Source organism: Helicoverpa zea, chromosome 26 (genome assembly GCF_022581195.2).
Source record: "Helicoverpa zea isolate HzStark_Cry1AcR chromosome 26, ilHelZeax1.1, whole genome shotgun sequence".
Lineage (NCBI taxonomy): Eukaryota > Metazoa > Arthropoda > Insecta > Lepidoptera > Noctuidae > Helicoverpa > Helicoverpa zea.
The window spans coordinates 1,056,766-1,170,475 of record NC_061477.1 but is presented as its reverse complement, the minus strand read 5'-3'; the positions used below and the strand labels follow the sequence as shown (position 1 = coordinate 1,170,475).

Genomic DNA, 113,710 nt, shown 5'->3' with positions numbered 1-113,710 from the left:
GTCCTATAGAAGGCGTGTAAGGGCGGAGCTAGTAACGTTCCTCGTCTCCCTAACACCCGCATGTTGTCGCGCTACTTTCTTAGGAGATTTTGCGTTATGACATCTCCGCTGGTTAATTTAGTTCTCCATGGATAATCGAATGATTTCGCGTAATAGTCTGAGATGCGCCGACGCATCGTGGTCCATTAAATCGTTGCATATTACCACGCTGCGACTATTAGAGGATCGATAGAGTGATAGGTGCAACTATTGGTAAAGGCTGGTACTCATTATTTAGGTTGATATACCTCTATCCCAGTCCCATCGGGCTATGAGAGTGAAGGAATAGAGAGTGCACCTGTGTCTGCGCAAATGCTCGTGCACTATAACATATCCTACGCAGCTGGCTGATTTCCTTATATGAGAACAGCCGGCGTGGACGCCATAAAATACCTCGATAAGTTAAAGACACCTTTGGTAGGATATCATTATATGACCGCTCCCGCTGTGAGTGCAGCGTGAGGGAGTGTCAGACTATTATTGACTAAAATCCACCATGTTCCTTCTTTAGCCCTTTATGTACCAGCGCCGCGGTAACTCGCGCGAACTATGATTACCTATATATATTTTGAATTTTATTAGATGACTAGCTTAATCAACCGCAGTTTTGCTAACCTTCTGTGGAAACTACTTCGATCAACCATAAAAAGTCTTCCTCAATATTTTTTTTTCTAATCTGTCCAGAAGTTCTATAGAAATTAGGGGACTTAACCTATTTGATTCATACATTACTTACACTGTACAAGTTTTACTTTACTTAACATTTACATTGGACAAAATAATACTATTAACTCTGCCTGCACCCTATAGTCGGCACTCAGCTTAACGGAATCAAGCGCGCGTTTTCGATCTAGTATAATTTTCCTCAAGGACTTTGACTATCTATCGCGATTAATTTCACGAAATATGTTACTTATTTGAAAAAATCTCATATATTTGAATCAGTATGAATAGTTTACCTGAAATGTATGAACATTAAATGAAAATCCAGTTGAGGATTTAAGTTACGTCACGTGTCAGTCGTTACAGGTAGTTAGAAGCCAATAAGTCTGACACCAGTCTAACCAAGGGGATCGGGTTGCCCGGGTAACTGGGTTGAGGTGGTCAGATAGGCAGTCGCTACTTGTAAAGCACTGGAACTTAGCTGCATCCGATTAGACTGGAAGCCGACCCCAACATAATTGGGAAAAGACTCGGGAGATAATAATGATGATAGTATTTAAGTTAAGAAAAGTATTAGGTTTTAGGCATGTATAAGAACAGCTAATAAAAAAGTAGTGTGTAAATGAATGAATATTTAAAGTTATTGAAACAATTTTTAAGGTAGGCGGGATGAGAAATAAACTAGACATGCTTTTACTTGGTATCTAAAAGTATGGATTGGAATCTACCACAGCTACGCAATTCCCTAAGTAGGTATACAATTCTAATCTATACATATAATAAATCTGTAAAAAAACTGTGTCTGTACATTGAATATATTTAAAAAATAATAATTGGGTGGGGTTTAGAAACAGTAATGGAGCACAAATCCAAAAAAAAAATTCTGTCTGTTTGTCTGTATGTCTGTATGTCTGTATGTCTGTATGTCTGTTTGTTTGTACACGCTAATCTTCGGAACTACTGAACGGATTTCAATGATTTTTTCTTTGTTGTATCAGTATTAAGCCTGGTCAACATATAGGCTATAATATATCTTCGAAACTTGAAGACCTGATGCAGAACTCCAACAGACCAACAAAACTATAAGAGATATAAAAATGGTGCCATGGCAAAAATTGTTTCATGTGATGAGCATTTTTAGTTGAGATAATAAATTTGAAGATCTGGAACACCTGATGTGGAACCCCAAGAGCCCAGCTTCTCTGTACCATATACAGGTATGGCGTTTTAGCAAAAGTTGTTCAATTTGATAAGCACTTTCTATTGACTTATACAAATTGAAGATCTAAAACACCTGATGTGGAACTCCAGGTGCCCAGCTAGACTATAGCATATAGAGGTATGACGTTTTAGCAAAAGTTGTTCAATCTGATAAGCACTCTCTGTTGACTTATACAAATTGAAGGTGTAAAACACCTGATGTGGAACTCCAGGAGTCCAGCTAGACTATAGCATATGAAGATATGACGTTTTAGCAAAAGTGGATCAATCTGATAAGCACTCTCTATTGATGTATAAACATCGAAGATCTGGAACACCTGATATGAAACTTCAAGAGCAATACTACACTTGAAATGTATAGAAATGAATGTTATGAAATAGGTATGGTGAATCCTATCCTAAAATAATGGACACGTATTTTTCTTTTCTCTCTCTCTCACAAACAAATAATAACGAAGATACAACAACGCTTCGTTAAGTCACTGCTTAGTACAAATTTTACATACTTAGACGTGGCGTCACGAGCCCTCACTCTCCGACTTTGTTGCGTTATATCTCATTATTATTTTGTATGTCTTTTCCAGACCTCGGGACTACAGAGTTCCGAATTTTTGGGAGGCAAACGTGGGGCCGAAGCCAACACGCTGAAGCCCTTTTGAGACAACTTTAATGAAATGGTGACACAATACCGTCGATTATCCCTTTATACACTATAGAAATGAACCCAAGGACATTCACCGGTGGACGTCGTTAAAAAAAAGACAATCCCCGGTTCTGTGCTAAACTATTGCTAACTATTGAGGGAAACTACTTGGGCTATTTGTGATGGGATGTTAGTGGATGTCAATGGTACATGTAAAAATGGCAGGTGGAGACTCGCCACCTCACTTACTGGGCCCCCGGGAACCTGAAGCGTGAGGATACCTCGGCGGACTTTAAACACAGATTACGCGCTCCCTGTGCTTACCATGAGGCACCTACCCTCCGAGCAGGGCTACTAATCCTGCTCTAGCGACTCCACTCTGGACGGCCAAGCCAAGCCAGAGGCGTGAGACCTACCCCCGTCATGGTTCACTCCGACCGGCCGGAGATGGGGGATACTCTCCCTGGAGAACTCAGCATATAGTATAGCCCCGCGGGGTTGCTACTCCCCGTCATCAGCCTCAGATGTCCTGCGGTGCCTATATCTCATTATTATTGTCGTTATTATCTCAAGAGCCTTTGTCCCAATTATGTTATGGTCGACTTCCAGTCACGATGCAACTGAGTACCAGTGTTTTACAAGGAGCGACTGCCTATCTGACCTCCACAACCTGGTTACCCGCTCAACCCAACATACCTTGGTAAGACTTACTGGCTTCTGACTACCCATAACGACTGCCAAGAATGTTCAATGACAGCCGGAACCTACAGTTTAACATCCCCTCCAAATAACGGTTATTGGTATCCAAAATATACGTAGAAAGTACATACGAACTTAGAAAAGTTGCATTGGCAGGCACTTGCCAGACCTGGAATCAAAGACGCACGCTCATACTTGAGAGATTGGTTCTCTACCCACTAAACCACCACGACTTCCACTAAGTCACCACGACTTTGTCATCTATTTAATGTTTTTTTACGTAATAATACGTGTAACATTTTTGCCACATAACTTAAATGCAGACTTATTAGAATCACTACTTTTATCCCTATGATCACGCCTATTGCGGTTCAGTTCTCAGCGTTTTGTTTAGTCCAATTTAATTAAATATATGGAACGTTTCTAATGTTTATCCGTATTCCGTTGTTTTCAAGTCAACGGGCCCTTAAAATTCAATATCAGACGGTTCAGATCTTTGATTTTGCTGACCCCGTAGTCGCTGGCATAAGGGACAGGATCCGCGTACGAAGTCGCGGGCAGAAGCTAGTAAAATAATATTTGTAATGGTTCGATAGTTGCATTCCATCCCTTTTGTCTCTCGATTTTAGCGCTTACTAAAATACCTTAAAGTAATCGTTAACATGATAAATAATGATTAATCGATTGATATTAAATCGTCAATTCGATTCGTGCAATTAATTTTACGCTCATCGTATATGTACCTAACTGAAGAAATAAATTATTTTTTAATGTAAACTGTGTTTATTGACCATTTCAAAATGCCTATGAAATTTCTTTGGAGAAATCAAGCTATGTAGTTACGCGGTTCCAAAATGTGTATTACGTGGTATCTACTTACAGTGAGTACCTATTATTTAAATCAAAACTAATTTATTATTGAAATACCACAAGAAAAAATATTATTTCAAAACAAAACAATTAGTGATGAAACCGTAAAGTTTCTATCCATACTTAGCAGCGGTGAGGGAGTGTCAGACTCTTACTGACTAAAAACCGTCGTGTTCCGTCGTAGGCCTTTTATGTACCAGGGCCGCGGTAACTCGCGCGAATAATCCCGCAGCCCCGGCAAATAAATACGAAGGCTCAGTTAGATTTATAAGTTATTCAACAAAATTATAATTAAAATACCTTCAGTACCAAATAAACTGATTCCATTACTGCTCATTTAGGTAATAACCAATCAAGTAGGTACGTCTAATTACCGCTCCAGGTTCTAAACCATAAAGTTAAAACGGCTAGTTAAAGTTAACTGCGGTAATAAAACATGTGTATGTCTAGCGAAAGGATTCACAATTTCAATGAAATACAATCACTGAGTAAGGAAAGAGCGGAGATGCCATAATACCGGTAGGTCAGCCGGCTGTTCTCATTTAAGGTGATCAGCCAGCTGCGCAGGACATATTATAGTGCACGAGCATTTGCGCAGACACAGGTGCACTCCCTGTTCCTTCACTCTCATAGCCCGATGGGACGGCAATCCGACACGACCACAAACGACAACAAATACATACGGTGGGTATGATAAAACGATCAGTTACGAATGAATTAACGAGGGTTCTGTGAGACATTTGTCAACGATGTTTGGGTCCAAAGAAAGCGTATAAGGGCAGAGATAGTACCGTTACTCGTCCCCCGCACGCCAGTTTGGCGCGCCACTTTCTTAGGAGATTTTGAGGCTGACATTGAACATACTTGGCAGTCGTTACGGGTAGTCGGAAGCCAGTAAGGGTCAATCCCCACTGAAAGAGCAGCGGCCGTAAATGCAAGTGATTGAGCGCGAGCGCGGCGGGCCGCGCGGCGCCGCGCTGGGCCGCGCCGCGCCGCGCTCTTACATTGTCCGTGCTCTTACGGCCGCTGCCGGCCGCTGCTCTTTCAGTGGGAATTGACCCTAAGTGTGACACCAGTCTAACCAAGGGGTATTGGGTTGCCCAGGTAACTGGGTTGAAGAGGCCAGATAGGGCAGTCGCTCCTTGTAAAGCACTGGTACTCGGCTGCATCCGGTTAGACTGGAAGCCGACCCCAACATAGTTGGGAAAAAGGCTCGGGAGATGACTTTCCTAGGAGATTGTCCGTTATGGCGCCTCCGCTAGTCATTTTGTTCTCAATGAGATTGAATCATTGAATCGAGATGTAAGACCTTGCTCTCGATTGGTGGGATACCGATGTATCGATTACAGTTTGCTATCGAATCGATTGTCATAATAGCGACTCGTGCGAGAGTTGTGAAATCCGATATGCGAGTAGTGTTGCGTGCAGATATCGATAAATTTTGTTTGCGTGTAAATTATTAAAATAAACAGCATCCATCCATGGATGCCGTAAAGGATTCGAAACGTCGCTCGGGATTAAGTAATGGCGATAAAATCCGTAAAAGTAGCTTTATTGAAATATGTAAGTAATAGTAATAATTGTTTTCTTACCATGAACAGTTGGAGGAAATGATGGTAAATAAATTGAGCATAATATTTTAAACAAAAAGAAAATGCTTACTCGGTCCGATTTGCTCACATTGCTGAAATGAAACTTACTTTGTTATAAGAAAGAAGTAACTCTTTTCTAGACCAAACCCGCTCCCCAACTCTCATTCATCATTTATCAGTTTATGCCATAGATGAAGAAACAGTTCATTCAATCGGTCGACGGTCGGCATCGGTTATGTCAATATGCCTTTTTCATATAAGTATGCGAGCAGCCGAAAATCGATCTCAGTGGCGTGCACTTGGAGAGGCCTGTGTCCAGCAGTGGACTGCGATAGGCTGATGATGATGATGATATAAGTATTTGTGTTTAGTTAAATTGTGCAGTCGTAGTTTTTATGATTGTCTGTAAGTAATCTAACGAAAGCGTTACCTACTTTTTAATATGTGTCCACACTTCTGGTTTCTAAGACTAGTTTATCGATATCGATAATCCAATTTATCGACCGCGCACGGCAAACCAAGAGTTACAAATTTTGATGTTCATAGCACGAACCAGACTTGTTGTAATTAGATGATATTCTTTGCATAATAAATAATAGAATTTATATCATAAATCTTTTAATGAAAAGGCTAGGCCGATGGATAATAACGAACAAATAAAATCATGTATCTTGATTGTAAGTATATTTTGAACTGTTGTTATTATGAAATGTATTTGTAAGGACTGTTATTTTGACTGCCTCGTTGGTCTAGTGGTCGCAAGCGCGGCTGCTGTGCTCGAGGTCTCGGGTTCGATTCCCGGGTCGGGCCGAAATCGCTTTGTGGGTTTTCTTAAACTTTCACAAAGCAGCCCGTAGTCTGGAAGTTGGTGATTGATTCACCCGTGCATCGGAGAGCACGTAAATGTCGGTCCTGCGCCTGATCTCTTTCCGGTCGTGTCGGATTGCCGTCCCATCGGGTTATGAGAGTGAAGGAATAGGGAGTGCACCTGTGTCTGCGCAAATGCTCGTGCACTATAATATGTCCTGCGCAGCTGGCTGATCTCCTTAAATGAGAACAGCCGCCGCGGCCGAAATCGGCCGTGGACGCCATTATTATTATTTGTAAGGATATTAATTTGATGGGTCAAATACTTACATATGGATAGCTCGTGGTGGCCTAGTAGGTAAAGAAGCAATAGACGAGCCTAACCGAATTCAGCTGAGTACATTCAGCAGAGTTTTACAAGGAGCGACTGCCCTATCTGACCTCCTCAACCCAGTTACCCGGGCAACCCAATACCCCTTTGGTAAGACTTACTGGCTTCTGACTACCCGTAACGACTGCCCAAGATAGTAAATGGCAGCCGGGACCTAAAGTTTAATGTGCCCTCCGAAACATAGTCATTGGAGTCCAAGATATACTTAGAAAGTACATACAAACTTAGAGTACTTGCCTGATCTGGAATCGGACCTACACCCTCATACTTGAGAGGTTGGTTCTTTACCCATTTGGACACCACGATTTTGTGCGAAAACTCCTAAAATGCGTAACAAAATATCATTATAGCACATCTTTGTTTGCAATCGCAATACCTATACATAGAGGCGCAAGAGTAGGATGCATCAATTTTGTGCTATTATGCCTTCCAGCCTACTATCACGTGAATGGCCTTGAGTTCCAGGCCCAGAAATGTAATTTACATTCCAATGTACTTAGATGCAGAATTTCGTGTAATTTGGACATTATTTTTGGTTATGGTCGGCCATAAATATGTAATCCAAATGCAAAAGTTTGTATATGTGGATACCTATGTATTTTTTTACCTATTTTGAAGATTAAATCCCTGCGGGGCCCAACAGGGCCAAGGCCCAACAAGGCCAAGGCCCGGCATCATTCAGTTTTACAGGGGGCGACTGTCTGTCTGACCTCCTCAACCCAGTTACCTACTTAAATAGTAGTCGAAGAAATAGTCTTTTCATCATCATCATCATCATCATCATCATCATAGGATAGGGTCCACTGCTGAACATAGGCCTCCCCCTTGGATCTCCACAGATACCTGTTGGAGGCGACCTGCATCCAGCGTCTTCCGGCGATCTTTATTTACTGTTAAAAATTAACTGTACATTATTTTAAAGTAAATCTATATTTACATAAATAAACCGGCCAAGTGCGAGTCGGACTCGCGCACCGAGGGTTCCGTACAAATGCTGTATAGATAAAAAGTGAGTTTCGCGCCAACCGTTCAGTTTAGAACAATCATAGTTATGGTAATTTCGTGAGAGTCAAAGTAGTTAATATTTTTTATTTTATAATATAACTAAAATAGTAGGCCAGTACCTTGTAAAAGTTATTTTATTGAAGTTATTTATATACAACATTTTATAGTCATCATTCAGAAATCTGATTGAAAATAACTAATTATGTCTTAAAGGTCATGGGGCATATCTGACCCGCTTTGTAAAAAGTGGCGGACATGAATCAAAGTAGTTTTAAATCGTGGAGAATGGTATGACGTTTCTTTGAATATAAATATTTTATTAAAATTCCATGGAGACGAATGTCCAGGATCGTTTGAAAAATATAAAAGACAAGCAGTTTCAGAGGATTGTACAGGTTGCAATGCTAGTTTTTATTGTTAAAGACATTTCATAAAGAAGGAAGGTGCCAATCCGGATGACCAGGATCTGATGAGGATCTGGAAACCCTGAGAAATCGAGGGCAACTCTTGAATATTGTAGGCACGCATCGAGTCATAACCAGACATGTGAGTGTATTTTTGAGGGTATTGGTAAACAGTGAAGGTTTGGAGCTGATTTGATTATGGAGACTACAGAGAGTCAAGGGAACTCCTTTACAATTTATAACGTAACCTTGTGTTGGAGCTTATTTTATTTTAGGTGATGAGAATTCACTACTAACTTGGGTTAAAGCAGCCATTTCAGGAATGGGATCTTTTATTTTTGAGGGATTAATCACCTAAAGAGCCCCAGTTTCAGGTTTTTTTCGAAACCGCCTGACGACTTGTAGCTGTCGAATTGTAACAACGACTTCTAGAGAGTAGGATTCGGCGCTGCTGGCTTTACGTTTCTAGAGCCCTGACAAAAGTGTAATTCTGTCCCTTTCTTTGTTTTATAAAGTCGGCATTATTTTATTTTGTAGCATTTTACAAACAAATCCAACTTCAAACATATAAAAAAGCAACAAGAAAACAAAAGCAAGAAAGAAATTAAAAAGATGTTAGGTGCATCGGTCTAGAAGTCGGTGTCTAGAGGATGCATCTATATTTATTTAACCACCGAGATCTAGACCGATGCATATAAACAGTTTTCTTGTTGTTTTAGAAGTTGTTTTTTTTTTGTAAAAAGTTTTTATTTTTAACTTTTGTGAAAAGTTCTCGTCAATACGAATAATATAAGCCCAAACACGACGTAACTAAAACATACCGAGTTCTCTCGACTTTCTCACGTCTCGTCCTTTCTGATAGTTGCCCTCGATTTCTCAGGATTTCCATCATCAGATCCTGACCTGATGACAATGGAAATAAACGGCGAGTATACTCTTTCACTACAAAGAAATGATTTCTCAAATCCGTCAAACTTGGTCGTTTAAATTCCCCATTGAAATGAGGAAAATATTTGATGTTTACACCTGATTTTCTCTAGATTCCCATGGTTCACATTGATGCGACTAATGCCATAGTAAATCAGAGCCTTTATCATTATACTGTGCTATATTTCGTTCGTATCCGCCGTGGGTATGGTTTTCATACTAAGGTGCCCAATGACCTTTGAATGATTTAAAATTTTTCACAGTTTAGAGGCCATTATATTTAAGAAGTGTTTGATATGAATTTCACTTTTTATTCAAAACTTTAATATCTCTACGCGTTCATGTGAAAAAGGGTAGGTAGTAAGTTTATAATTATGAAAAAAAATATTTTATGTCATGTAAGCAAAAATAATATTTTAATATTTTATGTAACTTCAAATTTATCATTTTCGCAATTTTTCCTTTATCTGTACTATATAACGTTGCTTCGTGCCGAATTTTAAGATTCTGAGTTCACGGGAAGTACCTTGTAGGTTTTGATTCCCTAGCGTGTGACGGAAATTCGTCTAAGGTGTCGGTAAAACTGCTGTATCTTTTGATCGCGTTAACTTAGAAGTTAGATTTTTTCATTGCTTAAAGGGACAATAGACCTAGGTATTTGGTATAAATTTCAATTTGGTACCTTTATTCGTTCGTGAGAAATAAGGTAGTAAGTTTTATTTTAGTAAAATATTTTTATTATATTATATAACAAAAAAAATGAGATTTTCGCAATTTTTCCTATATTTGCATTATATAACAATGCTTCATGCCAAATTTCAAGATTCTGAGTTTACGGGAAGTACCCTGTAGGTTTTGATTCCTTTGCGAGTGTCGAGAATTTGTTGAAAATATCGACATAATCGGTTGTATCTTTTGATTGGCTTGGCTTAGAAGCTTGATATTTTCACAGCCTAAAGGGACAATAAACCCGAGTATTTCATGTGAATTTCAGCTTGATACGTCCACGCGTTCTTAAGATAAAGGGTCTTGACAGACAGACAGACAGACAGACAGACAGACAGACAGACAGACGGACAACAAAGTGATCCTATAAGGGTTCCGTTTTTTCCTTTCGAGGTACGGAACCCTAAAAATAAGCTGAAAACTAATAAATGGCGTAGAAAAGTTGGTCCTCATCGCTGTCACCCGGCAGTGTACCCAAAAAGCTAGCTGCATTGCCCCGTTGAATGGCAATGCTTAAACGTTGAGCGAAAAAAAAGCCAGCCTTGGGTCACGAGAAATGGCGGTTAGTTAAATATGGGTTAGTATGAAAAATGTTGTACAAAGTGTGTCAGTAAGACAGTGACGTCACAATATGATGCTTCCTCCATATAATTGGTGGTTCTGTTTAGTGTTGTGTAAGGATCGTGAGCAGGCGCCGCTGGTTTGAATATCGATCAGTTAGAGGCCGGTGGGCCGAGTTACGGGCGGTAGCGAGTTTCATCCGCAGCGTTTGGGAACTACGGTATAAAATATGGCATTTATTACTCGGGTATTGTCATCGGTATAGAGGGTAGCTTCACAGCGGTGAAATATTTTTTCAGTAGTTTCGGAGCCTTTAGGGTACAAACAAAGAAAACAATATCCTCTTTATTATATTAGAATAGACTAGCTGTTTTCGACTTTGACTGGATGCCGACCCCATAGTTGGGAAAAAGGATCGGAGGATGAGACTACCTGTTTTCCCCGGTTTTACGCCTATCCCGTGGAAGGATAAGTCCCGTCCCGGATAAAATAAAGGTTATGTGACCTGAGGATAGTATAGCTTCCAAAAAGTGAAAGAATTTCTCAAATCAGTTCAGTACTTAGTTTTGAGTTTATTTCACTGACACACATTTTTAGGGTTCCGTACCTCGAAAGGAAAAAACGGAACCCTTATAGGATCACTTTGTTGTCCGTCTGTCTGTCTGTCTGTCTGTCTGTCTGTCTGTCTGTCTGTCTGTCTGTCAAGACCCTTTATCTTAAGAACGCGTGGACGTATCAAGCTGAAATTCACATGAAATACTCGGGTTTATTGTCCCTTTAGGCTGTGAAAATATCAAGCTTCTAAGCCAAGCCAATCAAAAGATACAACCGATTATGTCGATATTTTCAACAAATTCTCGACACTCGCAAAGGAATCAAAACCTACAGGGTACTTCCCGTAAACTCAGAATCTTGAAATTTGGCATGAAGCATTGTTATATAATGCAAATATAGGAAAAATTGCGAAAATCTCATTTTTTTTGTTATATAATATAATAAAAATATTTTACTAAAATAAAACTTACTACCTTATTTCTCACGAACGAATAAAGGTACCAAATTGAAATTTATACCAAATACCTTGGTCTATTGTCCCTTTAAGCAATGAAAAAATCTAACTTCTAAGTTAACGCGATCAAAAGATACAGCAGTTTTACCGACACCTTAGACGAATTTCCGTCACACGCTAGGGAATCAAAACCTACAAGGTACTTCCCGTGAACTCAGAATCTTAAAATTCGGCACGAAGCAACGTTATATAGTACAGATAAAGGAAAAATTGCGAAAATGATAAATTTGAAGTTACATAAAATATTAAAATATTATTTTTGCTTACATGACATAAAATATTTTTTTTCATAATTATAAACTTACTACCTACCCTTTTTCACATGAACGCGTAGAGATATTAAAGTTTTGAATAAAAAGTGAAATTCATATCAAACACTTCTTAAATATAATGGCCTCTAAACTGTGAAAAATTTTAAATCATTCAAAGGTCATTGGGCACCTTAGTATGAAAACCATACCCACGGCGGATACGAACGAAATATAGCACAGTATAATGATAAAGGCTCTGATTTACTATGGCATTAGTCGCATCAATGTGAACCATGGGAATCTAGAGAAAATCAGGTGTAAACATCAAATATTTTCCTCATTTCAATGGGGAATTTAAACGACCAAGTTTGACGGATTTGAGAAATCATTTCTTTGTAGTGAAAGAGTATACTCGCCGTTTATTTCCATTGTCATCAGGTCAGGATCTGATGATGGAAATCCTGAGAAATCGAGGGCAACTATCAGAAAGGACGAGACGTGAGAAAGTCGAGAGAACTCGGTATGTTTTAGTTACGTCGTGTTTGGGCTTATATTATTCGTATTGACGAGAACTTTTCACAAAAGTTAAAAATAAAAACTTTTTACAAAAAAAAAACAACTTCTAAAACAACAAGAAAACTGTTTATATGCATCGGTCTAGATCTCGGTGGTTAAATAAATATAGATGCATCCTCTAGACACCGACTTCTAGACCGATGCACCTAACATCTTTTTAATTTCTTTCTTGCTTTTGTTTTCTTGTTGCTTTTTTATATGTTTGAAGTTGGATTTGTTTGTAAAATGCTACAAAATAAAATAATGCCGACTTTATAAAACAAAGAAAGGGACAGAATTACACTTTTGTCAGGGCTCTAGAAACGTAAAGCCAGCAGCGCCGAATCCTACTCTCTAGAAGTCGTTGTTACAATTCGACAGCTACAAGTCGTCAGGCGGTTTCGAAAAAAACCTGAAACTGGGGCTCTTTAGGTGATTAATCCCTCAAAAATAAAAGATCCCATTCCTGAAATGGCTGCTTTAACCCAAGTTAGTAGTGAATTCTCATCACCTAAAATAAAATAAGCTCCAACACAAGGTTACGTTATAAATTGTAAAGGAGTTCCCTTGACTCTCTGTAGTCTCCATAATCAAATCAGCTCCAAACCTTCACTGTTTACCAATACCCTCAAAAATACACTCACATGTCTGGTTATGACTCGATGCGTGCCTACAATATTCAAGAGTTGCCCTCGATTTCTCAGGGTTTCCAGATCCTCATCAGATCCTGGTCATCCGGATTGGCACCTTCCTTCTTTATGAAATGTCTTTAACAATAAAAACTAGCATTGCAACCTGTACAATCCTCTGAAACTGCTTGTCTTTTATATTTTTCAAACGATCCTGGACATTCGTCTCCATGGAATTTTAATAAAATATTTATATTCAAAGAAACGTCATACCATTCTCCACGATTTAAAACTACTTTGATTCATGTCCGCCACTTTTTACAAAGCGGGTCAGATATGCCCCATGACCTTTAAGACATAATTAGTTATTTTCAATCAGATTTCTGAATGATGACTATAAAATGTTGTATATAAATAACTTCAATAAAATAACTTTTACAAGGTACTGGCCTACTATTTTAGTTATATTATAAAATAAAAAATATTAACTACTTTGACTCTCACGAAATTACCATAACTATGATTGTTCTAAACTGAACGGTTGGCGCGAAACTCACTTTTTATCTATACAGCATTTGTACGGAACCCTCGGTGCGCGAGTCCGACTCGCACTTGGCCGGTTTATTTTGTATTTTACTATAATATACACTTTATTATTATATTAGTGTATAAACACATTCATTGTTCTCGAACAATTTTGGTAGTACCTACATATCTTGCAATAAAGTAGGTGTACGTTTTGAATTCTCTCTTTAATCGCACTACTTGTGCCATACAAAACAAATACTTGTAATTTTCTTCTGTCACGACATTGCTATCATCTTCTAAACGTACAAGTTGTTTATTTATAATATTATACTTATATATTTGCAAATACACCAATTTGTTACTTTTACTAATTGCCTGCGGGAAAGTTAAACTATATTTATCTAGTTTAAGAATTATGACATAGTTGCTCAACCGGTTATAGAAGATGATTTAACAGACGTACTTACTACCTAAATGTGTTTAGAGGTTAAGCTATTTTTGTTAAGGTCAGAAATTGGATGGGTGATCATTTTGATTAATGCTTTTTGGATTGCTAGCTTGGATCCTTAGTTAATAAAACACTAGCTTTTCGCCGCTTTTCCAAGGATAAAAAATTGCTCTCTCAGGCTTCAGGCTATTTCGGAGCTTGCAGCGTGAGGGAGTGTCAGACCCTTACGAACTAAAACCCATCATTTTTCTAAGCCCTTTATGTACCAAGGCCGCGGTAACTCGCGTTAACAATCCCGCAGCCCCGACAGGCTTTGGCCCCGTATAAGAAGGATACTTTTCCTGATGACTGATAGATCTAGTGGTCGCAAGCGCGACTGCTAACCCTGAGGTCTCGGGTTCGATCCCCGGGTCGGGCCGAAATCCCTTTGCGGATTTTCTTCTTCTTTGTCGTTATCACTCTTGACAGAGTGGTCGTGGTCATCACTTCAGGTGTTGGTGGCAAGCTCTACAACCCGCCGCCACTCCTCTCTGATGGCCGCCTTCCTCGTGTATTCGTAGAGTGACGATGAGCCATTTACTGCCGCTTTTATCTGGTCAGTCCACCTCATAGGCGATCTTCCTCGTGGCCTGGTACCCTCAACCCTGCCCTGAACCACAAGTCGCTCAATAGACGCCTCCCCTCGGCGGCATACGTGACCAAAATATGTGTTTGTGCTTGTGGATTTTAGAAACTTTCAAAAAGCTGCCCGGAGCTTTGAAGTTGGTGATTGATACACCCGTGCATCGGAGAGTACTTAAATGTCGGTCCTGCGCCTGATCTCTTTCCGGTCGTGTCGGATTACCGTCCCATCGGGCTATGAGAGTGAAGGAATAGTGAGTGCCCCTGGGTCAAAGCAAAGGCTTGTGTACTATATGACCTGAGCAGCTGGCTGATCTCCTTATATGAGAACAACCGCCGTGGTCAAAATCGGCCTTGGACGTATTACTTTTTAAGTAGCTGTAATCTGCAAGTTCGATAACCTTCCAGTAATTTCTCTAATACCTTTCATAAATCCAAAGTGTATGTCCTCGTATGAAATGATAGTGGCACGAGTCGCATCCCTGCTTATACCATAACACCACGACTTAATCGGTATGTTTGTTGCTTCATACTATTGTTAGACATCATGTACCTACGCGTATATACTTACCTCGTCTTACTAAGGGGTATTGGTGGCCCGGGTAACTGGGTTGAGAAGGCCAGAGGTTCCGTCGCTCTATGTTGGTTGGAAGTCGACCCCGACATGGTTGGAAAAAGGGTTGACTGACGTATGGGAACGTAGTCTCCGGAGTATAGGCAACCTAAGCTTTCACGTGTGAAAGACTATGTGTAATTTTAGAATTTTTCAATTTTAACTAGGTATGTATCTGGGATATCAGTATGATTTTTATTTAGGACTAGCTGATCCCGCGAACTTCGTATCGTTCAAATCTTCCCTGGACCTCTACAAACATTTTAAAACCAAAATCAGCTCAATCGCCCCAGAGTTTTCTCAAGTTTTAATCAGACTAACAAACAACAATTCATTTTTATTTATATAGATAGATTTTGTATAAAAGTTGAAATACGCTAGGTACCCATTTTAACGCAGGCAACATATAATTTTTGTTAAAATTTGATCGGGAAAAAGTGATTTTATGAAAAGCTTAAGGTAAGTAAGTAACAAAAATTGTATGTTGCCTGCGTTAAAATGGGTATCTAGCGTATTTTCAATTAGGAAATTTTTTCCGATTCATAGAGATTCAATAAATAATATTCCTAATTAATCTCCCACTAAAAATTCCAAAAATTACTTCAAATCCGGTTCAAATAGGCATCAGGCGCATCGAGCGCCGCCATCTTGCGTAATCTCAACGCATCACGATTAGGTTTAATTTAGGCGAAGTTACTCTAGACCAGGTCAGATTTATGTGGCTATTTACTGCTTTATATATTTATTGGAGACCTACAGGTCATCTCACTTAGATATTTCGTATTATTTATTAGTTTCATCTATTTATTTACAACTAGTTACTGCTCGCGGCTTCGCCCGCGTGGTGTACTGTTAAAAAGTAGTCTAGGATATCACCAAATTTTGTTTTTCCATGAGAATAACAATTATGTGGAATGTGAAGACGATACCTACTTAATTTTCTCCAATGAAGAAGCATTAAAATTAAAATTAAATAATACAAATATTTCATCACTTTGTTTATTGTAGGTATTTATGTTGAATCACAGTCTAAGACGCAATAAGTAGGTATACATTGATAAAATCGATCAAATGATGGGTACTTGACCAAAATTCTATCATTATTATTATATTGAAAGTGTTATGAAAAAAAAATACTGTTATTATTTTACGTGAAATCTATCTTATGACAAAAAAATGGACTTAAAATGTAATGAAAAAAAAGTTAGAATTATATCAAGTACCCAACAAAACAAAATTCCTTAAAAATTCATTTATTTATTATTACATTATTATTCGTTTCTCTTTATATTAAAATAACAACATCAAATTAAACGAAAAATTATTAAAAAAATAATAGGCAGACTCAATTTTTAAGGGGTTTTTCACACGAGCGGTTAAACGCTGCGTTTTGACCACTTGGCGGGCCAGCCGCTAGTGTTTAGGCGAAATTAGATTTATACTAAGATTTAAAAATCTTATCTTATATTTAATGTATGTATGTACTTTAATTTAAAGCCTCCCTCACAACCTCTGGATAAGATTACATTATACCTATTTTGATTGATTGATTAGTACACAAATATTGCTCAAACGAATCTAAAGGTACGATTTGAAGGCTAAGTTGCAGTCGGCAGTTGGCATTCAAAATGTACCTTGATAGATATTTTTCTATGATATCTTATCAAGAAGCAGTGAAACTGGGCTTTTATTTTATTCTTTTGATTTAATTTTAATAAATACATATATTTATCTCACAATTTTGATTGATAAAGTTTCATTTTGTACATTTAAATTACATATTTTAAGTAACTTTTCGAAAATCGTTATTTAAGTGTATGTGTTTTACAAAGTTTTCATTGTTTCGCAAATATGCTGAAATAAAAGAAAACTTTTCGTATATAAAGTATAATACTTCCTTGCCATTTGCTTAACACAATTCTGGCATTTTTTTTATTACATATTAACAAATATCAGATTTTATTTTGAAGATTACTATAAAACTTTTTACTAAGTAATTAAAAATCATTATATTATATAAAAAAATATTCACCAATAATAATTCCTAGCTCCTAGGAACGTATCTATAAGTAAATAATTCGTATATTCGTCAGAAAATGACAAGAAGCAAAAACGCAGTAAAAACGTTGAACAATCGCAGCGTTTTTTAGCGCTGTGTGGAACAGCCCTAAATAAAAACTTAATTATTATCAGGAACATCCAGTTAAGTATACTCGACGCTTTGTTTGTTTGTTTGTTCTTTTATCCGGCCTGAAACAAAGGAATTTTATGTTAGTTGATGCCATTTTAATGCTGATTGAAAAGTCATCAAGAATTTAATAGGAATAATTGTTTATAAGGCGACGAATTGGTCAACAATAATTCCATAACCGGCACGCGCATCTAAGGCGCCAAAAGGGGTCGGAGCGTCTGAGCGGGGCGAGGATAACAATACGCGCGCTAGCTTATAACTAAAAGTCGTAAGCGACAAAATGGTTTTGTAATTTTATTATTAAGAAATGATAATTTGATAAAAATTCCTTCTACAATTTTAAAGAGTATGTATATACTCAACTACTAAAAAAGTTAAGAGGCTTAAATCCGTCCCTTCTGCCCATAATATGTGAATCTCTTTTTAAAAAGAGGTATGTTTGATATATTTTTCTCTGTTATAAAAGTTACCTAATCATGTTTCTACGTGTAACAAAATAAGGTTTATATCATGAACTTTCAGGTAACCAAGTTGTATTTTGATCCGTTTTGTATTTACTGAGAAAAATTGAGATCCTTGGCGCCAAAAATTCCAATTCGTCCTCTTAAGGCAGAGATGGTGTTACAAATAGCAAGGATTAATCGTATTCTTATATGCTGGGATCTTGAAGTCGTGTTGAGCCTCTCAAGTACGAGAGTGCGGGTTGGATTCCAGGGGCCCGATTCTCCTAAGTTAATAATGTCAAAATCTAATAGAAATCGAGTCGCAATAGCAGTTTTATTTTAACCATATCGGGCATTCTGCTACTAATAAAAGACCAATCGTATTCGATTGACATTTGATTGGTGTGCGATTGGTCTGCTATTTTGTTCTATACGGCAGTTTGCTGTACAATCATTTTGAAATCGTAAATCATTTGCAGATTAAATGATTCATTATTGAATGACAGAAAAGGATAAAAACGTTTATTTCAAAGAAAAAATAGCGGAATGCCACATACGCTTCAATCGTAATCGAGTCGGGATTGGATCTCAGTCGAATGTGAATCGTATGTTGCTTAAGTAAAATTAGGAGAATCGGGCCCCAGACCAGGTAACCTGCCTTGTTAAGATGGTGATCTTGTGAAAAAGACTCACGCTCCGAAAATACTGAACTTATTTGAAAAATTCTTTCACTTTTGGGAACCTACACTACATGGGCTTTATTTTTTAAGGGGTGAAGTACAAAATATATCCTATGCAACGACAGGAAGAAGTTTCCCTGGGGGAAACCGCGGGGAACAGATAGTCTTGCCATTAATGACTTTGATGTTTAATAATTCCTGGACTCTGTGGCAAAATCTCAGTTTACTCGTCATCCCAGAACTAATTGGTTCTCTGATTATTATAAAATACATTGACATATATAAACAACTTAAAAATAATTAATTATTGTAACAAAAATGATATGAACTCACTTTAGCAGGATACACGAATGTCTTAGCTAGTTGCGAACCGAACACGTTGGTCGCCTGACACGAGAACTCGCCCATATCGCTCCAGCGAAGCGACGATATCACCAGCTCGCCTGAACGCAGCACCTGGGAGAGAGAGTAGTGATTAGTGAGAGTGGTGATTAGTGAAAAAAGTGGTACTAAGTATTTTGGGGCAGAAAAATTTACTCTGTAGCAATATTATAGCTGCATATTTTGAGGACATAATTATTGAGTTAAGGCACTGTAAAACTGAATTTGTTAAATTGGACTTAATAAAAAACTAAGGAGAATTAAGTGAGGGATTGAGCTTAAGGTCGGCTAATTTAAGACTAGACCGATTCTTAGCTATGTTTTGTTGTAGTTTCTGAAATCAAATTAATCAATAGACTACTGAACTTGTATTTAGCTTTTATATTACTATATGCATTTAGTCTGTTTACTTATCATATTTGTCAAATATCAACATTCAAAGCAGCACCTTTTTCTATATTGCGAAAACATAGTTAAGTACAATGAATTAAATCACTATTTCATATTGTAATAAACTTATTGCATTTTTATATTTGTTTGTAAGTAAATAATAGATTAGTTTCTGCTTACCTTCATCCTCTCATCCTTCTTGATAACATTGCCCTTATTGTCCGTCCACGAGACATGCGGCTTCGGATGTCCCTTGACCCTGCAGGGCAGCACGATGTTGTTCCCTATCGTGTCCACATACATCTCGTATGTGACCACTATGCGCGGCTCTAGAGGGAACAGTTTGGCGCGTTCCGTTAGTGCAGTGCTGCCATCTGTTGGGGAGTAGCGGAATTAGAATAAATGGTAATGTATTAATAGTTATTTGTTATACAAGAGTGCAAAGTTGCTTTTTAACCGCGGGCTCAATTTTGATGACCGAGCAAGCGAAGGATTCTAAAATTGAAACACGAGCGTAGCGAGTGTTTCAATAATTAGAATCCTGAGCGATAGCGAGGGAATCAAAAGAGCACAAGGTGAAAAATCTTTGCACTCGAGTGCAACACGTAACTTTTCATCCCACCTCATCGAGGAAATTTCTAAACTCAAAAAACAAAATGGCGCGCACATATGAGCATCAAATTAAAAAGAAGTACCTATTAAAGTACATTTATTTGAAAACTCAGTTTAAAAATGAAACGAGGTTAAAAATCTATGTAAAAACAATAATAAAGATTACTTAATTAATTGAATAATTATTTTAAGCGGTATTTTATTTGTTTAATATGTATTTGTTTGAAAAGTCTTATCAAGATTGTCACAAATGGAGTATTGCACACGATGTTCTAAATTCAAATCACTTTGCCGCTCTAGAGGATAAAAACGGCTTTTACACTCAGATATCAAAGGGTAAAACTACTCTTTTCGAGATGGTGGGATGAAAATGTTATTGCGTGTGTGATTATGGCATTTTTTGAAAGCCGTTTGTGGTGTGATTTTAACATGGCTTTATAAAGATACTGAAATTACAGTGGAGTCATTCGTTTTAAGACTGTATCAGATGTATATTATATCTTAAAATTAATCTTACAATGTCCAAAAATACTGAATTGAAAACCACATCGAAATCGGTTTATGAGAAAATTGCGCGCATACGTACATAAAGCTTAAACTGTGAACGTACTTTTTTTTAAGCTGGTTAAAACAGTTTCAAACAATATTTAACCTGTAAATAAGCCAGAACCTATTTTTTTGTATTTGAATAGTATCCTTACCCTTTCAACTTTCAAAACATTTCATCACTGGCATGTTTATTACTTTAGTTACATAGATATCAGATAATTTTTATGTATGTATCTGTAAATGTGTGTATATTTATTTATTGAATAAAATCTTCTTTATTTCTCACCTGTACTATAAACAACAGTGGTAGCCCTCGCAGTTTTAGCCCCAGCAGTAACCAGGCACGTATACACATCGTGACCCGAAGTCTTGGAAACCAGCAGCGTGGATATGACCCGCGCTAGTGAAGTCGGGTTGCTGTCTATTAGCTCATTCGATTCCACGTCATACTGGAAGAAAGGGTATTGTTAGTGGTGCCATGTAGTGGCGAGGGGACTAAAACTTTTGACTAATGACGAAATATGTAGGATTTTTGCGTTAACATTTTTACTTTTAAGTTTTTTTTTTTATATTTAGGTAGGTACCTAGATATTCATTTATAACCTAATTACTTAATAACTTGTATATTATTCCAATCATAGGTATTTCGGCTTTTAAATTATAATATAATTTAAGTTAAGGAGAGTTCTTAACTACCTAACGCACTGATTAATTTTAATATTTTATTCTATAGGTACATATCTACAAACAATTGATAGCCCACTGTTCAGTATCTTTGCATTATTTTATCAGCCTGTCTTCATTTTCTTTTAATAAAAGTATACAAATTTTATCTGTACATACTTCTAAAATAATTTTATTTCCTTACCTCATAAACTGGCGCATCATTCCTAAACCAATGTATAGAGGGCGCTGGCGCTCCGACCGCGTCGCACGTTAGTTCCAACACATCGCCGCTAGAGAGCGCGTACGTCGCCCGGGGGCGCTGCGTTATCGTGAGAAAGCGACGCGCGCCTGTTTGTTTCGTGGGAGGTGCTAGAATAAGAAAAAAATAATATAAATACGTAAAAAATATATATTAAAAATTACTAGTAAGAGACTTTTATTTTAGGAGTGTCAAATGGTCTGTGGTGCGACGGAAAACGCGAGAATGAATCTTAGTATAGTTTGCAGCTACTTGTCAAGAGATGGCGCTAGTAGACTGTTAATTTCAACTTTTTCAGTTATTCTCATGTTTAACTATTTTTTTATCGTCTGCTTGGCCTTTGCCGTTTGCCCAATTATGTTGAAATTGGCTTCCAATCTAACAGCATACCAATGTTTTACATGGAGAAATAGCAACCCTGTACCTCTCGATAAGACTGGTTGTTAGACTTTTTGGCTTCTGACTTCCCGAAACGATTGCCCGGGTAAATGCTTCGAAGAAATAAAATTTTTAGGCAGTAGTCACATGTAAACACTATGTTTAAACACTGGCAAGACAGGAAGCTTTTTTTTTAACGGCGTCAAAAATCATCAAATGACCCCTCCCGCTGTGGGTTAGCAGCGGTGAGGAAGTGTCAGACTCTTACTGACTAAAAACCGTCGTGTTCCGCCGTAGGCCTTTTACGTACCAGGGCCGCGGTATCTCTTTCGAACAACCCGCAGCAAGACAGGAAGCTGACCCCAGCATAGCAGGACCTCGCAATTATTTTTCAGTACCTAATAAATATGAAACTTACCATGATTTTCAATATGATTATCCAAATCAAGCAGACGCATGTGTTTGTTAACATTCGCCGACCGGCCGCACCCGAGCAGAGCCAGAGCAAACACTAGTATCAGATACATTGCTATTCTATATAATACTGTAGAGATTCACGTATTAGAGTTATCTGAAACAAAAGAGAAAATATTGTTATAGTTAAAAGAAATTGAGATAGACAGCTATGTTGTTGGGAAGGTTTTACACCGCTTCTTCTTCCCAGGCATAACACTAGGAAGTGGTGACCGGGGACGTTTTTGGATGCGCCTTAAGTTTGACGTGAAAAATGCAAATCTAATGAGCCTAGTTTAAATGACTTTGTCTTTAGTAGCCAGTTAAATCAGCATAAACTGTACTATAGCAGCGTGAGGTATTAGACTTTTACTGACTTCAGGTTCCTTCTTAAGCCCAGCGTGTATTAGGGCCGCGGTCACTCTTTCGAACAATGTTGCAACCGGCAGGCTTTGCCCTAAGGGGTACCTAACTAACCAGCGTTACTGTGAATGATTCATTAAATCCCTCCCAAGCACGATGGTGTTACCAACTTTCAGGCTTCAGGAAACTTTTTAATGTTTCAGAAACCACGATTCGATTTCGGCCAAGAACCGAACCTCGGGCTTGTTGCACGGCGGCAGTGGCACTTGCGTCCACTGACTAGACCACTGATAATGTAAAGCTAAAATCTTCACTGTTTAACCGAACCATAGTTCTTAGAACTACAAAAAAAACTAACAAAAGTCCAAATTCTTCGCCATTTCACCATTCAAAAGGAAGATCACTATCTTATCTCCCCACACTTCAATTCACAGAAAGCTCAGTAGTTTCTTAGATTTTGATGCAAAAACTGTCGAGAAATTTTTGGAGGTGTGGTCGAAGGGATAAAAAAAGGGTCCCGTAAACATGATTCATACTGCAAATATGTACGTTAAGTGGTCATAAAGTTGGTCCTTTTCAAGGAATTTTTATGTCTCTTCCGGATAGCAACCGCTTTTAAGCTAAATTAGGGTGGTGGAGACAATTTGTAACTGTTGGATTTTTGGTGTGGTGTTGAACTTTTTTTTATAGTCTGTTTTTTTTGTGTTATTTATTTTAATTAGATCTTATTAAACGCTCTGTTATGAATATGGCAATGTTTATTTAAATGTTTAAGTTGGCTACATGTTGTTAATATGTCAATGTTGGTATAAGCTCTCTCTCGTTCTACTATTCTAAAAGGCAACACGTTGTACAAATTATATTTTCAAATAAAAGACAAGTTAGTCCACCGAACAAGTCCTGTTTAATTTCAAAAACATCAGGTTATGGGCCCAGGCACGGCCATAACAGCTTGATGTAGATTACTTGCGGTGGCAGTAAAAGTAAAATCGACGAGAAGAAAAAAGTGAGGTTATCACTTTTGCGGCATCGGCTGACGGCTCGGCCATTGCGGAACAGCGGAACATCGTCGAGAAGGAGTACTTGTTCTTATTTGGGAGAGGACAAGGTAAAAATGACGGAAGGAAATAACAATAACGTCAATGTGATCAAGTTAGAAGGAGCCAGAAATTGGAATTTATGGAAATTCCAAACAACAGTACAATTGAGGGGCCATGGATGGTTAAATATCGTGGAGGGAAAGCAATTGAAGCCCGAAGTTGCCGCTGAGATACCGGCATGGGAGTCCAAAGATGCCAAAGCACAAACGTTACTGGTAACACGAATGTCAGAAGAGGCAATGCTACATATTATTACTTGTACGAGTTCTGCGGAGATGTGGCGAAAGCTTCATAGTGTTTATGAACAGAAAACTGAGACCAGTGTGCACATTATACAGCAGAGATTTTTTCAATATAAGTTCGAAAGAGGAGTCGACATGTCTGTTTTCTTATCTAAGATACAAGAACTACAAAACCAATTGAAACAGATGGGTGAAGAAATCTCAGATAAATTTGTAATCACGAAGGTGTTGATGTCGTTACCAGACGAATATAAACATTTCATTTCGGCCTGGGAGTCGGCGCCGGATGACAAACAAACGTTTGAAAATTTAGTGGCCAGACTACTGATTGAAGAAGAGCGAGTAAAGGAAAGGAACGAAGGAGCACAGCAAGCAACACCGTCTGCATTCTTTGTGAAGAATAAAGGTCCAGGACCGTCAAGAGGTTTCAAATTTGGTAAAAGCGGACAGTATAATACCGAAAGTAAAAGCAACAATAAAACTAACAGTGAAGGGAACATGAGTAATAATAATAACTGTTTTTATTGTGGGAAGTTCGGACATTTTAAAGCTCAGTGTCGTTTTCGAAAACAAAGAATGTCAAGAAGTGAAAATAAAACGAATAGTAATGCGTTCGTGGTGTCTAATCTGTCGCATCAACTGCAAAAATCTAAGTGGCTGGTGGATTCTGGTGCCACTGAACATATGTGTAGAGACCGTGCATTGTTTACATCATTCTCAAATACTTCGCCAAAACCTGTTATCATCGGTAATGGAGCAGTGATAAATGCGATTGGTTATGGACAGATAACAGTTCAAGTGTCAAACGGGAATGAATGGATTGACACAGTCATAGACAATGTCTTGTATGTTCCTGTACCCTTATTCGCTAACTTTCGGATTTTCAGCTGTCAACTGGCCTCAGTTGTCAACCGAACTTTGATGTCAACTGACAATTCCAAAACATCGGTATTTAGTATCGCATGAAGTGGACATCAGTGGATATCTTTTCACGGTGCTTAACGTAAAAACTATGGTGACTAGCAGGGGTACTCTTGACAACTCTAGTTTTTATCGACTATTATACTGCTAAGGTGGAAATACCTTATTAGCATTACATTACTACGTTTGAGAGAACGCTTTATTTTCAACGTGTTATACATTTAAAAACAATCTGTCTCGGTAAAATTCAGTATTTGCTTTCTATTGTGTGTGAACTTGGTGTCTAAAGTTCCGTGTGGTTGAACAATATTTTAACTGAGAACATTGTGAGTATTGTAGTTATTGTGAATTAAACAACTTAAATTCCTGTTTTGCATGCAAAGCAATAATTGATACACCATTTTATTATTATTTAGGTTTAAAATGCCAGGACGCAGGAAAGTGTCACTGAGGCAAATGGAGCTGCTTCTAGAGTTTGCGCATTCCCATCGCGACATAGCGTTGGGCCGCTTTCCGCCAGGTCCTCAGGGAGTGCGGGACACTCGAGAAGCATGGCGGTCGATTTCGGTGGCACTTAACTGTGTCGGCAGCGGAGCCACTAAAACGCCGGACCAATGGCGCCGAGTACGTTTACTTCTTTATTTAAAAAACAGCACTTTAGCATGTTTGTATGGTGGCACGACTATATCTCATAATATTCACTTGCTTTTAATTTTGGATACTTACTTTGCATCTGTAAAACTTAATAGTAACTCATTGATAACTTTTTTTTATTTTGCTTTTTCTAAGTTTTTGTCACTGAATGAATGTAACATTGTTTGCATGTGTAACTAACCAGTAACTGTTTTTTTTGTCAAGTATTGGATAGAGTTCAAAGCAAAAACAAAAGGAAAAGCTGCAGACATGCGGAGGAGCACATCTGCGACTGGTGGAGGCCCTAACAGGCTGGTCCCTCTTAACTATATAGAGGAAAAGGTGCTGGCTTTGTTAGGCCCTGTTGTGGTTGAGGGATTGCCTGGTGTGCGCTTGCCCATTGATGTTAGTTTAATTTCATATAAATATAATTTAAGTTTTATTGTCATCCGCTTCATTGAAACTACTACTTTATTTGTCAGGATGTTATGTGGTTTCTTTACGCATATTGAAAAGAAAATTATTTCTTCAGATATTGTCACTTGGTGACCCACCAACTTCCCAGCCATCGATGTCTGGAGCTGTGGCTGTACACACCTCACAGCCTCCGGTGCCTCCTAAGCCCTCAACCTCTACTTATGATGAGCAGATAATGGAGGTTGAATGGCTTGACGACAGCCTTCTAGAGGGGACACAGCCTGTGGAGCAGATGCCTGCTGCAGAGGCTGTGGAGCAGATGCCTGCTGCAGAGGCTGTGGAGCAGACGCCTGCTGCAGAGGCTGTGGAGCAGACGCCTGCTGCAGAGGCTGCGGAGCAGACGCCTGCTGCAGAGGCTGTGGAGCAGATGCCTGCTGCAGGGGCTGTGGAGCCCACACTATCCAGTGAGGCTGCTATTAGTAAGTACTTCTTAATTAATAAATAAAAAACAGCTTTTTATTTTATTTTTACTAGGCCTAGCGATAAGCAAGTAGTAATTAGGTAGTAGTAATTGTATTGTAAGGTGTATTATCCTGTAGTTAAATCATTGTAATTATATATATTTTTCTAGGGAATTCTGAGAGAGATGGTCCACAATGTTCAACCCCGAGCCAGCGTCAACGACCACGACGAGCGAATGGTTAATAATTTTATTTCAATAACAAAAATTTTGATAATTTTACTACTACTATACTACTATTATATCGGGTGTGTCGTTCACAATCACATTAAATCATATCGCATATACTTTATGATATTCTATGGCGAATTGTAAAAAAAATAACCTAATCCATTCAGTGGTTTAACCACAGGAGTCATTTTTCGTTTTTATAATTTACAACATCATGTGTAAAGCAGAGATAAATTTAGGAGTATCGTATGTTTTGATCAGTTGACAGCTGTCAGGTTTCAAGGGAGAATTTCAATTGTTTGTAATGATTGTTTTATATGGTGTTCTAAGTTTTGCACATTTTTATTCCATTTACTTTGTTTGAAAAAATCATTTTTTTAGTTTTACGTATTTTTCTTTTTTCTTTGTGTTAATCGACATATATTAACCAGTATATTAACGCATTTCATTTAATGTGATTATGAACGACACACCCGATATATGCATGTAAGCCAAAAAGAAAAATAGTCACAAATATTATTTTTTCAGTTCGCAGAGAGGAGTCAATACCTCGTTGGGCCTATGACCTGGAATTGAGGAGAATAGAGGTGGAGACCCGACTCACAGAAGCAGTGGAGGGGATGCTTGGGGTTTTAAGAGACATTCGGGACGACTACCGCCGGCAAACAAACCGGGAATGATTACCTACTGCGTTGGTCTAGTTGTCGTTCCGAATGTTGCAAACAATGTATCCTCCGCGGCCCCCCCCTCTATCTTTTGGGTCCAATGTTTAAAAACGTCAGCGGTTTTACCCATGCCCATAGGACCCCTTGTAAGTGGATGTCTACACCCTACGTTGTGATTGTTAATTAGTTTTTATATTAAAAAAGATTTTAATTAGAATAATTATTATTAAGTGAAATTTTAAATAATGTTGTACCTTTTATTCTAAGAATAAATAGCGTTTATAAGACTTAACTAGTTTTATTTTAGGTACTTACCCTATTCATTTTACTAGGAGCTACTGCCTATCTTACCTGATCAACTCAGTTAAAACAAAACTCCTTGGTAAGACTGGTTATTGGTAATTCAAACTCAAACTAAAATTATATTTTATTTATTTAAAATAGGCGCATAAAAGTTCACAAGTAGAAAAGCTCTTGCGAAATGTCAAGCTAGTTGCACGGTTCCAAGGAGTGGGTCTCATGGAGAAGAACCGGCAAGAAACTCCATAGACACTCTTTTAAAAAAAATCAATTTTTTACAATAATTTTCATATAGTGCTAGTTATCCCTGAGAAAGTTATACAATGCAAGTGAAGCTAATGTATTGAATGAATAAATTATATAAAACTATTTTAATGCAACTATGTTAAGAGGAAATTAAATTATATAATTCAAATAATGTTACTTGGTAAGCCAAGTTTTGAAATAGGTACCGCATCCTGCGGCTCGTTCAGCTCGCCTTGGTGGGGAAGTGCTGGGAATCTTGCACCTCGCATGCCCGTGGTCGCCGGGGAAGCCACATGTGAAGAAAGAAAAAAAAATGAGTTATTTTAACGACAGTCATCCCAATCAAATAAAATGGTTTTAAGTAAATATTTAAACTTTAGTTCTTACACATAGTGTTGCCGAATGTCCCGATTTTCAGGGTTTTGGGTCTGGGTCTGGGGGCGCCTCGCGATTTGTACCTGAAAAAAATAAAAATATATATAAATTTAGGTAATCGATATAAAACTATACTTGCACTAATAGCGTAGAAAGCATTGATTAAACATTTAAAATTACACTATTTATCTTATATAGTTTTGAAAAATTTAATAAATAATTTTAAAGTATTACTCACTAAATAGATAAATATTCTTAAACCATTAATAATGCCAGGAAGAGTTTATAAATTAGTCCTGGTATTCCATAATCTTTGGACTAGAATATCTCTGGTCCTTGAATTATCTAGATTTGCTGCAGCTCTAATCTGTTGGGAGATTTGGCTCTGTTCCAAATAGTCAGACTCTTCACTCTCAGGCTCCGGCAGAGGAACATTGTGTATGTTTGCTATATTGTGTAGTACAACACATGCATTCACAATTTTAGCCACAGTCACTGGGTCATAGTGAAGAACCCTATGTGCTAATAAACAGCGCCAACGATTCTTTAATACACCTATGCAACGCTCAACGGTATTGCGAACTTTGCAATGCAGTGTGGTGTAATGTTCCTCTGGTGAACCGACAGCAGCCTCTAATATAGGTGTCATCATCCAAGGGCGTTGTGCATATCCAGAATCACCTGAAATTTCAGTAATATAAGTAAAATACCTGTTTTATTTGAAAATACTTGACAAATACAATCCAATATTTATATACCTAATAGCCAACAATGCTCCCCAGATCTTTCCAATCCTTCTAGGTGAGATTTAATGCAGCATTGGTTCCACACAAATGAATCATGTGATGCACCTCCATAGGATGCATCAACATGCAGTATTTGCAAATTCGCATCACAAATCTGCAATAGATAGGTATAACATACTGTACAGTCAGCCATCAGCGCAAGTGCCAAAACCAAACAACTTGACATGGATCTTTTATCATTGATCTTTTTTTGTAAATAATTGTCGTACAAATTCTGGTCTACGCTGCCCTATGCGTCGAATGGTAGATACCTACAATAAAGCATTTATTGATATTGACATTTTTGTATGCTCTAAGTCCAAATTTAAGAATGATGTAATGAAACTGTTATTGGAAGTTGAATTAAATTGAATTTATTTATTTTATACCTACATATTACTCTTTGATTATAATATTATTATCATTATATTGAATTGAATATGTACGATTATGATCTTGATGTTTAATATGACTTGATTTTGTGCTGTATTGTTTTAATGTTAAATTGGATTTTGTATAATTTTATTGTTTATTATTGTGATTATGATGGTGATTTGATTTTGTTTCGTTTTGCAGTACCTATTTTAATTAATTATTTATTTGTAATGTTTTAATACCATTGCTATGTATAGTATTTATTGAATTAATAATGCTCATTTGGTGGCACTCATTACCTAATATTTTTGTTAAAATGAGGATAATGCAGTGGGCCACAATATTGTTATCACTCACCCTTATTGTTAATTTATTAGTATGTATTGTATATTGTGGTTGTTAATTGTCCCTAAATAAATAAAATAAAAATCTTTTATACATATATGTTAAAAAGTATTGATTGATTATACAGTAAGAAAAAAAATTGTGATAGAACATTAAAAAATGTGTTTAATACTCACCAGCAAAACATTTAATGAATGATAATGTTTTCTATTAAAAAAAGCTTCTTCATGGTCAGTGGGCCTTATTATAGCAACATGGGTTCCATCAATGCACCCAATAACTCCTGGGAATCCAAATTTTTCCATAAACCTGAAAAATACATTATTTCATGTTTATTACATATAAGGTAGAAAACAATTACATATATGATTAAAATAATATATAGCTAACATACACTCTCATGGTGGATTCCCGTTCTTGTTGAGTGGAAGGAAACTTTATGTACTTGAGTAGCACGTCCCGTACATTGAGAGCATCGGTTACCTCATGTAGGCACCTACTAAATGTAGGTTGAGACATGTTGCAAATGAATGAGGAGCTTCGTTGGTATGATCCATTTGCATAAAAGTTTAGGACTGCCAATATCTACACATAACAAAATTTGATGTTAGGTACAAAGTTTATCATCATAATTATTAATATTACTCCATCATCATTTCAGTGTTTAAGAATAACATTATTAATTTACGTAATACTAGCTTCCACTCGCGGCTTTCTACATACTTACCAAATTTCAACCAAATCTGTCCAACCGTTTTTGCGTGATTGAGTAACAAACATACATCCATACTTACATTCTCACAAACTTTCATATTTATAAGTAGGATTGGTATTTATTCAACTTTTTAGGTTATAAATTCATACTTTTAGCTCAATTGCAACAGCAGTGTTTCGTTGAGCACGTTGCAGAAATGGACGTAACTCTGCCAAAACTTGCTGAAACCCTGATTTGTTGACACGGAAATTTGCCATGAATTCCTTCTCCGGTAAATCCAGAGAATTGTTGCAATCCCGCAGTCGACGTTTCTGGATTCAGGACAAACTTCGTTTTCTCTCTTCGTCCGCAAATGCCAGCAAAAATGCACGCGACATTCTGTAACACAAAAAAGATAAAACAAATTAAAATAATACAATTAAAAATAACACTATTAAAAAAGGAACGACTCAGGGTTTATATTTCTATCGTATTCGCAAAATTAGAGAAATCTTATATGTCTGATGCAACAATAGAGTATAGACATCCCAGTGATGATTACCAAAATCGGGCATAAAACACTGCTATTTGTAGTGTATTTAAAAAAATGTCAGTGGCTGTCAATTTGATGTCCACTCATTGCCCGCTGGGCTTACGAAATCGCAATTTAACGTTCATCGATACAGAAACAGCTGTCAAAATGATCTACGGTGGACATCAGACGCTGTCGGTGCTCATGACGTCATCGCAGTTGGTAACTGGCGTTAGCAAATAAGAAAATAGCGGTTTGACAGTTTACCGATGTATACTTTACCAAATGATGATAACTGCGAGCTGTCAGTGGAGTTAGCGAATAAGGCCCCTGAACTAAAAACGAACCTGTTTTCGGTAAATCGCGCCACAGACAAAGGTTATGTTGTAGTGACAGATGACAGTTCATGCAAATTTTACAAGTCAAATAAAATTTGCGCTGTTGCGGAAAGAATTGGAAATTCTTTTTACTTGAATTTACGCTATAATAGTAATGGTGAAACTGCGAGTACTGCAGAACTAGCGTGGAACGATTTAAACGAGTGGCACAGAAGATTGGCGCACCAAAACTTTACCTATGTCAAAGATATCTTGCGAAAAAACAACATTGTGGTTAAACAAACGTCCAACCCGATGTGTGAGAGTTGCTTGGTCGGGAAAATTCATAGATTGCCATTCAATAGAAGCGAATTCAAGAGTACCAGGACATGTGAGTTAATTCATGTTGATACATGCGGTCCCATGGAGGAACCGTCAGTTGGTGGGTCAAGGTACTTTGTTTTGCTAACAGATGACTATTCGAATTTCAGAAGTGTGTATTTTGTGAAGACAAAAGATAGGATTAAGTATATAATTGAGGATTTTATAAATAAAGCCGAGAATAATACTGGAAACAAGGTGAAGACAGTCAGAAGTGATAACGGCCTGGAGTTTGTGAACAGGTATGTGAAGGAAATGTTTACAAGACGTGGAATAACACACCAAACTACAGTACCATACACTCCAGAGCAAAATGGAAAGGCAGAGAGAGAAAATAGAACATTGGTGGAAGCGGCCAGGACAATGATACATGAGAGAAATTTACCAAAGAAATTATGGGCCGAAGCCATAAATACTGCAGTGTTCGTGTTGAACAGGACTGGGAAGAGTCACGAGGATGGGCGATCTCCATATGAGGTATGGACTGGAAAAACATATAATATCATGGAGTTGAGAGCTTTTGGTACAGAAGTATATGTACACATACCAAAAGAGAAGAGACTGAAGTGGGATCCGAAAGGAGAGAGGGGATTGATGGTCGGATATGAGGAGAATGTGAAAGGTTACCGTATTTACTATCCTGAAAAGAATGTAGTAGAAACAAAAAGGGATGTTGTATTCTTACAGCAAGAAGAGAAGGAGAAACCTCTAGTGAAGAAAGGTGAAGGGCAAACTGTAGTGTCCTTAGACCTTGAAGAGGACACAGGGCAGGAGAATAGTCCCGATATTGATGAGGTAACAACCCACAACCACAACGAGGTAGAGACATCCCACATGAGTAGTGACTTAGCAGACAACTCTGAAGATGACAGTGACTACTTGCCATGCAGTGAAGAAGAACAGTTATTGGAAGATATTGTTTTACCTGTAGAAAGGAGCAAGCGTGAGCGTAAAAAAACTGACTTCTACAAGTGTAATAACGTAAAATTAGAGCAAAGTGAGTGTGATCCCATCACATATAGAGAGGCCATGAGCCGAAGTGATGCTAGTGAGTGGAGTGCAGCTATTGCTAGGGAACTTCAGACTCTGAGTGACAACAATACCTGGGAACTGTGTAAATTACCTGTAGGTGCTAAGCCTATAAGCAGCAAATGGGTTTTTAAAATAAAAAATGTAAATAATGTCAAAGGGTATAAGGCTAGGCTTGTTGCTAGGGGGTTTGAACAACAAGATATAATAAATTTAAGTGACATTTTTGCTCCAGTTGCTAAGCTAGCAACTTTTAGATTGTTTGTAGTAATTGCAACAAAATATACTTTACCTATACACCAGATGGATGTCACTGGAGCTTTTCTATATGGTAATATTAAAGAAAATGTATATGTAAGGTTACCAGAAGGGGCATACTCAGGAGAAAATAATATTGTAAAGTTAAACAAGTCACTGTACGGGTTGAAAAGTTCACCTAAAGCTTGGAATATTAAAGTTGACTCTGTATTAATTAGAGATGGTTTTATAAGGTCTAAATGTGATCCATGTTTATATAAGAAGTATAGTGGTAAAGATAAAATATTTTTGTTAATATATGTAGACGATTTGTTAATCTTTGGAAGTAATGAAAGTGATGTCATTAACCTAAAAACAATGTTAAGTATAGAATTTAAAATGAAAGATTTAGGGCTAGTTTCAGAATTTCTAGGAATACATATAAACCAAAACTTAGAAAAGGGTATAACTACATTGTCACAAAGAAAGTACTTAGAAAATGTATTAAAAAGATTTAATATGGAAGATTGTAAACCTATGTTGACACCCTTGGATAGTAATTTGAATACTAAAATGTTTGATTCAAATACTAATTGTGATATAGACATTGAAAGAGTCTGTAGGCAAATTATTGGCTGTCTTATGTATGCTGTCTCAGGCACTAGGCCTGATCTGTGTTTTGCAGTTTCCCTACTAAGTAGATATCAGAAATGTGCTAATAGTGCATTACTTAGTTCACTTAAGAGAGTATTGCGTTATGTGAAGCATACATTAGATTATAAAATAGTATATAAGTGTGATGATAGTGTATTACAAGGCTATTGTGATGCAGATTGGGGAGGTGATCAGAGGGACAGAAAGTCTACCTCTGGCTATTTGTTTACTTTTGCAAATTGTTTGGTTATGTGGTGTTCAAAGAAGCAATCTTCTGTAAGTTTGTCTTCAACTGAAGCCGAATATGTTTCTATGAGTATGGCAGCAAGTGAAGCGTGCTGGCTTGTTAATTTATTGCATGATTTGGATGTTCAGAATGATAGCCCTGTTAAGTTGTATTGTGACAATCAGGGAGCTATTTTGAATGCAAGTACAGACTCAGTGAAACGTCTTAAACATATTGACATTAGATACCACTTTGTTAAAGATTTGATCAAAAATAATAAGATTGATATTCAGTATATTAATACTTGTGAACAATTGGCAGACATGCTAACAAAGTCGTTAAGTAAGGAGTTGTTAATTAAGTTTTTAACACAATGCAATGTCAAGTGGTAAGCTAAGAAGTAGAGATGGTTATTTGGTAATGTTTTAAGATGTTTTAAGTTTTGTTTTAATGTTAATGCTATTTGTTTTAAAATGTATAAACATTGAGAAGGGGTGTTATGAATATGGCAATGTTTATTTAAATGTTTAAGTTGGCTACATGTTGTTAATATGTCAATGTTGGTATAAGCTCTCTCTCGTTCTACTATTCTAAAAGGCAACACGTTGTACAAATTATATTTTCAAATAAAAGACAAGTTAGTCCACCGAACAAGTCCTGTTTAATTTCAAAAACATCACGCTCTTTAGTAGCAAGTTTTTAGTTTTAACGTATGTATATGTAATAATTATTTTATATTTTTTTTAAATCTTGTAAATAAGTGAATAATATGTTTGTTGTAAATAAAGATATTGTGAGTATTTAAGTGTTGTATATTTTAATTGTAATACCAAAAATCGTTATTTTAATATTTGTCTTAAGATTGTTATTTTTACCATTTTGTCTTGTCTCTCGATGCAGTTTTTCTGCATTTTTTTTATTATTAAAATGACATATAACCAGGAAACACATCTACTTTCCATACCAAAAAACATAACAAAACTACAGTCATACACTCAAAAAAACGAACCAAAACACTACCAAAGATTACTTCAGACTACTAATGAGTTATTTGACGTAAATCTAACAAACCTATTGTTTGCATATCAGTTCACGCGATCGCACATGATCATATTTATCAATGAACATCAATGATGTCACACGGAGTTCCCCGGAAGATAAACTGGTAATGATATTTTATAAATGGGTTTAAATTTAGACTTCCCGCTTTCATTTTTAAGGAAATTTTTATGAGTGTATTTTTAGCATATTTTTTCGTTGTATGTGTGTGTTTGAGATGTTTTTTATGTTCTCAGTTAGTTATGGAAAACTGATTAGAAAATTATTCGATTTGACTGAAATGAAACAAAAACCAATGAACTTAATATTTTTATAAGTGTTACAAACATAAGTTAACTTCAATTCAATTAATCTTAAATTCATTTAAATGAAAAAAATACTGCGTCAATCTTTTTCTTCTTTTTTAACTTTAATTTATCTCAAAATAATATATTAAGAAATCTTAAATTACCTTTATCTTTTCTTTGGCTGCTAACTGGCGGTCTTACCCTACTCACATATCTTTATCGCGATCTGCACGTGTCGCCACAGGAAGTAAAGATTGCAATAGTTAAAAGTTAAAGATAACTGTCCGTTTAATGCTTGCCGAATATTTTAACACCAACTTTTTAACTGACTTTTTATTTATTTCTTAAGTATTTTTAACTTTTGTGACTGTAAAAAGTTTTCGGTTTATATATTTGTACCTTTAGTGTACCCTGCACACTGCAAACTTTCAGTCAGCCGATAGTTAGTTCGGGCTCATAAATCAGTAAGGAAATGATCAGTCGGTATCAGTCCGACTAAAAACTTTAGTTGAAAACCCGCAAAAAAATCAACTTTTGCCGACCATCAGGATAACTGTCGGCCGACTATTTAGTCTCTCGCAAAAGCTCTTGTCAAATAATTTTGTCGCTCGGAAATCAGCCATTTGATGCTCCGCGTATGCGCGTAACTGTTTTGTTTCCTTAGTTAAGGAAAGGAAAATACTAACGGCCAGTTTCTTCATCAAAAGTTAAAGTTAAAGTAATGTCTAAAGTAAAAGTAACGGTCAAATACGTTTGTTCAAGGCTAAAGTGACAGCAAAACTAATAGAAAAATTGAATTTGACCGTTACTTTTACTTTAGACATTACTTTGACTTTTACTTTGGCTTTAACTTTTGATGAAGAAACTGGCTGTAAATATTATTAATTCAATGGGAAACTTAACAATGTTAGTTCGTATCCATGATTAACTTTTTCAGACTAACCTGAAAGTCATTTTGCGCAATTCACAAAGGTTGCAATTTCGTGGACATTTTATAAATGTTCGCACGCAATTTGTTACTGTTTGCTAGAGCGTCGCACACTGGTGGAATCTTAGGTACCTTATCAATGTTTAAAAATGTTCTCAAATTGGACTAGTAGTTTATGAGTAATGTCATATTAAATTAAGTAATCGATTAATTTAGTATTTTGACTCATAAACTGTCAATGGAATTTCGTATATCTTTGCCTAAAGTCACGTAGTTTAGATAAAATTACTAGTAAGGAATTCTAATACGATGTGTTACATTAATTATGTAATTTTAATTGTGAATATGATAACTAAATTCGGCAGAAGGCATGTTGCATTTTACTTCAACATTTTTGAATCTAAGAATTCTAATATATGAGGATGTTCATTTTTAACCGACGTTAAAAAGGAGGTTCTCAGATTGACCTATGTATTTATGTTTCTAAGCAATTATCTCACGTTTGGCTGAATCCATTTTCAGCCTGGTATTAATTGTCAGACGAAGACGAAGAGAAGATTTTAGGTATTACCTATTGAAGTTGGTTTTATTTCTTGATAAAAGTTTTTTAAACTTTCTCAAAGTTAACTTAGTTTATGTATCTGTTAGTTTAACCTTTCACAAAGCAGCCCGGGGTCCGGTAGCAGTAGTTGTTACAATTCCACGTCAGAGGCCGTCAGGCAGATTTGACAAAACTTTGATACTACCTAGAGCTTGTTAGGTGATTAACTCGATAGGAAGAAGAAGAAGAAAAATAGTAATGAGATATCTTATAGGTACCTAATACTGTAAACGGATTTGTATCTGAGTATGTATGTATGGTCCCACACACAAAACTTTTGAAAATGGATTTTCATAAAAACTTACAGTGTACTTTTAATCCGGATGAGGGTAGATGTTCGCTCGAAGCGAGTAAAACTGTGGGAGGAAGTTAGTATAATAGTAACGACTTCATGTAATGACTATTCTCTTGTAATTGAGAGCATCAATAAAGAAGGCTGATGAGTGATGTATTCCTATTAAAATGTGGGTGAAACCGCAGAACGCATGTGAGACTTCATAAAAACGGTTAATGGATATTATTTAATAAATATTATAAAGCTGAAAAAAGAGTAAGTTTATATTGATCGCGCTAATCTCAGGAACTATTAACTGATTAGACAAAATATTTCACTGTGAAATAAGTAGTTGATTTATCGAGGAAAGCTATAAGCTTTTTACCCGGGTGCGTGAAGTTTTTCCTAAAGAAAACGCATGTAAAGTGCATTTTAGTTACTTCAATGTTTTAATATTTTTGCATAGAAATAAAATTCGGCATACGTTTATCCAAATAACATATATTTAAGTTCTAAATATTGACAATTTCTGCTAGATATATTAATAGTGTGTTATCTATTTTAATTACTCTTAATTACAAGTTAATTACATACAATGACGTGAGTAAATAATCTAGATAAAGCTTTTTATTAAATATTTCTTTCGATTGCTAAGATATCAAAGATAAAAACAAATGTTTCAATAGCTCAATGATGATTTAATGAACGATTTGCCAGATTTATTTTATGTTATCATAGATTTTCAGCCGTATGCGATAACCATAGAATTATGTAATTTTGAAATTGCGCGTAAACTTGAATTTATTCTCACTTAAAATTATTTTTGAATATCGCAACAATAGACATTGCAGTAATAAAATTAATAATTAATTTTTCTAACAATAATTTTTACAACAGACAACTAAAAATAAAAAAAAAGCAAATACCTGTCAATTTTCCCGCCGAACGTATCCTCAAAAAAGTTTCACTCCAAAAAGTATAAATATAAAAAAAAAATATTAAAAACTAGAAAGATCACAGAATTCCAAACCAAAAAATACAAAATAAAGGAACAACAAATTCGAAGCTTCTAATTTCGAAATTTGAATCACAAAACGTTCCGTTGCACGCGCCGGGTAAACTGTTACACTGGTACACGAGACCATTGGTCGATTTGATCGGTGAATGAAAACTGATATTAGTGCACAGAAACTTATATAGCACGCAGCGGGAACGCAATTGGCGCCGTGAAAATTTTTAAATTCCGATCGTCCTGACTTTGTAATGTAACAAAGAAAGTTCGTCGGGTCGGGTAAGGAGGATTTATGCGATTTTCTTTATAAGGCGGTTCTTTAAGAATGCTATTTGAATTTCTGTATCTATTTTTTTACGTGAGTCAAAGACATAAAATGTGTGAACCGTGATCTAAAATGCGCACTAAAGGTTTAGAAGGAAAAACATTTTTTTTTAGTTTTTAATTAATTATCTTGTGACGAAATTGTGCTTTAGAAATTATTAATTTTAGTGACTGTTGTTTCCGCAAAATCAAAATAAAGGGGCGGATGACACATGCATTGAATATTTCTGATTATTTCCACAATTCATACAATGTTATGAAATATATGATAATCTAAATAATAACTTGTTTGTCTTTATTTAAAAAAAATCAATTGTTTTGGCTTGAAAGACAGATATAGTTACTATATCAAAGGGTATTGTGTTGCCCGGGTAACTGGGTTGAGGAGGTCAGATAGGCAGTCGCTCCTTGTAAAACACTGATACTCAGCTACATCCAGTTAGACTGAAACTCGATCCTAGCATAGTTGGGGAAAGGCTAGGCAGATGAGGAAATATGTAAAGTTTCATCTAAATCAGTTTAATAGTTTTGAGTTTCAGTAGAGTAACAAATAATTACGCAATCTACTTTTTCTCTTAATAAACGGATTTATACCTAAAAGTGTCTTTTTTCAGTTCCTCATCATCTTCAGTTTAGGGAAAAGGCTAGGCAGATGATGAGTCATCTTCAAAGAATGGAATGTATGCATACTGTACATAATTTCAATTGATTTCGGCTCCGCACCTAATGTGGAATGTGACGATAAAATATACCGATACACAATGCTGTTGTCAAGTAAAATTATTAAACTTTCTTCAGTATTGCAGGATTTATTAGTAGAAAAAATAACTGCTTCTTGCGTTGTTGACCGGGTCCCGAGTGAACTTCTGCCCGTACTTGGATGCAATATAGCCTATTTCACTCAGGAAGAGTGGAACTTTCCAACAGTGAAAGAATTTCACATATAGAGAGTTTGTCTAACACCAGTCTAACCAAGGAGTATTGGGTTGCCCGGATCACTGGGTTAAGGAGGTCAGATAGGGCAGTCGCTCCTTGTAAAACACTGATACTCAGCTGCATCCATTTAGACTGGAAACCGGCTTCAACATAGTTGGGAAAAGGCACGAGAGATGGATTTATTTTTGGTATCAACATAGAATTAAGTTTTACCTACATTATGAGTCACGATTACTCGAAAAAGAAAATTCTATTCTATATATGGAAACTAAGAAACTTCAAATCGGTATAGTTCTTTCGGAGCCACGAGCAGAAAATTACATACTTACTTCACGTAGGTATATAGGTACCAATAAAACTCTTCTCAATGAGTGTTCCTTAGCAACAAACTGACAAATGACACCGCTGAATCATCGGCATCATTGCAAATGTGCACAACGAGAGATATTGATATAATTGCATTTGCATCAAGCCAATTTATAACTGCATCGCTTGGTGAGCGCCCGACCAATTGTTGAGTATTACGACTTTATTTCTTACTAGCTGGCACCGCGGTTTTTCCCCGGAGCCTGATAAAAAATACACCTATATGTTATATTGATGTTTAGGCTGAATAACTGCCAAGTTTTCATCAGTTCCTGATTATCCGTTTTCGCTTAAAGGAGAACCTAAGTATCAAATATTCCACTCTCAAAATTGTCGTCTTTACATTTTATATTAGTGTGATTTATATGCGGGAAGTGCGTAAAACCGCGGGTAGCAGCTGGTCTACACTATACATGATAGAGAGGAAATATTTATCTATTGGTTTGTTTGTACCCTTAAAGCTCTTTGGGTATATACAAATGTTTCCTCTCCCAAAGGCTCCGAAACTACTGCACCATATTCCAAAATATTCCACTGTTGTGAAGTTATCCCAATCCTAAATAAGATTAGGCTATATTTTATCCGCATAAGAGAAAGAGTTTCCCCAAGACACAGCTGAAATAGCAGAAACACAGCTAGTTTACTAAAATTCCGTATTTTCCTCAAAAACTCATCATTTCCAGTCTTCTATGTTAAGAGGTATATCCAAGAGGCATATTTGGGTTGACAAGCTCGCGTCCTTGCTTCGCCCATCTGTTGCCGGTTCTAGAACGAGGGTATTATCATATTTTTTCATGATAATGTACGACATCGAGGCCATAACCCTTTAATGGTGGAGGGTACTTTGGACCAGAAGATGTTGTTTTTTTATTAGGACAAAGGAATTTAGTGTTGATTGGTTAAGTGAATTTTCATGTAAATCTTTACTTCTATACTAAAATAATAAACAGGAAACATTATTTTGTTTTTAGTTTTTACCCTAAACTGTTGAGTAATCCTGAGCCTTAAGGCTCCGGAATAACGAAACCGATTAGAAAAAATATTTCACTGCCTGAAAGCTACACTATTTCCGATGAAGTGCCGGCAGTTGTTTCCACATAATGCGAGTGGAACCGCGGGAAAACGAATAGTATAACATAATAAGGCATTCTATACAACATGTAACTTAATCGCACATCCTGAAATTAGTTTGTTCAGAATCGTTTACTGAATCGATTTATATCATTTTTAATATAGGTAATTTTTTATCCCAACAATAATTAAAACTTCGGAAATTATTGTCATATTAACCCTGTACAGGCAAAACAAATTCAAATAGACCGTAACTCAAAGTAATAAGACTTCGTGTATTGTCGGCTTTTTCCGTAGTTTCGTTATGTTGTGTCGAGTCGAGCGGCGCGCGGCGCGATATTTGCGTGCGTAGTAGTATGACCAAAAAGTTCTCCAAGAATTGGTATAACTAATTTAGTAAATAACAATGCATACACATGTTAAATTAAAAATTCAGTGTATGTATTATGATTATAACATAATATTCTAATTGGGGTGTTTGAGGGTGTGCGTTAATTACGTTACATGTTGTATATAAGGGATAACCTAATATTTTAAAGAGAAACATTACCCAGTTTGTTTGTACCCTAAAGGCACCGAAGCTACTTACCGAACCAATTTAAAAAGTAAATATGTATACTATTTTCGATAATTATAATTTATTTAAAGATGAAACTTACTACCAGATTATTAACACGAGTTTAGGATTACGCAAAATACTAAAATAACTTAATAATCCACATTATAGTTAAACCATATAAACTAGTATGATACCATTAACACTCCTAATTGGGTTCATATAACCAAAACATTAGTTTTTATTCAACGACCTTTTATCTCATGAAACCTACTAAATAAATGTCAAAGTTTCAGCTTTCAGAGCTTTGCGGTGTAATTAAAATTTTGTCAAAATAACTTCTATAAGTACTTATATTCACAAATGGATTTGCTATCTAAAAATATTTGACCCTGTGCGAAATTTTCGGAATTTTAATAAGTCACTTTTTTGTGGTGGTAACTTTTAATTGAAAGACGCTAAATTTAGATACTTTCCTTTTTGTTAGGATATGAATGGAAAATGTGACATGACAAAACTTTAGTTAAGTGGTCATATTAGTCCTCATAGAAAGGAAAACGGTAGCTTATGTTGAAAGTATTTACAATTTAAGGCAATTAAAGCTGACTGTTCAAAGTCACAATTCTTTCAAAATAATGAGTGAAAAACTGAAAAAAATATATTATTTAAACGCTCTTGCTCTGCTTTGTTCAAAATTGTTTGCTATCAACTTATAACCTCATCACATACAATTTATATGATTGAAAAAGCTTAACATGTATACAAAATTTCTTCAAAATTGAGTTCAAAGAATCCATAACATACATACATATATAGCTAGTTAAATATTATTTCTTGTTCATTCTAAAACAAATATTATTTCGTTAAATAAAAATATTACCCGACTACAACTAGACACTTATGCGAAAAAACTGGTACAAAAAATAATGGGACCTTTAAGTCCCACCCAACATAATTGCAGGGTTAACAGAAACTCAAAGACGTCCAACGTTCGTACCTCACCGGCTGGGCATCGATTCCCAAATGACGTTATCGATTGAATTACAAAATCACAACCGATGCTAATCGGTAACATATTTAAATCGTTTTAAATCGCCGGCTGTGGGACGCAGATTTTCAGAAAAATATATCTGAAACGAATTTAAACTAAATTATTTTAATTTTAATACGATGGTTCCGTTTCGATGTTAGATAGTCACATGAATTTTGAACTTTGGACTTACGATATAATACAATTTGGGGTTGTGAAGTTAAGTTTTAGGTACCTTTTTTTTACCTGTGGGTTAGCAGCGGTGAGGTAGTGTCAGACTCTTACTGACTAAAAACCGTCGTGATCCGTCGTAGGCCTTTTATGTACCAGGGCCGCGGTAACTCTTTCGAACAATCCCGCAATGTTTAAGGTACCTAATTTTGATTTACCTGATAGTTTGGAATAATAAAACTTGCTCCTAGAGTGTGGCACTGAAAAAATATACTAGATACTTATACATGCAATTACAGACAGGTACGTACATTTTGCAATTTGGACGCCATTTTTTACTGTTTGCTAGAGAAGGTGGACCAGAAGAAACATTTATGTTTCAAAAGTAAGAACTAGCTAAAAACAAACAATATTTGTAACTTGTATGTACATTTTGAATTACTTATAGCTATACAGGATATATATATAATTTTTTTTTGAGAAATCATCAAATGACTCCTCCAGCTGTGGGTACAGCGTGAGGGAGTGTCAGTGACTAAACCTACCATGTTCCTTCTTAAGCCTTTTATGTACCAGGGCCGCGGTAACTCTTTCGAACAATCCCGCAGCCCCGAAGGATCGATATCAATGAAATTAACCAGTGAAATCATGAAAAACACATGAAAAAATATTTGGCAAATTGTGAAAACTTAAAACATTCAGGCATATGGTAATAAGTAGACATCGCTTATGAATTCACAACGAGTTTTTACAAGTAAAAGCGACAAAGCCGGAAATTGTATGGCATACGTTACAATAATTGGCCATAGTTAAGAGTTCACTCATCTATGTATGAGATTAAATAGGTATTTCTGTATAAAAAAAACAGGCAGTCGTTACGGGTAGTCAGAAGCCAGTAAGTCTGACACAAGTCTAACCAAGGGGTATTGGGTTGCCAGGGTAACTAGATTGAGGAGGTCAGATAGGGCAGTCGCTCCTTCTAAAGCACTGGTACTCAGCTACATCCGGTTAGACTGGAAGCCGACCCCAACATAGTTGGGAAAAAGGCTCGAAGGATGATGAACGTAAAAAAAAAACTTAAGTTATGTGTCGCGTCACGTAAGAACTACTCCGCGCACCCATTAATAGTTACGGATTACTTTCAATAAATAGACTTTCTAATACTGAAAAAGTTTTTAGTGGAATCCTGAATATCCTGAGATTATCGCGTGCAAGCAGCCAAACAAACTCTTCAGATTTAAATATTAGTATAGATTTGTATGCTATCCAACTGCTCCAGTCTATAGGCAGGAAGCTACGGCAACTTTTCTCATGAAGAGATCAGCCAGCTGCGCACAAGCATTTGTGCAGACACAGGTGCACTCACTATTCCTTCACTCTCATCTTAGCCCGACAGAAGATGAACAATATAAAACTTAATTATACTTCTTATAATACTTTTGAGATATTAGCACCCAAGTCTTCTCCTCAAAAATTCAATATATTAAAAAATCGGGACATATGGCAACAATGGCTGTCAAAAAACCTATCAATTCTTGAGGAAAATGTCTAAAATGATTTTGATTTGGCATGATTTTAGTAACAAGGTCGATGATATTCCGATCTGTCTGTATAACGGTCACATGTCAATCTTATAAGCTAGATTTGGAATATATAATAGTGTAGTATCTACGCGTCATGGTATAGTATAGACCCATTTAGGTATGCTGGTATGTTACTCAATATTAAGAGGTTTTCAAAAGCCGAACGGCGGCTGTGGTCGTATAAGGAGATCCAGCCAGCTGCGCAGGATATATCATAGTGCACAAGCATTTGCGCAGACACAAATGACTATATGTATGCCTTCACTCTGGTAGCCCGATGGAGAGACAAGAGAGATCGGGCGCAGGAACGACATTTACGTGCTCTCCGATGCACGGGTTGACTCATAACTACTTAATTAAATTATAAGTTTCCTACTCAATACCATTCTTTGTTAGCATTCCATATTCCAACTCTAGAGCGCTTACACGCTAGCGGTTTGCTACGGTGGCTGTTAATTGTTTGCTGAAAATTTGCTATTTGGAATGCGCTCTTACAGTCATATCGAAAACTCTTATTATGCTACTATTCATCCAGTCTTTCAAAATAGTTTCTTTAAGAAGGGTAGAAATCATGCGTGATTTTAATATTCCTGCAATCTCAATTTCTTCAAACGGATTTACACAGTATTGAGTCAGAATTTTCCCCTTCTTTCAACTACTGAAAATTCAATGTTTTATACATTATCGGTCAGCAAAAAAGTCATTGAAAGTAATACAAGCATGCTATTACATTTCTTTGAAAGAAAAATTATGTTGATGTTCAAGGAAATGATTTTCGTCACGTTTTTTGGGAACTATTTTGTCACGTGTCAAAGTCACGTTTTTGAAAAAGTATCGTGTGGAAAATGGAACTTGTAAGTGGGTCTTTTCTTCTTGAAAAAAGTAGTTTATAGTAGATATGTGAACATGTGGGGAAATCGACCTTATATTAAGCCGTTTAAGGTCCGTTTTTTAAATAGTTTGATTTTGCGGTCATAGAGTTTGGTTCTGTTTCGAGAACTATGATATACAAAATTCTTAAAAGTATTTAAATAAACGCTTAATCTGGGTTGTTTAGTACTCTTAAACATAGAAATTGTTGACCGAGCAACTAAAGTATACTAAATAAAAGTAAAGTATACTAAAGATCCACGTATTGACCCGTCTGTTACGTTCTTACAAAGTTTATGATTTTAAAGTTAAATTCAAAAGCACGTGTAGAAAGTCACGTTATAGTAAAAAACTTCATGAAATGTGTGTAACAGTAGGTAATGTAAGCAAGATACTACAGTTGTATGAAAAAGTATTGTAAAGACATTACCTGTATTAGAATGAGGTTTTTGTTCTATACATAATGTGGTAAAACTTTTATAACGATTACAGAAGATGTTTCAGTAAAAACTAGCGTGCTGATTATTACCGAATTTACGATTTTAAATTGAATAAAACAATATTGATAATCTATACTAATATTATAAAGCTGAAGAGTTTGTTTGTTTGTTTGAACGCGCTAATCTCAGGAACTACTGGTCCAATTTGAAAAATTATTTCAGTGTTAGATAGCCCATTTATCGAGGAAGGCTATAGGCTACTTTTTATCCGGGTTCGTGCAGATGTTTCCACGGGATGCGGGTGAAACCGCTGGCAGAAGCTAGTTAACATATATTATGAATTCTGACAAGATTTTTATTGTAAGTCCAAGACTTTGTTTTATTTTCACTTAAGTTAGATATTATTGTTTGGTATGATTATTTCAGTGAGTTAGTAGCGAATTTACCTAATAAGGCTACAGGATACTTCTTTGGAGGATTATCCAGTTGCAAAAAATAGTTACCACAGGAAACGAGCAAAACCGCAGGTTAGTTGTAACATACCGAACATTTTTTTTTCTTTTAATGTCATTACTTCACACTTATAGATTTTCTTTGAAAGATAGAAGAAAATATTATTTTTTTCAGTCAACTCATGAATTTTTCAGCTTCAAACTACTTTTTCATTGTAACAAGTAAGGTCACAATATTACATAATGCTTACATGCATGGAAAACGTGTTTTTGAAAATTTCCAATTGAAAATATTCAGGGTATGTTATTGCGCAATTTCTGTGGTACTTAATATTTTGAAATTATAATTTGGGTGACCATTTTTTCATTGTTTTTCGATGGGGTAACATGAAGATTTTAAAGTGACTTGTCGAAAAAAACGCATTTGGAAATACTGCGTAATATGAGGTACCTAAGGGCTATACAAACAATAAAAAGTTACAAATACTAGGGTAGCTACTTATTATTGAAAAACACCTTCACCGTTTGAAATCTTGTAAAAATATAACCTAACTATTAGACTGGCTAGGTACCTTCAGAAACTCTTTACCTATATAACTCTTAACTCATCTTTACTTATATTGAAAAGTTTAAAAGTTTGTTTGATTGAATGCGCTATACTTAAATATCTACTGCTCTGATTTAAAATGTTCTTTCGGTGGTAGATAGCCTAATTATTGAAGCTACTTTGGGTGTGTAAAGTAGGTAGTTCCTACGCGACGCAGGTCAAAACCGGTGGCAAAAGCTTAGATGTAACCAAAATCAATTACGATTTATTTGATTACCTATTGTTTTCTTCCTAATTATATACTTAGATTATTAATATACAATTTATTGATGCAATTTGCGTTTGAAAAGTTATTGTCAACGATGTTTTTCGGGATACCAAGTAAGTATGAACATTTAACTGTAAGTTCAATTTACTTAATTATGACGGGTAAATATATAGGAAATCGCCATTATTTTTAATGATTACACTCGGATAAAAGTTGCCTTAACATTATTTGATATTATATGATTATTTTTCCGACCCAAATATCGACCAATAGAATTGCACCATTCGACGTCACGTGGTACAACCTACATGGTATTATACTGAAAATTTTTTGAATATTTTCTCTGGTCGTTGCTACGTCAAACTGACAGGTTGTGGCCGACATTTGGGACGGAAAAATAATCTCCCGAATACCACACGAGCTTCATAATTATCTGGCATTTCCCTCAAGGTTCCCTGCAAACAAATAAAGTCGTCAAGTTTTTCAGGAAAAATCACTCGCGCTTCGCGCTCGTTATTTTTTAACCTGAAAAACTTGACTCCTTCATTTGTTTGCAACGAACCTATCGGAAAATACCCGATAATTTTGAAGCTCTTGTGGTATTATAAGTGAAAATGCATTCGGTAATTTTTGCGTAAAGAAGTAACAGATATACAAAGTTTTGCTTTTATAATATTCGTGTGAAGTTTAATAAGTCTGATAATAATCGCACAGAAAAAAGGGCTCATTACATATTTGATGGCATAAGTAGGTTTTTAAAATTAAAATATTTTTTAAGCTGAAGATTTAAAATGGCTGGAATTTGACCAATAAAAAACCAAGGGTCACCTTGACCGTGGTAGTCATTTGAAAGTAATATTGCCCGCCTGTAAAAAAAAGGTATTCCAAATTACGCATCAGCCGAGAGGTAGAAATTAATTTGAATATATGATATATTCTTAATCTCGAAACGTCTGCTGTTTCAATTGTCCCTCGCTTATATTTACATAGTAGGTATTAAAAGTCATATACGTATGTACCTAGCTAGAATCATTACTGCCTAGTCTTTTCCTGAGTACCAGTGTTTTAGAAGGAGTGACTGCTTAACCCAGTTACCCGTTCAACCCAATAATTGCTGGTAATACTGGGGCCCGATTCTCCTAATTTTACTTAAGCGACATACGATTCACGTTCGACTGAGATCCAGTCCCGACTCAATTACGATTGAAGCATATGTGGAATTCCGCTATTTTTTCTTTGAAATAAACGTTTTTATCATTTTATGTCATTCAATTATGAATCATTTTATCTGCAAATGATTTACGATTGCAATATGATTGTAGAGCAAACTACCGTATAGACCAAAATCACCAAAGTAGCAGTCTAATCGCAAACCAATCCAATGTTGTTGGAATACGATTGGTCTTATATTAATAGCAGAATGGCCGATATGGTTAAAACTGCTATTGCGATCATATTGCGATTCAATTTCTATTCGATTTTGACATTATTAACTTAGGAGAATTGGGCCCCTGGTTGTCACTTTATATGTAGCTTTTGACTACCCGTGACGACTGCCGAATGTTCAAATGAGAGCCGGGACCTACACTTTATCTTGCCATCCGAAACACGGAAGAAATATGACAGGACTGTCACCCATCCAGGGACCGACCGCGTGAAGCGTTGCTTAACCTTATGATCGATCAATCAGGCTTTGAGTTAGCCACGAGCTTATTTTTCATTTTTAATAATAAAGCAAGGTCACCTATCCATATATTGCAGATTTTATGCGTCAAGAGCATCAGAGCAAGTTCTAATTAGTAATTGAAATGACTGGGTCATAGATAATTGTCGCACTAGTTCTTAGAAACATGTAATGGCAGCAAAAGTAGGTAAAGATCGTATCTGTATTGTCTGTGTTTACAAGCACGAGATATTTTGAAAATTAAGTTCAATTTGATTTTTTTTGTGCCACTGACGATGGGTGTTTGCAAATGTGAAGTGTAATGAAAGTGTACTTATAATTATCGGCACGAATCTTGAGCTCTGACCTTCACCTGCGCAGAAGTAATTTATTGGGTCCCTTTTGTGGTATGAAGTGAGGCGCGGGGGCGGGCTAAAGCGGTGATTGGCCCGCAGTGCATCGCGTCGTAGCCGTCACTCGGGATTGGTTCTTTGCTAATAAATCACTTCTGCGCAGATGTAGGTCAGAGCTCAAGATTCGTGCCGATAACTATACTCCGGAAACAAAAAAAAAACTAAAAGACAGAAGCAGTTTTTTTCGACCATATTTTTAATGTTATCAGCAATGTAATAAAAAGCTTCATTACAAAGTGCGGCTCCATTGACGATTTATAAGACACCTATTTAATTGAAGCTGCTCTGTCCATTATCAAGTAATCAAAAAAAAAAATGGAAAGTTTTCACCCACTTATCATACTTGTCAACACTACCATAGATTACTAGAGTTTACGGAAAGCGTTCTTAGGTATATGCGTACGTGACGCAGCTCATGCAACCGTAGACATATAGTCTATGGTTATTAAGCTTCGCACGTTGCTTGGGACACGTAGTACGGTTAAATTGACCGGGTAATTTAACTGTAGGTTCTACCTCTATAATTGGTTTATAATTAAAAGTTTAAAGCGATTTGGTGGCGACGACGGCTATTAAGTTATGACTTTTTATTGAGGAATACGTGTGTGAAGTAATGGATGCATTTAGCTATTGAAATACTAGTTGTAAACTGCGGTGTTGTCCGCTGTAATTGCTGAGATTTCGTTGCGAAATAATTGAGTCTACTTAATTACTTCTCTAAGCTGTTACTTCGTAATTAAAAATAAGCTTTTCAGGTGAATTAAGGTGAAAGCTGTGTAACTATTAAGCTTAAGACATGAAATTGAAAAAAGTCCTCAAAAAATAATATAAATCGTTTTTACAAAATAACAATATATTTGAATAGGCACTTATCTAAAGATACACATTCATTATATCACTCTTTGTTTTAAAAAAAAACTCAGTTTAAAATAAAATGCGACTAAAAATCAATGTAGCAAATGTATCATTACTTTAATTTGTTTAATATGTATTTATGTAAAAAGTCCTATCAAGAACTCAAATGCAGTAAGTACCTACTTACATACATTAAAATGGTTTAATGTTTCGCCTGTAAAGGCTCATGATTTGTATGAAATTTCTCAGAGAATATAAAAATACATGAGAAAAAGGTAGGTAGGTCGATGATGTCCATAAAATACAAAATATACTGTCAGTAAAATTCCTCGGTACACTTCAAATAAGACTTTCTTTGCTTCTGAGTGCAAGGTATGAATAAGCTGCAGAGCGCTTTTCATTTTGGGAATTAAAGTTTTGCTACCTACTTATACTTAAAGGAGATGGCCAAATTTTCATAGTAAAAAAAACCCAGAATCGACAGCAATGAAATGCTTACCAATAGGTTCATTATGATAGACCTTTGATGGTGCCAAAAACTCCAGCCTGAAATCCATGGGGTATAGGAGCTATATCATATTTTCACAAAAATAGGTCGTTGAATTTATATTGATTTTAAAGATCATTTACATCAAGGAACATAAAAAAAAATCTATGTACAATAAGATTATACTAGCCAACAGTAATATTCCCATAGTTACTGAGATTGCCTGGTGATTAAAAGGTCTTATATTTAACCACTCCAAACACGAAAGCACCGACCTTACATACTTGGAGAGGTTTCGCAGTTATATGCAACCTTCACAACTGGCTATGAAACGTCTTTTTAAAAATTGTCTTTGAAAATCGCGCCATGTGACATTGTCAAATGTAACAAATGACTTAGCGATGCAAAACGGTCCAATCATGAGTCTGCATTCAACTTCTAATGAACATGAAACAGTAAAAGTAAACTTTTCTGTGAACTAAAATCATGATCGAAAAAACGTTATAAAAAGAGAACCCCATGGTTTTTAGATGATATGAAATACTTTTTTTAATCCTTACATTATACTGAATCTAATCGTACATATGAAGTTTCTGTCGACTCTGGGTGTTTTTTTGGCCATCTCCTTTTCGTCGACATTAAACTCTCTCAATAATTAATATAATCATTGTGCCTGATGGCAATACATAATAATATCCTCATGGACATTTCAGATCTTTGATTAAACAACGCGTAAATGACGTGAAAAATATTTCACAAACATTTTTTAACAGCATATTTTGCCATTTGGTATTAGATAGACATTTAAATTAATAGGTGGCCTAAGAACAAATTTTATTTATCTTATTTATTAATCTTATGACAGTATAGTAGACAGTAGTTCTATAATCAGTAGATAATCCAATGTAATTAAATTAATTATAAGCCCATTTCATGGTTCACGGTTCATGGGTTTCATTGCATTTTATAAGGCTTACTTCATTCTAGAATATTCAAGACACAATTCAAAGTTCAAACCACCCTCGTCCCATTGATACCCTCACAAAAAACCAGCCACAAATTAACGCGAATCAATCAGGCCACATTAAAAACATTTAGACACATGTTTATACCAGATCTTTCAACGCTACTTGCGCATACTCCCGAAATAAAACGATTAATTAACTCTAAGTTTGTTTTAAAGACTAGTTTGTTTGTTTAAAACGAGATATTTAATACGTTGAGGAATATCTGGCTCGTGTCTAGTGAGGTTATTTTTTCTTAGTAGTGCGGTGAACTTGTCGATCAATGGGGATGGCACGTGGTTGGAAACGGGTCTTAGTTTTTGGAAAAAAGTCTTCTTCCTGAGCGGTTTTCGAAATGATGAATAGCCAGTTCCGCTAAGTGCTAGTTACGCTTTTTCACAATCGGAAATACAGCTTAGTTTTTTGGATAGGACCGTGTTGCCGCGCTATACGCGCTATAGCAAATAATTGGCAACTAAAACAAATATAATATGACACCTAAAATCTCGCTAAAAGCTCCCTAGTGATACTCCCATAATCTACGCGAGTGTGCGGGGGTCGTGAATGTCACTAGCGTTACAAAGGGTTGTACCCAGTGCCTCCGTACAACTATTTCTAAATTTGTTTTGTTAATAAATTGGTAATTAAAATATTCACGTTCTTCTACGACCTGCAAACTGTAGGCTCGCATATTGAATTAGCTAAAAATCAATTAATAAATCTGTGTTAGGCACTAGGTTTCTGGCACAATACTGCATTGGACCTATTTGTCACACACTTTTTTCATGTAATTTTCCCCTATTCGTTCGTTCGTATTACCTTGTCATATTAATTAAGCTTTTTCCTTTTTTTTGTATTAGCTATTAAAATTCTAGAAAGATCTAATTTAAGGATGCTGTAGGAAATGGGCACTTGATTGATTGATAAAAGCATAACATGTAGGTATAGTTAAGAGCAGATTTATTTCCTTCGATAATATTTTTATCTATGAATAGTTTCGCTTTATCATTTAGCTTGTCTATGATAACAGGTCATTGACCTCTTAATACAGCGGCTGTAACTAAGTACTTCCAGGGAATTCAAATAACGAGATAGAAAGTTCTAGTAAATTCTAAATAAAATAGGCCTAAAATAGGAACCTAGTAAATACTCGTAAATTAGTTTCAACAACTTTAGCATTTTCAAATTAAGCGATGAACGAGGTATAATTTAGTTGGTCTGAAATAATTATTTCTGGGATTTAGGTAAATATTTCGAATTCTATTTCTGCCTTTAACCAACTATGTTGTGATGGGTTTTCAGTGGGTTGCCTGAGTAACTGGGTTGAGGAGCTCAGATAGGTAGTCGCTCCTTGTAAAAGACTGGTACTCAGCTGCATTCGGTTAGCCTGGAAGCCGACTCTAACATAGTTGGGCAAAGGCTCGGGAAACGATGATGATGACTGAAAATTACAGTTATTTCAACTGACAAAACCTACACGTGAAAACCCCAAAATGGCAATTTCCCAATTCAATGAATCTAACTAATGAATACTAAAATTAACTGTTTAGAAACGCACTTACGATGCAGTGCTCTAAAAATGGCTACCAGAATTGAAAGACTCAATTTATGAACGTTATATTTTGAAAACATCCACTAATTTTACATTAGGAATGCGGGATCAGGTATTCTAGGAATGGAGCGATTCTCTGAAGTGGTTATTAATGATTTTCTTGTGGGAGGATGACGACCTTTGGGTTAGGCGTGTGGTTCTTAAAGAGGAACAAGCAATCCTGTGTACATAAAAAGTTAGACGTAAGAAAGATTTAAATACGATCTATATACTTACGTATATATGTATGCATACACATTATATAAATATTGAACTTCCTCTTGAATAATATTTATATATCGGTGAAAACTGCATGAAAATCCGTGTAATAGTTTTTAATTAATGGCAAAACGACGGTTGGATCGCTGTCTATCTAAAACATGATTGGTCTTACTACAAAAACATAAACATGTGTTAAGCACTTGTCTAAAAAAAGTGTGGCTACAAAATGGACCTTATTTCAACGTCATAATCTGATATTTTTTTAGACAAGTCTTAAACTGACGTTTAAAAGTTTTTGTGGTAAGACGGAATATGTCTAGTAAATGACAGTTTTGCCGGTATTAATCACCCAAAAAGCCTACTCTTTAGTCAATTTTCTCTTATCTAAAATTCCGAGCTATATATATTTTTCAAGTCCCAGCCTCTGACATTGTCCAAGACTGTCTTATTTGTCCTTCAGTAAATACGCACTATTTCCCCGCGTTATCATTGAAAAGCCATGAACCCAAGTTATGCCTATTTGAGCATTTTTCCCCTATAATTCGTTTGTGCCTTGTTTGGGTTCAAAGAATCTCATGTTTTATAAAGTGTATAACCAAAGGTCATGTAATATGTATCTTTCCTTGTAACCTTCAGTTTTTCAGCGTAGGTATATTTTAGATTTTTTTTTCCTCAATGCTTTTAGCTGCGTGAGTAGGTATGCATTTTATTTTCAGTAAAGATAACTAACAATTAATACCTAACTATATGCGAACCCAAACTAAACAAGCAATATTAATAATCTTACTTGTATATAAATCTAATCCCGTTTATATTTTTTTATTTGAATTTTGTTTTTAGGCCAAGAGTCCACTAATGCTGAGTTTTAAAAAATCTCCACTCGCTTTCGTGGAGTTAAAGCCAGCTTAAAAACTATAACAAATGCATTACGACATTCATCTGCACTTATAATAATAATATTATACAACTCAACTTAATGACGAGTTTTTTGTTTGAACGCGCTAATGTCAATAAATATTAGAGCGATTCAAAACACTAGTTAACAGTTAGATAGCTTATTTACCGAGGAAGGCTAGAGGCTACTTTTAATCGAGTATGCGGAATAGTTCCCTAGTGTAAAACCACTGATGTAAGCCACTTTTTTGATAACCCCAAGTCGTACCAAAACCTTTTTTTTTAAATAAAACCTTCATAATAGGCTACTACAAAACTATTCCGAATCTCGACTAGAACAGTTGTACCGATATGACGTCACATTTCATTAACAATCTGACGCGGCTTCCGGCCGTGCCCCGAATCACGCCATCTTTATCTGCGCAGGAGTGCGTCTATGACACAGATGATGTAGCGGACAGAGATTTCAGAAAGGACCTATATTAATTTTGTAAGTGTGTGTATGTGTATTGCAGGTTTTAGTGAAGTTACATATTTACCGGAATAATTTTGTTGTTTTTTTATTAGACTTTTGCGGCATGGTTAGTAAAGCTTGAAAACCAACTTCCATGATAGGTTTATTCCATGATAGGTTTAGGAGAGTTGAAGCGATTAAATAGGAATTTGATCGTTGCTTGAAATGATTCTTTACTCCATTTCAGTACGACTTTTTAATTACGCAAATTCATAAAATAAATAACTTTATTTCTTAATTTGTATTTCTTTAAAAAAGCTACTGTTTACATTGGTTTTCAACTGCATTTTATGTTTAAACCGAATTTTTTGACAAAAAAAAAAACTTCTATCAAGATTTTTTATATTCAGTTAACTGACCACTCAAATGAGGATAGAAAATGGCTGTGTGTGATTGAAGTGAACTCTCTGTACACTACATAATCTGTGTTTGCCATGACATCACAACAGTTTACGCTACGCTCGCCATGTGGATCCGGTACTATGTGCGCACATTCAGGAATATCCGGACATTCCTGATTCGGGTCAAACTCAACTGAGATTTATGTGGTTATAATGTAGTGAAGCTAGTTTGATGGGGTCAGTTTCATGGCTGTCTTAAAGTACCAACCCACAACAATTTTTTTGTAGGCCGATAGTTGATCATTAATTGCCTGGGCTGCGAGAATAGAATAGAATAGAATAATAGTTTATTTGCAACGGAATGTAGGTACAATATAAATACAGATGTTACAAAAATGCAATTGGCGATCCTTGTACATTCTACCTTAACTGAGGCAGGCAAAAAATAAATATTGATTAATTACAATAGGTTAATTACGTTAATACATTAGGTTATTACAATATTAAAATTGGATATTATGAAACGACTATTTTATCATTTATAAATTAGGAAATTTATTGTTCGAAAGAGTTACCGCGGCCCTGGTACATAAAGGGCTTAAGAAGGAACATGGTGGGTTTTAGTCAGTAAGAGCCTGACACTTCCTCACGCTGCACCCACAGCGGGAGGAGTCATTTGATGATTTCCCACGAAAAAAAGGTCATTAATCAGTATGATGAGTTATATTACGCACATTCTGAATATCAGGTATTTGTCCGGTATTAGACCGACTGAAACTGTCGGCCGACTGTGTGTGGGTGGGTCCTGGTAATGTAGTGTAGCTAGTTTGATGGGGTCAGTTTCATGGCTGTTATATTGTTTAAGTATGTGGCCTAGTGGGTAAAGAACCAACCTCTCAAGTATGAGTGTGGGTTCGATTTTAGTTTGGGTTGGTCTTGGATACTAATGACGTGTTTCGGAGGGCACGATAAACTGTAGGTCCCAGCTGTCATTGAACATCCTTCGCAGTCGTTACGGGTAGTCAGAAGCCAGTAAGTCTGACTGCCTAGAGGTATTGGGTTGCCCGGGTTGTAACTGGGTTGAGGAGGTCAGATAAGCTGTCGCTCCTTGTAAAACTGTAGGGAAAATATAGAGTAAAACTGTAGGGGAAATATAAGCTAGGCAGATGACGTTGAGTAGGCGGATAGGGTATGATGTTAATTGGTCATGTCCTTGTTTTGAAAAACATTTTATATTGATGGCAGTCTCGTTGCCTAGAGCTAGATTGAACGTTGTCACATAGGTTCGCTTACAGCCTTTTTCGATAAATGGGCTATGTAACAATAGAATAATTTTTCAAATACGTCTAGTAGTTTCTTAAAATAGCGCCTTCAAACAAACAAACCAACTTTTCAGCGTAATATTATTATTTATTTTCCAAATGGGAACTCTCGATGCCATTTCCAACACTTGACAGGATTGTGACAACAACTTAATAGAATTGCCCTCTTATTGCCTGACTTGAAAGCAAAATTGTGTGTCAAAATTGAATATTCTTAAAAGGCAAAGTAGGTGGCGTGCAAACATTGTTTAAAAATAGATTAATCTTTATTCCCACAAGGTTTTGGTGAAACAAATTGCCGAAGATTTATTTCTATTTATAGAAAATTATTACATTGACCGATACGATTACTTGATCACAAAAAATGTTCTTCATTCAAGGTTAGTGACAATGTAGCTTTTTTGCAATTTGTTTAAGGTTTCAAATCACTTTTGTTTATACCTATTGATATTGTCAAAAATAATACTTTATATGTCTTGTCTGTATATTACTAAAAATCTTTCGAATTAAAGATCCAATGTCAAAAATGATTTCTGAATAGCTGATAGGTGACTATTTTGTCATGACGTTTTCCTCCGTGTTACGGAAGGCACATTAAGTTGGTTTATCCCGGCTGTCATTTGAACATCTTTGGCAGTCGTTATGGGTAGTGAGCAGCCAGAAAGTCTAACAACCAGTCCAATTAAATAAGGAAAGACTTAGTTACTCTGCTGTAGAACAGTAGTTGAGGATATTGACAGTCGCTCCTTGTAAAACACTGGTACTCAGCTACATCTTGTTAGACTGGAAGCCGACCCCAACATAGTTGGGAAAAGGCTCGGCAGATGATGACATACATTTTTACCTAGCTAAGTCAACCGGACCTTCACAGAAAATGGCGTATTTTTTACCGACTAAGCATGACTAGCAAAACATAGTTTTTACAAAGAAAAAAAAGAGTTCATATAGTTTATTTGCCCATTAAATGTAATACGTAACAATATAGTTTTTTATTCGTAAGATCTCCCACACACTGGAGACAAAACAGTCGGCTGACAATTGACCAAAATAGTTGGCAATTTTTTTTTAACCAAACAGTTTTTAGTAGGTCTAATACCGGCTAAATACCTGATCTTTGTAACATGTGTACTACCATTCATCTTCATACTGATTTATGAGCCCAAACAAACTATCGGACGACTAAAAGTTTGCAGTGTGTGAATACTCTTATTGGTTATTAGTAAAAACAAATGTACTACAGATGTTTTTATGAAGATACGTCATTACGAATTTTTTGTGAATGATACGTGTATGGACTTCGGACTCTTCGGCTTATGTATTGTTTTCAGAAGTAAGATATATTGTATGAAGATTATAAGACAAGTGCAGTAAAAAATATGTAGCTAGATGCGATATACGTCGATCTTTGACATCATAAAATTTATGTAACAGGAAAAGTAGCAATGTTAAGAAGTAGGTACCAAGATAATATCACCCGTTATTTTTAATTTATGCAAAACTAAACCTTTATTTATCTACAATAAAGATAAAAATAAAACGGTACTTAAGACCAACTTAACATAATTAAAATACAAAACTATTAATTTCTTTTATTTAATAACTAAAGTTCGGCTTTTTATTACTAAAAAATACTTTATTAAATTAAAAGACTGCATTTTAATAAAAATAAACACTAGTGTCTACATACTTGTCAATACATAACTGTCAAATACTTTGTCTCAATTCAAAAAAATCTCATGGTCACCATACTCTATAGTACAACATACAACTTATTACAAACGCAAAAAATGCTGGTCCAATAATCGTAAGTGTGACATTTAGTGTATGATAAGCCGCACGCGCTTCTTGATCCCTTATCAGAACAGTTCAGGGTCCTAAGCGCTATCTTAGGTCAATATAGTAACAGAAATTCTATTTGAATATTTCAATTTATACTTGGTAGTACTGAAGAGCTCTGAAAGTCGTTTTAAGTGGGTAAAGAACAAACCTCTCAAGTATGAGTGTATTCGATTCCAGGTCAGGCAAGTTTCAATGCAACTTTTCTAAGTTTGTATGTACTTACTAAGTATATCTTGGACACCAATGACTGTGTTTCGGAGTTCGTTAAACTGTAGGTCGCAGCTGACATTGAACATCTTTGGCAGTCGTTACGGGTAGTCAGAAGCTAGTAAGTGTGGCAACCAGTCTTAGCAAGGGGTTACCTGGGTAACTGGGCTGAGGAGGTCGGATAGACAGTCGCTCTTTGTAAAACACAGGTACCTACTCAACTTCATCCAGTTAGACTGAAAGCCGAGCCAACATAGGTGAGAAAAGGCTAGGCAGCTGATGATTTTTATTATATGACTTCTAGGCCACAAACTTAACTTTATATTTTTCTACAACAACGACATCAAAGTCATTGATATCTAACATTACGTTTACGCGAATAAATCAACGATGTGACAAGTACCACGGAGCAAGGAAAGACAGCGGAGATGCCATATGGAAGCCATCGTCTTCATGTGGGTCAAGCAACGTGCGGTAGGCGTGATCAGTTGCTAGAACTACTGAGGCATTCGGGTTCCTTGTTTATCAAAAGCAATCTGCCAAAGATTGATCTAGATTGATTGGTGGTTTTATTTAAAAAAAATAATGGTAGTGTAGGGGCGGACCTAGTAACGTTCCTCTTCCCCCGGACACCCGCATGTTGTCGCGCAACTTTCTTAAGAGATTTTGCGTTATGACATCTCCGATAGTCATTTTGTTCTCCGTGCCACGTACGTACAAAGTGAATGAATCCTACTATCATTTATTTGTTCAGTTTATCTCTAATATGAAGTTCAAATGATTTATTGTGGTATTTAGATAACGCGTTCAGTTTATTCATGTCGGTCGCTTTGATAAGTCTTATCAGTTTGTAGTATGAGTGAGATATTAACTGAGGATTTTGTAGCGAGAATTCTAGTTTCAAGCTTCCTTTTTATGTAGGTTTAACAACTTGAGCCTTTTTTTGTAGATGTGTAATTGACAAATGTCATGTCAAATGACCCTTCGTTGTGATTGCAACGGAAGGGTGTGTCAGACTATTGGACTAGGTACTGATCAAAGTCCAGGCATACGGCTTCTGTAGCCTTTTATGTATGTACCAGAGCCACATACCTTATTTCCAAGTCCTAGTGTCAAAGTTTTTTCAGGCTTCTTAGGGCCTTATTGGCCTGCTGACGTTGTGGGATCGTTCATGCGAGTTACCGCGGCCCTGGTACACAATGGGCCCCAGAAGGAACATGCTGGGTTTTAGGCAGTAGATCTGACACTCTCACGCTGGAGACGAAATCTGATGATTAACCATATCAAAAAAAGGGGTGAGCATTGAAACTTGGTCGATCAAACAAAGGCAAGATAGATTTCAATACGAGAAGGTATAGAAAGGTGATATATATCTCCTAAGTTAAAGCCATTAATAAATAACAGGAGCATCAAACCAACGTTAATCTGACAAATAGTACTAAAAATAGACCTTTTGTTTGCAAGGCCTTAAATTAGACAACCATTGTGATTGAGACAAAGCCTTGTGTGGTATAGCCGTCCTAATATCAAGTATGAACTTGAAGAAATTGTTTGTTTGTTTGTCGCTTTGTCGCTATGCTCAGGAACTACAGATACGATTTGAAAAATTATTTCAGTGTTAGATAGCTCATTTATCGAGAAATGCTGTGGACTATAGTTCGGCCATTCAGAGAATGCGTTCCTGACACGTCGCGATTGAACTGACGACGTAATAACATTCATTGATTATTGATATAATAATGTTGTTTTAATGCTCCTCAATTGTTAAAACGGTAAACAACCAGCAAAAATATTTTTATCGTAACTGCAACGCCATTGCAAAGTTACGTCGTCAGTTCAATCGCGACGTGTCAGGAACGCATTCTCTGAATGGCCGAACTATAATTATTATTATTTATTTACACTTTATTGCACTTACATAATGTACAAAGGATAGCTTAACTCAGATATTCTCTTACAGCAAACCTGCGTTTTATCCGAGTAGGTCCCAAGTAACGAAAGGGAAACCGCTGGCGTAAGCTAGTGTAGAATATAAAAGGTTGTTCTGATGTGTGGGAGTTATATGAATATTCAGCTATTTTATCTTTCTCACCGTCTAATTATAGACTAAGGGTATTTCCCGGAGTTTCGATAGAAAATTTAAGAACTTACATAAGTACAATCCTTTCCTTACTTACGTAAGTAGAATACTTTAACGAAATCGGTTCAGTGATTTGGTGTTTTACAAACATAATAGGGTAGTGTCCAGGGTCGAAATAATGAAATAATATTTAGTCCGCTTTTTAGATAATCAAAAAATATTGGATACGTATTTTTTCTTTTTTTAATTAAACATAAAATGACAAAGATAATACACTTCAAAAATTAGGAGTGGGGGCCTTTTACGTCACAGTGTCCTGAAAATTGTAGCAACTTGTGACGTCACACTCAACTTTAACACGCTATATCTTAACAAGTTCTGATCCAATTTAAAAAAGAAAAAATACGTATCGCTTAATTTTGGACAATCTACAAGACGGACTAATTATTATTTTTTAGGAAACTAGCCTATTGTAGTTTGAATTAATTGATCTTCGGAAAGTACTAATAGTAACTACTAGGGACATAATAGTTTTTAAGGGTTTTCTGAGCTTTCTTAAAACCGCTAGAAAAGAGCAGGTCTACCTAGTATTTTACTAACTAAGATTAACTTGAGTTTAAATATTATAATTTCGAGAAAAGCTTGAAAGTGCTTTCTTAATAAAGTGACCTTAAAATATGATAATATTTAGAACAGAGATATTATTTTTAATTTGTCTTACTGTTTTGAGACAAAAGTAATTTTTCTAAAGGTTAAAACGTTGTCGTGGAATTAGCATTTCCAGTGTTTTATTTTAAGATTTCTGAGCTTTTTGTCTTCTTTTTAGCCATTGTAGTAATTAAGATAGAAGACCTATTTTAAGGATGAAGTTTCTTTAAAATATTTAGGTTAGCACTTAGCTTATTTTTTGGTAATTTTCGTAATTGAAAGACTCAATTCTGAGATGAGATACCTTAAAAATATAAAAGTAATTTACGTTCGTTAAAATATATTTTCTCGTCTATTGTTTTTTCCCAGACTATAAGGTATTTAGGAATTAATCGATTTCTCCTTAAAACCAACCAAGTTTCACCTGCGTCCAGGGGGCACAACTATTCACACTCGAATGTAGGTTACTGGAAATTATAATAATGTTATTTTCTTTAGGAACTCCATCTTCAGGGAAACTAAACATTTTTTACTAAACATTTTTTACTTACTATTTTTTTACTACTATTGACTAACTTCACAATTTTACATACCTATCAAATCTTAATTAATTTAGTAGCATATTGATACTGATAGACAAGTAAAAAAAATATGTCATATTTACTAGTTTAACCACTACACAACGCCGCTGATCGACGCTCAACGCATATTGCATCAGCTACTACGAACTTACTATTACTACATGCTAGGAATGTGCCGAATGGAAGTAAATGGTACATTTATGTCACGTGATTTCCGGACTTATCGGATATGTTGACAAAAAGGATGGAAAGACGTAAAAAAATATTCATGTAGGTACCTATGTAGGTCACGTATGCATAATAGTAGAAGTTTAGGTCGATTTTTTTTATTAATTATCAACATATTCGTAACTTCTATTAATTTATGTTTATTCAACAAAAGTCGAAATGTTTTATTTCTTTAGGCATCATTTTCAAATGCTGATCAATTTATTAATTAAAGCAACGATTTTAGCCAACGAATATCAATTATTGACATTCTGAAATCTTAAGTTTTGTATTTTTGCCATAGGTACATCGAATATTATTTTTTTCTTCGCACTTCAGATACTACTCAAAATGTCCTAAAAATAATTTTACCAGTGACAAATATCCGCTGATCCATAGACACTTACTATTGCATCACTCATGAATGAGCGAAGGGCGTTACGATAGACTAATATATGTAGATATGTAAGTGTGTGTATGTATGTCTCTGTATGCATGTGTGTATGACTGATTGTGTGTGTGTTTGTGTGTGTGTGTGTGTTTATGGGGGAATGTCGTACGATATCACATGACTATGGCGAGACGGTGCCCTATTAAATAAGGATATGATACGTGCGTTTGCGCATAGAATTTAGTAGCGTTATTATCTATATTATGTCCATTAACTATATAAATACCGTACCTTTATAGTAATACATCGCGTTTAAGTCCCAATTGTTTATAAATATGTGTAAAAGTCGCGAAAGTTAAAAATCTTTGTAATCTATGCTAATAAGTACTATGTAGACTGTTTGTATTCTAAAAGCTCCGAAACCAATGAACCGATTAAAAAAATCCCTACACTGTTTTGAATGTATATCCTCAAAACAGTGCAGTGTACGGAAAATACGCATACATAAAAGAGCTTTGATAAAATCTAAAACTACCTACTTAAGATTAGTGCGAAATAATATAAAACAGTTAGTTTAATTGTCAATTAATGCTAAGGTAAGGTTAATAGACGGATCTTGTTAAATTTACTACTTACCTACTTAATTAAATTAATTCTATTTATTATGACGGTTCTTCTCTGGGTTTTTTTAATTGATTTTATAATAAGACTGGTCTCAGTTTTATGGGTGGCTAGAAAAATAGTTAAAAATGATCGTTAATTATGTGGGTTCCTAATTTAAATAAACGGGGGAATACCTTGCGGTTGGAAAATTATAATTATTAATTAGATACCTAAAGGATGTGTTTAATGCTTGACAAAAATATTTGAAATAGTTTTTTTTTGGTTGAGTTAATTGGTTGGCAAGCATGTTTATAGTTTTATTTTTAAATAATAATGGCGGACTTGGTTCTAAATTAAGCTAATATTATAAAGGGAATCTTCCCGAATCCCGAGTAACGATATTATATTTTTATCCAGGTATGGACAGCAGTTCCCACGGGATTTGGGTGAACCGCGAAAGCCAGTACGTTAAAATAATTCAATTTTTACCAAACATCAGAACCGATTAGGCTTCTTATGAAGATTGTTATACTCTTTGCAATTTACATAAATATTTCACTTTTGTTTGACCAGCTTGAGATGGCGTTATTTGGCCACTATTTGTATTAGTATTTTTTACCAGTTCGGTTGTATAATTTTGGAAATATGGGGATATACTTCGATATCCATTTATTTACAAGTTTACATTTTGAAATATTAATTAATTATGAAAAAAAAAAACAGTTAAAAATAGGAGAAAAATACCATCATTATTAACGTTATTAATTAAAAATTACTCACCGAAAAAATCCAAAAAAGATCGAAGCCAAAAGTCACACAAAATATACCACACAGTTAATATTACGTAGGTATTATTTAATAACAAAATCTAAAGGCGAGAACACATGACACGCTAAAGCTCCGTACACACTCATATCAATCGCGGTTTCTGAACTGGAATCGCGATTAGTTTATAACATTTCTTTTATATGTATGATTGAAGCAGTGACTCATATGTGCTGTGGTTGTCAAAGTTTGTAAAAATATATACAAATATTAATATTAGGTGAAGAGTTTGAACGTGTTATCTCAGGAAGTAAAGGTCCGATTTGACAGTCTTTCGGTGTTAGATAGCCTATTTATCGAAGAAGGTTATAGGCTTTTTTTTATTTAGGAGTGTGAAGTAGTGCCAATAGAACGCAAGTGGAACCGCTAGCGGAAGCTAGTATTAGATATCTGATAATTTGATTTGAAAAAATCATCTTGTCTGTATGGTGTCTAATATTATTTTAGAGAGAGCTTCTGGCTTGAAAACTCTTGTTTTAAAGGGTTTGCAAGGGTCGATCATAAGGTTCAACAAGTCCGTGGATGGGTGACCATCTATGTCATCACAACATAACAGCTTCAGTGTTTTGAACAGAAGGCTAATGTGGTTATCAGTCGTCATTTGAATGTCTTTGGCAGTCGTTACAAGTAGTCAGAAGCCAGTAAGTCTGACACGCAGTCTTACCAAGGAGTATTCGGGTGCCGGGTTGAGGAGGCCAGATAGGCTTCAGTGTGTAACACAAAAAAATTGTGAAGATAATGAGATTTTTCCAAACTCATTGTTTCCAAAATCTAACGTTTACTTATAATAATAAAAAATCTTTATTTTCAAGCAACAAGACTCAAAATATATTATTGCATTTACCTTCCTGCATATTAATTGATAAGTTTTATGTACCATATACCTTCAAAAAATTACGAAAAGGTACGTACCTACTAAATAAACTTACCTACACAAAAAAAGGAACACACTCATTCTACACAGCAAATCGTAAAAAGGACCATTAAAATTAGTCATGTTACGCAAGCAGGATATTGCCCACATCCCTTCGCCGCCATCTTGGATTGACCCAATGAGTGGCAATGACAAATGTCAAATCTAACCTTGACCTTCAACGAGTTCAAGATCAACAGTAATTGGTCAATTGTCTTGAGAGTTATGAAGCTATGGTCCCGTATGGAAACTGACTTCTGCCAGCTGTTTAACTTGTGTTCTGAGGAAACTACTTTCTGGAATAGATAAAATGTAGCCTATATGTTGTTCTGATATATAAGCTGTACGCTAAGTTTTATTAAAATCAATTCTTTAGTTTTTCCGTGACAAACTTTCGCGTTTAAAATTATTTTGAATTTAATATGAGTTTTTCTCAGTATTTGTTTACTTTATCTATACTAATATGACAAAGTTGAAGAGTTTGTTTGAGCCTTGCTAGTCTGATTTAAAAAAAAATCAGTGTTTGATAGCCTATTTATCGAGGAAGGTTGTAGTAGACAAGAATCTGGCTATTTCTCATGGCTTCATTCGCTTCTCAATCGAATAACTCCGCGCAACAGGATGAACTACTAATCTTCATGACTACAATCGATGTAATACTTTTAACTCCTTAATACATATATTTACAACAAAAAAAACATAGTTATTACGATTACTAGGATAGTACGGAACCATTCAAATACCAATCCGACTGGACTTAACCCGTAAGTATTAACTTTCTTTTTTTACATCCGCACCCCTGCAATTTGCCAGCCATATTGTTACATCATTTAATCAAAGGAAAGCGCCCTTGAATTTTATTTACATCCCGAGTTAAATCATGTTGTCCTTCCCATTGTACCCATCAGTTATTGTTAAGCCAATATTATGAAAGAAATTGCGCGTTTAAATCGTTGTGTGTGATGGATGGTAGTTGAGATAATTTATTATGCAGTTGTCTCGTTTTGTGACCTTCTTTGCATCCTTTTAACACTTTCTTCTTGTAAGTTTTATACTTATATTGTTATATATGTAGCTTCTTAAGTGTGGTCTGGTTTAGGTAAATAATCATTGGTACTTGAATTGAAAGCAAAGGATAAGGGTCTAGTGTTAATGACTATTTCAACTTTCAACCACATTGTTCTACTATTCAAATGAATAGTTGGGTTAGATGTGTTTTTAAATAACAATCCTCTCTAGACTTCATCCTCTTTTATTACCATTTGGTGCAGATTTCAATAACTTAACCATCTGTTATTTTAAGACTAGAGATTGAGTCATCCCTACTAATGCAATAAATGCGAAAGTAACTCTGTCTGTCTGTCTGTTACGCTTTCACATCTAAAGCACTGAACTGATTTTAATAAAATTTGGTACAGAGACAGAGTTGACCTTGAGAAAGAACATAGGATAGTTTTTATCCCGGACTTTTGAAGAATTCTCTTGGAAACGCTATATAAACGAAGTATACGCGGGCGGAAGCTTAACTTATATGTATGTAGGTATAGGGGTGGTGGGTAGGTGCAGTTGATAGTTGTCAGTTTTCAAAGGAAAATAGCATTGTTTGTTCTGACTGACAGCAACTGTCAACTGCACCAAAGCACGCCAAACTAATGTCAAATTCAAATTTAGAATAAATAACAAATCAAAACTTTGAGAACCAAAGTTCGAAAATTAAATTCAAAAGCACGTGTTCATTGGATCACCTTCGTACACATTCCGTATAAAAAGTCATGTCTTAAATCATTCCCAGACTTGAGGACCCGTCATTAAAGTAATAAAATTAATCTTTTAACCAAGCATAATGTTATTTACGATCTTAACTTGCCAAGGAAATTTCAACCTTAAATCTTTTATACAAGGACGGGTTTTGAAAGGAAGGTTAGAGTCAATAATTCATAACTTAATTTCAGTAACGGCTATTAGAATTACGTATTAAAAAGTATAATGTTTTTGTAATTCGATTTTTAATATAATAATTGTCGTAATAGTGTTGTGTTTGTAACGGTTTTTTTTTGTTTGTCGATGGTTTTTGAATTTGATTTTGGGTAGCAACATAAAAGTAGAGTATATTTGTTAAGATCATGTTATATATTGTTTTAAGTCTGGGTGGCCTAGTGGTTACCTAAAGCACTTCTGAAGTAACTTTATAGGTATTATGCACTCACGAAGTACCTGAGAAGAGGCCACAGCCGTGGGACAGTAAAAAGGAAAATAATGATGTTTAACAATATTTACAAGCTCTACTTTAAATTCTTGTTTGACTGAAAATTATCTCTTTTTTTCAAACAATACCTATAGATATATAATATAGAAACCTTTGATTCTCATTTGGCACCTAGGTATTCAGTTCAATAGACTAATGATATAATTTTTTGATTTTTCAATAATACATAGCTACTTACGTAAAATTGAATGTTTAATTTAATAAATTTCGATACAGAATACATCCCTAGAGATATTATCAGTTGCTTAATATAATTATCGTACACGTAATTATTGTAATAAAAACGATTAGTTAATTATGAAAAAAAACTTGTTATAAAAACGTAGTTATTATTGTGGTAATATATTATACTCATACAAAAAATTATTCTTACACTATTTTAATTTAAATTGCCTATTAAATCAGTAATTAAACCGTACTATAATTGGTTACAGTAGTTTAACATTCTCATAGAGTAATTAGTAATTTATTTATTTTTAAATGTTTCTTATGTTTAATATTTAAAATGTAACGAAAATGTTGAAAAATATTAAACGTCAATAAAATAGCAAATAAGTATTGTTCATTCATAAGCAACAATTATTTTTATATTTTAAACTGAAATGAAAAACGATATACCTCCTAAATATGACATAATACATAACACAAAAAACGCACGGAAAAAAAACGATAAAAGAAAACCGCAAACCACTAATAAAAAAAAAACTTAAAAAAAGAACACTCACCTTTTAAAAAAAGAAATAAAGAGCCCAAACAAAAACCGGCAACTTGTCAAATATAATTAACGAAATAAAAACTTTTTTGATTACACAACATCACTGTCAAGAAAGCTTCGCATTATACGAATGAGTCAGAGAGCGCGACGTTTTAAAAAAAAACGAAGAAAAAACATGGCCGACAAAAAGAGCGCGAAAAAACGCAACTGGCAGGTGTGAAGGAAGCATTGAAAGACGTGAAAGTACATCTTTTAAGAGTATTAGAGATCAAATATTAATTTATAATACAATACCTACACGTATTTTTCGGATAAACTTCCCTGCTACTGACTTTATTTTTTTCATATATATTTTGAGGTTATGTTGTCTTTCATTTTAACAAAATGGATTGGTAAAAGCTTCAGTATATTGTAAATTAACTTTTTTCAAAATGAATAAATAATGTTACAGCGTAGGTAAGTAAAAAGCCTGGGATAATATTTGAGTCGTCTTTCTTACAAGCGTTGTAAAATGTCGTCTAGTCTAAATAGAAATATGATCTCGCATGACAATAGGCTAGCCTGTCTTATCGGTAGACGTTATGAGTCAAATAGACAGTGAGACATATATATCTACTCAACATAGGTAGATAGATAGGACATACTTACACAGAAAAGTACTCTCGCCGATAAATACTTAAGTAATTGTTTACTGAAATCAATTGAATGATCATCATCTGCCTAGCCTTTTCTCAACTATGTTGGGGTCGGCTTGCAATCTAAACGGGCGTCGCTGAGCGACTGCTTATCTGACCTCCTCAACTCTCTTACCTGGTTACCCTTGGTAAGATTGGCTGCCATGCCCCTTGGTAAGATAGGCTTTTGACTACTCGTAATGACTGTCAAAGATATTCAAATGACTACCGGAAACCACCTATTTAACGTGCTTTCCGAAACACCGATCAACTCGTCATGACAAGATGGTCACCCATCCACAGACAAAGCTAAGCATTGCTGAACCTTATGATCCAAACGGCTGTCACTTAGTGACGAGACTTAAATAGGAATATATTACTTAAAAAATAGGCTACGGAACCCAAAAACAAACACCCATAACGTTACTAGGCGAAACATTTCTTCGCTGCGCACTAAAGTTATTTATTTTTCAAAAAAGTAAAATAAAAAAGTGCTGGAGGTGTAATATGACGTAAGCTGTACACAACTGGTTTTGCGTTGACCTTACTATGTGTAATGGTTGGGGGGTGTCGGTTTGTACGTCATTAAATAAATTGCCATCTTGGAATTTCAGAGACGAAGCGAAATGTAATGGATTCAGTCTTTCAGTAATACCAAATTACAACTTTTCATATTTGTGCATTTTGTAAGTAACTAGCTTTCGACAGCGGTTTCATCTGCGTCTCGTGGAAACCTCTCCACACACCCGGATAATAAAGTACCTTCCTGGATAAATGGGCTATCTAATACTGAAAGAATATTTCAAATCGGTTTTGTAGTTTCCAACGATAAGCGCGATCAATCAAACATACAAACTAAAATATACATCAGCTTTGGTTTTCGGTAACCAATTTTTTACACTGCAATTTGATCTTTTGAGTCATAGCAGACTGCTCTTTCATGTCCAGTACCTTAAAAAACAGTTGCCACGAACTGCTTCTCAAACATCGAAACGAAAATTGATATTTTAACATTTCTAAATCATCTTTTATAAAATCCAATACTTTCACAAGCAAACCCACAGCGCAAGTCTAAAGCCAACCTTGATCTTGACCTGTTTTATTTTTTGTCAGCACCACGGAGCTCGTCAAACAAAAAAAGTAAAGCGTTTGGAAAGCCAGACATTCGTGGTTATGCAAAAACTTTCTTTATACTTCACTTTTTTTCATGGAGAACAAAATGACTAGCGGAGATGTCATAACGCAAAATGTTCTAAGATGGTAGCGCGACAAAATGCGGGTGTTCGGAAGACGAGGAACGTTACTAGCTCCACCCTTATACGTCTTCAATGAACCCGTCCATTCTTTTTAAGACCAATCTTTGACAGATTAATTTTAATTTGACAAGGAACCCAAAAATGTCTCGTGAGTTCTAGTAACTGATCACGCCTACCGTACGTTGCTTAAGCTACAAGAAGGCGCCTGACTTACCTTCCATGGCATCTCCGCTAACTATCCTTCCTCCGTGGTTTGTGCTTATGTATCGCTTTTTTTTCAAGATAGCCTTGATGGATAAGATTTCTTGGAAATCAATGATTCAGTGAAGTTAAATTCATGATGTCAGGGTTATCATGTGGAAAATTTCTTGCAAGGTTACTTGGTTAAGTAGTTTTAAAGCTCTTCGGTTTGGTAAAATTGTGGGGCTTTGAGAATGGAGAAAGATAATGCCTCTAAGAAGAGATTGGTGTAATCGCTGAAATATTATAAAGCTGAAGAGTTTGTTCGTTCTAGCTCACTTAATGCAGGAACTATGGGACCGATTTCATAAATTATTTTAGTGTTAAATAAGCCTATTAATTGCGGAAGTTTATAGGCTAGGCTTTTTAGTAGGGTGCGCGGACAGTTTTCTTGCTATCAAGTACTTTATAATCGGTAGGTCTGCATCTGCATATACCTCTAATTTTAATTTACTTATAAACGAATCAAAAGTTTTACAGGTCTCAGGAGTATATACATCTATTTCTTTCATTTAAATTGTGAGATGAAGAACCTTCTCATATCTAGAGCAATAACTTAAGAAAGCTATATAAGCATATTCCCAAAAGGAAAGCCAAGTCAATTATGTAGATGTATTACTGACGTTCACAATATATAGGTCAGGTTGTTGCAATGCATACCATGCACTTTGCATTTACGTCATTCGAGGAATACGCTAAGCATTGGTTAGAAAGCTGAGAATATTAACTTGGGACATTACTTTTTTTATCATCTGCCTAGCTTTTTTCTATGTTGGGGTCGGCTTCCAGTCTAATTAGATGCAGCTGAGTATCACTGTTTTACAAGGAGCGACTGGCTATCTGAACTCCTCAACCCAGTTACCCGGGCAACCCAATACTCCTACATAAGACTGGTTGTCTTAAGGGTATTCAAAAGCTAGAAAGTTTTCAGCTACAATTAGTCTTACGAAGGGGTATCGGGTTGCCCGGGTAACTGGGTTGAGGAGGTCAGATAAGAAGTAGCTCCGTGTAAAGCACTAGTACTCAGCTCCATCCGGTGAGACTAGATGCCGACCCCAACATAGTTAGGAAAAGGCTAGGCAGATGATATAATTCACATGCTGAATGTTTTTTTTTGAGGATTCCGTACGTTCAGTAGCTTAAACATACAAACTATGACCAGTGTATCAATCTTCATACTATATTACAGTAAACATACTTAGATTAAATTCTCAACTTATTCAATTTACAGTTAGCACATATTAGCACACTTAAATGCATTCCGATATGTAGCAGGTCCTAGTACTGTTATAGTAATTGAATTAATCGTCTTTCTTTCCTTGAATTAGTAAATCAATCTTCCTTTAGCTGTATATGGAATCTTCTGTGTTACCGACTGCAAAAAAAGATGATTAATTCGAATGTGGTTATTTTTTAAACTTTTTGAAGAAGCAGATATTCGATTTGATGTGTAAGTAGCTGTATTTGATCCCAGCCGAACCTTAGGCAGGCCTTTTGGTGGCCCAGAACGTACCTATATTCACAGTTGCGGAGTTGGTTTAAATAATGCAATGATTTGGTCGGGATTTTACTTTACATCTTAAAAAAAAAAAACGATAAAAAATGACTTAAAAACTGTTATTTCTTCATCCCTACATACACGTGTCTTGACTATGACAAAACAGTTAATTTGTGAGAGTTACGTCACACAATTGTCAGCCATTATTACCACGCGTCGACACAATTGGATCATAATTGTCCTCGTGTATCAAAGAATTAAGTACTTGTATGGATTAATGGCGGATTCCAATAACCTATCTGTTGATTTGTTTTACTGGAGATAGAAATTTCACATTGCTTCATTCTTCTTCATTCATTCCCTTTGCCAACTATGTTGGGGTCGGCTTTCAGTATTAACCGGATACAGCTGAATACCAGTGTTTTACAAGGAGCGACTGCCTATCTGACCTCCTTAACCCAGTTACCCGGGCCACCCAATACCCCTTGGATAGACTGGTGTCCGACTTACTGGCTTCTGAATACTGAAACACGGAAGAACTGGTTATAACAAGATGGTTCACCCAACCCATCCAGGGATCGATCGCGCATTACGTTGCTTAACCTTAAGATCGATCGATCGATTAGCCACGAGTTCTTCAAATGTATGGTATATTAATTTGCATTTTGATAAACACTTATTAAATACATAATGATGAAATCATTACGTCGATAACTATTATAGTATTGTTTTAATAAATATGGTGTGTAAATATTTGGTGTGCTATCTTTCGTCAGCAGTTTACGTCACAATTTTTTATTGTTATTATTATGCACACACAAACGAGGTAAAATTAAGGAAAATGTATATTTTTGAGAAGCATATTATTTAGTTAAACCTTTATTATCAGCCACCTATGACCCACATATATATTCCAGGTCAGGCAAGAACCAATGTAACTTTTCTTAGTTATACGTACTTTCCAAGTATATCTTGAATACTAATCATTAACTGAAGGTGAAAGAAAACATTTTGAAGAAACCTGAAATAAAGTCTGAAATCAGCAACCCGCATTGAGCAAGCGTGGTGATTATTATTAAATTCCGTGTGAGAGGAGACCGCAGCCCAGCAGTGGGACGATAAAAAGGCCGATAATAATGTTTCAGATTATGAAAAAAATAACGGTAAGCAGAAATTCAGGTGTCCAACACCGTGACTAACAAAACGTGACAAATGCCGTAATATTTCATAGTTTGAAGGTTTTCTTCATGAAATTCATGTTGAATTATAGATTTTGTTCAAGTCTGAGTTTGAGCCTATTTTGAAGGTCTTTAGCTAGATTTATAGTTGCTGGTAGCTATTTTGTTTTGTTTCATGGTTACTTAGGAACAGAGCTAATCTTAATATTGATAATTGAGAAAGTAACTCTGTCTGTCTGCCTGTCGCGTTGCATAGCAATTAAAATGAATTTTGGTTCAGACAGTTTAGAAGCTAAGAAAGGTTACTTTTTTATCCGGGTTCGGGAAGCAGTTTCTTCATAGATGCATATACAAACAACACAAATATAGTTTAGGGCCTCAAAAAGTGTGTAGGTTCCTTTCTATGTGTTTCGGAGCCTTTTACAAAAAAACCGTTTCCTAATTATTATTACTAGTAAAGATCCGTAGACACATCTTTTTTTTATACATATACAAAACCATACCATTTTATATCCACAAGCTTCACAAGCAAACCCTCAGCACAAACCTACTAAACGGAAAACAGTATCAAACGCAACATATGAAATAGTTTCATCAGACCGTCACGCGACAAACGCGAGAAGTCAGATGTCAATTGCAAGTGCATTAGACAGCATGGCGACTGCACAAATGACTTGCGAGCGTGCAATCAATGTGCGGACTTTGTATCCTGAAGTAGGGTCGTTGTACATTTGCGATTTATTTGTCGCAATGTTTATAATACTCTATTTTTAGGGTTCCGTACCTCAAAAGGAAAAAACGGAACCCTTATAGGATCACTTTGTTGTCCGTCTGTCTGTCTGTCTGTCTGTCTGTCTGTCTGTCTGTCTGTCTGTCTGTCAATCAAACTTCTAAGCCAAGCCAATCAAAAGATACAGCCGATTATGTCGATATTTTCAACAAATTTTCGACACTCGCAAAGGAATCAAAACCTACAGGATACTTCCCGTAATCTCAGAGTCTTGAAATTTGGCATGAAGTATTGTCATATAATGCAAATATAGGAAAAATTTCGAAAATCTCATTTTTTTAGTTATATAATATAAAAAAAAAAAATTTAATAAAATGAAACTTATACCTTATTTCTCACGAACGAATAAAGGTATCAAATTTAAATTTATACCAAATACCTAGGTCTATTGTCCTTTTAGGCAGTGAAAAAGTCTAACTTCTAAGTTAACGCGATCAAAAGATACAGCAGTTATACCGACACCTTAGACGAATTTCCGTCACACGCTAGGGAATCAAAACCTACAAGGTACTTCCCGTGAACTCAGAATCTTGAAATTCGGCACGAAGCAACGTTATATAGTACAGATAAAGGAAAAATTGCGAAAATGATGAATTTGAAGTTACATAAAATATTAAAACATTATTTTTGCTTACATGACATAAAACATTTTTTTAATAATTATAAACTTACTACCTACTCTTTTTCACATGAACGCGTAGAGATATTAAAGTTGAAATTCATATCAAACACTTCTTAAATATAATTGCCTCTAAACTGTGAAAAATTTTAAATCATTCAAAGGTCATTGGGCACCTTAGTATGGAAACCAAACCCACGGCGGATACGAACGAAATATAGCACAGTATAATGATAAAGGCTCTGATTTACTATGGCATTAGTCGCATCAATGTGAACCATGGGAATCTAGAGAAAATCAGGTGTAAATATTTTCCTCATTTCAATGGGGAATTTAAACGAACAAGTTTGACGGATTTGAGAAATCATTTCTTTGTAGTGAAAGAGTATACCCGCCGTTTATTTCCATTGTCATCAGGTCAGGATCTGATGATGGAAATCCTTAGAAATCGAGGGCAACTATCAGAAATTGTAGGCAAGCATAGGATTAAAACTTGATTCTCAGATGTATGTCTGATGATACTATCAAACAGTGAAGGTTTAGAGCTTACCTGGTGATGGAGACGTGAGAAAGTCGAGAGAACTCGGTATGTTTTAGTTACGTCGTGTTTGGGCTTATATTATTCGTATTGACGAGAACTTTTCACAAAAGTTAAAAATAAAAACTTTTTACAAAAAAAAAACAACTTCTAAAAACAACAAGAAAACTGTTTATATGCATCGGTCTAGATCTCGGTGGTTAAATAAATATAGATGCATCCTCTAGACACCGACTTCTAGACCGATGCACCTAACATCTTTCTAATTTCTTTCTTGCTTTTGTTTACTTGTTGCTTTTTTATATGTTTGAAGTTGGATTTGTTTGTAAAATGCTACAAAATAAAATAAAGCCGACTTTATAAAACAAAGAAAGGGACAGAATTACACTTTTGTCAAGGCCCTAGAAACGTAAAGCCAGCAGCCCCGAATCCTACTCTCTAGCAGTCGTTGTTACAATTCGACAGTTACAAGTCGTCAGGCAGTTTCGAAAAAAACCTGAAACTGGGGCTCGTTAGGTGATTAATCCCTCAAAAATAAAAGATCCCATTAGTAGTGAATTCTCATCACCTAAAATAAAATAAGCTCCAACACAAGGTTATGTTATAAATTGTAAAGGAGTTCCCATAACTATATCTGATCTTCGCTATCGATCCCACAATGGCAGTCAAACCTATCTATGTGGAAAGTCTTCGCCAATACGAATAAAATAAGCCCAAACACGTGGTAGTTGCAACATACCGTTCAGGAGTTCCCTCGACTCTCTGTAGTCTCCATAATCAAATCAGCTCCAAACCTTCACTGTTTACCAGTACCCTCAAAAATACACTCACATGTCTGGTTTTGACTCGATGCGTGCCTACAATGTTCAAGAGTTGCCCTCGATTTCTCAGGGTTTCCAGATCCTCATCAGATCCTGGTCATCCGAATTGGCATCTTCCTTCTTTATGAAAAGTCTTTAACAATAAAAACTAGCATTGCAACCTGTACAATCCTCTGAAACTGCTTGTCTTTTATATTTTTCAAACGATCCTGGACATTCGTCTCCATGGAATTTTAATAAAATATTTATATTCAAAAAAACGTTATACTATTCTCCACGATTTAAAACTACTTTGGTTCATGTCCGCCACTTTTTACAAAGCGGGTCAGATATGCCCAATGACCTTTTTATGACATAATTACTTATTTTTAATCAGATTTCTGAATGATGACTATAAAATGTTGTATATAAATAACTTTAATAAAAGAACTTTTACAAGGTACTGGCCTACTATTTTAGTTATATTATAAAATAAAAAATATTAACTATTTTGACTCTCACGAAATTACCATAACTATGATCGTTCTAAACTGAACGGTTGGCGCGAGACTCACTTTTTATCTATACAGGATTTGTACGGAACCCTCGGTGCGCGAGTCCGACTCGCACTTGGCCGGTTTTTATTATTACATAAGTATTTCTAGGTTTCGGCCTTCTATGCCAACTTACTATCTCTCGAATCTTTTGAATTGCTTAAGAGAGATGCAATTTTGAAATTAGCCCCATAAAAGTATTTACTTCATATTCCTATCTCCAGTAACCAACCAACGGATAGATACAATATAAATAAATATAGATAAAGAATAAACTCGAGAAGTCAGATGTGAATTGCAAGTGCATTAGACAGCATGGCGACTGCACAAATGACTTGCGAGCGTGCAATCAATGTGCGGACTTTGTATCCTGAAGTAGGGACGTTGGAACGTTACGATTTTTTTGTCGCGAAAATGTATGTGATTAGATTTATGTTAACTTGTAATTCTAATAAAAATTAAACCGACTTCAATAATATAGTTAAAACCTTCTGCTAAATCTGACAAATACTATGCTGAAAACCGCATCAAAATCGTACATACAGGTCAAAGTATCTCCTGTAAACCTAAAATATAATAAAGTTATCATTGAGAAATGGAATTACAAATAACATTTTGTTATAAAATAATGAGAACCTCCTCCTTTTTTGGGAAATCGGTAAAAAAATCATCTCAAGCGCAATAGGGGAACCCTTGAAAATACAATCTCATTTGGAACTAAAATTGTAAGAAAATATGTGTTCTAGGTTAATATTGAGGACGATAGCTCAGCAATAAGATATTGCTTAAAATAAATAAAAATCATTACAATCGAACTGATAATTAGAACCTGCCGGATCCAGACGATTAATTTCAATAAAATATCGATTGATGAAAGAGATACCGACGATGATGAAAGAGATAAAAGGATATTTCAACTCCTTTAAATAAAAGCTTTCTTAAACCGACTTCCATAAAAAGCAGATGACAACCCTAGAAGTAAAGACGATAAGAATCTGCGTAGTTTCTTTACCCTTTGAAATTATATCATGTTTGTAAATTAATTAATTAATAAGTTTAACATTATTAAGAAATTTATATAATTTATAAATAAATTACAACCTTCATACACATTTTCCAAAAAGCTTATCTTTTTCCCGACCACGAATGCTACTTATGCAAAATCGCAATAACTTTCAGGTGCAGTCGTGGGTGTGTAGCAAGCCTTATAAGCCTGCGTAGCAACAAGGAGGTCGCCAGGCAATATTATCGAGACGAGATGAGCATTCTACTATATCTAGATACCAAGTATATTATATGCAGCTTCGTTCCTTCCAGAAAACTGACCTGACCTTTAAAATGACATATCTATGTATATATGTTCCTAACAGAAACATTACGTTACATTACCACATATAATTAAATAGTTACTCTCATACTAATTCAGCAGAGCACTGGTCCATTAGACTTAAATTTTTCCATAGCTTTTCTCAATAAATGGCTAAGCTATCTCATCTCCCGAGCTTTTTCCCAACTTCGTTGGGGTTGGCTTCCAGTTTAACCAGATGCAGCTGAGTACCGGCGTGCCACGTGGATCAACCACTTATCTGAAATCCTCAACCTGGATCACCCGCCATCCCTTGCTAAGACTGGTTGTCAGACTTACTGGCTTCTGACTACCCGTTACGACTGCCAAATACGTTCAAATGATTGACAGATCATAACTTATTTTGAATGCCAGAGTTCAAATTTTCTATAGCCTATAAGCCGTTCTCAATAAATAGGCTATATCTAACACAAATATACTTTTTAAAATCGGATATAGTTCCGGAATGTGTGTTCAAGCAAAAAAATAACTGCATGAACGAACTAATCTTAGGAAAAGGAATGAAAGCCGTCCCGAATGCTACTCAGTAGCAGTCATTGTTACAATTCCACGTCAGAGGCCGTCAGGCGGATATGAGAAAACTCTGACACTAGGGCTTGCTAGGTGACTAAACCTGCAGCTCACTCGATAAGAATGAAAACCAGAAACATTATAAAACAAATGAATTGATAACCTAATTGTGGCTGATACTAGCTTCCACCAGCAGTTTCACCCGCGTAGGAGCTATTTTGCACACCCTGCTAGAAAGTAGCCCATAACCTTCCTCGGTAAATAGGCTACTAATACTGAAATAATTTTTCAGTACCAGTACCCATAGTTCTTGAAATACAAACAAACTTCAGCTTTATAATATTGCGGATATTAATATTGACATTAACAAATTAAATACGAATAATTTCAGACCACAATTTCTTCACAAATCCTCGTGTTATAAGAGTTTATTTATAGATATAATCCTAGGTAATCTCCTCCCTTTCCTAGTTATTACGTCTATTTTTACTTTTGCCTAGTGGATGCCTTTTTACCATGGAGAACAAAATGACTAGCGGAGATGTCATAATGCAGAATCTCCGAAGAAAGTAGCGCGCCAACATGCGGGTTTTCGGGGGACGAGGAACGTTACTAGCTCCGCTATTACCTACACGCCTTCTTTAAAACCCGGTCATTATAACCAAATTAAAATCACCAAGAAAGTGCTGGAGTGGAGACCACGGACTAGCAAGCCCAGCGTAGGACGTCCACCAACGAGGTGGACAGACGACCTTATAAAGGTCGCCGGAAGACGCTGGATGCAGGTCGCTTCCAACAGGTATCTGTGGAGATCAAAGGGGGAGGCCTATGTTCAGCAGTGGACGTCCTATGGCTGAGATGATGATGATGATGATGAAAATCACCAATTCATTAAGACCAATCTTTGACAGATGTGTCAAGGAAATCAAACGCCTTGTTAGTTCTAGTAACTGAGCACACCTACCGTACGTTGCTTGAGCTACAAGAAGGCGCCTGACCTACCTTCCTTATGGCATCTCCGCTACTTTTCCTTCCTCCGTGCTTGGGTACTTTTATACCGACGTGGGCGAGAGAGGTTTAATTCGATAGATGCAATATTGCTTTTGCTTGGAAATAGACGAGCTATGGTTTTTATAAGGCGCTTTTATGTTTCAAGGTACTTTTTATTTAGTTTTTTCTACAAAAGGAATTAATTAACATAAATGCTAGGTGGGATGAATGTATCTAGAATTTACCCTTATAACCTGCTAAACTTGGAAGCTATTAACCTCTTTACTTATACTTAACTTTACTCAGTCATTGGCATCTAAGATACAATTGAAACTTCAAAAGTATTACATCGTCATCATGTTCCTGCCCTGTTCCCAAGTCATTTGGGGTTGGCGCAACATGTGTTTTTCTTCCATTCCTCTCTGTCAGACGTCATACTTACAATCCACTCCCTTCTGCTTCATGTAGGTACTCTTTCAGGCAATTAATCCATATTTTCCTCGGTCTACCTCTGCCTCTCCATTCTTTAGGTAGATATTAAATTAGTAAAAAAAAACTTTAAAAAACTTAAAAACCGTAGAAAATTCTACGACATTCGCATCGTCGGTAATCTTACCCTATAAAATTGAAAGCCAAGTCATCCCACGTACAACATTATATTTATTCTTGATACACATAACTAATCTTATCATTTACTACATCACGCCACACATATAGGTACTTAGCTTAACTTATGAGCTAACTAAATAGTGTAAATTACGTTGTTGAACACACCTATTTGTGAAGGCGTGGTTTGCCCGTGACAATCATACTCTTCGTGAAAATCATACGTCTTATTTTATCTATACATATATCTATGTAGAATCACTCTATAATACTAATATTAATTTGTGTGTGTGTGAGAGAGTTCGATACTTCTTAACATGTAAATGGTTAAATGGTTTTCGATAAAACTTGGCAATAATGTAGCTATACCTAGATTCACCAGGATATGAGAATATTATAAAGGCTACGTTTTATCCAACTGCAGTGAGTAGTTCTCTCAAGAAGCGGGCAAAACCGCTGGCGGAATCTAGTTACATTATAAAACAGGAACTACTGTTACCATTTGAAATGATAGTACGAGGAACTGAAAGAGGCTTTTTATCCAGGTCTGTGAAATAGTGCCCAAGGGGCGGGGGCGAAACTGCCGGCGAAAGCTAGTCATGTTTAACGGCGACAGACAAAAATAGTGCTAATCTTTTGAATAACCGTGTAAATACTAGAGCTGTTATCTTTTACCTTTATATTAATCTTTTGAATGTTTTTAGTGATACGAGGAATGGAGATTATGATTGTGAATGGGACGTAGTTATGCAGAAACGTTCCAACCCACTGTACGCGTTGAGATATAAGCATTTACGCGTTTCAGTTGTATTCTTTTTTATTCTAACTAGTAAAGGTACTAGAGGTTTTATTGTTGAATTATATTGAGTTTAGATAACCATATGCTAAATTTTAGGCTGTTCAATCACAATAACTCGATTTCGGGTGACTTGTGGGTTGGAACGTTTCTGCATAACTACGTCCAATGGTTTCACAGCGGGTTTACTGTTACTGTTACTGTTACAGCCTTTTTATCGTCCCACTGCTGGGCTGCGGCCTCCTCTCACACGGAGAAGGATTGAGCATTAATCACCACGCTTGCTCAATGCGGGTCGGTGATTACAGACTTTATAGTCCAGGTTTCCTCAAGATGTTTTCCTTCACCTTTATATCAGCCATTGGTGTCTAAGATATACTTACTTAGAAAGTACATACAAACTTAGAAAAGTTGCATTGGTACTTGACTGACCTGGAATCGAACCCACGCCCTCATACTCGAGAGGTTGGTTCTTTACCCACTAGGCCACCACGACTTTACAGAGGGGTTATCAAGCATAAACTGTAGGTTAAAGTCTAATGGCCTTACTACAAAAACTTTAACCACTGTTTTACACTTGTCTAAAAAAAATGTGGCTCCAAAATGAACCTTATGTCAACGTCATAATTTGACATTTTTGTAGACAAGTCTTAAACTGACGTTAAAAAGTTTTTGTGGTAAGACGGTAATCGTTTATTTTTATACGCTAATTTCTGTGCGTGTCATTTAACATCCTTGGCAGTTGTTACGGGTAGTTAAAAGTCAGTAAGTCTGACACCAGTCTTACCAAGGGGTATTGGGTTTCTCGGGTAACTGGGTTGAGGAGGTCAGATAGGTAGTCATTTCATGGAAGACACTAGTGCTCAGCTGCATCTGGTTAGACTGGAAGCCGACCCCATACAACAAAGTTGGGAAAAGATTAGGTACATGATGAAGTCACTGAATCCAGCCTTAAAGCATCTTCTTATCAGGGCCATATGTATAATTCAAGTAATTGTATCAATTAATATGAGACAATATATTTTACATTACACATTAAATCTACATATTTACAAACAAAAAAGGAAATACATGCATCAAAAACTCATCCGCATCGCTATCAGCAGGGATCGTGCCCAAAAGGCTGGCTGCATTGCCACGCTGGATGGCAATGCATATTCTTTGGCCGAATTATAGGCCAGTCTTTTGGTCACGAGTGGACTCCACTGATGGCTTAACAAACAATAAAGGGTCTGTGGGTACTTGAGCTGGATGGTCCCAAGGTTTCAATAATTAATTAATTGAACTGTATTATATGCTTTCTGTTTTTAACAAATGTCATCCTTACCCCCTAAGAAACAATGAGCAATACAATCGTAGGAACAGACTCAGGCGCACGTTTTTAATGTATGTCGAGGCCGGCGCATACGTCAGAGTGACGCATGTTGTAATCGATCTATGCGAGTGATTTAATCGAGCGCTAGGGTTTATCGACTTCTGTTGCGAGTGAACTTGGGGTATCGATTAAGGAGGTATTATCGTTAGGCTGTTGATTTGTCGTTTTAATTAATGAATGGGTTCTCTTCACATACAGTCTAGGTAGGTACTGAATTTCGTAATTTCGAATGTTGCGTTTCTACTGTAATTTTGAAAGGATTTTTTCAAAGTAGATTGATTGGATTTGAATAAAAACACATTTAATTTAATATGCACATCAAAAATGTAAATAAAATGATAATTTAAGAGATCAATTTGTACCTTCTTCATAAAAAAATTAAAATGTTTCTATAGAAAAATGCATTATGTCTTTTACTAAATTATGCAATAATTACAAATCTTCCTTTACATACATATCTCTGTTATTGTACTTATATGGATAATTAGCTAGACTACACCTATTAAAATTAAAATGATGAAATTCATTTTTTTTACAATGTAATCCTCTGTAATCTTTAATTAATTGATACAAATCACGTGACAATTTTTTTTTTTTTTTTTTTTTTTTTTTTTCTTAGCCCTTATTGTCCCACTGCTGGGCAAAGGCCTCCCCATTTTGTTTCCACACCTCTCGATCCTTAGAGTGCTCCCACCAGTCAGGGTTGTAGGCGTCCAGATCGTCACGCCACCTCTTCCGGGGCCTACCACGTCTGCGGTGGCCATCCTGTGGTATCCACTGAGCAACAATATTGGCCCACCTGTCTGGATGCATTCGGCTGACGTGCCCAGCCCAGTCCCATTTTAATTTTGCTGTTTTTTGGCCCACATCGAAGATTCCTGTTTTGGAGCGTATGACGGTATTGCGTACTCGGTCCATCCGCTTGATACCTAAAATACTACGCTCCATTGCTCTTTGGCAAACCTTGAGCTTGGACTTCTGACACTCTGTGAGAGACCAGGTTTGCGCACCGTAGGTTAGGACGGGCAAGATACACATGTCGACTAATTTTCGCTTGAGTGAAAGGGGAAGGTCCCCTTTCATGTAGTGTTTCATGGACCAGTAGCTTTTCCAGGCATTCTCGATGCGGCGATCGATTTCCCTTTCCTGCCTGTTTTCGAAAGAGACTAACTGGCCCAAGTAGATGTACTCGTCGACATAGTGTAGAGCTTGCCCATCTACCTCGACCCTACGTTTTGTGCTGTTGGTCATTGTTTGTGTCTTGGTCATGTTCATGTGAAGTCCAACCTCTCGGCTTGCTGTGCTCAGGTCTTGGAGCATCTGTTGGAGCTCTTCCGATGTGGACGCAAAAAGGATGATGTCATCAGCAAATCGCAAGTTGGTCAGCCTTTTGCATCCGACGACGATGCCTTTACCAGTCCACTGCACAGTGAGCTTTTTAAAGACTTCCTCCAGCGTACAGGTGAAGAGGTTTGGTGACAGTGGATCACCCTGTTTCACACCTTTTTCTATGTGAAATGATGGTCCTGGGGAGAGAAGCTTCACTGACGCTGTACTGGCTCTGTAGATCAACTCCAAAAGCTTGATATATGTCTCATTTACATTTTGCGAGCGTAAAGATGTAAAAATCGCTGGGTGTTTGAGACTATCAAAAGCCTTGGAGTAGTCCACAAAAGCCAGGTATAGTGGTTTGTGGTACTCGTTGCATTTCTCTATTATTTGGTTCAACGCGAACAGATGGTCGGTTGTGGAGAAAGAAGGGCGAAAACCGGCCTGTTCGACTGGCTGATGCTGGTCTAGTTGGCCTCTTATGCGGTTGTGTATTACTTTAATAAATAGTTTGTACAGGTGCGAAATCAGGCTTATGGGTCTGTAGTTGTTAATATCGGTTTTATCGCATTTCTTGTGAAGAATAATTATGTGGGAATGAGTGAATTGATGCGGTATCTGACCAGAATATAAAATTGAGTTGAAAAGATTTGTGATATGTGGTAATAGGGTCTTTTTGAACAGTTTAAGAATCTCGGTACTGATGCCATCGTCTCCGGGACTTTTATTGTATTTCATGCTTTTTAATGCTATATCAACTTCGCCGCCAGTAATGGGAGAGATAGTGTCAGGGTGGGGATATTCAATCGGTTCAGAGTGTCGGGATGGATCGGTATATAAGGTCTTAAAGAAGTCGGTACAAATCTGGGTTATCTTTTCTCTACTATATTGTTTGGTGCCATCTTTATCGCGCAGACACGTCAGCCATATTTTATTTCTTGTGATGCCATGTTTTGCCGATCTCAGTGATCCGCCGCGTTCCAGAGCAATTTTAACTAATTTTGTATTGTAGTCCCTGAGATCTTTCCGAATACTTCTTTTAACTTTCTTGTCTAATTCGCTATATTCTGCTGTTGGTCTATCTGTGTTTGTTCTTTGATCTATTAATGATAATGTATTTTTGGTAAGTTTATTGGTCTTTGGTCGTTTTGCCTTTATTTTGTTGGTCGCTATTCCTATGATCTCTTTGATGGTATCGTACTGTTTTTGTGCGTCGTCTGTACTGTGTTCTAATATGCTGAAGCTATTTTTAAGTTCTAATTCTAAGGTTTCGAAGTTGCCAAGTAGAGTTTGTTTATTTAATGTTTTTATTTTGTTGCGAAAGAGATGTTGTCTGTGTATTTTAAAATTAAATGATAATCTTGCGCGGAGAGGTCTGTGATCGGAAGAGAATTTAATTTGATTGATTATTCCTACATCTTTTATTATGTACTTGTGTGACGATAGTATAAAATCAATCTCATTTTTGGTTCTGCCGTCTGGAGAAATCCAGGTCCATCGACGCTGTGGCTTTTTTGTGAAGAAGGTGTTGCTGATACTCAAAATTTGCCCGAAGGCAAATTGGAGAAGACGGCTGCCCCTTTCGTTTCGATTGCCTAATCCGTGTGGGCCGATAATTCCACCATCATCGTTGTATTGCCGAGCACCAATTTTAGCGTTGAAATCGCCTAAGACAAGATTAAATGTACCTCTGTTGTCATCAATTATTGACAATTATTTACGCGATAGAAACTAAATAGATAATTATCAACAGGAAAATGAGCCTAATTAATTAATTAGTCCAATTTACATACCTAATTATTATCTTAGTCTACATTACAAACTGCCTCGTTGGTCTAGCTGTCGCAAGTGCGGCTGCTGAACCCGAGGTCTCGGGTTTGATTCCCGAGTCGGGCCGAAATCGCTTTGTGGGTTTTAGAAGACTTTCACATAGCAGCCCGGAGCCTGGAAGGTGGTGATTGATTCACCCGTGCATCGGAGAGCACGTGAATGTCGGTCCTGCGCCTGATCTCTTTCCGGTCGTGTCGGATTGCCGTCCCATCGGGCTATGAGAGTGTAGGAATAGGGAGTGCACCTGTGTCTGCGCAAATGCTCGTGCACTATAATATGTCTTGCGTAGTTGGCTAATCTCCTTACATGAGAACAGCCGCCGTAGCCGATAATCGGCTAGGAGGACATCATCATCAGTCTACATTGGTATTATAAAGCTGAACTTTGTTCGTGTGGTTAGTAGGTATATCTAGGATCTAATTTCAGGAACTACTTGTCCGATTTGAGAAAACCTTTCAGCTTTAGATAGTCAATTTACCAAGGTAGGCTTTGAGTTACTTTTTATCTAGCTAGGTGCATGAAGTGGTTTCGACGGGAGCCGGATAATACGCGGAAACTAGTAAGAAAAGGCCTGGTAATGATTATGTATATTATAAAGAAACGAATCTAATAAATCAAACCTACAGTTTATGCTATGTAACTTTGCAATTCTGAAGTTAGTCATTTGACGCTTCACGCATGCGCTGTAGTGTTTTGTTCGTAGTTATAACCTATACTGCGCGCACTCAGCTGAATACGGACTTTTTCAAGAGTGCGGATTGTGCCAAGTGATATTTTGTTATAATCTTATTATTATTATTTTATTTTTTTTATCGTGCTTGTTAGTGATCCTAAGTTGTCTGTTACTTTTTCAGTTTCTACCCGTGAGAATCTATAATTGGCTAACTATATCATATAGAATTGTTATCCCTTTGTTACAGCTGTTGATTCTCCTTCTAGTAAATAAAAAAAATAAAAAAATAAATTGTGAAGTCAATTGAGGCGAACTTCAGATGAGCAATTCTTCTCGGCAACCTATACGACCAAAATAACATGCGCAAGGAATCAAATAAAAACCTAACTTCAGAATTGCAAACTTAAGTGACATGAACTGTAATAAAATGATTAACGCACGTATTACTGTCAACTATGGATGGTTAACGTGACCATTAGTGTCGGATATAACCGAAGCGCACTGGTTGCTATCATGACAGGTCAACCGCGGGTCGTTACCAATTTGTAGGAGTTAAGGTTGAGAGTACAGACCTAGCTATAATATGTGGAGCGGTTTAAGGAAACAGTAGTTAAAGAAGTTGGTGGCTAAGTTACAGCCACATGGGTCGATATATTATAAGGATGCATCTACGGATGCATAAATCCGTAGATGAGTTTCTAGTATTCTATTCTTGGTTAATGGTCTTTTATGTTAAATTAATAGGTAGTTCCCGGCTGTCATTTAAACATCTTAGGCAGTCGTTACGGGTAGTCAGAGGCCAGATAGTCTAAACACGCTAAGGGGTGTCGGGTAGCTCAGATAGTTCTCGACACCAACCTGTAGGAAAAGGTTGATTAGGTATAAGAATTCTAGACCAAGCTAAAAAATTTGGAAATCAGCTGATGTATTTTTATGGTTAGAAAATAATTGTCTAGATTTTTAAAGCTTTTTTATAGCTTCTTATTCTTATAGCATATCTCCAAGTGTAGTACAAGCCTACTAGCAATAGTACAGTGACACAGTGACTTAATGACTGCCCAGTGACTGTCACGTCATGAGCTTAGGGTCACTTGAATCGTGGTTCAACTATGCCTTAGTATATTTATACGAGCTGTTGATTTGCATCCGTGCCATATTCAAGGACGTAATTATGCTAATGATTCTCGACCAAAATCAACAAAAAAATTGGTACGTTATTTGTATTTTTTATTTTTTTTAGGAATTCCGTCAATGTCATCTAGCCGTATTTAAACTTGGCGCGTGTGTTACTGGCTTTAAAACCGTGCTGCGCCCTCACACAAACGCAAACACAAAGCATACGCCACGATCATTCATAAATTTCATTCATAAAATTGGATTACTTCTGAAATACTACGACATTACAATGCCAAAAAAAGGAGTGCATATTAGCTATTTCCCGTCTAGTCCCCTCTCCTCCTGAAATATGGCACAAATGCAAATCAACACCTTGTATAGAGGTAATGGTTTTTGAGTTTGTATGGGGTAATCTTTGGATTCACTGAATTGATTTAGAAATATCGTTTTCCTTCCTGATTTGAATAATTCTTTCACTGTGTTTTAGGAAGCTACATTATCTGCACTGAACATGAGCCATTTTTCGGGGTGCAACCGCGTGAAAAGCTAGTCTTCTATAAAGAAACATTTATAGTTATCGGCACGGATGTTGAGCTCTCGTCGGAAGAGTGGGGATCGCTTTGCGCACTGTACACATAAGGCAATAAACCAATAAATTGCTTTTGCGCAGGTGAAGGTCAGGGCTCAATATCCCTGCCGATGATTATACATAGCTGGTCAAAACTTTTGTCATTGACATTAGTTAGGACATGCATTGATGCACGTAATAAAACTTACTAATTAGTCTGTACTACTATTATTCATCTACATGCCTATAGGTCACCTTGTATATGTCGCAGGGATATGATAAAAACGGGGATTTGATCAATTCCCTAAGGGATTTGATCAAATCACGATTTTATCTTTTCCCTAAACAAATCTAGTGAATTGAACAAATCCCTAAATTGGTTCAGTGAAATTACAAAAATATATGTCAGTTCTTGTTTGGGTCGCTCTTGCAAACACTAGGCAAGCCGTAGGTGTCTGTCACGCACAATGCAAAATAGATGTGCCTGTAAGAAAAATAATGTTTTATGTAATTCACGATGCCACAAATCAGCTACATGTTTTAATGAGTGATTATTACAAATAGGCAAATCATACGCAGCTAAAATATTTTTTAAAGAAATTTTTGGTCATTCTTTCAAAAAAATATATTGTTCTGAGTAATGGTGATTTTTTATACCAATATTTCCTTGTATTGCACACACCTGATTATCATAATTATGAAGGTATATCCTACCAAATAAACCTTTAAAATATCAAAGCAAATTATTTTTGTCATTTCACTGAACCAGTTTAGGGATTTGTTCAATTCACTAGATTTGTTTAGGGAAAAGATAAAATCGTGTTGTTATTCTAACATCCTCCGTGATTTGATCAAATCCCTTAGGGAATTGATCAAATCCCCGTTTTTATCATATCCCTGCGACATATAAACCTTCATATACTGAACTTAACCGCTTTCTCTCTTACGAAGGTTATTTCCAGTTATTTCCGACCGGCATTAGTAACACACGATATTAATACTATACTACACATATATATACACGATATTAATACTATAGGTATTAATACTAGCTTCCGTCAGCGGTTTCACCTGCGTCTTGGAACTACTCCGTCCACGTGGATAAAAAGAGTTGACAGATTGAATAAATACTTAATACTGCAAGATTTTTTCAGATCTTCCCACTCAGATAGTTCAAGCTCTAATGTACTTGACGAAAAGGCTAAGCAGATGGTTTTAAGTAGAAATGCTTTAGTTCAATTGGTCTCGGTTGATTGTATGGGGATGTAATGATTCGCGGTTATAACATGATTATAACCGAGTTTTGTACTTAAAATGGTACATAATAGCACGTAAATAAGTAAGTATAAATGTTAGAATTAACGCAAATAAAAAATAAAATAAAAAAATCTGACATAGTCTTTTCCCAATTATGTTGGGGTCGGCTTCTAGTCTAAGCAGATGCACAGAGATACTTGGAGCGTCTGCCTATTTAACCTCCTCATCCCATCACCAATTTATTTTTTCAACAAATCTCAAAAAAGCGAACAATTATTATACATACCTAACTTTAAATACTCTGGTATATTCCTTACAAAACTATTCTACCTACATTAAATTCACATTAGTGCACAAAGTAGGTAAATACCTTCGTGCACTTTACCGACAAAGCCAGGAAAAGGTAAGTACAATAAATAGTTGTACAAAACGCCAGTAATACAGTTAACACATGGAGAACAAAATGACTAGCGGAGGTGCCATAACGGAAAATCTCCTAAGAAAGCAGCGCGACAAAATGCGGGTGAGCGGGGGACGAGGAACGTTACTGTTTTCGCCCTTATACGCCTTCTTTGGACCCGACCATTTTTTGTAATACCAAAAACTGTTGACAGATATCTCTCTCGCCTCGTTAGTATACTCGTAACTGATCGTTTTGGTCATGCCCACCGTACGTATTTGACCTAGAAGGCGCCTGACCTACCTGCATTATGGCATCTCCGTTATATTTCCTTACTCCGTGGTTAAACATTACTACAGTTAAACATTACTATTGGCAATAATAATGAACATAATAGCGACCATTCTAAAGGTATGCAGACATTGAAATTTCTTCCTCATCCGGTGAGCTGTGTGGGGCCATGAAATCGGCGAGCTAACGGTTCTATTGTAGCAATGCGAATGGTATGTAAGTGTGAGCGATTTTGACATTACCGAGTTTTAAATAAGGACCTCTACCGGGTCTGCTCCTGTGCTAGCAATATACTCAAAAAATACTTAAAGGATTCTTACGTTGTTTTTTTTTTACGAAATATCGGTAAAGGCAGATATGAGAAGGATTGAACGTGTTATGACGGATTGAAAACTTTATGATAGATACATAATTTCTATAAAAAATATTGTTTTTTACTATTACCCTGGAATGAAAAATGATGAAGTGACAACTAAATAAAAATCGGATATTCTTGTGTTGACTACTCATTATCATCACTACTATAAAATCTATTAAAAAAAAAACAACGTGAATCAATATCAAAGTCAGCGGAAACGTAAAAAAAAAACAGTAGGTATTATATTACATTACATTATGGCCAAAAAATACTGATACTGACTACTGTAGATCTAGTACATAATAGCGTACGTAAAAATTCCGTCGCTGACTTAGTGGCTCCACCACCTAGTGGGTATATGACATTTTTATTGCAGGCTCAATGTGTCAAGTATGTATGTCAAGTTGCGATATTTTATCGTAAAACCACGTGCTTAACTATACTGCTTAGTAAAACATAAGTATTAATTGTTCCTGTCTCGTGATCCTATCTTGTAGGTATTATATATAACTATGTATAGGATTTTTATTTAAACTATCATATAATAATTTATCAGTCTTTAGGTCAGTCGATCGTCAGGTTAAGCAATTATTGGCCCGGTTGGTACGTGGATGGGCGACCATCTCGTCATGACGAGTTCCTCTGTGTTTCGGAAAGCACTTTAAATTGGTTGATATCGGCTGATATTTTTACAATTTCGAGTAAATTCTCAGTCGCCTTCTTGGGAAGTCAAGAGCCAGAAAATCTGATAGATAACCAATGTTGCCAAGGGGTATCGAATTGCCCAGGTACCTTGTTTGAGGTCAGACAGACAGAAGCTCGATGGGACACACTGGTATTCTATGCATCTACATTTGATTACGGAAAGCCGAACCCAACATAATTTAGAAAAGTCTAGGAATACAACGCTACCTATCAAGATCTGACAACTACTTTTTAAAACCGGGGAAAAAATAGTGAATAAAAAAACATATCATACCTCCTTCTAAGCAGCTTTTAAAGCATTATACACATAATATATGCATGTATCTTTGCCTACCCATTCACCTACATACTACAGTTAAATAGCAAAGGTATACACACCTAAATAACCGTTGTTCCCACAGTCAATCTAACCCAAACGGTCCATTGTGCGCAGCTTCCGCGTGACGCATCTCCTACATTGGAATGCTAGGACGTAGAATCTCGTAGGTACTGAATTATTTAACCAGTTCATCTGTCAAATGATTGGTTGTATTTTTTAGTGGAAAGATACATTATCTCACTACCGGCTTCGGGCTTAAGACTGAAGTCATGAATATGGTTTTTAAAGTCTATGTCTTACTAGCTTCAATGCTATGAGCACTACGTCCCATCGTCGATAATATACATGGCTTGGCATTGACAGATTTTCAAAATCAGTTGTTCGTGTTCAGCAGGTTCACAGTAGAATGGCTAATAGACCAGTGGTTTTACCCACATCGCGTAGGAACTATTCCGCGCACCCGTATAAAATGTAACCTTAATATTCGTACTCTGCTAAGCTTTTGAGCTACTAAACACTGAAATATTTTTCAAATTGATCCTGCATTAGCGCATTTAAACATAGTCTTCAGCTTTATAATTTAAAAATAAACAATAGGATTAGACAGCATCATTTTTACTAATAATTCTAGCTCGCCTTCTTATCAAACCAAAACTTACTGGTTAAGAATGAAAGACCAAAATATTGGTCTAAAATCTTCCAGATATTGGACCTTGATCTTTGAAATTTCTAGACCCTGATTGGGTCTTCCTTCCGAAGATGCGCAATACTATAGTACAATAGTTATTTCATCATAATTCGCAACAGGATGTTTTTTATATTCGTTGATATTTTACGTCGCAATTTCGGGGCCAAAATGCGTAGAAAACATGTTCTAGTTTTCATCATCTGGTTAGCCTTTTCTATGTCGGGGTCGGCTTCCAGTCTAATTAGATGCACCTGAGTACCAGTGTTTTACATGGAGCGAATGCCTATCTTACATCCTCTACCCAGACAATTATGCTTATTATGCTACCCCATAGGTACCCCTTGGTAAGTCTGACTGTAGTATTAACTTCTGACTACTCGCAACGACTGCCAAAGATATTCAAATGACAGTTGGGACTCGTCAATTTATCGTACCTTCCGAAATACGGTGTAACTCGTTATAACAAGATGGTCACCCATCCACATACCATTGCTTAATTTTAGGATCGATCTAACCGTGTAGTTGTTAGGTATTTAAACTGAAATAAACTATAATTGATATACTTATTCATACAACTTTTGGAAGATCCTAGGTCAGTTTTTCGTTTCCTAGCAACACAATAATTAACCAATAATCGAGACTTTCGAACGAATCGGAATCTGTCCGCATTCCAATTTTACATAAATCGATTTAACACTGATTACGATTCTCGATATAATTGCCGATCACGATTAAAAATAATTGTTCTATCTAACTAACGGTTGTATTTTTTTCTCAGTAACGTTTATAAAATTCCATTGACGGGATGGAAGATTTTTTTTTAATGTTCTTTTTAAGGTTCCGTGTGTCTAATGAAAATATCGGAACTCCTGCTTGTGGTCTTAACCTACTTATTAATATTGAAATGCGGGAGAGTTTATTTGGAAGTACTAGGTAATATCTGGGAAGACTAGATTGATTTCAAAAAATATTTCAGTTTTAGATAGTCCATTTCATAGAGAAAAAGGCTATCGAATAATCTCTATCAGGTTGTGTGAAGTAGATCCGTGAATCGGGTGAAAACGTGACAGGAAGTTAGTCTATCTATACTAATAATATATTATAAAGAGGAAAACTTTGCTTGTTTGGTTGTAATGGACAAACTCAAAAACTACTGGACCGATTTTCTTTCACCATTAGAAAGCTATATTATCTGCGGGTAACATAGGCTATATTTTATCCCGGTGCGGGCAGTAGCTCCCACGGAACGCGGGTGAAGCCGCGGGAAAACGGCTAGTTTAGTATATTTTAGTAAGTATGTAGGTACTTTTACATAAGTAGGCATTGAAAATCTTCTTCTATATCACCTAACCTAACATATTGGAAATTGGAAAAATTATACATAGGTATTGTATAACTAATAAGTTTTTTGCAAAACTACGGAACCCATTGGTGTTAGAGACCAACTCACACTTTTTTATAATGCACCGTTTTTTATTATATCCGTAATGTTAATGATTTTTTGATTATTACGTGGGTACTGTATGAATGTTGGATGTTTTTTTCTCTAAACGGATGCTGCGAATCCGTGATCTCGGTAACATTGAGATGAGAAGATGAGGAGGTCAGTTACCTCTGTGTGTATAATCATTTTCAGGTAAAAATCTTTTGTAGAGGTAAGAGTAATTTTGGGTAAGATTTCTACTGTAATCTTCTGTAATTAGGCTTAAGGAGAGGTCACCTTCCAATCTTGTCATAGGAAGTAGGATTTCATATTGCACTGGCCTCTATGAACAAGTATGATATTTTTCAAACTAATGTTACGGGTAGACAGAAGCCTGTAAATTTGACAACCAGTCTTACCAAAGGATATTGGATAGCCCAGATAACTAGGTTGAGAAAGTCAAATGAGGGTACTGGTATTCAGCTGCATTCAAATAGATTACAAGCTGACCCTAACATAGTTGAGAAAAGGCTAGGCAGAACACCAAAGGCCTTGAAATTTGAAATGAACCGTATTTGGGTAAAGAATACTAAAAGACATACGAATATTACGAAAGCTAGAATTTCTAGATTCTATATTACAGAAATGCAATATTCAAGGTATTTCTAAGTAAGCATTAATATTAAACTCGGTGTTGATGAATGAAAAAAATATATATTTTCTAATGACTCGCCAGAAAATTGCATTATATTTCGTAATAATAAGCCGATGTGCGTATGTAGTACTATTTCTAGTAAAAAAAAATATTGAGGTCGGCCGATCACGCGATTTCTGTTTTAATCAATTAAGTAAGTTTTATTCTTAGAATGCTGCTGTATAGGTAATTTTTATTTCGCAGAACTTTAGGAAATGAAAAAAATATGTAACAGCATTAATATTTTGAACACGATTTTGCACGCAATGGGCACGAATCTAGGCTTATGAAAAAGTTCATCTGAAAAGGCTTCTGATGTTCAAAGCGATTGTCTTCGAAAAAGATTAGCCAGCTGCGCAGGACATATTATAATGCACAAGCATTTGCGCAGACACAGGTGCACTTTCTATTCCTTCACTCTCATAGCGCCCGATGGGACGGCAATCCGACACCGCCGGAAAGAGATCACAAGCAGGACCGACAGTTTTAACATTTCTCTTCCATACACGGGTTGCATAAGGTTTTCAATTAGATAAAGTAAAGGCTTCTGTGTTCTCTCTCTCTTCAATCTTTATTTATTGAAATCGATTTTAAGAGTAGGTATTTGCTTTAAGTAGGTAAACTAGACCACGTAAATTGCACGGTATTTTTTCTATCAATCCGATTCACCGAGCGTTGATAATTAGCTACGATAAAGCATGAATAAAGGTAGGTATAGAGGTTGCTATGTAAAAATGGAAATAAAAATTTTGATCGTCATTTGTTTATGAATGTTGGCTCTGGTACATAAAAGGGCTTAAGAAGGAACATGGTGGTTTAGTCAGTAAGAGTCTGACACTCCCTCACGCTGCACCCACAGTGGGAGTGGTCATTTGATGATTTCCCATTTCCATAAAAGGGTAGGTAGGTACTATGTATGCTTGGTTAAATAAATCTTCGGTCATTTAACGCTGCATCAATTGAGATGTAATGATTTCTTGTTTTTAACTTTGCTGTTTCGCAATTAGTTCCGAACTTCACTACGGTGTCAAATGGCTGACTTCAGAGTGACAAAGTTATTTGATGAAGACTGCACCTACCTATTAGAAAAGAGGTACTACTTTAGCCTTGATCTGGTTCTAGCGGCCATTGAACCCCGTCCAATGCAAGCGACCTTGTAATACTTAGACAATTCAACTAACTGGAAACGCTATTGCTATGCATTCTGATTTAACAAAGCATCTAGCACCTTCTTTTCTTTTCTTGCGTCTAGCTAGCATCTTCGTAGTTATTAAAAAGTTGAGTAAAGTAGTAAAAGTACATACTACGAGAATATTATATAGTTCAGCAACAGTCTTAAAATATCAATTAATAGGTACGATACAGTTGACATGTCTTTCATAAAAGGCCTAAATAAAATAAGAATAAAGAAAGTGCGTCCAGTTTATGCTTGTTCTTGTCAATTGTGTCGTGTGCGTGCAAAAACGCTTGAATGAGCTATCACTATTTCTTGCACCGATGAGAACTGCTATACTATTTCGCATAGCAACTTGCATTCATATCCTATCCAGTTGTGAAAATGCTCTAAGTAGTAATTCAGACTCAATGGTACAGATTGCCTGATTGGTGCAGATTGATGAATGGCCAAAATGTTAACCTACATACGTATAGATATGCAATGTAATTGACTATGAGGAAGAACATGTGACAGACGTGATTCAGGGGTTAAGGACTTCGAAAAGATGATGTAACAGTGCTTGTGAACATCGTTTCACTGGTGAAAGAATGCATATCTATCCAGTTTAAAGTATCTATGTTCTTAGAATCTGAGTGAAAAGGTTTTAAGACCGGTCTTTAGTCAAAGGTTTTTAGACAGGTCCTTATAAAATATTAGTGACCCGCGGTATGTGCTTCGCTATGTTTATGTGCACAATATGTAATTTTTTTAAACGTGATGAAGGAAGAAATTTCGTGAAAACTTCACATAAACCATCTACTAAATAGTCTAACCAAATCCTAAACACTTGGTTTGGATAGATGAGCCCGTTCATGACTTATAAAATTACTACGAAAAGTGGAACTTATTTAGAACCTAAGTGCAGGGGTCAAATTAGAAGGTACAGTGGAGAAGATACGGTAAGAAACTCTTTAAACTCTCCTTAGAATACTTCTTGAAAAACTACTTGAGGTACTTAGAAGAACAGCTTACGAGCTATGGCATTGTTCGCGCGAGATACCCTGATACATTAACATGGTGGGTTTCAGTCAGTAAGAGTCCGAAACTCCCTCACGCTGCACCCACAGCGAGAGGGATCATTTGATGACTTCCCATTAAAAAAATGTAGAACTTACGAATAAGGCTCTAAAGTTAATGTGGGTCTAATTGAAGATAAAATTACAATGTCACGAAATACTGGAGATGTTATTTCAAATAACATTTTGTAATAATTCCTTATGACGTGACGTCTGGGAGCGTCAGTTTACTTCTAATTCTATGTAGCATCAATTATAGTATCAAATACAGTTACTGTTATTTGCGAATAATTACTGTTATTTAGTTTAAAATACTTACCCAATGTCGTTGGCGTGAAAGTCAACAGAAATTATCAGACTGAATTCAAATTGTTTAATTAAAGTTAAAAATAACTTTTAATACTGGTTATTTCGGAAGTAATAACCTTTATCTTGTAAATATAAATAACGGCGGTTTTTGGAGGGCGTTCCACCTACTCGTAGTAAACATTATAAAACTCCACGTCATCATCTGGCTAGCCTTTTCCCAACTTTGTCGGGGTCGGCTTCCAGTCTGCCCGGATGCAGCTGAGTACCAGTGCTTTACAAGGAGCGACTGCCCTATCTGACCTCCTCAACGCAGTTACCCGGGCGACGATGCCCCTTGGTAGGCCTGGTTGCCAGACTTAGGGGCTTCTGACTACCCTTAACAACTGCCAAAGATGTTCAAATAAATGACGGGACCCATACATTTAACGGGATTTTTGACACACGGCATAATTTGTTACGACATTGATGGTCACCCCATCACGACAAGTTTTGCTTAACCTTAGAATTGTCGGTCTTTACGATCTTTCTTTTAAAAACGGTCCTTGCAGCGTTGACTTAGCCACGAGTTCTTTATATAACTCAGTGCGTTTTATATCTAATAGATGATGAAAGATGAAATGATTAATAGAGCTTTGAAATTAAAAAGAGAATTTAATTCTTAACTAACTAAAAGAAACGCGAGATCTAGCCCCCAGCCATTCTAGAATCTAGACTTCAATTACGTATAATGATATCCTTGAGTGAATCACCAGATTTCAGTCTAGTAATTATTTAATTAAAGTCTAGACTAAGCATGAAGGTTATATTGTGACGTCAAGCTAACTAGGAACTAGACTAGACAAGCTAAATGTACTTACTGACTGCAATGTTCCGAGAAATTACTAACAAGACATAACATTGTGTGTGATATACTTTTAGCTTACATTACTACAAAGGCGTTTATAATACTAGGTGCTAGCCGTGGTTTTACCTGTCCTGGGAGAATCACTTTCAAGAAGAAACAAAGGAATTAGTTTGAAAAACCAACTTATAAATCCACGTCAAAATCATTACAAGAATTTTCTAACAAGTCCAAGTACAACATGATACGATATTCCATCAAGAAGTTCTAGTTCATATCTTCCGGTTACATCAGCTGATCAGTTCGGCAGTACCATAATATTGTATTGTCATCAAAACTACGTACAGCTACCAATTTTCATGACGTTACGATCCTTGGAAGATGGTTTAGTTATCAGAAGCCTGATAAATCTGAAAACCTTTAACCAGTAACTTAGACTATAGTTCGGCCATTCAGAGAATGCGTTCCTGACACGTCGCGATTGAACTGACGACGTAATAACATTCATTGATTATTGATATAATAATGTTGTTTTAATGCTCCTCAATTGTTAAAACGGTAAACAACCAGCAAAAATATTTTTATCGTAACTGCAACGCCATTGCAAAGTTACGTCGTCAGTTCAATCGCGACGTGTCAGGAACGCATTCTCTGAATGGCCGAACTATAACCTTTCGAGGAATTCAGTACTGGGATTCTATAAAACTCGATCAACAACTCGCATTTCACTTCGATTCGTAATGTCATTTCATACTTTAGGGGAGGTAGGGGAGGGATGGGCACTTTTTCACAATTTATTGCATAAAAAATCAGATTTTACAGATCATTATCAACTTTTATTGCCATTTCTTATATTCGGCTAGATATAATGAAAGAGCTTTCCTAAAAATTACAATCAGTTTCAACATTACGAGATATTTAAACGGTTTTATTTAGCTCACCCCGTTTGTTTTATTATTTATTCTTGGATCAAATTTAGTAATTCAAATTTCACCCTCTTCCTGTCAACCGATTGGTCTGAAATTTTGTATACACCTTTAATTAAATCCAATATGGCCGCCGGCACAAAATGGCACAGCCCCCTCAATATGGGTATCAAATGAAAGGGCTACACAAGTAGAATACTGTCAGCAACCAATCAGATCAAGTTGGCAACGGTACCTGAAACAAGATTCTATAAAGGATTTTTCGCGCAGATTTATAACCTCACAAATTTTACTGACGAAGAAAAGCCTCCCTACCATAGAGAGCATTGGACACTTTTGACTTAGTTTATGAAAAAAAAATCGGTAAAAAAACTTTTAAGTTAAACGGTTTTATCTTATGTGCACTGAAAACTAGAAAATAAAAAATAGTTACTTACCTGTCAACCTACGTAGGTGGTCCCGGTCATATTAGACTAAAATAAAAACGTGGGGCCCATTAACTATTGCTGTAGTACTCTCTTCTAAAGGTATAATAGGTGTGGATTGCATCGACTTACTATAATTGTAACTGGAGATTTTGACAATCAATAATTAATAATAGAAAATACACATACCTTTCATTAGTTTTCTCTTTATAACGATCCGAAACCGCAACAAAATATTTAAGTACTTTTACGAGTGTTTGTTCTTGACAACTCACAGAAATGACAGATAGTCTATGGATGAACACCGTTACCAGTCGGTAACGTAAACTACCCAATTAAAAAAAACAAAACTATGATCAGAAATCAGAATAAAAGGACCCCCCTTTTATTCTGATTTGATCATGTCTCCCAACTGCCCATCTCTCCCCTACCTCCCCTATAGATAGACAGATTTTGACAAATCTGTCAAAATCTCGACTTTGATTTAGTTCAACTTGTCAACACGCTCGATAGTGAAGCGCTAGTGTAGTTTGACAATGTCAATCACGAAACTTTAAGGTAGAATTCCGTGGGTCGCGATTGTCGCAGCCGCGCGCGACAAAAGTCAACCTATGAAAATGTATGGCACCGCTGCCGAGGGCTGCGACAGTCGCGCGCGGACGACGAATTTCGTGAGCCGCTCGCGGCCGTACGCTTCTCAACATGGTCTAGCGCTTAATAACATCTATAGAATTTTAGTAAAACCAGAATTAAATTTTTGACAATGCCGCGAGCAGCTTACGAAATTCGTCGGCCGCGCGCGACTGTCACGGGCCTCGACAACGGTGCCATACATTTTCAAAGGTTGACTATTGTCGCGTCCACGGAATTCTACCTTTAGATCGAAGTCGAAGTGAGAGTGATGTCGAAGTGAGTTGTGATATTTTATAGAATCGACATGCAGATAGGCTGCCGTTTCATATAAAAACGCTGGTTATAAGCAGCAATGAATGATAAATTCATCATCATCATCATCCAAAATAGTTTACTATTGGACACGAGAAGTAAAGTTACCAACTTCTGTCAAGTTTAATTCACATTTAAAGATACCAAGACACCGGACAATTAAAAAGTCATAAAGCAAGACCTTTTTAATCATCAAATCAGATCCGTATAGCTCAATTACATCCATAAACCTCGGTTTACAGTCATCCTGAAGCTAGTGGTGGGACACTGTCGATAAAATCTTATCGATATCGACGAATTTAGAGACAAGAAATGATAACTTGCATATTTATTTTATAGTTATTTTTGTGTACCTATGTATGTGGTTTATAGATTTCTAACAAAAATCCCATAATCTAGAAAAAGGCGTTTAGGAACATTATTATTCACCAATACGCATGCCGCGGTGAGTATGGTTAATTCCCCGGAGCTTGGGGGAGGCCTAAATCCAGCATTGGACGATTTGGGCGGTGACGACGATTATTTATTTTATTTAGGTATCGATATAATAAGTTGGCTAGTTAATAACATCGTCCATGATTTTATGACATTTTTATGTAAAAACGCTGAAATTTCGTTGACGCATTCGATCCATTTTAAAAATTTATCGACAACCTTTCAATTATATTGGCACATCACTATTTCGACCAACTTAACCACCATAAGGCTGTATATTTTTAGTATACAAGCTCAATAAATGTACTTTACTGCCAATAACGTCTTAACCGGGATTCTTTTAAACTGAGCTTTGCTAAAGTGAAAGTCACATCTTAACTGGGCCAGCCGAATTGAGAAAAATATATGTGTATTAATAATTGAATTAAATGAAATGATTTAAGGGATCAAAGGGGAAGGCCTATGTTCAGCAGTGGACGTCCTATGGCTGAGATGATGATGATGATGATGAAGGGATTATGAGTTACTTTGTTGCTTATACTAGCTTCTTGACGCGGTTTCGTCTGCCTGATTTCAATTTGCATAAAGTTAAGTTCCATAGCGGTGTATATGGGAAAAATTAGCTTGTTATCCAAGTTTTTACCTTGAATGGGAAGAAACTTGTACGAGTGTTGTTAATAAAACCATACCTTTTCAATCTCAAACTCAAAAACGTGTATTCAAATTAGGCTGATAAATCAGCACTTTTCGAACGTCAAAAACAAAAGACAGCCCCCAAAACGCCCACCCTTCACCACTTCCTATGTGTTTTTGCTGGGAAGAAGAAGTGGCGCTACAAACTCCCCAGCAACACATGTCTAAATGGTTGGAAGAACCAATATTTATACAGAACAAGTATTTTAAAACTAAAAGATGCTACCGCTCTTTAAACTACCAATCTGAATTTCCTGCTAATGTCTTGGCTCGTTAAATATAGCGATAGTGTTTTGTTTATATATTTTTGAATGCCAACAGACCCAGGTTGCAGAGAACCTATTTTAAAACGTGACTTGAAGATGATATTCAATTATTATATCTATGAATGGTCATCCCATATGGGTTGAATATATTTATCGTTGTCGATAATCAGTTAGAAACATACGAACGCGGATATCTAATGTCATTGTTATTGAAGGTATATACCTACATATGATTACACGTGTGAGAATCTCCTTATTAGGGCAGACTCAAACAGTTTTGTAAATGCAAAAGTAATTATGTCTGTCTGTCGGGTGTTCACGCTAAAACTGTTGAACTGATTAAATTGCTATACGGATAGTCTAGAATCTAGAGCCTGAGGAAGAACATGACGAGATTATTCGGTTGCAGGAAGTGGAGAACGTGGCAAAGATGAGCTGGTTACTAATATATGGCAGTTATTTCAGGCAGAAAACCGTATCCAAGTGTTAAATTGAATTGAAATTGATGTAGGTACTTACTGCAAAAATCAAATGTAATCATTTCAGGTAAAAATTACTTCATAATTTCAGGTAAAATTTTGAATGAAAACTAGTTTAAAAAACATTACTCGTCACACAAGTCTAGCAAACAGTGACAAATTGCGGGCGAACATTTCTAAAATGTCCGCAAAATTGGCGGAATCTCACCATAAGATCCAAGGTGAGGTGCCATACAGTCATTCATCTGAGTACTTCTAAGGTCCGAAATCCAAAGGGTCATTGATCCAGGAAGTGATTATGTAATTACAGCTGTCACATGTCTAGTTTGTCTTCCTAATGTACTGTAGGTACAATCACCAACAAAAGTTTATTAACATAATTCATTCATCATTCTCCGAGCCTTTTTCCCAACTATGTTGGGGTCGGCTTCCAGTCTAACCGGATGTAGCTGTGTACCAGTGCTTTACAAGGAGCGACTGCTCTATTTGACCCTCTCAACCCAGTTACCCGGGCAACCCAATACCCCTTGGTTAGACTGGTGTCAGACTTACTGGCTTCTGACTACCCGTAACGACTGGCAAGGATGTCTATTACAAATGAAAAAACTGTTCAGCGACATTTTAAATTCTCTTATGTCTAGGTCATACTGTTATGTGTACAATAACCTAGATAATTATATTCCTACTGCCTCGTTGGTCTAGTAGTAGCATAGCACGACTTGATATCGTTTCGTAAGTTGGGCTGAATTTTTTTTATGAAAAGCTACATTCACAAAGCAGCCTGGAGTCTGGAAGTTGGTGACTGACATACCCGCGCATTGAAGAGCACGTTAATATCGGTCCTGCGCCTGATCTCTCCCCGGTCGTGTCGAGTTGCCGTCCCAACGCGCTATGAGAGTAGGAACAGAAAGTGGCTGTGACCGTGTCTGCACAAATGCTTGTCTACGATATCGAATGTCCTGTGTTAATAGACTGATCTCCTTATAGGCAACAGACGCCGCGGTCGACAATCAACCTGGATGCTAATTTTGTCCTGTAGTCGTGACAGTTACAAAAGGGAGATTTTAGACGTTTTTTAATTGTCTTAATTCACTTTTGTTGCTGCCTGTACCTACTTGTGACTCACAAGGTCGGATGTAATCGCCATAAGCCTAGTACCTATTCCACGCTGCTATTTTTTGCGTAAAACGAAACGTAGGTAGGCTTAATAAGACAAATGCTTAAGCGTTAATGACTTATCAAAACATTATCTAGACTTCCCACGTTTAATCAAAAAACTTATCTTTTTGATTATATAATTAGAAGATATTTTTATGCGGATTATAATATGGAATTTTATTCAGTATTGCATTGATATTTGTGACGAAAACATGACGAGAAGTTACTGGAAGAAAGGAACGTTACATTCACTTGTGAACGGTAAAATTAGTTTCTTAAAAGTAGGTATTAACACATAAAATACTTAGAATTGATCATCAAAGAAATAAACAGTTCTTAACAAACGAAACATTTTAGCAAATGTGGGTAAACCTCAATTCATTTTGCAATCGCAACTCATTTCACGGATGACTTTAGATTATCTTTAAAAAAAACATGCATAACCATAGCTAATAATGTTAAACTACTTACCGTAACGATGTATGATGAAACACGAACGAAAAACACACAACTACGATTTATTTTAAATAAAATTAAAAAGTCACAAATTACTTTATGGCGAAATATAAAAAATGCTGTATCCGAACAACGATTAACATTTTCAAAAAAGTTTTAATTCAATCAAACGCACAGATGTCCTAATTAACACACTGAACACGTTTGTCCAAAAAAATGTAGTAAAAAAAAATTACGACACAAAATGACACGCACACAGATTAAAAAACTTGACACGTGACGTTTCACAAAATAGTGTTGTGCTCCATCGAAAAATTATCGTATCGATAAGTACGTGTATTGTCTTCAACTGCGACTTACGGAGTGAGGCACTAGTGTTGCGCCCGCGACTTATCAGTTACTTACTCTAGTATCAATATTGTCAGTAGACGATTGCGCAGTTCTGAAGTTATAATATCGATTTTCGATGATTACGCGTTAAAGGAAATCGGACGACTCGCAACGTGGGAATTTATTGAAACAGCACGCTGAATTATTTTCTATATTTTATATTATATATTTTATTATTCGTATTGTATAATTTACGTAGTTCATCATCAGCCTATTTTTATTTTCCCACTGCAAGAGCACAGGCCTCCTGTCATGTATAGATGGAATGAGCGTTAATCACCGCCCTTGCTATTTTAGAGATTAAAATCCAGACTTACTCAAGATCTTTTGTTTTATACTTATTCAGTTACCAATAAAATAACCAAGTAAAAGTCCAAGAGATACTTAGAAAACTTAGAAGACTAGACTTAGAATCGAACCCACACACTCATACTTGAGAGGCTGGCGTTTTAACTACCAGGCCACCTCGACTTCTCACTTAGTTATATCAGTAACAGTTCATTCAACTGTTTTTATTGTAACTTAGTAAAAGTTACATCCAAGGTCAGAACAATTGATTTGGTTAGAACCTTCCGAAACTGACAGGTATATAATAATATGCATTTATAGGGGTACCTCGCAGGAGTCGCAGGTGATAAAAAAGTTGAATCATACCTATGTATGTTCATATCACATAATAAAAATGTGGAAACGCGTTTATCTTAATTGCAATTTCTCAATGACCAAGCGTTTTTACTAATTACCTACATTTTTTTACATTGTAGTTTTAGGGGGTAATCTTAGGTTCTACTGAACCGTTTTTAAAAATTCTTTTACTGATAGAAAGCCACTTTATTTGAGAGTGTTCTAGGACACATCGTTACAGCCATTTTATCGTCCCACTGCTGGGCTGCGGCCTCCTCTCACACGGAGAAAGATTAAGCGTTAATCACCACGCTTGCTCAATGCGGGTTGGTGATATCAGACTTAATAGTCCAGGTTTCCTCGAGATGTTTTCCTTCACCTTTTTGTCAGCCACGTGGGTTCTATTCCAAGTCAGGCAAGTTTAAATGCAACTTTTCTAAGTTTGTATGTATTTTCTAAGTATATCTAGGACACATATACATATAGATCTTCTATAAGGGCGTGGGAGGTAATTCTCACGGGACGCAAAACTCTAAATTATGAAGTGCTTGCTATATTTTATCCAGGAAGAAGTTCCCACGGGACGCGAGTGAAACCACGTGAACGCCGCTGTGTACTACAAAGAAACAATTGGTACCTAATATTTCACAAGTTTAAAATCTAAAGAGGTTAGGCAGAGGTGTGTTAATGTTATACCTGCACCCACATTCTGCACATCTAGGTAATAATAGGTGTGTCCAACTGGAACGGATTTCAACTACATAGGAAGTTATGCACTTTTGTATGAATATTATTTCCTCTTTTTAAAATGGTTCAACAGTAATGCAACCTATGTTATACGAAAAAATATGCTAATAATCGCTCTTGGTAAGACTGACTGTCACATTTTCTGGCCTTTTTTAACCTGCCGACTTTAAAAATATACTAAAACCTTCTCCTTGGCCTGTCAAAAATTATGCTGCTATGCTAAAAAAACTGCATAAAAATCTATTCAGCCAAACATGAAATAATAGCGCACAAACATACATACAGGTCAAACTGAGAACCTACTTTCTTGAGGTCGGTTAAAAGTACGATTATATTACATTCCCGACCTATCTCAACACCATTCTGAAGCCATGCATTCCTTAGTATTTGCTAATCAGGTCAACTGCAAAGTTCCAGGTAAATGTTTTCTGCTACATTGCATTTTACACTTAATTAATAACTTACTATAATGTTTTAAATCGATCAAATGTCTTGACACGATTCGATTTCTAAGAATTTGTCGGCACATTGTCATTCCGTGTTGCTAGTCAGACGTTTTTGAAATGGTTCGATCGATATATCGAATTTATTGGCACAGCACTAATAGTAATTCAATATTTTTTCGTCAATGTCATCAGATTTTAATTTTTTGGTAGAAAATCTTCAAATCCCGTGGGTGCAGCGTGAGGGAGTGTCAGACTCTTACTGACTAAACCCACTATGTTCCTTCTGGAGCCCTTTACGTACCAGGGCCGCAGTAACTCTTTCGTACAATCGAGCAGCCCTCGCAGGAGAGCGTCCTACATTATATTTGCCTAGCCGTGGACTCCGCTCTAAGCTTTGCAACTTATGTAGATTTTACCTATTTTCTAAAAGGATCTGAAATTAATATAGCAAGGATGTGAAAAAAATATTTAAAATAAAACCTCCCCTTTTTGAAAGCCGTTTAAAGAGATTCCGTCTTACCACAAAAACTTTTTAACGTCAGTTTAAGACTTGTCTAAAAAAATGTCAAATTATGACGTTGACATATGGTTCATTTTGGAGCCACATTTTTTTTAGACAAGTGTAAAACAGTGGTTAAAGTTTTTGTAGTAAGGCCATTAAAGTTTAAAACGAATTTGCTGCGCCCGACAGGGTCCATAATTGTTTATATTTATTTTTACCTACCAGCCTTGTATACATTACAGGGATGCATTATAGTTATTGAGTTTTGAGTTCCAGTTTCTCATGTTTTTTCTGCGTCACAATTCAAAACTTTCACCATGAAAATATCTCATTGCCTCATTAAATTTAAAAGGGAATTTTATCTACGTCAAACAGTGTTACTTTATCAGAAAAAAATGAAGCATTTTAATTTGGTCCGCACTAATCTACGTTTAAATTAACCGGTTCTAACTAGATTGCCATAACATGACTTAATCAAGAAGGTACCTACATACTCTGATTATTTTTATAAAAGCCGTTTATTTTTCAAAGGTTTTACTCGCATGCAAAAGAAAGTATTGTGGCTAAAATTCTTAGATAATTTTGGTTAATAGATCGAAAATCTAAATATGGTTTATCTAACCCTGAGCAGTAACTTTATTAAGACACAAGAAGAGTTGCAGCCGTTACAGGTAAACACGAAGTTTGTCTATATTAATATTATAAAAAGGAAAACTTTGTTCGTTTGTTTGTAATGGATAACTCGAAGACTACAGGACTGATTTAAAAATTCTTTCTGTTGGATGCTACACTCTTCCTAAATAAGATGGATATATTTTATCAAGGTACGGGCAGTAGGTCCGAAGGGTGGAACCGCGAGAAAACGGCTAGTTTGTAATAAATAATTTTATTGAATTAAGCAATATTCTACCAATTAGCTTACTCAGCTAATTGCAGTGATCGATTTCATATTTCTATGCAAATTCGTTCAATGTATTCATAGCGGCCATGTAGTATACTACTTACATAGTGACTTGAATATAAATTACAAAAAAAAAAAAACAAAAAAAAATAGTGGAGTGCAGTGTTTTTATCGATACTTTTATTTTATTTTATCGATATATTTAATTTAAACTGTTTATTTGTGTGATTGAAATACTGGTTGGTGTTTTCCCGTTTTTGCAGATTTTTGAGGTAAGTTTCTAAATATAGGTAATATTTTTATTTTCTTTGGACCTTTGTATCGTCGATATTCATTTTTACACCTACATAAGCGTGTTTATATACCATGGGTAAATAGACTGTCAGTTTCTTTAACCAGTCATTTTCACTTTCCGTTTATGTAACAGCACAACTTAAAACTACTTAAAAACTCTTACGAAGAGTCCTTCAAACAATGATTAAAGGCTTCAGTGACTAACTTCAGTATCGCAGAGTTATTTTGCATTCTCTGTATATAATACTCTGGGCTAGAAATAGTTACCTTAACCTCTAAACCACGTGTTTCCCTATGACACAAACGGACATACATCATGATATATAAATAGTCGTCGGTACTAATCTATCACTTACCTGTCATAATGATTCTCTTCCCTTGGTTACTTCATCCTGATGACCTGTACTTGTACTAGACAGAAATCTTACTATTAGATATTAGATACCTACTCGTCATCATTTAGCGTATCTTTACTAGGTATAGTGGGCTTTCACTATCATCCTTCGAGCCTTTTCCTAACTATTTTGGTTTCGGCTTCCAGTCTAACCGGATGTAGCTGAGTACCAGTGCTTTACAAGGAGCGACTGCCCTATCTGACCTCCTCAACCCAGTTACTCGGGCAACCCAATACCCCATGGTTAGACTGGAGTCAGACTTACTGGCTTCTGACTAACCGTAACGACTGTTAAGGATGTTCAATGACAGCTGGGACCAACAATTTAACGTGCCATCTGAAACACAGTCATAGTGTCTAAGATATACTTAGCAAGTACTAACAAACTTAGAAAAGTTGCATTGGTACTTGCCTGACCTGGAATCGAAACCGCGCCCTCATACTCGAGAGGTTGGTTCTTTGCCCACTACGCCACCACGACTTCGTATACGTACGTATAGTAGGCTTACTACTCATCATCATGTACTCTTTCTCTAATGTGTACTAAGGTTGGTGTCCAAGTGGGTAAAGAACCAACCTCTCAAGTATGAGTGTGTGGGTTTGGTCAGGCAAGTACCAATGCAACTTCTCTAAGTTTGTATGTACTGCCTAAGTACATCTTGTACACCAACGACTGTGTTTCAGAGGGCACGTTAAACTGTAGGTCCCGGCTGTCATTTGTAACATCTTTGAAAGTTGTTACAGGTATTCGGAAGACAGAAATTTTGATGACCAGTCTAATTAAGATCGGCTTCCATTTCAAATGAATACACTTTCGTTACGGGTAGTCAGAAGCCAGTATGTCTGACACCAGTCTAACCAAGGGGTATCGGGTTGCCCGGGTAACTAGATTGAGGAGGTCAGATAGGGCAGTCGCTCCTTGTAAAGCACTGGTACTCAGCTACATCCGGGTAGTATGGAAGCCGACCCCAATATAGTTGGGAAAAAGGCTCGGAGGATGATGACACTTGAGTACCTACCTTACAGTGTGCGATATGGATTTGCTGCTTTATCTGTCCATAACCCAGTCACTTGAACATCGCTATACAAATTTAAAAAATACACAAGCATTTGCGCAGACACAGGTGCACTCTCTATTCCTTCACTCTCATAGCCCGATGTGACGGTAATCCGACACGACCGGACTGAGATCACTAGTAGGACCGACGTTTACGTGTTCTCCGATGCACGGGTGTATCAAAATGTATGTACCTACATTTGTAAGTATATAACATAAATATGGTTTTAGACAGTAGGTGGTAATATGCAGCCAGACAGAGTATACCTTTATAGATATCTAGTTAGTATTTTTAGTACTGTCTGTCTATACTACAACAACCCATTAAGTTTATTAGATAGACTGTATCACATATTAGTAGCCAAACATTTGGCAGCATTAGAGCCCTGTAAGACAAATGTACCTATTCTGCGCGTTTAAGCCATTATTTTGGGTCAACATATGTATATGCGCGTATGCACATAGGATCTTATACGGGCGGTCTTGTAAATGACCATCCGTCAAGAGGAGTTCCTCCGTATTTCGGAAGGCACATTAAATTAGTGGGTGCCGCCTGTCATTTACAGATCTTGGATCGTGGCTGTCATTAAAAATCTTAGGTAGTCAATTCGGGTAAAAAGAAGCCAGAGAGCCTTACAACCAGTCTCACGTCGGGTATCATGTTACACAAGCCACTGGGTTAAGAAAGTCAGATAGGCTGCTACTCCATATCAAACACTGGTACTCAGCAGAAATATTGCTCGTCTGAAACTGGCCTAATGGCTGCGCCCGCGCCGTGGGAAATCCCAGCAATGACGCGACTGATTATAATCAGCTTAACGTGATCATTAAGGAATTAGTCTTCTAATATTTCTTGCATGACATTAAAACTAATAAAAAATACGGTAATTTTTGTGTTGATAATATTGTGAAAAAAATATTCGTATTTTCATTTGGGTTCTGTATATCATTTATGTATATTTTTATCTCTTTTTTGGAAAAGGATTTTATTTCGTTTTATTTGTAGATCCTTTTAAAGCGGTATTAGCAGATTCGTGACTTTTTGTTGGCGCATTTTCAAATGTAAGCGAACTATTTAGCTGGTGTAGACTTAGCTGCTTATTAGTTATCGATACAATTAATCTGGTGTCGTGGTGGCCTAGTGGGTAAAGAACCATCCTCTCGAGTATGAGGGTGTGGGTTCGGTTCCAGGTCAGGCAAGTACCAATGCATCTGTTCTAAGTTTGTATGTACTTTCTAAGTATATCTTTGACACCAATGGCTGATAAAAAGGTGAAGGAAAACATCTTGAGGAAACCTGAACTATAGTCTGAAATCACCGACCCGCATTGAGCAAGCGTGGTGATTAATGCTCAATCCTTCTCCGTGTGAGAGGAGGCCTGTGCCCAGCAGTGGGACGATAAAAAAGGCTGTAACAGTAACAGTAACAATTAATCTAAGAGTTTCCTTCTAAATTAATATAAAACCCAAGTTCACAGACAACAACAGTTACAACGAACATAAACGACAGTCATCTTATAACTACTGTTTACTATGAATTTTCACGTTCAATTTTCAAAGTCTATTTAAGGATAACGGACGTTTATGCCGTCCGTGAACTTGGACAATGGACACATTATTTTTATATTTGTTCTTTGTTTTGTTTGCGGAACCCTAAAAATAAAAAATTAAGCTTACGCTAGTTATGACTCACGTGGTGTTGTCTTGTATGTAAGTTTGTGTCTATCTCCTGAACTTTGTTTATAGTAAAACTACCATTTTTAGATATGTTTGACCAGTATAGTTGACGTCAGAAACAACAAATATGCAAGCTACTTGTATTGTGAACGTGGATATAAACTTAAGTTGTAAACATAACATAAACATAGGTATTGTGACGATTCTTCCTTGATTTGGATGACACGATATACTGTAGTTCCCGGCTGTCATTTGAACATCTTTGACAGTCTTTACTGATGATCAAAAGCCAGAAATTGTAACAATCTGTCTTACCAAGGGGTAGAAGGTTGCCTGGGTAACTGGGTTGAGGAGGTCAGATAGGCAGTCACTCCTTGTAAAACATTGGTACTCGGCTTCAGCCGGTTAGACTGGAAGACGACCACAACAAAATTGGGAAAAGGCTAGTTGGTGCAAAATAAGTACAACTCTTATTATTGAGTTATATTTTAGATGACGGATATATTTAAACTGACCTAAAACCACATCTTCGAGTAATTTCTTTGTAATATAGGCACACTTTCTATCGTAACCGTAATTGCTGTACACAAAATGATGCCCTTCATATGAGAGAAAGTACCATTCATAACAATTTAATAATTATTATGTTACGCTCATAGTTAATTACAAAGCCATAAAAGGTTCTATACTATGTATTGCCCCTGGTTTCGACTGAACATATTTTTTATTTCCTCCTATTTGTACCAAGTTTGATGACTATTATAATATCTTATAAATTCAGTCTTTGTCTGGAATTTCGCGTCCAGACCGATTGTCGGCCATGGTGACTATTCTCATATAAGGAGATCAGCCAGCTGCGCAGACACAGGTGCACTCACTATTCCTTCACTCTCATAGCCCGATGGGACTGCAATCCGACACCACTGGAGAGAGATCAGGCGCAGGACCGACATTAACTGTTCTCCGATGCACGGGTGTGTTAATCACCAATTTTCTCGTGCACAGCAGCTGCGCTTGCTACGGCTAGACCAACGAGGCCGTTAAAAAAGATAAGATGATTAATAAGTATCTGACATCCCAGATATCTACATAGGTCTATAAGCATTTATATGAAAGGAAACTTCATTCCTAAGTTCATTGCCCTTCAAGTTTTTTCATTATATATCCTTCTAAGAAATATTCGATTAAATTCAATATATCATAATATGGTATTTCAGACCAATGAACAATCTTCGAGTCTAGTGCTTCTATTCAGTATTAAAAATGTGTCTAAGATAGTGCTTACGCACGTTTAAACCAATTTGTTAGAAGCAGTATGTGGTTAACTGGATTTTTATTGAAGTTAACTTACTGTGGTACTTAGTATTTTTTTTATGCAACATTAAGCACTTGAAAAATACTAAAATGAACAAGTCTTTGGCTACATAATATTATCACTTACAAAATACATGCTTTTTAACGGTTTTTTAATAACTTTCTCTGTCTGTTTGTCTGTCTCGTTTTCACGCAAAAACTAAATGAAATTATGGTACTCAGTCTAAAGCTTTAGGAAAACCAAAAAGAAAAAGTAACAAAATTACACATCTTTCTGAATGTACCTAAACTATAATGGCGACGTTCCACCGAAATTATTCGCGAACAAATAATGTGTTCGCGCACAAAGGTTGTAGTTTCACTGACTTTTTAGAAATGTTCGCATGTCATTTGTTACAGCTTACTAGAATGAGTAGACCAGAAGAAACATTTATAAACAACAGGAGGAATCTCTCTTTAATGTTTACAAGAAAAAAAAAAACAATAGTTTACATTTCTAAATAATGATCCTACGTATGTCAGCACTTCCACTAAACTGTTTTTTTTTTGATAAATTCGCTAACCACAACATCTCAGGAAGTAGACGATTTTAAATATATTAATGTTATACTAGTTTGTTATTCGGCTCCGCTTTTGTATGATAATTAGCACTTATGTAATGTTTCATCATGTCATTGAACATCCTTGGCAGTCGTTAGGGGTTGCTAGAAGCTAGTAAGACTGACACCAGTCTAACCAAGGCGTATTGTGTTAGGTTGCCCTAGTAACTGGGTTGACGAGGTCAGAAAATACTGGTACTCAGCTGCATGCAGTTAGACAGGAAGCTGACCCTAACATAGTTGGGAAAAGCCTATGCAGATGATTTGACCAGTGATTTACAAGGAGCGACTGCCTATCTGACCTCCTCAACCCAGTTACCCGGGCATCAAAATATCCCATGATAAGACTTGTTGTCAGTCTTTCTGGTTTCTGACTACCCGTAACGACTGCCAAAGATGTTCAAATGACAGCCGAGACCCATCAATTTAACGAATCATTGTATTTAACAAACAGACAAACCGACAATATATTAGTAGTGAGCAAATTTAAATAGACCACTAAGATGCAGACACATATGATTGCCACATCCTATACCGACAATCGTTATTATAGTTATTTACAAGATATTTAGACATTTCCCGACAAACATAATAAGTACGTTGATACTAGATATACTTTTGAGAGTTTATTATTTTTTGATTACTCTCGTATAGTTTTATATAATCGACCACTTAATTCGCGTGATTTTACCCGCATAGGTATTAGGTATAAGAATAACTTAATGAGAGCATCCGTATATAAATTGTACCTATTATAATTAAGAAATAATTATTATATCTTTGTATGTCTGTCGCACATTCATTCCAAAACTGCTGAACCTTAAAATGAAAGTTAACAGACATTTAAAGCCTGAGAAAGCAGACTGGTTTCTTTTTATCCATGAGCGGGAAGCAGTTCCCTTGGCATAGCTAGGTACTTAATAAAATATGTATAAATTTTATTCACAACTAGCAACCCTCGTGGGTTCATTCATGATCCGTAGGCTACTTCGCGCTCAGTAGATAGATAAAAGTAGCCTTTCACGAGGAAGGTACTTATAATTGTTTGACTCAAAAATATGTATCTAAATAAGATTAACGCGTTCAAACAAACAAACAATCCTTTCAGCTAAAGAATATTAGTAGAAACCTGAAAATACCAGATTAATATGAAAAACGGACTTTGATCACAAATATTGTTCCATATAGATAAAGTCATATATCTCCCACGTAGACGGATATTTAAGTTATAACACTTATATGTTAATTTAATCTAATTGAAGATAATTTTATTTTATTCATAATGGTTTGTTAGATCAATTGGCAATACTATGATAATTATTTCTGTTTACTTATCTCGTTAACATAGTTTTTGAGTTTATAGCTGCACATATGGATAAACCTTTTAACTACCTATTTATAAAGTTCTTCTAATTGTTGACGAAAATTGGAATTAAAATGTTGAGGTTATCTTTAATTCAAGTTTTTTTTATGCACCGCCTTCGCAATATATATCAACCGAATTGAAACTAAACAAAAAAACGGTTGCAAACAGTAAGTTTTCAGAAATCGTTATTATTTTAGAGCATTTTTGTATCAAAATCACTTACTGAAACTAGGCTAATTAGATTATCAATTTTTCACGTCTAAATTACAAACAAAAAAACTCACTCATAAACACCACTTCTTAGGTATAAAACATTTCACCAAAACTGTTTTGGCGTCTTCTATTCGGAAGACGGAGATAGGCTTTTTCCCCGGATGCAAACGTAAAAAGTAGGCAATAGAAAAGTGTATAGACTAAAGCACTCTAATTCGCCATAGTAACAAATAGTCCGACCAATGCTCCCAGTAAATTTCCCTCTATATTTAGCTAGAATAATCAAACAGTATTGATATACTCTCAGGAGAAATTGCAATTAACTCTAGTTTTCCAAGAAAAGATGGCTGATAACCTTGGAATGCCAACAGCCTTGGGTTGCAGTATTAACAGGTTATAAATAAGATGACAACCTTTTGCTTAGGAGATTGTTTAAACGGTTGCTCTTATCTTCGGAAGTATTTTAAGCATAATTTATTTCTATTGCAAAGAGTAGCTTATTAGCTGTTTTTCACCCGCGTCTCATGGGAACCACTTTCCCGAAACGGGGTAAAAAGTGGCTTAGATTTTAGATTATCTGTGTATCAAATTTTATGTATACCGGTCCAGTAGTTTTGGTGTGTAAATTCAAATAATTCGCAGGTATCTGTATTAAAAATGTTATGATTCGATTTACATACCTTTCTTTGGATTTTACCTGTCATCTAAAATGTATATACAGCTGGCCTTGTTTTTTTTTTTTTTTTAACGACGTCATAAATCATCAAATGACCCCTCACGCTGTTGGTTAGCAGCGGTGAGGGAGTGTCAGACTCTTACTGACTAAAAACCGTCGTGTTCCGTTATAGGCCTTTTATGTACCAGGGCCGCGGTATCTCTTTCGAACAACCCGCCGATATACAGCTGGCCTGAAACAATAAATATAAGAGATTGGTACATTATCTTAGAGAAGAATATAACAGATGCTGGGTTGAGGAGGTCAGATAGACAGTCGCTCCTTGTTATACATTGGTTCTCAGCTGCATTCGTTTAGACTGAAAAAAGACCCCAACATTGAGAAAAGGCTAGGCAGATCATATACTGCCAAAGATTATTCCACGTGTACAAAATTGCTGACGGCCAATCACCTAGTATTCCGTCTAATGCTAATCTCCTAAACTTTGTAAATAACAGATGTTTGCAACAAATTGATGAGTTATCTCTCGCAGCAGATGTTCAAATGTTTTTCTTATATAGACGAATGTCTATCCTTCTGAGTTGTATAAATGTAAGTGTCAAATCCTAGAACAGACATATACGTCTGACATTTAGAAAAGCCATTTCCAGTAATGTTAGACATCCGTTTTATAAGGATTGAGCGACATCTATGAAGAATCTGAATTTAATACTCGGTGGTTCCGTATATTTTCCAGATTTTGCAATTATTGTTGGA

General features: G+C 36.2%; 2 protein-coding genes and 1 long non-coding RNA gene across 5 annotated transcripts; 1 reads left to right on the top strand and 2 right to left on the bottom strand.

Moving 5' to 3' along the window:
- Positions 1-16,245: 16,245 nt before the first annotated feature.
- Positions 16,246-102,114, bottom strand: LOC124642946 (neural/ectodermal development factor IMP-L2-like). Of its 3 annotated transcripts, none has more exons than XM_047181743.1 (7): positions 101,770-102,114; positions 22,230-22,382; positions 21,377-21,543; positions 20,795-20,957; positions 19,528-19,721; positions 18,910-19,032; positions 16,246-17,512 (listed from the first exon to the last, which is right to left on the bottom strand). In XM_047181743.1, exons 2-7 carry the CDS (start codon positions 22,336-22,338, stop codon positions 17,504-17,506), a joined length of 765 nt encoding a protein of 254 aa, XP_047037699.1. In that variant the 5' UTR covers positions 22,339-22,382; positions 101,770-102,114; the 3' UTR covers positions 16,246-17,503. The 3 variants fall into 3 exon arrangements, with proteins under 3 accessions (XP_047037699.1, XP_047037697.1, XP_047037698.1); XM_047181741.1 differs by lacking the exon at positions 101,770-102,114 and adding an exon at positions 63,210-63,373; XM_047181742.1 differs by lacking the exon at positions 101,770-102,114 and adding an exon at positions 37,868-38,090.
- On the bottom strand, positions 27,712-30,917 carry LOC124642945 (putative nuclease HARBI1). The gene is made up of 6 exons (XM_047181739.1): positions 30,587-30,917; positions 30,117-30,307; positions 29,899-30,031; positions 28,976-29,117; positions 28,456-28,898; positions 27,712-28,300 (listed from the first exon to the last, which is right to left on the bottom strand). Exons 1-5 carry the CDS (start codon positions 30,692-30,694, stop codon positions 28,501-28,503), a joined length of 972 nt encoding a protein of 323 aa, XP_047037695.1. The 5' UTR covers positions 30,695-30,917; the 3' UTR covers positions 27,712-28,300; positions 28,456-28,500.
- Positions 62,131-77,238, top strand: LOC124642947. The gene is made up of 3 exons (XR_006985839.1): positions 62,131-62,422; positions 62,847-62,892; positions 76,475-77,238. It is a non-coding gene; the product is annotated as an uncharacterized LOC124642947 (long non-coding RNA).
- Positions 102,115-113,710: the final 11,596 nt, after the last annotated feature.

Excerpts from the sequence above, each read along its gene's own strand:
- LOC124642946 (XM_047181743.1), bottom strand. The coding sequence starts at position 22,338 with ATGTATCTGATACTAGTGTTTGCTCTGGCTCTGCTCGGGTGCGGCCGG. Across the intron at positions 21,544-22,229 it reads TAATCATATTGAAAATCATG|CACCTCCCACGAAACAAACA; the intron begins GTAAGTTTCATA and ends TTCTTATTCTAG. Across the intron at positions 20,958-21,376 it reads ATGATGCGCCAGTTTATGAG|TATGACGTGGAATCGAATGA; the intron begins GTAAGGAAATAA and ends CCTTTCTTCCAG.
- LOC124642945 (XM_047181739.1), bottom strand. The coding sequence starts at position 30,694 with ATGGCAAATTTCCGTGTCAACAAATCAGGGTTTCAGCAAGTTTTGGCA. Across the intron at positions 30,308-30,586 it reads CTGTTGCAATTGAGCTAAAA|ATATTGGCAGTCCTAAACTT; the intron begins GTATGAATTTAT and ends TGTTATGTGTAG. Across the intron at positions 28,899-28,975 it reads GGAGCATTGTTGGCTATTAG|GTGATTCTGGATATGCACAA; the intron begins GTATATAAATAT and ends CTGAAATTTCAG.